Source organism: Peromyscus leucopus, chromosome 7 (genome assembly GCF_004664715.2).
Source record: "Peromyscus leucopus breed LL Stock chromosome 7, UCI_PerLeu_2.1, whole genome shotgun sequence".
In the NCBI taxonomy this organism is placed as follows: Eukaryota; Metazoa; Chordata; class Mammalia; order Rodentia; family Cricetidae; genus Peromyscus; species Peromyscus leucopus.
In genome coordinates, this window is record NC_051069.1 from 72,577,965 (window position 1) to 72,722,143 (window position 144,179).

General features: G+C 44.4%; 1 protein-coding gene and 1 long non-coding RNA gene across 2 annotated transcripts; one reads left to right on the plus strand and one right to left on the minus strand.

Moving 5' to 3' along the window:
- Window positions 1-42,183: 42,183 nt before the first annotated feature.
- On the plus strand, window positions 42,184-101,999 carry Sh3bgrl2 (SH3 domain binding glutamate rich protein like 2). The gene is made up of 4 exons (XM_028875483.2): window positions 42,184-42,703; window positions 81,019-81,204; window positions 96,318-96,398; window positions 100,445-101,999. The coding sequence occupies exons 1-4, from the start codon at window positions 42,275-42,277 to the stop codon at window positions 100,454-100,456; spliced, it is 708 nt and encodes a 235-aa protein (XP_028731316.1). The 5' UTR covers window positions 42,184-42,274; the 3' UTR covers window positions 100,457-101,999.
- On the minus strand, window positions 84,940-85,148 carry LOC114697276. The gene is made up of 2 exons (XR_003735138.2): window positions 85,085-85,148; window positions 84,940-85,051 (listed from the first exon to the last, which is right to left on the minus strand). It is a non-coding gene; the product is annotated as an uncharacterized LOC114697276 (long non-coding RNA).
- Window positions 102,000-144,179: the final 42,180 nt, after the last annotated feature.

Genomic DNA, 144,179 nt, shown 5'->3' on the forward strand with positions numbered 1-144,179 from the left:
TACTGTTTAAGGAAAGAAAAAAACCTTCTCTTGTTTAGCACGCTCATTTTTATTTTATTTTATTTTATTGTTTTTTTTTTTTTTTTTTCAAGACAGGGTTTCTCTGTGTAATTTTGGTGCCTATCCTGGATCTTGCTCTGTATAGACCAGGCTGGCCTTGAAGTCACAGAGATCTGCCTGCCTCTGCCTCCCAAATGCTGGGATTAAAGGCGTATGCCACTACCGCCCAGCCTCATTTTCATTTTGAGTTGAGTCTATACATACTGAACCTCTGGAGATGAAGGACCCACAGTACTCTCACTGAATGCACTTCTCAGACTAGAGCCAACCAATGACTTTAAAGATTAAAATAGTGAAAATGCTAGAAAAATCTGAGAAGGGAAGTGTATCACTGTATCACACAAAAGAGAATCTCATAGAGGCTCAAAATTAAACAGAAACTCCTAGTTAGAGGATTGGGGTGGGGATGGAGAGGATAACACAAGTCTTTCTCCCCTTTCTCTGGGGTAGGATTCTTTCATCTGTTTTCTACCTTAAGAGCTGCAGCAGAAGAGTTGAAGCAATGGGAAGATTGAGCCTATAGTCTTTCAGGTGAAAATTCCACAGCAGACACTATGGGACTCTATGGGACTCCAAAAGGCTACTTGCAGGAAAAGGGTGAATAACCAAAAGCCTAGAGATCAGCAGGAGACCTAGGGAGCCAGGCAATCTCCATCCTGGTATGGGGAAGTGGGGGGAGGGGGGGAGAAGGGAGAGAAAAACTTCACCGTGGACAGTGCAAGTCCATTTTCAATCACTTTCAACAGAAGCTGTAGTCTGAGAAGCCTGAAGTACAAGACTTAAAGTAATATCAATTCATGACGGCCTATGTGACGGAAGCAACTGAACACTAAGCCCTGCATAAGGGCATGAGACTCCAACCTGCATGATGATATGAGACTCCAAGACAAACAGACCACCACACAGAGCTATTTCAAGTGCAAATGTAATCGATCTGGGAGAAGAAACTAAAATGGGGTGGCAGAATCAGACCCTAAAACCTCAGACACTGAGAGTCATTAGACACAGTCTAAGAAATACGCTTAATGTGTTGAAAGAAGCAATGGAGAGATCTGAAGCGATAAAAACTACACTTGACATTTTCAAGAATTTTGGGATAAGATACAGAATTTAGAAAATCAGAATAAACTTGTTCAGCTGGAAGACAATTCTGAAGATATTGTCCCAAACTGCCATCCTCTGCCCTTTCACTTCTCTACAGTTACTGTCCTTGACTGAGACGTGTAGAAGCTGGCGTCCTACGCAACTCCACTGGTGGCTGAGTGTCTCCCAGATGCTAGGAAGTTGTGTGTGTCCTGAAGCTTGTCTTTTCTCTCTTTGGTATCTCTTCTACCACAGTGGTCCATACCAACTGAGAGGGAAAGTTCTCCGACCTCTACCCTGGGCACTGTCTGGAGGGGCATAGACTGTGTTCATTTAGGTTGGGCCTGGTGCCAGGTCTTGATGCTCCCACAAGAATAGGCACAACAGGGCCATGTGGGAGCTGGCACCTCCATGGAGCACATGAAGACAACTGGCAGATGTGGCAGCAGCTGCAGAAGCCAGAGAGTCATTTGGGAGCTCTGTGAGAGCTATGGAGTTGCCTAGGGAAGGAGATTCTGAGTTCAGGAACTACACACTGATTGTGTCCAAAACTATAGGACATTCATAAGGGACATTCGCTCCTTAAAACAACTGCTGGTAGAGGGTACATTGAACTGCATAGGAAAACCTTTTTAGAGAACTACACTTCCCTCCAGAGGAGATTCTCCCCTCCCTCCACCCCCCTCCACCGCTCCCACTTCCCACCCCAGATAGGTTTTCTGTGTGACAGCTCTGGCTGTCCTAGAACTTGCTTTGTAGGTCAGGCTGGCCTTGAACTCACAGACACCCACCTGCCTCTGCCTCCTGGGTGCTGGGATTAAAGATGTGCGCTGCTGCTGCCGCCACCACCACCCAGCAAGAGGGCCTTCTTAAATAAATCTTCAAACTATAGAACGTAGACTTAACATTTTATAAAATTGGCCTTAGGAACCTACTGTCCATCCAAAGACATAGAGAAACTACAACTTTAAATAAAATTTTGCTACTCATATAAAACTGATTAAAAAGTTGAGGTTATAGGCCGGGTAGTAGTGCATGCCTTTCATCCCACACATGGGAGGCAGAGGCAGTTCAAGTTCTGTGAGTTCGAGGCCAGCCTCGTCTTGTAGAGTGAGTTCCAGGACAGCCAGTGCTACACAGACAAACCTTGTCTTGAAAAACCAAAAACCAAACAAAACCAAAACAAACAAAAAATGTTGAGACTATATAAAAATATCTTTGTTTATAAATCAGCTAGTAAAGAAGGAATAATTCAATGGAAAAAAATGGTCACACCATATGAATAATACCTCGGAGAATAATGCAAATGTATTGTGAGTGTAATTTAAAATGCTCAAACCTAACATCTGAAATCAGTTAATGAAATACACCACAGTATAGAATATAGAACAAAGAGCATATGATTATCTCAGTAGATACAGAAATAGCGTTTGCTTAAGTTCAACACCCTTTGTGACAAAAACACGCAGTAGATTAGAAACAGGACAATTCTATAATCTGATTAAAAACCTTCATGGAAAAAATTATAGCTTCTGCCTAGTTGCTTTCTCCTTATCAAAAACAAGAAAAAGATGTCTGCTTTGCCAGCTCTGTTCAGCATTGTGCTCAATAATCTACCCAGCAAAGGACTCAAAAAGAGTCAAAGGCCGGGAAGGCAGAAGTAAGCTACTATTCCAAATGGCTTTATCTTTTATTAGAAATTATAACACTAACGAATAAATTGACAGGAGTTTGAAACTTAAGCTCTGGAAATTACAAAAGCTTTTGAAAGAAATTGAAAAATCTAAACAAGGAGAAAAAAACAGCCTGTGTTCACAGAATGAAAGACTTAATACCGTAAAAATGATAGACAGTAATCCAAAATAAATGAACCTACAGATTTAATGCAAAACCCATCAAAATCCCAGTTGGCTTCATTACAGAAACTGACAAGTTCAACTTAAAATTCATATGGAAATTCACAAAACCCTGGGTCAGCACAACAATCTTGAACAAAACAGAAGAGTAGAGGAATTGCACTTTGGAATGATAAGAAGTTAGGAAAACACAGAGCTGTGGTACAGGACAAACAACAATGTACAGATCACTGGAATTGAACTGGGAGTCCATGAAGTAAACTATCAAGTTCGGGGGGATTGATTTTTCAACAAGACTGCCAAAACCATTCAATAGGGAGGGAGAAAACGGCATATTTTTCAAGAAATGGTGCTGAGAGGATAGCAAGGAAATCAGATGGCGTGCAAATTTGATCCAAGGTGGACCAACTAACTGTGAGCTGAAATGACATCCGGGCAAAAACCTCAGTGAGTCTGCCTGACCTGGATAGAGCAGTGACTTCTCAGGTATGACCAAAGCCCAGCAACAGAAGGGAAGAGAAATGCCACTGAAATGCAAAATGTCTGTCTATCAAAGAAGCAGAAGGGACAAGGCCATGAAATGGTAGAGTCTTCTGATGTTTTCTGCAACTTCTGTATCTGATGGGAGATTTACATGTAGAATATATGACAGACTCTTACTATTGCATCATTTAAAATAAACAAATAAGCTAACTTTAAAGTGAATGAGTGATCTGAATGAACATCTGTCCAGAGAAAATATACAAAGGTACCATGGACCCAACATCATCAGTCACAGGGCAATGCAAATAAAAACCAAATTGAAATGCCACTTTACATCTCCAAGGACAACTAAAATGAAGACAGATAATACATCAGTCAATATGTGGAGAAACTGCAACCTTTATACCCTGTGTATGTAAAAGAGTTCGGCATCCTCTCAAAACAGTCTGGCAGCTTCCTCAAAGGTGAAGACAGAGGTACCACACGACTCAGCATTTCTACTCTTATGGTGCTTTGGATGAGAAATGTCTCACATAGGCTCATGTATTTGAAAACTTGGTCCTTAGTTGGTGGTAGTGTTTGGGAAGGTCATGGAACCCCTAGGAGGGGGAGTCTTCCCTGAGGAAGTACATCCTGGGCTAGGCTGTGACATCCTGTTCTAGATCTGTTTCCTGTGTGTAGAAGAAATGTGATCTCTCTGCTTCCGGCTCCTACTTCCATGCCCTGACTTCTCTGCCATGATGGACTGTTACCCCTCTGGACCTGCAAGCCAAAATAAATGCTTCCTCAAGATGTCTTTGGTCATGGCATTTATCAAAGCAACAGAAATGTAACTAATACAACTACATACCCAAGAAAATAAAGTGTATGTCCATAGGACAATACATGTGTGGATATTCATGGAAGCATTATTCATAATAGCCAAAGAATGGAAACATGCGTGTGTTGCTAGCAAACGGCAAATGAAGTGTGGTATAACCATATTACATGGAAGATTGTTCACCAATACAAAAACAAAAAACAAGACAAAAAACCCCACCAAAGTATTGATATATATACTACAATGTGGATAAACTTAAAAACATATGAAGTAGAAGAAGCCACCTATAAAAAATTATATGTTATCTGAATCTGTTTATAAAAAAAAGCACCTAGAAGAAGTAATCTATAGAGACAAAAGGTCATGGGGCTGAGGTACTTTGGGGAAGATGATAAATGACTGCTAGTGGGTGGGTACTGAGTTTCCCATGGGGATGATGAAAATATCCTGAAGCTGCTTGTAATGATGGCACAACTCTGTACATAAACTGAAAACTATGGACTTCTGCAGTTTAAGTGAGTAAATAATAAGGCCTGTGAATTCACTCTCAACGAAATTGTCCTAAAAATTTTAAAAGTGCTCAGCTTCATTCAACATCAGCTAGGTGCAAATTCAAGTCCCAGTTATAAATAGTTTTGCTGCAGGCAGGTGGGAACATTTTAAGTTTTGGAAAATGGAAACTACAAGCTTGATTGCTGAACATTAAGAGTGCTCGTTTGCCGCATGGGAAGTATGCATTGGAAGCACAGCAATGGAGAATGCCCTGTCAATCACTCATAAGTCAACCTGGAAAATCTCCTCTCTTACAATTTAGCACCAGCAGATGAGTAGCAATGTAAATATTTCCAAGACACAAGGGTCTCTAAACGTTCATCAACTATGGAATAGATTCCACTGGTAGAAATGAGCATACACCTCACAGATTGTCCCATCAAAATTGCCCCCAACAGGAGAAGATATTCTGGAAATAAAAATTAGGTGTTATTAAAGAAAAAAAAAAAAAGGAATGGCCCCAAGCAACCACCACCACCAAGTCAATACTCTCTGTACAGGTTTTTTTGTTTGTTTTCACTCAATTTGTTCAGACCCTTCAAACTACTCAAAAGCTGTTTCCTATTATTACCCCCTTTTCATAGAAAAAAAGTGAAAAAAATGGAAGTCTTGTGACTGGATATTTTCTATGCATATTACTTTTCTCATTGGTGTGATAAAACACCTGACTAAAGCAGTTTAAGAAAGAAAAGAAAAACAAAAAACAAAAAAAAGGGGGGGGGGACTGGAGAGATGACTCAGAGGTTAAGAGCACTGACTGTTCTTCCAGAGGTTCTGAGTTCAATTCCCAGCAACCACATGGTGGCTCACAACCATCGGTAATGAGATGAGATCTGGTGCCGCCTTCTGGCCTGCAGACACAGTACTATATACATGATAGATGTAGATTGATAGGTAGAGAGGTAGGTAGGTAGGTAGATAGATAGATAGATAGATAGATAGATAGATAGATAGATAGATAGATAGAGATAAATAAAAGGGTTTGGGCTGTGTGTGTTGTTTTTGCTCTTTTGGGTGGGGGGGGGGGCACCACCCAACTCCCAAGTAAATCACACACGGAATCTTATTCTTACTTATGAATGCCCAACCTTAGCTTGGCTTAGTTTCTAGCCAGCTTTCCTTAACTTAAATTATCCTAGCTATCTTTTGCCTCTGGGATTTTCCCATTCTCCTACTTCTGTAAATCTTACTCTTACTCTGTGGCTTGCTGTGTAGGTGGGTTACTGGCCCCTGGAGTCCTCCTTCCCTGGCTACTACTTCTTCTCGCTTCTCCATCTCTTTTCTTCTTCTCTCCCAGATTTCCCTTCTCTGTAAGTCTCTCTGCCTGCCAGCCCCATCTATCCTTTCTCTTGCCTTGCTATTGGCCTGTCAGTTCTTTATTAGACCATCAGGTATTTTAGACAGGCACAGAAACACAAAGTTAAACAAATGCAACATAAACAAAAGTAACACACCTTAAAATAATACTCTACAACAGTGGTGTCGACCTTTAATCCCAGCACTTGGGAAGCAGAGGCAAGCAGACGTCATGAGTTCAAGACCAGCCTGATCTATATAGCAAGTACCAGGCCAGCCAAGGCTATATAGTGAGATCCTGTCCCCCAAAATTAAAAACAAAACAAAAAAGAAAGGAAGGGTTCATTGTGGCTCACAGTTTTAGGTGGGTCAGTAAGTACATTATGTCAGGGAAGCCACACCAGTTGGAAAGTGAGGCAGCTGGCTACCCAGGAAGCAGAGATAGAGACGTATGGTGGTGTTCATCTCTTTTCCTTTTTTCATTTTTATTCAGATTAGAACCCCAGCCCATAATATGGTACCACTATTCCAGATGGATCTTCCTTTCTCAGTCAAACACTGAGAAACACCAAAAGGTCTGGAAACACCTTCAGGCACATCCAGAAGTGTGTCTCCTAGGTCATTCCAGATCTAGCCAGGTTGACAGTGAAGACTGAGCATCACCCTGAGGATGGGGCTGTGTGGCGAAGGACCTTCTACTCTGTGGTGGTACTGTGTTCCCCAATACATTGTGAACACTAATAAACTTATCTAGAGTTAGAGAACAGAACAGCCACTAGATATAAAGGCCAGAAAATAGTGGCACACACACCTTTAATCCTAGCATTCTGGAGACAGATCCATCTGGATCTCTGTGAGTTTGAAGCCACACTGGAAACAGCCAGGCATGGTGACACACGCCTCTAATCCTAGGAAGTGATGGTAGGAAGCAGAAAGGTATATAAGGGTGCGGAAACCAGGAACTAGAGCCTGGTTAAGCTTTTAAGCTTTTAGCAGCAGTTCAGCTGAGATTCATTCTGGATGAGGACTCAGAGGCTTCCAGTCTGAGGAAACAGGATCAGCTGAGGAATTGGCAAGGTGAGGTGGCTGTGGCTTGTTCTGCTTCTCTGATCTTCCAGCGTTCACCCCAGTAACTGGCGCCGGGTTTGTTTTTATTAATAAGAACTTTTAAGACTCGTGTTACACTACTCCTTGCTACGTATATAAGAAATGGAAGGGCAAACAGAAGGTATATAGTTCTCCATTTGTCCCCTAGTCACACACCCTGGACCCAGACAGAACAGGGACAGAAGTCACTGGATCCACCACTCTCAAGCTGGAACAGAATCTGCATTTATCCTCATTAGCCTCTGTCCACCAGCTCACCATGGGTCGGCAAGGAAAATAAAATCCATCCCCCTGCCTGCCATTTCTGGTCCCCTTTGAACAAAGAAACTAGAAATTGCCCTTTTCCTTTACTGCTGAGGAAAGTACTTTTATCTGAGATAGGCTCCCAGCTTCTTCTCCTGCACTAAATTATTTACCAAGGGTGAGATTTTTCCAGTTGTCCTTCTATTAATAAACCTTCAGATGTCTCACCACCCTCCCAGGTGACACTGATGTCACTCATTGGCCACTTCCCTGCAGTCACACACCTTTTAAACCTCGGGTGTCCTTCTCAAAGCTCCCCACTGTCCATGACAGACAGCTTTGGTGTCAGCTGAAGTCTTTCATGCCCTGGATCTGCAAATGTGGGTCATGTGGCAATGGCGTTCTTCTAAGGTGGTAAAACCCACGAGTCAAGATTTTTATGGGTTTTTCTTCTTTGTGAAAGGGCAGCAGGGAATCTATAGGCCACAGAGAGAAAGGTGAATTTCAGGGCCTGCAAGACTATGCGGGAGGTGGGGGTGTGTGTCAGAAATTCTGGTGGAATTTACACGTTAAAACTAAGTTAAGATATTTTACTGATGAATGTGATGAGTTTATCTCACTAAATACCTTGAAACATATACTGCTTAAGGTTTTTTTTTTCCTTTTATGGTCACCATTCTTGTCAATATTAAGTTAACGTAGCCGGGAGGTAGTGGCGCACGCCTTTAATCTCAGCACTCGGGAGGCAGAGGCAGGCGGATCTCTGTGAGTTCGAGGCCAGCCTGGTCTCCAAAGCAAGTTCCAGGAAAGGTGCAAAGCTACACAGAGAAACCCTGTCTCAAAAAACCAAAAAAAAAAAAAAAAAAAAAAAAATTAAGTTAACGTTTTATAATCCACATCATTCTCTATATAGAATTCCTGAAATATTATTTTGCTGTAAGTCTTCCATGGTTAGTACATTATGTATCACTTGATTTTAAGAAGCATTTGAGATACCTTATAATATAATGAATATGAAATAATGTGACTACAATAATAAATAAGGGGAGAAAACCACATGGTTCTTATTTCACATCTGTTGTCATGGTAAAAATACCCTGACAAAAAGCAGATTAGAGGAGAAAAAAAGTTTGTCTAGCTCACAATTTGCTTGTTCTGTGACCCTGTTCCTGGGGGAACATGAACAAATGTCTACTTACCCTAGACAAGGAACTTAGGACAGAGCAAAGTGAGGATCCCACCAGAGTCCAGCTTGATGAACCAGTGAGTTTTATTAGAGTGACTTACAAGAACATGGGTGAGAAGTTACTTACAGGAGCAGAAATGACTCAGAGACAGCTGAATCACCAAAGCCCACCCCAACATAGGTGACAGTTCCCAAAAGCCTGGGAGCCTGGAGTGCGCTACACAACCTGCAGGCACCTCGACAGGCTGGAGAATGTCCCCTCCAGGGACCGTTGGTCTGATCCTCTTCCGGGCACTCTCTGCTTCTTTCAGGCAGCTGAGCTTGTCTGAGAGTCTCCCACACTCCTTACAGCTACTATATACTTAGGAATAGAGGGATTTAGCGTACCTGGTCGGTTTCAGGAACTTCCTGAGGCCTCTGAATTGTTTACTCCCTGGGCTTTAGGGGCTTCCCAGCAGGATGAGATGTTTCGCCTCCCTTTAATCATATTGTTTCCCTTCCTTTCTTATATCCTGTGTTTTAACACGCTTCCCTCTGAAATGGAAGGTTTTAATCTAGGAGAAAACAGCTACACAATACAATTCTAGGTCACACACCATTATTGAAGGGAAGTCAAGGCAGGAACTCAAGCAGCTGGTCACATCTCATGCACCGCCAAGGCCAAAGAGTGGATAGAGAAGCTGCCTGCTTATTCTCAGCCAGCTTTCTTCTCTTTCACACTGTTCAGACCCGCCTTCCTAAGGACTGGTGCCACTCACAATGGAAAAAGAATTTAAAGGAGAAGTAGTCTGAATTCCACTCTCCTCTCTTCAGCTTCCCACACAACATGACCAGCTGCTGCTTCATGTTCCTGCTGCCATGACGTCACTTCCACCAACGGTTTTGAAAGCAGGAAAGATGCAAGAGTGAAGGGACCATGCAGGCTTGTACCAAAGTCAAAAAAGCTACTTTAGACAGGAAATGTGTGGGGCAGGGTTGGTGTCCCTGCAAGGAAGCCCTTGTGTTAAACCATACAAGTAAAGCCAAGGTTGCAATGGAGACCCCAGGGTGTTAGAAATGCCAGAACCGTGGGGTGTATGCTGAGGAAGGAGGTTAACACAGAGTGGAGCTAGACCAAGAGAGAAGCTCTGTGGGCTACTGGTGGTAAAGCTGGGAGGGCAGATCCCAGTATGCGCCTCACCTTCTGGACACAGAGCTACAGAATTTGATGTTCGCCCTGCTGGGTTTCAGACTTGCTTTGGTCTGATCTTTCCTTACTGCGACCCCATTTCTCTCAGGTGGATTAGGAATATTTATTCTGTGCCTGGTGTGGAGGCGTGTGCCTTTAATCTCAGTGTTTGAGAGGCAGGAAGCATGTGGATCTCCGTGATTTCAAGCCAGCCTGGTCTACATAGAAACAGAGAGAGTGGGGGGTTTGGAGGGGAGGATAATCTCATGCCTGGAGTCTTAAAAGAAACTTGGACTTGTAAACAGTGTTGGAAGTGCTAAACACTATGGAGATTTTGAAGATGGAACAAACACATTTTGACTTTTATGAGACGGGTATAAGCTGTGAAGACCGGGAGTGGTATGTTATAATGTGAAGTGATGTTTTTTGTGTTGAGTTAACAGAGGGTAGAATTGTGATGGTTAATCTTAATTGTTAACTGATCTAGAATCACTATGGAAATACACCCCTGGACATGTCTAGGAAGGTGCTTCCAAGTAAAGTTGAACTGTAGTGGGAAAGCCTACTCTGAATGTGGGGGAGCCAGCCCATAGGCTATGGATCTGCACTGAATCAAAAAAGAAGTACGCTGAGTCCCAGCACGTAACTCTCTCTTCCTGCTACAACAGTGTGAGCAGCTGCGTCCCCAAGCTCCTACCACCCCGACTCCCTGACCATGACAGTCAGTGTCCTCAAATTATGAGTCCAAATCAATTCCTCATTCCTGAAGTTGCTTCTGTCACAACAGATGATCAACAACTACACATACTAACATCTCTAATTAGCAAAACAGGTTCTGTTTTGTTTTCTTTTGAAACCAAGTTCTAGAAATTGATCCGAAAGGAAATATTCATGCATGCATTTGAAAAGCATTTACTAAATACTTACAATCATCCTAATTGTACAGAGGACACCAAGAATATAGTGCCAAACATTTCAAAACAGCCTTTGCCTTTAGTGCTTGGTGTCTTCTGGCATAGACAAGAATAAATGAGCAAGTTAATAATGAACAGGTAATATATGGTTAATTGTTAGAGTGACTGTGCACTGGAAAGGTCTCTTGGAGGAGATGATTTTTGAAAAGCAGGTAAGAGAGGAAATGTGGTTCCCCCCACTTAGGTATGATTGGGGGGGGGAGATAGGGTTCTGGCAGTGCTCCTACACAAGACTGGACTCTAAAGTACAGAGCCCCAAATTCATTTGTCAGATACCTTGCTGAGTAAGGTCATAGACGGGAACAAAGAGACAGCTTGTAATCAGTGCCTCAGTTTTTATTCAGTGATCCCAGATGAGGCCCTGGGTGAGGAAATCAAGGAAGGCTTTAAATATGAGTGTGGCCAGAAGTTGAATTTTTTTCAAGAAGCTGACAGATGGTTCTAATTCTTAATGGTGTGCAAATCCACTTGGGCCTCTGTGACCTCACCTCCACGCAAAGGTTAAGAAAATCAGTCTCACATGGGTAAAATTATAATTGCCCCACATATCCTACTTAAGAGAGACAAGAAAAACACACAGTTACACGATGAAAACATAGTACAGGCTGATACTGAAGATTGGAGTGATTTAGAGATTATAAGCACAAAAAAGCTATTGGAAATCTATTTATTTGTTCTTTAATAAGCAGTGATCAGAAAGGGTGAGGTACCAAAGAGGGACTGGGGGAAAGGAGTGGGTGGAGAGAGTGAGTGCACATAAAAAGGGTATGAAGTTGGAAAAAACCTGACAGGCAGAAACGAGCTTAAAATCTTGTTGCTATGGAAACTCCATACCCTCTGCTCTCGACCCAATCTACACCTAAGGGGTGTATGACCTAGTAGTCAGCTAAATATTAAAGTGACCCTGAACAGCAGAAGACGTTGTTTCATTATTTCTGAAAAGGGTATCTCAAAGTCAAAACAAAGTACTATAAATCTTTCTTTAATGTCTACTGAGAAGTATATAGGATACAGGGACAATTTCCTTTGAGGGTCTCAAGAAAAGTCGGAAGCCCCACAAAGGCCTTGTTTCCCAACCCTCCAAGGCTACTGCTTTTATTTACCTCAAAACTAGGCAATGTCACGACACTTGATATACTAATATGCTTCCAATGAGGTTGACTTGGCATTAAGCCAAAGGCAATCTAAACCAAAAGCTGCCCTGGACAAGGCAGGGAGACCTCTACTGATTTAAAGGCAAAACCTAATTTTCCTCAAATGTAGGAATGAGCAATACACTCTCCTGTCACAGAAAAGAACACTTTCAAACCCCATTGCTCACTAGAAACAGAATTTTCTTGTCCAAGTTCACAGGAATTGTGATAAGAATTGTGGAATCATGTCTGACAGAAAGCCTTGGGCCAATGCCTATAACTATGCCTGCAATATGACATGTTAGAACTGCCACGTCTCAAATAAACCGCTTCCAACCATAAGCCAGAACTGGGGAGGCACTGGATTTCAGCAGTTTCAACCAGACCTCTTCCCAGTCTCCCTAGAGAATCTACTTTAATGACCCCTTAAAACCAAGCCTTTGTGTTGGTGGCCTTCAATTCCCTCTCTCATAGCTATCGCAGAGGCGTCTCATGTGTCTAAGCCCTTATTCAAGTTTTCCACAAGGTGTTACATGTCTTCTCTATCTCAGTTAATGTCCAGTCTGAAAAAAGTCTGATCTGCCTGTGGTGATTTGAACAGGAATGGCCCCCCCAGACTCATGTGTTTGAAAGCTTGGCCATAGGGTGTTGGTAGAGTTTTTCTGTCCCACCAGCCCACTTCCAAATAACCACACTAAGTCTTAAGATTAATTATACATTAATCTTAAGCTCAGGCTTATTGCTAACTGGCTCCTACATTTTAAACTAAACCATATTCCTTATTTATGTTCTGTCATGTGGTGGTGCCTTTACTAGCATGGCATGTTCATCTCCTTCCTGTTCCTTCATCTTCTGCGGGCAACTCCCCCAACTCCACCCTTCCTCTTCCCATCATTCTCAGTTTGGCTTTCCTGCCTAACTTTATCCTGTTCAGCTATTGGCCAGTTGGCTTATTTATTAACCAATTATGGTGACATACATTTACACAGTGTACGGAAGGATTATTGCAATAGGGAGCAGTACTATGAGGAGGTGTGGCCTTGTTGGAAGAAGTGAGTCACTGTGGAGGCGGGCTTCCAGGTCTTAATATGTTTAGCTATGCCTAGTGTGGCAGTCTCCTTCTGCTGCCCGAAGATCAAGATGTAGAAGTCTCAGCTCCTTCTCCAGCACCATGTCCGCTTGCAAGCTGCCACGTTTCTTGCCAGGCCCAGTTAAATGCTTTCTTTTATAAGAGTTGCTGTGGTCTTGGTGTCTCTTCACAGCAAGAAACCCTAACTAAGATAACACCTTAAAGTCCTTTAGCCATGTAACTTAGAAAAGTTATCACACCTCTCTTGTCAGTCAGCCTAGGTTTCCCCTGGCTGGCAAACAAGCATCATCCTATCAAGTGCACAGTACAAGTCAAATGAGGAAGCATGTGGTATGTGCTCAGAATGGTGCCCGCCTCTAGCAGATGCTCAGGGAGTGACAGTGCCTTCCTGATCATCTCTGCCCTAAAAACTTCATGGGGTCCTAACCCATCTTCCCAACTCCGGCTCCCCTCAGTTTTTCTGTGACATCCTCTGGCCCCTTCAGGACTCCAGTTTCATAGAGTATTTGTCCCTCACAGCCTTCCTGTCCTTGTTTCCTTTTAACTTGCTGTTCATGGGGAAAAGATAAATAGTCTTTTTAATTCACCAACCTCTAGAGAGAAAGTATTTTTTGAGCTAGTGCCTAAAAGGAACACAACACCTTCATCTCTTTCATTTGTACCGGGGTGATGACTAGATCCTAGACTTTGAGCAGGTGCTATTCCAGGACAAACCTTGGTGGCAGGTGGTGACCAGTGTTGTATGAGAGAAGAACATGAGTTAGTAAAGTGGGCAATGGTTTCTGAGAGGCCATGCTGGGATTTCACATCCTATGGCCTTTTGCAAGGTGAATGTCTCTATTTTCTCCTTAAGAGATGGATTCTCCTTTCTCCCTCTTTGAATCTGGGCTGGCTTAGTGAGTTGCTTGGATGAATAAATTAATGTAGTTCTCAAAGCTTTGGCTTAATAGATTCTAAAGCACTGTTTGCAATCTTGGAATGATTCTTCTAAGAATATTGTTTTACCAGATCTGGTGACACAGGCCTATAGTTGTAGGCTATAATTTAAGGCCAGCCTGGATACCTTGATAGGAACTGGTCTCAAAGAAAAAGGGGCTAGATCTTGAGTTCAATTCCCAGCAACTCCTTCCCCAAATCAAAAACAAAAGCAAGCCCAACAACAATACCTCAGAACACTGCTTAAGGCCACCTTACTGTCAACTAGCTCATGCTGGTTATTTAGGGGCGGCCACATCACCACACTATGGCTCACAGGCCCAGCTGAGCCCAGGTCCCAATCTGCCACAGGGATGGATCCACTAATGATGCTGAAAGAAATAAATAAAAGAATCCTCCAGACAACTGATATAATTGTAGGAAAAATAATAAACTACAATGCTTTTAACCCTGCAAACCAATAGATTCATAATCTGGTTCCAGTCTTCTGCAACAGTTCAACTTTGTATTGCTGTCATTGAAGTTGCATCAGGGAGTGGGTTAGACAATATTAACATCATAACTTTCTTAAACCTAGCATTCAGGATGTAGAAGCAAGCAGATCTCCATGAGTTCCAGGCCATCCTGGTCTACATAGCAAGTTCCAAAACAGCCAGGGCTACATAGTGAGACCCTGTCTCAAAAAACAAACAGACAAGCCAATAAATAAAACCAAAACAAGAAACAAACAAATGTAAAAAACATAACTTTTATCACAGTGTTATCCAAGCCATCTTGAATCTTCAAAGTTATGGTAAACCTGTATGTAATATTCACAGTAAATTTTAAAATGGGAGGAGCTAATTCAATGAATATCACTTAAATTCGAATTTTAAGTTCCAGTATGAAATGTATGGGAATTCAAGAAGCCAAATAAGCATTTCTATTAGCCAGGAGCTGCTGGTATAGCATTCAACACATGGGAGTCAAAATGTGAGTCTCATAGAGACTTTGAACATGTGTTGTTACCCTAGTCAGTTTGATCAGACATGCTAAATGATAGAGTATTCCTGCTGACTGAATAAAGAAACAAACACATGTCTGAAGGACTGATGGTAGAGTTAGTCACCAGCAAGCAAATTTCACCTGGACGTAGCATCTTGGCAATTTTTTTTTTTTTTAACTTCAGTTACTTTTTCCCTGAGTGCTCTATTTATCAACATACTTTAATTCCAATAGAAAGCACCCAGAGGCTAACTTACAATAAACAACAGAGGTTCAGCTGATAAAGGCTCTTTCTGCCAAGCCCAAGTTTGATCTACAAGATGGGAAGGAAAAAACAGGCTCCCTGCAAGTTATCCTCTGACCTCCACATGTGTCCTGGGACACAGCTGTGCCCTGCCTCAAAAATAAATGTAAAAAAAAGTAATAAGTAAAATAAACAACGATATAATGACATTCTGTCATCCTTTGTAGACTAATAGATTGGCTGGCTATGTGAACCTGAGAACTGATACTGAGGGGCTGCATGGGATGTTCCAGAAGTGGAAATCAGGCAGAATGGCTGGTTGAGAGGATTTCACAAACCACCTGGCCTGTGTCAGCCTTTCTACTGAAGGAAAGGAAAAGTCTTAAAGTTTCCAGTGTGCTTAAGGCCTAAGGAAATATGCTTACACACCATCTTTAGGGCTGAGGTAGTGAGAAATGTCTTGTGATTTTCCTCTTTGTGGCAACGTATATTTTATCTTTGTATCACTTTTTTGTGCTGTCAGGTCTCTGAAAAACTTACTTCTTCATGTCCAGTGTTTGTTAGATATCTCTTGTGGTAGAATTTAGATGTTTCTCTTATCACAACCACACTCACACTGCACTTCCGCCCCAACAATGAACTCAGCTGGCTCCTAGTTCTGGAGCTAACACTGGTTGGTCCCTCACAGAAAAAATCCTGATCCCTTGGTGCCTGGCTGACTGGCAGATTCCTCAGAAACTACTGGGTTTATTATTATTATTAAAATGTCACAGGCTACTGTGTCCAGAGCATTTGATCTTTGCCTTTTTAGAAATCAGAAACCTACATTCTTCCTTTTCAGGTGATATCATAGTTTTTGTTATTTAAGCCCGGGAAAATTCCTGTACTTAGGTGAGTTTATAAAGTTAACAACTTTTGTCATTTATTTATGTGCTACAATTTGAATAGGGAGTTCTGCTAAAAAATATACATCTTGTAAATAATGCTGTTAGCAGTGCATGCTTTCAATTTTTAAAAGAAGGCTTTTTGCTTTTTGGTATTTATTATTTTCAGAAGTAAACATTAAACTCCAGTTTAAAGATAGACATAAACATTTTTCCCCTGGTTGTTTATAAGCAAAACACACTTTGCTTCTTCATTAAAATAGAAATACCCCTCCTAATATATTTTTGGAATCTATTGGACCTTTTGTTTTGTTTTTGTTTTTTGAGACAGGGTTTCTCTGCATAGTTTTGGTGCCTGTCCTGGATCTCACTCTGTAGACCAGGCTGGCCTTGAACGCTCAGAGATCCACCTGGCTCTGCCTCCCGAGTGCTGGGATTAAAGGCGTGTGCCACCACTGCCAGGCTGCTATTGGACCCTTTGAAGGGACTTGTTAACTTTACTATGAGAATCCCCGATCTACCACTCTCCTTTCTACTGGTGTATGAGAATGTAAATAACCTTTGCACATGGGCCTGGTGGCTTCTAGTTGCATTCTGGTTTCTGCCATGAAGTCTGGCTCAGCTGAAATTTCTTCAGTTAGAACTACCTCTTTGTGATGGTTTAAAAAAGAATGGCCTCCATATATGAGTGGAATTATTTGAAAGGATTACAAGGATTAGAAGGTGTGGCCTTGTTGGAATAGGAACTGTGTCACTGGGGGTGGGTTTTGAGGTTTTCAAAAGCCTGCAGATTAGGATGTAGTGTTTTGTTTTTCTTACTCTTTACTCTTTGGGAGGCCTGCCACTCAGCTCCCAAATAAATATGGAGGCTTATTCTTAATTATGAATGCTTGGCTTATTTTTTGCCGGCTTTCTTTAACTTAAATTATCCCATCTACCTGTTGCCTCGGGGCTTTTCCTGTCCTCTTCTGTAAATCTTACTCTTACACTGTGGCTTGCTGTATAGCTGGGTGGCTGGAGTCCTCTTGCTTCTCTGGCTGCTTCTTCTTCCTCCCAGATTTCTCCTTTTATATATTCTCTCTGGCTGCCAGCCCCGCCTATCTCTCTCTCCTGCCTTGCTATTGGCCATTCAGCTATTTATTAGACCTGTCAGATGTTTTAGACAGGCAAAGTAACACAGCTTCACAGAGTTAAACAAATGCAACATAAACAAAAGTAACACGCCTTAAAGTAATATTCTACAACAATGTAGCTCTCAATTACTGCTCCAGTGCCATCCATTCCTCCATGCTTCCTGCCGTGATGATGACAGACTAAACCTCTGAAACTGTAAGCAAGCCCCTGGTTAAATGCTTTCTTTATAGGTTTCTGTGGCCATGGTGTCTCCTCACAGCAACAGAACAGTGACTAAGACACTACCTGCACTGCTCTGATTAACTGTGGCTTTGAACTCCAGCAGCAGAGCTCTGGATTTGCTATTGAGCCGGAAGGCATAAGAAAATGAGCCCCCTGTCAGACAGAGCCAAGGATGGGCTGCAGAGCCTACAGTATTAAGCTCAAAATGCACTGCAAACCACACTGTTGTGCTTCCAAATTACCAGGCAGACTTCTCCTTACTCAACTACAAGTGGCTTTCTAATTTTTTTTATTAACTCTTTTTCCTCCTATTAGAAGATGGATTATTTTCTCATACAATATATCCTGATTATAGTTCCCCTCCCTTTACTCTCTTATTTTTTTTAATCTTCATTATCACTCTATCCTGTCTTTAAACCACTGCCGAGCATTTGATCTTGAATATATCCCAATCCTTCCCGTCTCCAGTGCCTCCTTCTGACCCTGTGAGAACAGTGGCACCCAGGGCAGACATACCGCATGCTCAAGAGTTTCTTATGTACTGGGAGAAGAAGTAGAAACAGAGGCTACAATATCACCCTTGAAGGATAGTTAGCCTGAGCATCAGGACCACCTCACCAGGACCTTTGGCTCTTTCTCTCTCTGGATCCCTGTGTGATTGTTCACGGATGGAAATCTGGCTTTCTACAGCACGTATTCAGTGTTAGCTCTCTACAGACAGAAAGCGTGCCTAGCTTGTTGTGCTGCACAAAGGGATGGCTCACCTGACACCTGTTCTGAGGAGTTCTGACTTGATGCCATCTACAGGGTCTTCAAAAAGACTGCAACTTAAACCTAGGGCAGTGACGCGGAGCACTGAGACAGTAGTTCCGTAAATATTTATAGATGGTCTCAGCAGTTATTATTCTAGGAGGATAGCTAATGTAGAAAGGTGTGTGTGTGTGTGTGTGTGTGTGTGTGTGTGCAAGCTTAAAAATGAATGAAAAAAAAGAAATAAAAAGAAAAGGATATGATTGCTCCTAGGTATGGTGGAGGAGAAAGTTTATTGTAGATAAAAGGGAGAGCGTGGCCAGAGGCAGAGACTTCTGGGAGAGTCCAGAGTGGACATGACCAGACTGAACTGGGCCTTGTGAGGAGAAGGGGAGGGGAAGGGAGAGAGGAGAAAGAGGAGAGAGAAACCAGGTGCAGCAGTCAGGAAGTCAAACATACAAAAGGGCAGGTAACCTAAATGGCTGGATTATATAGGGCAGAGCAACCCAGCCCCCTGGGCTAGAGAGTTCAGGGTAGGGTGCAGGCCATGCCAGCCAAGAGGACCCTGTAACAGGTAGGGACTGAGGGATGCTGGGAGAGCCTGGTGGCCAGGTCAACTTTCATATATTTAATAGGCACCTCAGCATTTGTTTCAGGGTTTGAGACTTAACAGAAAATTTAACTCACAAAGCTGACTTCTTCATCTTGGATATATCTCAGAACCATACGGAGTGTTTGAGGGCTTTGTTTTTGTTTGTTTTTTTTCCCCAGTAGTGAGTATTGAACCCAGAGCTTCCAGTATGCTATGCACATGCTCTACCACTGAACTATATCCCTAATTTCACCCCGTTTTCATTTTCTTTTCAGACAGGAACTCTCTGTCTGAAAAGAGAGGAACACCCCGAGTTATCCAGGCTATCCTGGAACTCACCCCACAGCCCAGGCAGGCCCTGAAGTTGTCATTTTTCTACCTCAGCTTCCTGAGTAGCAGGGACTGCAGATGCCAGGTCCATGTTGCAATGTTTGTTCATGCCCTAGACATCTCCCCTACTTAGTATCCTTCATCACGAATTTGGACTCAATAGATAATAGATTCCAGTGGAGAATACACTTGTGTGGTCAATGTGATGTCTCCTACCTGTAAGGGTCTCCACACAGTGCCCTCACAGAATGCTGAAATGAAGAGGCCAGTGCTAAGAGAGGGGGAAAAGCTAATTCTCCCACTCTGCAGAACGGCTGGGGAAGCTGAGGGTACTGCATGCCACGGGCTTAACACTGTGCTTCCTGTCAGGGCTGGAATGAAGAAGAGCGAGGATTCAAGTCACTCATTTACACCGAACATGCATTGACTGTCAGAATTTTCCACTCTGTGAAAAGCACCGTGTCCACAGAAGACAAGACATTTCAGCACACGTGTTTGAGGTCACTTGCTTATTGTCAGTGGAGTTAGTTTTCATTGGCTATAAAATCAAAAGTCTATGAGGGCAAAATAAAAATGTATACAAAGGGAGGGAAAGAGGCCAGTTGCTGTGGGATGTTAATGTATGTCCTGTGGGAGCCCTTCTTGGGTTCTTTGTGGCGTTACCCAGCAGGTCCGTATAGAGGATGATTAGGACCATGGGCCTGAGTGCAGGTGTTTGAGATGGTCTGCACTTGGCTGTGCTGGGGGATGGTCTGTATGTCAAGTTGTTCTGATTGATCAATAAATAAAACCTGATCGGCTGTGGCTAGGCAGGAAGGATAGGCGGGACTAACAGAGAGGAGAAATAAAAGGACAGGAAGGCAGAAGGACTGGCTGCAGCCGCCGCCATGACCAGCAGCATGTGAAGACGCCGTTAAGCCACCAGCCACGTGGCGAGGTATAGATTTGTAGAAATGCGTTACTTTAAGATATAAGAATAGTTAGGAAGCCTGCCACGGCCATACAGTTTGTAAGCAATATAAGTCTCTGTGTTTACTTGGTTGGGTCTGAGCGGCTGTGGGACTGGCGGGTGACAGAGATTTGTCCTGACTGTGGGCAAGGCAGAAAAACTCAAGCTACAGCCAGTAATATCTGAGAAGTTCTCCTTTACCTCATGGAGGCATTGCTGATGCATTAGATGTTTGGCCAGAAAAGGAAAGGCCATCCTCAATGCTGGCTTTCATTCTAGAATTGGCCCTCCCTTTCCAGACCTGGGTCTAGACCGACCTCTTCCTGACCTCTCCCTTGGATGTCTACCTGCTCTGTCCCCTCCCCACTCTCAGGGGATTTCCCAATCGGAGGCGTGTTTTCCTTTGTTCTTGGCTATTCAAGTGTCTGCCCAGCTTTATCCACCCCTGGTACACAGCATGGTTAAGGCATAGAATTATTGGAGTTAGCAGATTTTTTTTCCTGTGACAATTATTGATGGTTCATTCACACACAGTTGATCTAACAGCTATACTTATCCAAGCGGCCACATAGCTCCAGTCCCATTATCGGTCAAGATCTCAAACTCACCTCCAGTCATGGGTCATCCTGATTGCCTGTATTACAAAGGCAGTTTCGTTTTCTTCTAATGCAGCAAATATACTGTGGACACAGAGCTAGAGGAGGCTGGCTAAAAGCTTATCCATTTATTGACTAAAGGCAGGCAGGCCATTCCAGGACCATTTCTCATGTATCCCAGTAAATGGAAGTGTGATTGCATTTCTGTACATGGAAAGTGCATTTCTGATGTCAAATTAGAGAACTGTAGAACTATCGTTATCCAATCCATTTTAGGGATAATGCTTGCTTTCCCATACCCTGGCTTTACACTTACTTCTTCAAAGACTCCAAGGCATTTTGCTGACATCCATATTTTACAGAGAAGGGAGGCAGGATGATAAAGTCCTTTGTGGTAAGGGGAGAAAACTCAAAAACAGCAAATCAGGGGGAAAAATAGAAATCAGACTGTGGCTGTAAGTTCAAGAGCGCTGGGGATTAGTCAAATCTTCTGGATGTTCACTTAACTCATGTGCTCACCTGTCGAAAGCATACGTTTCTTTAATTCTCTATGCATTTCTTGAAACTGTGCAAATTGAAAACTAGGACTAAATCTTTAAAAAAGATTAGAAGGGCTAGAAAGATGGCTCAGTGGTTAAGAGTGCTTATTGCTCTTACAAAAGAACCAAGACCAGTTCTCAGCACCCATGGGGCAGCTCACAGTTCCTCCTGGAACTCCAGCTCCATGGGGAGCTGATGGATCCGGCCTCCCCAGGCACCTGAACTCACATCCACACCTCCCCCCACAGTGATACACACAGATATGTATAAATAAATCTTTAAAGTGTGTAGATTCTTAGAGCTAGAAGAGCCTCACAAAGTGTGAGCTTCAGCTTGGAGAGATGGCCACAGTGTGGCACCCTTGAAGCCAATGGGACAGCTGCACCCTAAGCCTGCCTGACTCACAGTGGGGCCTGCTCCTTGTTTCCACAAATATTCACAGTGGGTCATCAGTCATGCACATGACAGATGTGGCCCTTTGTTATAGAAACAGATGATTCTCATTAGTCTTATTAATGGCATTAAGATAAATCACCCTTCTGTTCAGCAGGGATTGAATCAAAAGGGCTAGACTTTATTTATGTAAGATAAATGACTCCTAAGGTAACTTAGCAAGGCATTCTTTACATTCATAATTTGTTTTTTTTAACTCTTTGTTCTTTGAGGGGTCCACTACCCAACTCCCAAATAAATACACGGAGGCTTATTCTTATAAATGCCTGGCCTTAGCTTGGCTTATTTCTAGGCAACTTTTCTTAAATTATCTCACCTTTTGCATCTGGGCTTTTATCTTTTTCAATTTCTATATATCTTTACTTCTTACTCCGTGGCTGGCTGTGTAGCTGGGTGGCTGTTCTCCTACATCCTCTCTTCTCCTTTTCATGCTCCTCCTATTTATTCTCTCTGCCTGCCAGGCCCGCCTGTCCTTTCTCCAGCCTGGCTATTAGCCCGTTCAGCTCTTTATTAAACCAATCAGGTGTTTTAGACAGACAAAGAATCACAGCTTCACAGAGTTAAACAAAAGCAACATAAAAGAATGCAACACATCTTTGCATCATTAAACAAAGGTCCCACAGCATCAACAAAGGTAATGCAATTTTAACTAATACTCCACAACAATCATTAGGATCAGGCAATAGCTGGTTCTCTGGTTCTGGCTACTCCCTCTGGCTTCAGGGCAGGCCGAACGTTTTTCTTACTGTGCTCCACACCTGGTTTAGGTCCCCTGTACTGATTATACGATCGTCATCTTTGTCTTACCTTCGGTCTGGGGGACAGGAGACTGGCCATCCATGGCACATAGTAGTCAGTCAAGTGAGAATTATCCACTTAATTGAGTATGTATTCTAGTTTGGATAGTTAATGCGTGAGTTTGGAGGGCAATATTTTAACCTGTTTCTCCCCATGTAAATGTAGGTGTGTTAGGGATGGGTCACCCTGACTGTCCCTTTGGCTCCAAAATATTTTATCCTCATGTTAGCCTCAACTTGGATGCTATGGGATGTTCTATATGTTAAACGTGTTTTGCTCTGATTGGTTAATAAATAAAACACTGATTGGCCAGTAGCCAGGCAGGAAGTATAGGTGGGACAAGGAGAGAGGAGAATTCTGGGAAGTGGAAGGCTGAGGCAGAGAGCGGCTGCCAGCCACTGCCAGCCGCTGCCATGACAAGTGAGAAGTAAGGTAACGGTAAGCCATGAGCCATGTGGCAACTTATAGACTAATAGATATGGGTTAATTTAAGATAGAAGAACGAGATAACAAGGAGCCTGCCACGGCCATACAGTTTGTAAGCAATATAAGTCTCTGTGTTTACTTGGTTGGGTCTAAGCAGCTGCAGGACTGGCAGGTGAGAGAGATTTGTCCTGACCGTGGGCCAGGCAGGACTGGAGAAAACTTCAGCTACATTTGGATCCAAAGCCTAATTTTCCTGAAAGAGGACAGCCCCTGCCCCAACTGCTCCATAAAAGGGTGTATGTATCCTCTCTGCTCATTGTCCTCCTTTGTAAAGGATAACAACAGCAAGGTTTGTCCTGTGGCTTACGTTAAATAAGGATGTGAGACACCTAGAAAACATTCTGTAGGCTGTCTTTTGGTCTTATTGACTGTGTCTTTTGCCCTACAAAAGCTTCTCAGTTTCAAGAGGTCCCATTTATTAATTGTTGTGTTCAGTGTTTGTGCTGTTGGTGTTATAATTAGGAAGTGATCTCCTGTGTCCATGCGTTCAAGTGTACTTCCTACTTTCTCTTCTATTAAGTTTAGTGTAACTGTATTTATGTTGAGGTCTTTGATCCACTTGGACTTGAGTTTTGTGCATGGTGACAGATATGGATCTATTTGTAATCTTTTACATATTGACATCCAATTATGCCAGCACCATTTGTTGAAGATACGTTATTTTTTCCATTGTATAGTTTTGGCTTCTTTGTCAAATATCAGGTGTTCATATGTGCGTGGATTAATGTCAGGGTATTCAATTCATACATACACATTTCATCCTCAAAAGACTATGAGTGCTGTGGAGGTTAACTGTCCCAGGAGCAGTCTGACTTTGGAGACTAGGGTCCAGGTGCAAATCCTTGCTCAGTATATACATTTGAGAGTGATTGAGAAAGACTTCTGGTCTCTACATGGATGTGAATATACCTACACACCTGTGCCTGAGCACACATGCACATGTGTCAAAAAATTAACATGTTTAACAGCCTGACCAGTTTATAAAAAAAAGAATCTTTCTTGACTTAAAAGAAAGAAAGAAAGAAAGAAAAAAAGAAAGAAAGAAAGAAAGGAAGGAAGAAAGGAAGAAAGGAAGAAAGAGAAAGAGAGAGAAAGAAAGAAAGAAAGAAAGAAAGAAAGAAAGAAAGAAAGAAAGAAAGAAAGAAAGAAAGAAAGAAAGAAAGAAAAAGAAAACATTCAGAAGCACTCAATAAATGACAGTCATTGTTATTTTCACTGTTAGGTGACAGGTTTTCCTCTAATTGCTCAATCAATTTGCCTCCAATTAACTACAGTAAATAACTTAAATCTCCAATCTAAAAATAGTTATTATAGACTTCAATACTGAGCAAATCCAAATTCCAAACGACAGCTCAGCTACTTACTCCTGTGTAACCCCAGAAGGGTCATGTGACTATCCAGAACCTCAGTATCCTCATCCATTAAAAATATGAAGTATTTTACTAGGGAGATGCCTCAGGGGGTGACATCACTTGCCATGAAAGCCCAGTGACCTGAGTTCAGCTCCTCAGAACCCACATACAAGTCAGGCCTAATCGCATAAGTACCTGTGCCTGCAGTGTGTTTGCGGGGGAGTGGGAGGCAGAGATGGCTCTAGAAACTTACAGGCCAGCTGGCTGGGTTCATGCAGTGCCAGGCGACCTCGTCTTGAAGTGGGAAAGCAAGGACTGCCACCCAGAGGTTGTCATCTGACCTCCACACACATGCTGTGGCATGCAGGAGCTCTCTCTCACACACATGAACGCACATACACAGAGAGCACATACACACACACTTGCATATCACACACACACACACACACACACACACAATTTTAAAAAAAATTAATTGCATCATTCTGCATCTTTGCTTCTCCATGGGATTTAGTATAGGTAAGGAACTGGCCAGCCAAATGCCTGAAGAAACCAAACATCATAAATTCACAGTGTCCCACAAAGGGAGACCTGAGGTTTTATAACTTCACCTCTGGGAAAGAGCACATGCTCTTTTGGCCTCTCTCGAGAAAATGTGTTCTCTCCTAAATTCTGTTTTCCTATTTATAGTATATAGTGACTTCTGCCAGCATCCCCCACAATGATGTCACTCTCCAACCCCACCTTTACCTGGGAACTCCCGGTTGATCAGGGATCTGACAATAAGTGGGTGGGAAACGTGTTTGGAAAGGATGGTGGTTGGACCCTACTTGCAATGATAATGCAGTGAAATACAAGTGTCTGTGTCTTGTGGACCATTGCACAACACAGAAACCATTCTTACTTGTCTTCAAACTGCAACTTGATGTCTTAAGGGTGTCTATTGCTGTGATAAAACACCATGATCAAAAGCAACTTTGGGTGGACAGGTTTTATTTGAGCTTACAAATCCTGGATCACACTCCATCACCTGACAGGAGTGGGCAGGATCTCGAGGCAGGAACCTGGAGGAAAGATCTGAAGCAGAGACCATGGAGGAACACTGCTTTACTTGGTCCTCATGGCTTGCTCAGCCTGCTTCAATACACAATTCAGGAACACCTGCTGAGGGTGGTACTACTTACCAAGGGCTGGGCTCTCCCACATCAATAATTAATAGTAATAGTAAAAATAATAATAATAATAATAATAATAATAATAATAATAATAATAGCCTACAGACTTGCCTACAGGCAGTCTGATGGAGGTGTTTTCTTAATTGAGGTTCCTGTGTCCAGATAGCTCTAGCTTCTGTCAAGTTGACAAAACAAACAAACAAACAAACAAACAAACAAACAAACAACCTAACCAGCATCCCTGAGATGTTTTGGCAACAAACAAGTTTACCTAGGGTAAACTCAGTTCTCTTCTCTTGAGCTCACATCATCAGAAACCACGAAGAAGCAGCTCAAATCTACCTGGTTTCAGAGGAGTCCACTTAGCTCAGTATTGCACATTTGTTAGACAAGTCCTCCAACAATCTGCAAAATGTATCGAAACAGAATTCGTCTAGTCACTGGGTGAGAAGTGCTGGAATTACTGATTCTATGAGTTTAGCAGACACTGGCCAGCACCACCCACCTCCATCCTTCCTGGCCACCAAGGATCTGTGGGTACACCTCAGGGATATCTCATTACTGGCTCTTATCATTGGCTGCGGATATGCTTTATCGTTTCAAAAGTACCTGAGACAATCAAGTTGTGGGGAGGAAAGGTTTACTTTGGCTCTTAGTTCTAGAAGTTTCAATTTCTCCTTGGTCAACTCTGTTGTTCCTACAAGGCAGCACATCATGGTGGGAGTGTCTGTGGAGGCACTGGACTCATGGCCAAGAAGAAAAAAGAGAAAGAGGATGAGGCCAGGATCTCTTTGCCCTGTTCAAGGACTTGTCCACAGTAACCTAAAGGCTTCTCCCTAGATCCTGTTCTTGAATTTCCTACCACCTCCCCAGGCTGGCAAACGAGTCTTTGATGCATGTGCCTTTGGGAGACATTTCAAGGGCAACTCATGGCAGGTATGGGAAGAGGTTCTGCCCAGGACCATGGACAGCCAGTGTGTCTGGGACATTTTTTAACTGACAAGTGGGGGTGGATACCTCAGCAGGGCTGATTAACCACCAAAGCAAGCACCATCCAGCTGATGAAAGACAAAGCCAGACTGGGACTTTCGGAGCCAGGAATGAAAGCAATCTGCGGCTCAAAAAAAGGAACGTTTTGAAACTCTGCTTCATTCTTATCCCAGCATCAAGCCTAGTATCAAAATCTGTCTGTTCGAGTATCTAAGGCTTCATTCTTAAAATGCCTGAAAAGCTAATGAATGAAGAAAAGGGCTGCAGTTCTTTTACATTTTATACTGGGTAACACAGGCTCATTTTAAACTATTATCTGGGTGTTTATAGTATACATTCCAGCCTTTACTTTCTGGTGTATTTCAGGGAAAACGGTGTGGAGAAGGGGTTAAAGTCACTCTCCACATCTGACAGTGTTTGTCCTCAGAGATCAGGCTTTTGTGTAAACTTGAGGCAATGTTTGCATGGACTTTGGAACCCTTACCTGAGGTTGCTCCTGGGGAAAACACACACACACACACACACACACACACACACACACACACACACACACACACCTATTTGACATATCCTTTTCCCTAAAGAAACACCATTCAGAACATTTAAGGGACGTGAAACAGGGTCCTTTCTTACCAGAGCTTTGGCCCCGGAGAGGTGGAGGAAGGAAGGAAGTGGGCAGCACTGTGGGAGAAGGCAGAAGACTTCTGTGGTACCCAGGGAAGGTGCTTTATGCATATGTGATACTGTGGCTGAACACAGCCCCAGCTCGTAGGTTATGCTTTTCCTCTGTAAGTGTCCTCTGTGCCCTCCCAAGACTCCTGCTTCATCGTTGCTCCGGGGAGACACAGGACATGATGGGCAGTCCAATCCTCGGAAGAGAGCTACTATAACGGCAGGCAGAGGACTCGGGGACAAGGGAGGGAGAGCCACCCAGTCAGAAAGAGCTGACCTTTCCTGGGTTAGAAAGAGTTCCTCAGGTCTCTACCCAGAAACAAAGTGCACTGTGGGCCCTGCTGGGGTGCTGTTATAAGGGGCCAGGCCTCAAGAGGATGACTGTAGGGTGCTCCTCATGAGGACACCCTTAGGCCCTTAGTTCCCAGATTGAGTGAGGAGCATGTGGCAGCTGCAGAGTCTCCAGACTCCCTCACGGTGAGGCTCCTAGAGCACCGTGGACTGAATACTCATGTTCCTGCAAAACTGACATGGCATGGTGAAGCCATACACCAACTCGCTGTCTTAGGAAGCAGAGCCCTGGGGAAGCAGCCAGGCACAGGATGGGTGCTAAATGACACTCACTGAATGGTGATCGGATTATGACCTTGAGAGCTAAGATCTGAACTTGCATTTCCTGTGGGAGTCAAACGCAGGACCTTAGCGGAACTACTAGCACTTCATTTCAGTGCGTTTTAGTAGCACACTATTAATTTATAATAATTGGGACTTTAAGGAGGTCTAGATTTCTCATGATACACAGCAGGAAGGGAAAATCTACAGAAACATAGTATGATTTTGGAGAAATATGAATTCCTTTTTTTCCTCCTTTTTTTAAAAAAATTTTCCTTCTCCTGTCTCTGTCTCCTCTCTCTGTTTGGGTATGTATGGTGAGGGTGGGGGTGCGTGTGGCGCGGAGGCCAAGGTTGATGATGCTGGCTTACTTCCTCAGTCACTCTCCACCTTGTTTACTTATCCGAGTCAGGATTGGTCTCTGGACCTGAAGCATGCTAATTTGGCTGAGCTGGCTGGCAGGCATGGAAGGCCCAAAGCTCCTTCTGTGTAGTCGGCCCCCCCCCTGGCCCCGCCCCCGCTGAGATTATGGGTCTGGGCTTCCACAGCTGGTGTTTCGTGTGAGTGATGGGAATCCAGATTCAGGTCCTCATACAGGTGTGGCAAGCACTTTACTGATTAAGCCACCACCCCACCCCCTCTTCTGCTCTTACCCACCCCCATCACCCCAATCTCCTTTTCTTCTTGCCTTGGAAGATGTGCTACATTGGACAAGGAACTTCTGCTCACCGGGCACATTGACACCGAGGCCCTGAAGGGCTTCCTACAACCCTAGCCTATGAAGATACTGAACGAGACACCATGTCACGCTGGGGAGTGTGAATGACGCCCGGAAGTGTGAATGACGCCCGGAAGTGCAAAGCCTGTCGTGAACAGTCTTGAGGAAATACTGCACAACTGCCTCGTCAGCAGAATCTGAAGTTGCTCGATGTTGGTGTGGACACTTTTTCCTTCAAAGCATCATTTCCTGCTCATTTTAAACTTCAAATTTGAAAAGAGGAGCTGCGAACATTCTATACATCTCACATTTTAGAGCTGGAAGGTTCTAAAGAAAAATGTTTTAAGCTTTCCGCTATGATCCACAGTAAGAAAAACACCCACACATGACCCCTTCACATGCCAAGATCCAACACTAATTTCTATATGTTCTCTGGCTTGCAGTTTATCCTTTTTAAAATTGCATTTTTATTTATTTTGTGTGCATGAAGGTGGAGGGCACTTATCCCAGAGAATGCCTACGGGGACAGAGAACAACTTGTAGATTCAAGTTGCCATTTTCTGTCAGGTGGTCCCAGGGCTCAAACTCAGGTCACCAGGCTTGGTGTTAGGCCCTTTTACCTGATGAGCAATCTCACGGGCCCTTATTTGTTGCTTATTCTAATTCATAATTTAGTATTTGCTTTGACCCATTAAGTTGGGTCCAAGTTTAAAAAATGCTATCCAAATTACAAATTCAAATTAACTTGTTTAGGGTCACACAGGAATCAGTTATGGAGAAACATGTGAGGAAAAGCAAGGACTAGAACTCAGGTCTCCAGTTCATGGACTTTCATGGCATGGGTCAATTACTGGATTCAGTGACAAGCCGTTAGATAAGTATTTTTGGAGTAGACACTGTTTGATGGAGCCAAAGTGACTAATTAGTAGTTCACAGTTATTCAAACCATTGCTGGTAGTGGTCATCCCTCTCCAACTCATGTTATCAGAAGGTAAAGCCAGGGTAACCTTCATTCTCCATATTCATCCATCCATCCATCCATCCATCCATCCATCCATCCATCCATCCATCATCCACCCATTTATTCATTCACTCACTCTCCCTCCATCTGCTTTATAGACCTAATGTTGAAGGGCAATGAGGTTGGACTTACAAAGATAGTTGAGTCTCACATCTATACCAAAGGGAATCCCAGTCCAGGAATTTACGATGTAAGTGATACTGACGCAGATTCAGCATGGACTTGTAGGGTGCCACAAAAGAAGACACTTAGATCAGCATGAGGAACCCAGGAAGATCGCCCAAAGTGACACTTGAGTCAGGTATCGAAGAAAGTCTGCCAACTGGCTTGACATAATTTAGGCCAGCGAATCTCAACCTGTGGGCTGAGGCCCCTTTTGGAGTTGAATGACTCTTTTCCTGGGGCTGCCTAAGACCATCTGCATATCAGATATTGACATTACAATTCTCAACAGTAGCAAAATTATAGCTATGAAGTCGCAATGAAAATAATTTTATGGTTGGTGGTCACCACAACACGAGGAACTGTATTAAAAAGTTGGAGGGAGCATTAGGAAGGTTGAGGACCACTGCTTTAGGCAAAACCATAAAAAGTAGAGAAAATGGGAATTTCAAGGGAGAGAGGGAGCCAGACTCAGTGGAGAGAGGCACTGATGGGGGGCTGTGGAGAATGAGGTTACCAAAGTGAAGACATAAAACACTCGTTGTACTGAGATATTCTGGCTCACATACACAAATGTTCTACCATTTTGGGAAGCACAGGAAAGACCTTCCAAATCTGTTTACATTTCAGACTGTCTTGTGAGAAGATGTTCCCCTTAAAGGGCTGTCATCAGGATTAAGTGTGAACACACAGGCAGAGTGCCTCGTCTAGTTTCTGACACTCATTAAACATTTGACAAATTATTTTTAACTCCAGCAGCCTTTGGTTCTTCCTGTGTGGGTTGTAGCTCACAGTACACTAAATGTCAGGTTTTTTTTCTGGGTTTATATTTCCTGATATTTTGTATTTGCATAAGAAAAAATTTTGTTTTCTAAACGCCCCTGATTTCTTCAGGGTTTTATTTGATGATAATGTGGGCTGCAGCCACCTCCTTCTGTCATGCTTGGAAGGCAGTGGCCCCTGAACAGCTGTTGGTGACATTTTTTTCCTCAGCAGAATGGCCCAGCATGGATCCCATCAGATGGCAGAGCCGGAACCACCCAGGAGAAGCTGGAGCTCATTTACATGATATTCCTCCTGTACACTCCAGTGAGGAGGATTCGGAAAAGGTTATCTGTAGGAAAAGCCACAGAGGCAGAAAAATACGGGGAGGTTGCCGAGGCCCTGGGGGGCAGTAATAAGGCCAGGCAGCGTGGCAGATCTCCTCTGAGTCTTTGGTACATATTTTTCTCACTGTATTCTCATCATGGCTATGTGAGAATCGCTTACTATCCTTGTTAACTGAGGAGGAAGACACATCTCAGTGACATTAATTGCCTTGCCCATGATGCGCAGAAAGGCTTTGCATCTGTGTCTTTCTCATTCCGGAGTTCAGTCTCCTCCTGGGAAGAAGAACAAAGCCTCAAGGAAGCTGGGCCTGACTCTTTAACCACCTTTGTGTTCAGGGACCAGCTCTCCTCCCTCCCCTGCAGCACTCTGAAGTTAGAGAAACGATCTCTACACTCCCTTCCACCTCGCAAATGCTGCCTTCCACGATTCAGAATGGAAACAAATGCACAGGCTCTCTATTTGCTAGGAGCCAGATAGTATCTCTGACTCTATTTTGTGTGTGAATTTTTACCCGGCGTTTGATTATGAAAATATCACCTTGATTCAATAATCATTAGTATTTTGTCATTTTTGATTCTTCGGTACATCTTTATTCACTATTAATTATCAAGTTCATTTTTTATGTCAAACAATAGACACCTTAAGACTTCACCCTTTAAAATTTCATCAGGAATTATAATAGATACTAATAAGCTGCTTTTGCTATAAGCCACTGATGCCTCCCTTGGGTCCACGTGGTAACGAAAGCCGAAAGAAAGCCTGGCATGGGTGTCTTCATTTCTGAGTATCTTCATTGTTCCAGATCAGACTCCTGCTGAACTCTGAACGGGCTTGGGGCTTGTCAATCACGAAGGTGCATCCATTTTAAAGTAGGTATGCTATGTTATCCACACAGTGGCTGCACCTGAATCTCCTGCCATTTCAGCTACTGACTTGGGCTTTACAATCACCGGCTACCTGGCAGGAACCATCTCTGCCTCTGCAGCCAAATGTTGTTTTTAACTAAGTCTCTATTGTTCAATTTTACCAACAAATACTTGGGAGTCAGATAATGGGAGGAAAACTTGTTAGCTCAGAGAGGCCAAGACACAACCAGCTGACCTTCCTCCTTACCTGGAGACCCAGCAGGAGAATGTCCTTCCATTGCGTCTCTCTTCTAGAATCCCTTTGACTCTCTATGACTCCTTTCTGTCAACTAGTTGCTGGCTCTGCCTCCTGACCCAAGGTTTTATTTAATTAATGCAGACTCAGGGGTTCACGGTGTGATCAAATATCCCGCAATACAGGTAATAAATACCTACTGTTGTTCAGTTGGAACCTCCAGTTCACTCTTGCTGTCTGAGAAGCCCCATTCCTGTCTTTCCGAACCCCACCCTCTCAGAGAATTTCCAAACAAAGGGAAGGTGCCAAAAAGCCCACTTCCGCATTCCACTATGGCAGCTCCCCCTCTGAAGTTGCCAGCCGCCCAAGACCCCTCCTGCAGCATTCAGCTTTTGACTACACTTGCACAAACCCAGCTTGTGGCAGACACATCATCGCCCCTTGCCTACAATCTATATAAGCTCCCTGCTTTAGTTTGGGTGTGTGGCTTCTCTGGCCTCAATCTCTGGGACTGGAAAACCCACCTGGAAGTTGCTTTACTCAAATAAACCTGTTGTTATACTTTTTCAGTTCAGCTTGATCTGGCTTACTGTGTCAGTGGAGAAACCTATTATTGGGGGGGACAGAAAACCTATTACCCACCTTGTGTCATTTCCCTTCAGTGCTGAAGGTGCCAAGAGTCATTGTTCTGCCATGGGGCAGTGGTGGCACACGCCTTTAATCCCAGCACTTGGGAGGCAGAAGCAGGTAGATCTCCTTGAGTTCATTCAAGGTCAACCTGCTCTACAAAGCTAGTTCCAGGACAGACAACACAAAACCCTGACTTGAAAAAAAAAAGAGTCATTGTTCTAAACCTACACAAGCCTTAGATTACAAAAAGTTCGAAGTCTTGTAAGACAGAACACTCCTACAAATGAAGAAAATTTCCTCTGTTGGAGAGACAGAACCCTGGAACAGAAGTGATCATCTAATAGGAACCACATAGCTCCTTCCAAGTGAGGACAGTGATAACACCTTCTTTGGACCGCTTTGATGACCAAAACCAGAGATAACCAGATACATTTTTAACCAAGGCTGCTTCATTTTATATACCTGTTGCCTCTGCCATAACTTTTCCTCATTAAATCTAAAGCACATGTCAGTATCTCACAGATGGACTTAGGGGCATGGAATTCCCTTATCTGTCCTTCTTCCTGATGTTTGCATAGATTACACATAGAAAACACCCTTAAGTCTTTGTTTTCCATTCTAAACCATGGTTTCTTCCTCTTGTCCTCTTCTTCTTTCCTTCCTTCCTTTCTTCCTTCCTTCCTTCCTTCCTCCCTCCCTCCCTCCCTCCCTCCCTCCCTCCCTCCCTCCCTTCCTTCCTTCCTTCCTTCCTTCCTTTCTCACATTTATGTGTGTTTTTAAGAGTGCGCGCCTTGTCTTTTGGACATTTCACCAGGGCTCAGCAGTTCAGTTCTCTTGCTAGTCTCTGAACAAAGCAGCTCAGCTTGTATCCCTTTGCTACGGGCCTTTTGCTTTTATTTATCCTCTCTTGCCCTCTCAGACATCCGAGGTTTGGACTCCAGCTAAAGCTTTCCAGATGGGCTGAGCAGGAAATGCCTGGTACAGCGGAGGCCTACAGGATGCCTCCTGCCAGCCCCACTTACCCTTGGAGGAGATGAGGGCAGGTAAGGACTTAGCTGCCCCTGATCGGCTCCCCACCCGTTTTTCAGCCACAGGGGGGTGCCCAGTTTAGATGGAAAGATGAGGGGGAGGGCTGGGGCTTTGAGGTGGCCACTAGCAGGCACAAATGGGAGACATTTTTCTCTTAGGCTATCGTCAAGGCAATTTAAGAAAACGACAAAAACCCACAGCATTTCACTGGTGTTGGGAAGTTCAAAAGTGAGGAAGGATTATATTGCACGATGAAGCGGAAATTGCCATTTTCAAAGCAAATGTTTCCGATTTCTCAGGCTAGCATTCAGTGCATGCTTATCAGTGCTCTCTCGGGTGACTTTTCCATGTTCTTCTCCAAAGCCTACAGCACACAACTCCCCCGCTTTCCTCTTCCTGCTCTGTTGCCTTCCACCCTCTCTGGGACTTTAATGCTACCTTTGGGTTTCACTTTTGTTTTCTAGGTTTATTTTTTTAATAGGTAATTATCATTTTATTGTTTTATTACAGTGAAAGAAATTGACATGTGATGAGAGTCTATGGCTTTCTCAGAACCATAGGCATAGAGCTTGTAACCAAGGATACTTGGAAAAGATTAAGCAAGGCAATAAAAGCAGCTGAACTCAGAGTCTGTGCTGCTCTTTCAGAGAACCCTTGTTAATACCACATGGCTCTGGCTTGGGTATGGGTTCTCCTCCGAGGATTCATGTGCTAGTTTTCAGGGTGGCAGTGTTGAGGGAGGACCGTCAGGGGGCTGGGCTGGGGATGTGGTTCAGTGGTAGAGCTCCTGGAGGCATGTAGAAGACCTGTCTCTGTAGGGCATGTTTTACCATGCATTCTTCTGCGCTCGTGTGCTGTTCTGCACTGTGGTGCAATCCATCACGAGGCCTTAGCCGCGCTGGTGCAATGAATTCTGTGGAACCTCCAGACCTGTGAGCTTAATATCCCTCTTTTCCTCATAAAGCTCCCCGGCATCAGGTACTTCACTGTAGACACAAATAACGGACTAATGGAACTTGTCATTGCCAACTCATCTTACACACTCGTCTAACACACTCACTGTACGGGGTAGAGTTGTGTCCCCATCCCCTATTCACATGTTGAAATTCTAAACTTGCAGCACCTTAGATGTGACTGTGTTTGGAGATGGGGCTGTTAAAGTGTGGATTAAATTAAAACCTGTGTACAAGCTTATGGGGGTAACAAGCCGGTCCATGATATAGCAAGCACCTTACCAAGTGAACTGTCTGCCTACTCTCTGGACTGGCAGAAGAAGAAGGAGAAGAAGAAGAAGAGGAGGAGGAGGAGGAGCAGGAGGAGGAAGTGGTAGAAGTTGTTGTTTGGGCAGCTAATGAGCCCTTCCTATATTATTAGGTCAAAGTGATAGAACCTTCTCAAGAGGCCAGAAACAGGCCTTCACTGGACACTGAGGCTGTTGGTGCTCGAACTGGAGCCTTCCAGCCTGCAGAACTATGAGAAATAAATTCCTGCTCTTTGTATCTTCCTGTAGACATTGTTATTTCTTTGAACAAAGTAACTCACTGTCACTACTGCTGCTGGAAGTTTCAGGTTTGGCCAAGTCAAGTTGACATGGAGCAGAGGTTGACTGGGGTAACAGAGAAGCCTGTCCTTTTTTTTTTTTTTTTTTTTTTAAGATTTATTTATTTATTATGTATACAGTGTTCTGTCTTCATGTATCCCTGCAGGCCAGAAGAGGGAGCTAGATCTCATTACAGATGGCTGTGAGCCACCATGTGGGTGCTGGGAATTGAACTCAGGACCTCTGGAAGAACAGCCAGTGTTCTTAACCTCTGAGCCATCTCTCCAGCCCGAGAAGCCTGTCTTTAAGAGTGACAGGTTGCTACTCAGTACTGAAAAATGCCATCTCCATCCCTGGCCATCCTCTGAACTTGACTCCCGGCAGGCATACACACCCACCTAAGCTACCCCTAACACACGAATATGGGGCCAAGTGTAGCAAACAGAAGGATGCAGACACCAGGGATGTTATAAATATCCAAACTTTGACTTTTCTGCTAGTAACTTCTGCTCATATTACAAAGACTCTTTTCAAGGGATCACAGACAGCTCGCATTTTAGATGAGGAAGCAGAAACATTATTAACATTTTTCCAGACTTGAAAATTATTAAAACTTGCTGGAGAGAGGAGTTTGACGGGGTACTAATGGGGAGCAGATATGCGACAAATAATTTGAACTAAATCAAATGGGCTTTTTAAAGTGATGTATTTCCAGCAAACTTAAGCTGAATTAAATGGCAGTGCATTTATTTTACTGTGTTGTTCTCTGGAGAATCGAATAAATTTTTCAAATTAGTCTTGAGTTAAAAGAGAGAGAGATTAGCACCAGATGGCCAGCCCTCCATTAACGAGTGCTTCATCTTGTCAAGGACTCAGTGACACCTGGTGAGAGAGAGCAGAGATGTCCACCTCAGGTGAGCCACGCTCACAGAGAAGCCTTCCTCAGACTTCAGTGTTCAGGGAATTCCACACGATGCAGAAACGGGTTCCCTTCGAGGGATGCTGTTTTAACCCCAAAGCTCTGGCTGCAATGTAGGGAGTCTTGGGCAGTGCCCAGTGGTACCCGAAATTTCAGCTGCCTTGGAACGATGGGATGGAGGTAGACATCAAGGATTGAGAAGGAACGAGGCGCTCATGTCACATTGTTCCTTGTCCTAATTTACGCGTGTGGTTTACTTTTAGGGAAGAGTTAAGGAGTTAAAAGAAGACCTTGTCATTCTTTACATAATCTTATGTCTTCTGGTATTAAAAGGCACTAAAAAAAGACAGGAATAGTGGTACATTCCTGAAATTCTAGCTCTGGGAGGGCTGGAGACAAGAGAATCAGTTTGAAGCCAGCCCAGGCTATATGAGACTCTGGTTTTTGGGGGTTTTTTTATTATTATTATTATTTAAAGTGTACTAGCACCAAATGTTCATAATTTTCATCCAGTAGGTCTTTCAAAACTTCAGGAAAACAGTAAAATATAATTGCTACAACAATTTGATTTTTCTATAATTATGTCTCTATATAAACATCCTCTCATACTTTTGCTGTTGCAACTGTCATAAATGGCCTTATAAGCCTGGAATAATGAGAATTTAAATTGAATTCAGAAAAAAAAATCATTAACAACGTATTTCTGAGGAATCAAAAGTAGTTTCTCAATTCAACTAGAACCCAAATGCAAAATTTAATGTTTATTGTAACATGGCAGTTGTTTACAAGAGTGTAAACTAATAACTAGAATTTAGTGTTAGAAATTTCTAGTCTGTGTTGCCTAAAACTATTTAAGCAATAATCAATTTTAAGAGATTATTTTTATCTCTAGTGGTGTGTATCTGTATGTCTGTGTGTGGGTGTCTTCATATGTAAGTGCCTGATGAAGGCAGAGGAGGGTGGAGTTACAGGCAGATGGTTTCGTCTTGTTGCATCAGTAAAGATCAAGACAACTTGGAAGAATCAGAATAATCCAGACACGTATGTAAACGAGATGGTCTGTGCACTCTGCTCTGATCTGCATGCTGTTCATTCAGCCCTGCCTCACCTCCTCTGTTATGTCACTGGCAGAGTCCCAAAGGGGCATGACTTACTAGTCACGCCTTCCTGGGTGTCCTGTTCAGTTCCGTAGCTGCTAGCACAGGGACCTGTTAGCTGCTAGGACAGGGACCTGCTCACACCAGTGCCAGAGAGAGAAGAGGGGTTAGGAAGCATCAACTCAAGGGTAGGAATTGGCAGATATGGGTTCGTGAAAATGAAGACTAAAAGTGAGGCCATGGCAGTCTCTTAGCTCATGTCTCTCTCTTAGTCACAGTGACTTCCGCCTGGACCAACTTCCTCTCCTTGCCCATTGTTCTGGATCTTACATAAGGCTTCTTCATTCCCTCCTTGTAGATGAATTTCTAAACGGTCTTATTAAATAAAAAACATGGAGCCAGATATAGGGGTGAAAGCCTGAGAGAGATCAGGGAAATAGGGAAAGCCACAGCTAACCTCACATCACCAACTCTGCAGCTTCCAAAGGGCGAGCTACTTCCCATCTACCCACGTCTGTATGCCTTGCCTGCTCTGCCATCTGATTTGCTCTCTCTGTCCAGCTACATCACTTTATCTTCTTGCCCAGCTCTGTCACTTCCTGTCTGCCTCCAGACCTCCATGGTTAACTAGTGTTGGAGTTTAAGGCATGTGCCACCACACCTGGCTCTGTTTCCAGTGTGGCCTTGAACTCACAGAGATCTAGACAGATCCCTGCCTGCCAAGTGATAGGATTAAAGGTGTGTGCTACCATTGCCTGACTTCTGTTAAATATAATGGCTGGCTTTTTCTTCTGATCTCTAGGCAAGCTTTATTTATTAGAGCACAAATAAAATATCACTGCATCACAGCATCTTCCACCACATTTTTACTACTTTTTCCAATATCCTTCTATAACATCCTACAATCTGTCAAATTGGCCATCTGTCCATTTTTACAAATAAAGTTTCATTGGCTCCCATTCCACATATTTTATGGCAGAATACCAGGATGTGTTGTCAAGCCCTGCCATCTATGCCATAAGTGGGATTCAAGCCATAATAATAGGCCAAGGTGGGCCAAGACAGATGTTGGCCTAAACATCTGTGACTAGACAGATGAGTAGTGGTTGTCTACTGTCTGTTTCTTTTAGCTATTGGCTATCCCTTAGCTATTGTTACCTTTCTGAAACTTAAATCTTTTCTGGGTCCTGTGCTACTGTAGTCTCACTTTTATACTGTTCTGATGGTGCTTTGCCCCATGCTTTTCAATGCCTTGTTCTTTTTCCAATTCTCTTGTCTCCTTGTATATTTTCTTCTTTTGCTAAATCATAGGCTTCTACACATTTGAATAGAGCCAGACACCAGGACTTCTCATCCAGGCCTAAGGGTCTTATTCTTGTGAGCCACAAGAATATATTATAGAGATTCAGCTGGATATTAAAGCTGTACCTAGAAATTTCAAAGTATTTTTCTAGAGGCAAGCGATTTACTATGGAATATTTGGTGTTATCCAGTTTTTAATATTTCAGCTGTCTTCTGCTTTGAAATTCTTGTGTGCCCAAATACTATAGACCATTTGGCAAACAACTAAGCTTCTCAGATCTGCTGGATTTCTAGGTAACTAACTCCCCCGCTGAGCCTAAGAGACAAGCAGGCTGTAGATGCATACCATCCCTCGCCTTCAAGCCTGGTGGCATTCAAGAGCAATTGACTGAGGACAACAGGGTTTTTCACCTAACCAGGTGCAGTAAGGACTGAAGCGGAATTCCAGAGAGGAGACACAGAACCGCATGGCCAGAGAGAGGAGAGGAGGACAGAGGTTCTGTAGAGGGTAAAACAGATCTCTTATAGCGTTTATCAGGACCAGAGGTAAGGAGCCAGGAAGGATAGATGGAGGACGAAGGAACAGAGAATGAAGATCAGGTCAAAAGCTTAAGAGCTTACTAAAACTATGAGCACAGGAAAACTGGGCACAGAGAGGAGCTGAATGCAAGGACAGGGCTGAAGCTGCATAGATAGAATTTTGTCAGAGAGGAATAAAGTTAATGGACAAAAGAGTGCAGTGTACATAGATTCCTTTCCTTCAGATACCCCACGCCGTATGTAGCATCTTTCCCAGAACTCTGGGAGGAATTTTCTCAGGGCAGGAACTTGGGAAAATTCCATTATCCTTACCTTATAGGTGGAAGTTAGAAGGTGCGTGGACATGACTGGAAAAAAAAAAATCACATCTTTGTATTGTCATAGAGTGCTAACAAAAGACACCGGTTCCTTGTCTTATGCATCTGAGCGGTCTGTAGTAGCAACACTCACCATTTGTTTCCAGCAGAAGTCACAATATTTTCACATTTTCAGATTGTTGTCAATGTCTTAAAATTTTTCCCCATTATGACTTAGAACCCATGCTGGCTATCTGATCTGGCAGTAGACTTTTTTTCTGAATGCAGTTAGAAGGAGGCACACACCTGTACCAATATGTGCTTAAGGTTTTGGTAACTTTTTGTGATAGTATCGCTTCCTTTGTAGTCTGAGTTTGATTTCTGATACACTACGAACAACATCTCTTTTTGAGAAAGAATCCCTTGACTTCATTACAGTGTTAAAGAGGCCCTGCTTTTCTCCCTGAAATACTAAGGATCTTGGCAGATGGTGTGGCATGATTTCTGGGGGAGATTAAGCCCAAGGTGACAAGGCCTTTCATCAAGCTTTCCCTGCCCGCTCTATCTATGGATCAGAATCTAAGTAGCTCCAAGTTACCCCTCCAGTTCGTTTTCCAATTCTGGGTCTCTATGTTCCAGATCGAGAATATATTTTGTATTGCATACAATGTCTAGAAATCAATTTTTTTTTTAACCGAGGTGGAAAAAAAACCCAGTTATTGTCACCAAAATCTCCAAATAGTCCTTGGAAAGTTAAAGATTAAGTATGAAATTGTTTGGGTTATTATTTTTGTGCAGAACAAAAGCTGCTTGCGAAGGCTTAAGCAAGTCAGAGAATTTATGATATGGAGACAGAGGTGTGGCATCGCCCTCCCGGCAGTGACAGCAGAACAGGTTAAACCAGAAACGGATTGGCAAGCTTTCTCAATAAAGGGCAAGTAGTGACGGCATTGGACCAGGAGGATCATGGAGTCTTTCGTATTCTGCCATAAACGATGTGGAATGGGAGCCAGTGAAACTTCATTTGTGAAATGGACAGATGGTCAATTGGACAGGTTGTAGGTTGAGGACCCCTAACTTACAGCACTCACTGCCAGGGCTGTTTTCTGAAGCACCTGTCACTCCCGTCTGCTCTACTGTCCCCTTCTTACTGGTTTGCTCCTTTTCCTTCTCTGGCTCTTCTGAACCGGACAACCAGGCATGGCTTCGGTTACAGCTACGATTGTGAACATCTCCCAAAGGCTCACGCACCGAAGGCTGGGTCTCCAGCCTGTGGGGGCTCTCCTAGGACACGGTGGGACTTTTAGGATGTGAGGCCTAATGCAGGGAAGCTAAGGCACTATGGGCACAACCTTGGAGGCACTCTGAGTTCCAGCCCCCTTTGTCTTCCTTGGCTTTCTGGTGTCACGAAGCGAGTGGCCTCACCTCTTGATCTTCCAAGTGGTGGGGTAGCAGGCCTGTGCTACCACACCTGCTGACCTTTCTGCTTGTCACAGTACAGAAGCTAACACGGCTCCTCAAAGCTGCAAGTCCTGTGTCACAGCTTCACGCTGCCTGACTTCCCCTGTCCCAGCTCCAAGGGGCTGACTGAGGAAATGACTTAGTCATTTTTTTTTTTTTATCCATTTTTCTCAGAATGGTTCTGAGTTCATTTGTTAGGCTTTTTATCTTTGTGGCTACATTAATTCCACCCTGCCGAAAATGGTGCCTTTTGTAAAGACCCATGCTTATACAGGAAATATGTATCTACTTCTATGAAAATTATTTCATATTTTACAAGCATGCCTGTCCATGTTTGTGATAGCAAAGTTAAAGAACACTTACAGAGTGTTATTAGCTACAGCAGAACTTATATATTAAGTTTTTGACATTTAAAAGAAATAAAGTCCCATCAGGACTATTATATGCTCTTTCACTTTACAAAATTTAAAAAGATCTATGATAGGGGTGGATTAAAATAAGCAATAGAAGGGCTGGTGTGATGGTTCAGTGGGTGAAGACGCTTGCTACTAATCCTGGCTTGCACGGTGGAAGGACAGACTCCCACAGTTGTCCTCTGACCTCCAGAAGTGTGCTGTGCCAAACGGATGTGCACACACACACAAAATAAACCAATGTAAATAGGACTTTAAAACATAAACGACAAGGTTTCAAACTCGAAATATTAATAAACTTTTTTTTAAAAAAAGTTTAAGCAACTATTTGTGCCAGAAACTTGGAACCGAGGGAGACTATTATCACACGATTCCCTCTTCTCTAGAATTAATTAGCAGTGTTCCCAGAACTCTGCTAAAGTCCCTTGCTAAAAGGAAGAAAGTAAATACAGTACTGTGAGGAAAACTGGTTCGCTTCCACAGAACTGAGCGGCTTGGGCATTAGCCAAGTAAAAATAACCTGCTGAAGAACTATTCGTAACCTATTAGCCACCACATGAAAGCTTTCTCTTTAATGGTATCCTCCTGGGATACCGCTGGAATGCACAGTGATTTTGAAAAAGGCGCAGATCTGGCTCAACTGTAAATATCAGTAGGTGCACAGAGGCAAAGCCATTGTGCTAGGTAGGGGGTGGGGTGGGTGGCTTCTGATTCCCAGTGTCGATAGGGGGATTTTCATTTCTCTCGGCACTTATTTTTTTTCTACTACAATTACAGTTTTGCTAAGAAAATAAAATACCGGCCATGTTCTCATCTGGGTTTCCAATTTTCAGTGTCTTTAGAATAAAGATGAAAGCCTCTTTCATTTACCTCACAGAACCCTTTGCAAACTGAGTTTGGTGATGCTTGCTTGTAATCCCAGTACTAGGAAGGCTGAAGAAGGAGGGTAGTGACTTCCGGGCTAGCCTGGGCTACGCAATAAAACCACTTTTATGAGGGGAAAAAAATGTTTCCACAGTTTCCAGGACCGTAGGACACAAAACAAAAACCAGCTCAAACCTACTGCCAGCACCAGTCAAAACCCTGAGCCAGGCCAGGTCTCTAGGGCAAGCCGGCTTTCAAACATTGGGTCTCAGCAGCTCTGAGGTCGTTTCTGGCTGAGGATGCTCCACCCGTCTCCGTCGCATGCAAAGCCCAAATGTGGACTCTGAACCCAGCCCTTTGTCTAGTTTGCTTTTTCCCTTGTACTCTGACTTCCCACCATCTAGTTTCTCGGGCCTCTGGGTCCCTCCTAAGCCACCTGCGTGCACGATTAATTCACAAGAAGCAGGTGCGGGCTGGCGGGAGCCCAGTGCCTGGTCACGCTGGGCGCCACGGAAACTACAACTCCCATCAGGCCCCGCGGCCGCCGGGCCCCACCCCGCCACCGGCTCAGCCCGCGGCGGAGGCGCTGGGCTTTCATCCGCGGAGCGGCGGGAGCTCGACGTGTCGGCGCGGACCTCTCCGACGGCCGCGGGGTCGGCAGCATCCTCAGCCGCGCTCAGCTTCTGCGTCCGCGTCCGCGGGAGGATGGTGGTCCGCGTGTTCGTCGCCTCGTCCTCGGGCTTCGTGGCGGTGAGCGGGGCGGGATCGCGGCAGGCGCGCGGCGCGTGCGTCCGTGGGAGACGCGCGGGCAGGTGACCGCCAGGCGCGGACCGGGTGGACGCGCGCGCAGGGGTCGCACTCCCTGCGCCGGCGGTTAGCCAGGGGAGTCAGTCCCCTGCCGCAGCTGTCGGCTCCAGGGGCTCCTTTCCCGAGTTTATAGGTTCCCAACTTGGGACACTCTGCCGGCTTAGGGGTTTTATGGGAGTTTAGACTACTTTGATTTTGCTGACCTGGCGTCTGAAGGAAACACGTTTAAAGGAATTGCTCTCCACCCTCTGGTCCCCAGCAAGTCCGAGTCCGTTTCTTTAGTTCTACACCTGAGCAGAGGGAACAGTAAACCACACCTGTCCTGTTAGTTCGGTCTTATTTGTTTTTATTGTCGCTTATTAGCCTAAGATGCTACAAACACTTTTATATTTTTAAGTAAACCTGTGTGCCCTTTTTTAAGTAAACCTGTGTGTCCTTTCCCTGACCCCTCGGTGCTGTGGTAAATTTCATTTTAGGAATCTATGAATGTTTTTTAGCTATTCTGTTTGTAGAGTGTTGAATTCTTTTAGGAAGTTTTTTTTTTTTTTTCTTTAGGAAATTAAATAGCTAGAGATGTTACACTTTAAAGAAAAATGCACACATATGCTAGACAGTCCACTGACTGAGATGCACGCAGTGTCCGTGTTCTATGTGATTATTGAGACTTGATTTCTTTAAGAGTTAGACCACAGCTCTAAAAGCCTGCTGTGTGGGGTATTTAATCAGATAGAGAAGAGAGTGAGAGAATGATTGTTTAAAGTTTAGTCTGGCTGGTTGCCTTCCCAGTAGGCAGATTGATTGTCCTAGAATATACATGGGTGGGGTGCTTGAAAAATCCTTGTAAACCACTGAAACTTTTAATTTAAAACACCCCCACCTTTTTTTTTTAAAGCTTCGAGGACCCCCGATTTCCACTAGACACAATAATGGAAAAATTCTAGCTAACCTGTGTAGGCATGTTGTGGTTCTCAAACTCCCCACATTTCCTTTTTTTTTTTTTTTTTTTTTTTTTTTTTTTTTTTTTTTTTGCCATTGCTTAGTCATAGGTGACTTTTACAAATTTTTTTTTCCCCCCCGGTTAAAGCTGAGCCTCATGAAACCTGTACTACTTCCCAGATAGATTTATTTAAATGTGTTCCTTACTGTAGAGCTTCTGGCCTTACCATGAACCTACCTGCTTCAGTAATTATTTCAAAAGCACTGTGTTGATTGTGGAAGGGGTATAGTGTTGATCTGCGGTTGTGTTGTGAAAGTCACCTGCCTTAGACATCCTGTATCCAGACTGGCTCTGATTCCTGTATCCTGGTTTCATCAATTATATATATATATATATATACACATATATATATGTATATATATATATCCTACTCTGTGACCCGCGTTTTAGATGTAATGTTTTGTACATGAAACAAGATTGAGGAAAGGAGTTTTAGTGCCCTGACTGGTGTAGTGAGGGCCAGCGGTGCCCCAGCTCTGCCCCAGCTCTGCCCCAGCTCTGCCCGAGTTCCTCTCCGGTACCATGAAGGATGCTGAGGCTCACAGTGGTGCTGCACTTTAAAAATGCTTTGATTCTGTCCATTGAGTAAATGCTCATAACAGCTTATTTCATTTGAACAGTATACTGGTTAACTTCAAAGTGGAGTTTTTCCGTTTTGGTTTTTCACTGCGTCTCAGATCGCCCTGGTCTGATGTGGTTTCATTGGACTGGGAGGTTACATTCAGTCACCACATAGACACAGCCTGTAAACACTAATTATGCATTTCAGTCTGCTGTTTGCTCTTTTCAGATCTTAGAAACACTCACCGTGAGTCTCATTTTGTCATATTATCTCCTGCTTCATGTACAATTTTTCTTTAATATTGGTATTTTAAGTTATAGAAAGTTTATGCTTCTCTGCAAGAAGATTGATTTCTTAGCCATAATGAAGGTGTGTAGTGAATTCTTGGTTGGGGAGGCTAGTGGTACTTACACCATTAAGCTGAATTAAGGTTTTTGTGGGAATGCTGTGTTTTCCTTCTAGCAGGGTTGGGTTGATTGTTGGCACTGTTTTATTCTGTGCCCATCTGCGACCGGCAAGTCTATGGATGAACAAACAGTGTTATTCCCAAGTCAGTTTGGTTTTAGCCGAAGTGTCTTAAACTACAAGGAAGGAATGTGACCAGAATTAGACCTAGCGATGTCAGTCCAGTTGGCAGCACATTTAAGCAGACTGTTTAGAAAAAAAATCCTCCTATCTCCTGGTTCCCTTGAGCATTGGAGCTTCAGCAGTGGGGGTGACTGACGTGAAGGGGTGAATGCCTGTTCGTCTTCCCAAGCTCCAGGTGAAGCCTGCTGTTACTAGCAAATAAAAATTACACCGCATTGTACCATCCATGTTACTGTTATAGTGAGGACATTCTTTCAGCTTGAAGAAAATAGAGCCATTGAAGGTCATTTTAAATTTTAATTTATTATGCATGTGTACCTGACAAGCGGAGGCCTTGGTAACCTTTGTCCAGGAAATATGTTAATGTGACTTTAATTTTTCATGGATGTATTTAACAGAATTTGCTTTGGTCTGCCTGCACCCTGCCCAGCTCTGTCCTTGGTCTTGCAGAGAAGCCTAGGAGAATAGAGGGTGTGGTCTCTGTTCTTGAGGAGTGCACACACCAGGTGAGGACGTCTGCTAGGAAAGGCAAAACCTTCGGTAATAGCCTGCAGCTCAAGGACATGCCTCCTATGGGAACACTTACCAGGCAGAAATACTACAGGCTGCAGAGGGACGCCTTGCCGGATGGAAGATACTGAGGGGATATGCTAGAATCATAAAATATGCATGTGGAGGCAGCCAGCAGGGAGAGTGTTCCTGAGCCCATTTTTTTTTTTTTTAGGCTGGATGTGGAGGTGCTTGGGGAGGAGGGGTGAGCAGCAGATGCCCCTGTGGACCTCTTTGGATGACAAGGTGGACTCTTCAAGTCCCCAAGGGAGCCCTGCGAATTCAGACTCCACAGAGCTCTGCAGTCTTGGAAATGTTTTCAGTTATCTACAGCTTGTCTGCTGCTCGGAGCCTTTTGTCCTTCAGTTAGCAGGGTACCATCCTTCAAGGGTGGACAACAGGTCTGAGATTTTTGAAGAATCCCTTCCTGCTTGCCTTGGACTGAAATGTATCAAAAAGCGAATAAAGTCTTCATTGAGGTGAGAGATGTGCTTTGGCATGGATATCTGTTACCATTCAGTAAAGCTCTGTGGCTCAGTTGAGAGTCGGAGGGGAACCTAAATGTATATAAGTGAAATCCAACCACACAGTTTCACACAGAAGGAAACTTGGGCATAGAGGTGAAGTGATTCCACCTAACGTCATTTATGTAGTCAGGACACAGTGAGATGTAACTGGAAGCCAGATTCTGCACTGATTGATTGATGCATGTGCTTATTTTAAACGTTGAAAACTAAGTACCAGGCTCTCTCTCTCCCGTGTGTGTGTGTGTGTGTGTGTGTGTGTGTGTGTGTGTGTGTGTGTGTGTGTGTGTGTTGGCCTGCAGAGGTCAGAGGAGGACATCAGGTGCCCTGCTCTGTCATTCTCCACCTGATTTTTTCAGGATGGGGTCTTTCATTGACCTTGGAGTTAGGCTGATGACCAGCAACCCTCCTGTCTCTGCTGCTCACAGCACTGGGGTTGCAGGTGTGTGCGAGGCTTCCCCTGGCTCTTTAGGTAGGCATTGAAATTCAAACCTTGGTCCACATGCTTGTGCAGCAAACACTCTTACCCTAGTACCAAGTTAGTTGGTGTTAGGTGCTACATACTGGGATGGTCAGGAAAGCAGATGTGGCCCTAATCACGGCTGTCTTCATCAAGCTTGGAGACTTGGCGTGCACACTGTGATATTTGATTCCATTATGGAAAAATATGTTACTGTGATTGGTTTAATAAAAAAAAACAACTAAACGGCCAGTAGCTAGGCAGGAGATATAGGCAGGACTTCCAGACAGAGAGAGCTCTGGAAAGGAGAAAGGGGGAGTCACTAGCCAGATGCAGAGGCAGCAGGACATGCAGGAGGAGAGGCAAATGCCACGAGCCACGCGGCAGGATGTAGATGAATGTAAATGAGCTAATTTAAGTTATAAGAGATAGCGAGAAACAAGCCTAAGCTAACGCCGAGCTTTCATGATGAATAAGAAGTCTCCGTGTTGTTCTTTGGGATCTGGCTGGAGGGACAGAGAAAGCCTCGTCACAGTGGCTTGAGGAAAGCTTTCATGACTCAGAGGGGAACGGGCTAGATGGCGGTGGCGGTACGTCACACCTCTCTGGATGCTGGACAGTCACCGTCTGGGAACAAAGCAGATGCAGTCATTGGAAGGAAAGCTGGGAAGTGGGGAGCTCGCAGCTGTGGCCTGCACGCTGTATTAACGTGAGGGTGGGTGTGAAGGGGGAGGACAGACAGGCACTGCCCAGAGTCACAGCTGTGCAGTGTGTCCTTGCTGCTGTGCATGACTGGCTATTATTTGAAGCATGCAATTGCCAGTCCAAGCTGTTGTTTCCCTGTGGGGTGTATTCAGTGAAGCTCTTCTGTAAGCAAGCCTTAGAAAAGAGGTCAAAAGCAGCCAAGTCAGGAGGTGATCATAGGCGGGACCAGGGTTCTGTGCTCAGTTGCTCGACTCTGAGCGAGCAGACCTTTGCTTATCTTCACTGTCCTCTGGTGGGATAGTGACTGCCGCGTCGCAGATGAAAAAGGCTGAAGAGAACTGACTCAAACCAGATCATGTTTAGTTGGTGCCCTGACCTGGAGTCAAGCTCTGGTTGACAGCTGGCTAAGCTTCCAGAGCGGAAATCCTCCCCTGTGGTCTCTGTCCTCAGGTACATTGTACCCCGAGGGTGTGTGTGTGTGTGTGTGTGTGTGTGTGTGTGTGTGTGTATCGGAGATGCTGACATCCTGCAGTTTGTCGGTTTGTCTGCACAAAGAGCTGCCCTACGGGTCAGTGGTTCCCCGCTGGAGGGCACTGGGGGAGGAGCGGGAAGCAGGCTTCAGGATGGGGTTGTGCAAGGAGTGATGGACAGAGGCAGGAATAACTCGAGGGCCCAAGGAATGGAGGTAAGTAGAGACTGTTCGTTCCTTTCCTAGGGCCATGGGACTTAAATATCAGAAATAGGTCTTACTCTTCTTGCTGCTGGAGGTTGGAGAGCCAAGTGTTAGTTAGCCTTCTGAGGACTGTGAGGGAGAGTCTGCTCCTGGGATCTGCTGGCAACCGTAGGCAGATTGGGCTTGTAGATACATTGCCCCGATAGCCTTTGTGTTTATGTGGCTTTCTCCCTATGTGCGTGTCCGTGTCTGTCTTTGGTGTTCAAAATGCCACACACACACACACACACACACACACACACACACACACCCGGTTTTGCATGTGCGTGCGTGCGTGCGTGTGTGTGTGTGTGTGTGTGTGTGTGTGTTTAACTACGTATGTTATAGTAGGGCTTACTCTAATGACCTCATCCTAAGGAGCATCTGCAAAGATCCTGCTTCTAAGTGAAGTGGCATTCACCAGTACCCAGAGTTGGTACTTCGCTGTCTTTGAGATGCATGTAATACAATATAGAGCCATGTCCAGTCTGAGGGGTGAACTACGCAGATGGATAGAATTTTCTCTTTAGCTGGAAAGATTCTGGGCAGGTTTCTTTCACTTTGAAGTTAGCAGCTAGATAGCAAATTGTATGGGAATGTAGTCCGTGTGTGAGGTTTGCTGCTAGGAAGGGCAAAACTTTTTAAAAATTTTATTTATTTTCTTTATTACCATGGAAGGGGAAGTTCTGGCCTCAGTTTTTCCAGTACATTTTAATATTTCCCAATTTTAACATTCCTTTCTAAGAAAAAAACATTTAAATTTGTCAATATGAATATAATCACTAGCATGGAATTTTCCTTTGTTAATTTAGGGACTTTTTTAAAAAAAAAATCCATTTGTGTTTAGATATTTTGAGTCAGCATTTCAAACCATCTTTGAAACCAAGCTACATCTTGACAAGTCTTTGTGATATGAAGTTCAGGGTGGTCTCCACACCCCAGGCAGAGTGTAAGACTTCTGTTTTGTTTTTCAATTTTTAAAAATAAAACACAGAAAAAGAGAGCCACTATTTTGAAAAAAACTGCAAAGTCCATTGGGAAGTGAGGTGAGCTCCTAAGTAAATGGGATTTCTTCATGTGTATGTGGTGTGTGTGTGTGTGTGTGTGTGTGTGTGTGTGTGTGTGTGTACATGTGCTTGCATGTGGAGGCCTCAGCTTGATGTGAGTGTCAGTTGTTATCACTCTCCACCTTACTTTTGGGGAGAGGCTCTCTTCCTGAACTTGGAGCTCACTGATTGGCTAGCCTGACCAGGGAGGGCCAGAGACCCTCCTGTCTCCTTTTGTCTCTCCCTGCACTAGGATTACAGGCAGAGGTTGACACGCCTGGCCTTTTTGGTTCGTTTTAAACTGGAGATGCTTATGCACACAAGAAACATTTTGCCCACTGAGTAATTTCTCCAGCACAGTGCTCTCCTATTTAGGTTTTTTGATGTTTAGTTTATGAAAAGTTTTGAAACGAATTATACTTTTCTTGGATTAGAACAACATAGCAGAATAGAAAGTCTATATTTATCAAGAGGTTTTTCTGCTTAAAATTAAAAATTGGCCCGATTTACTGATAATTACATATACAGAAATGTAGGTTTTAAAAATGAGATCAAGAAATTATCCACCTGCCAAGTCAGTTTCTAAAAACTCAGCAGCCCACTATTAGAGGAGAGGGAGTCGTTTTCCTCAGTGGTGAAGCTGCAGCTTAGAGGCTCATGCTTCGAGAAACAATCTCCCACCTGCTCATTCAAGAAACCCTTATTACACCCAGTGGAACACACACACACACACACACACACACACACACACACACACACACACACACACGCGCGCGCACACGCACACACAAACGCACGCACGCACGCACGCACACACACCACACACATATTAACACACACTACACACATTCATACACACACACACCACACGCATCCTCACACATACACCACACACACACGTACACACACCACACACACTCATATACACACATACACACACTCACCCACACCACACACATACTTCACACACACACCACACATACTTCACACATACACACACCACACACAGACTTATACTCATACACACACATACCATACACTCTCTCTCACACACACACACACCACACATGCATCACACACTCACACACATATACATTCACGAAAGCAGGAAGAGAACCCATTGGGAAGAAGGGGTTCGCAAGAGTGAGGGGGGATAAGTGAGGTCATGGAGGGTGCCTATGATCAGATGTGTTATATACATGATAAAATTGGCAAGTAATAAAGTATTTAAAAATAGAAAACAAATGACTATCTGACCACACACATACACAAACATTGTAGGTTTGGGAACAAGAACTATGTCCCAGCTTGCACTCACTCTCCAGTGTACCCTGTCCGTTTGTGTTTGGCCTTTGTTTTAATTTATCAAATTCTGTAGCAGCTTTTCTACCCCCAGACCCTCCTTTACCCTCCTTTCTAATAGAAAGACGTGATAAAAAGTCCACTTACTTGTCTTTCAATTAACTACTCTTTCCAATTTTAAAATGATCTTTGGAACACTGGAAAAAGCAACAACCAAACATCCAGTTTGTGTCTCTGAGCTGTAAAGGGACCCTCCTGGGCCTTGGCAGTCCTTTAGTGAGAACTGATTTCCCGGGATTAGGGTTGCTGTAGCTGCAGAGAACACTTAACATTTTGATTTAAATCACGTTCTGTTTTCAGTACATTTCTTGGATTAATCTTATATTGCTTATCTGTTATGCTGAAGAGGACTTTAACTTCCCAAATTAGAAATTTAGTGAAAATCTGCTTTCTGTGAATGGCCATGGTTTGGGAGGAGATTGGTCTCCCAAAGACTGCCAGAGGTGATGGGGCTTAGTGGGGGAGGGCTTAAGTGGTCATTTTGGGGGACTGCCCTAGGAAGGGATGAGGGTAGTTGTCCTGGGACCTCTGTTCATGAGCTGTGACTTCCTATTTTTGCCATACGAATACTCTCTCTTCTGCCATGTTGTGTCAGAGGTAAGTGGACCTCATTACAGGACACTGAACTGTTGGAACAGCCTGAAGTTGAACTTAAAGCCTCCAAGCCTCTAAGCAAAAAATGTATTTTTTTTTTTTTTGTACTCAGGAGACAGAGGCAGGCCGGTCTCTATGAGTTCCAGGTCAGCCTGGTCTGCAAAGAGAGTTCTAGGACAGCCAGGGCTATTAAACAGAGAAACTGTGTCTCAAAAAAACAACAAACAAAAGAAAAAGAAACTTGCCATTGAGCTTTATGGCCAGTGGGTTTGGGACAGTGATCCACATGTGCCATGGCCTAAGTTTCAGGGATGACCGGTGTTTGGAGAGGTGGGGTGGGAAGGAGGAGAAGAGACCGGCAGCAGCCTAAGCTAGCTAGCTGCTGAGTAATCTGCGTCCCTGCAGCTTCCTTCTGTCTCCTCCCGTAATAGGCTTATCTGCGCTCTCCCTCCGGCATCTGCTGCTGCCCTAGGAACTGGCTGTCATACTCTGAAGGGCTGGAAGTGTTATCTCTTGTGTATTAGGTTGCTTTTCTCCCCCTAAACTCTAAAACAGAAATCAGACTCGGAAAAGCACTTACTTGAGTGTTTCCTTTCTGGACTCATGACAACTTCGCAGTGCAATGGAAAGCTGAATTACCGGCCCATCTACCTACAGAGGCACCTCGGCCGGTGTACCACTCCCACCCCACCCGAAGGTTTCTTTGGTCCCTCTGTCCCCACTGACAGCTTATTCCTGAGGGATTCTGACTTTTCAGGACTGGCTCAGTGCCTGACAGAATATAAGGAGGGGTTTCCTGGAACTGACCGAGGTGTGCATCAGGGTGTGTCCACATTGTTGTGGACCTTGGTGGCCCCGGGCCAGCACCTCTTTGGATCTCCCAGAACAGCAGCACAGTGTTGGCTGTGACAGAAGCAGCCAGTCCTGATGACGCAAGGGTGTGTTTTCTTCTTCCCGCTGAGTGGTGGTCAAGGCTGGGAAGCGGCTTTTTACAACTCTTGGATCTGGTCAATTCATAGTGGAGGGTTGAGGAATGAAAGACAAGACCCAGTTAAGTTAACCTGCTTGGCAGGTCAGATCAGTGGTGTTTGGTAAATGTCATAGGTAAGGCAGCAGCTGTTGCTGCATTCCAGCCTGAAACTGAAAACAAAGCAAAGAAAACAGCAGCAGTCAGCATAGCTGACACAGCCCAACACAGGGGTGGGATGCGGGCTGCTTAAGTCATGGCATTCCCCTGTGGCCTGCAGCTCAGCAGCCCGCCGCCACTGCTGCTTGGCTTTAATGGTTGTTGTGTTCCTTTGGGTGAGAATTGGCTCCTCCATGAGCCTGGAACCCTGACTGATAGGAGTTTGAGTTACCGGGGGGGGGGGGGGGGGGGAATGAGAATATATGAATATGAATATGAGTCGCAGTGATCATGGGGGTGCACATATGTTTGCCTGTGCATATGGAGGCTGGAAATCAACCTTAGGTCATTCCCTAGTGTTATGCCCAGATCGTGGAGACCCCCAAAAGACCGCCATGGAGACTGAATCCCATATGTAAAAGCAAAGAGCCTTTATTCAAGGACAAGCTTGGTCTCTGTCTATCCAACAGAACGGTGAGAGCAGAGAGCCCCGAGCCCAGGCGGGGTGGGGTTTTTATCATAGCAGAGGTTGGGGTGAGGGGATTTCCAGGGTTCAGGACCCTGATTGGCTGACATTTGTCTAGGGATATCTGTAAAAGGGAAATAGTTGTTTGCTAAGTTCCAGGACATATGGCGATCTTATCTAATCTTACCTGATGGTTGGAATGTTTGAGATGTCAGGTTCTTCCCTTTAGATGCTGGCCCATCTCTGGGTGAATCCCTGGGTGGTGTCAGCTTATGATTTTTCCTGGATGGGGTGTTGGGTGCCAGCAAGCCTGTCATGTTAGCTGTGTTTGGGCCTCTAAGCCTGTCATGGCAACTGTGTGGTCAAGCTGCTTTGGGTGCCCCTCACACCCAGAACCATCATTCTCCATTTTATTTTTGTTTTCTGTGCCAGGGTCCCTCACTGTCTGGATCTTCCTGAGCAGTCTAGGCAGATTGGCCAGTCCCAGAAGCCACCTTTCTCTGCCATACTAGGGCCAAATATGCACTGCCACTCAGATTTTTCAGATGGGTTCTGGGGACAGAATCCCAGCTCTCAGGTTTGCACTTGACCAGCTGAGCTAACCTCCCAGCTCTACACTTTCCTAATACTTAATGTATAAAAAAAGAAATAAGCATTTGTGTTGAGTATATGTCAGCTTACTTAATATTAGATTGGGTTTGTGTTCGATCCCTACACTCATGTACTTGTATTTATCCATGGGAAGTCTGTCATTGGCAGGCTGTACACAACATGGTTAAAGCAATGGCTGTCAGAATCTTGGGTGCCACTCATGAAGGACAAGTATGCTGGTTAATTTTTGTCAACTCCACACAAATTAGAGTCACCTGGGAAGAGGGAACCTCCATTTTGAATGGATTGGCCTGTGGAGCATTTTCTAAATAGCTAATTGAAGTAGGAGGGGCCAGCCCATTCATGCACACTGTCCTGACCCGTGTAAAAGTTGAGCAAGTCCAAGGAAACAAGCTAGGAAAGCAGCATTCCTTAGAGTTTCTGCTTCAGTTCCTGTCTTGAGTTCCTGCCCTGTCTTCCCTCAGTGAAAAATTGTGACCCGGAAGTTGTAAGGTAAGAGATGAGACCTAACCCCTCTCTTCCCAAGTTGCTTTGGGTTGGAGTTTTATCACAGCAATAGAAAGCAAATTACTGTAGCTGAGTAACCTGAACCATTCATTTGTAAATGTGGGTTGAGAAGGGTTTGCGATGGATCAAACTGCTGCTGTGAGAGTCATCCCACACAGTGCCAGGTGATGCACAGTGGTCGTGTTGTTCCTGTTGGGTTGCCATCAGAAGCATGGAGTAGTTAATAGGTGCAATAAAAAAAAGTGACCTTGAACCTTATGAGATCTGTAACCATCCCCAAATGGTGTACAGTGCATATAGTAATGCTCAGCTGCAGTTCATTTTGAGATAATTTTAGGAGTTTCCCAGTAATTTAGGTGTAAGGGATTTTCTGTTTGAACTTGAATTAATAAGAGCATACGATTTGAACATGTTCCCTACAGACCAATATAGCTGGAGACTTTCTCTCCAGTTCCCGCCAAGCCCCGGCAGTCCCACAGCCCACTTCTAAAATAAATACACAGACGCTTACATTATTTAAACTGTTTGGCCTAATGGCTCAGGCTTCTTGTTATCTAGTTCCTATATCTTAAATTAACCCATTTCTATAAATCTATACCTTGCCACATGGCTCGTGGCTTACCAGTATCTTACATGTTGGTATTCATGACAGCGGCTGGCAGCATCTCCTAACTCAGCCTTCCTGTTCCCAGAATTCTCTTCTCTGCTTGTCCTGCCTGGCTACTGGCCAATCAGCATTTTATTTATACAGAGCAATATCCACAGCACTTCTCCTTTTCTTTTTTTTTTTTCAAAAAGGAAGGTTTTAACTTTCACATAGTAAAATTATATATAACAAAACAATTATCAAGCAAGAATTACAGTTACGATATCTAGTCTATTTATAATATCTAGTCTATTTGTATTTGGCAGAATTAAAGAAGATATCCTGTCTATCCTATATTTGTGAGTCTAACGTTTCAAATCTAACTTCTCTTTTATCATAACTAAAGAAATTATAACTATCTAGTCTTCAACTACATCAAAGACCTCAGAAGGATATAATATTACCTGAGAAATGGGAGAAGGACACAAACAACTTTCGGGAGTCTTGCAAGAGTAGACAGAGAGACAGCTGGCAGCCTGGACAGTCATCCAAAGTTCCTCTGTAAAGTTGGGACATCTGTCTTCAGCCCACAGGCCTAGAGTCTCTCAGTCATTTCTTTCTGTGTCCTGTAGAATGTCTGGCAGTTTCCTCTGTGAAGCAGGAACCTGAAGGACTATTTTGCCAAGCAAAGTTCAGAGGTCACCTTCCTATGGGTCCTGCATGTCCAGGTGATCAAGCAGTCCAGGCAAGAACAGTTTCTTGCCCAAATGGCTGTTTTTGCCAAGAAAAAGATAAAGTCTATGTAGAGTGTCTTTGATGCCCATCCTCCTCTCTGAAGTAAATCGGTGCTGCCAGGAGCAGACATGTCTCATTGTCCAGAAAGTCTAAATTTTTTAAAACATTTTAAATGCCATATTCTGTAGGTCTTTGAAGTGTTTGAAGAGTACCTATCTATCTGAAATATATCTATGTATACCTAGAAAACTTAACATGACTGTAAGTTTGACTATCATAGAAGACTAATTGTTCCATTACAATTTAAATGAGTTGTATAAACATAATACCTTAAACAAGAGTAAAAATATACATGCAGTATAACAAAATTAACTTTAAATTTGTATTAATAAACTAAAATCTATAGCAATGTAAAACATTTTTTAAAAAGTTTCTACTCTTCAACAGCAGGCTCATTAGTCTACTCTTTCATCCCACTGTATCTAAACCATCCCCCCTTCTTTTTAAGAAAGAGATTACATTTATAATCAACCTGCTTTAAATAAAAATAGTGGTTTTTCTCTGTCCCACACCAGAGGAACACAAGACTCAAACTTTTTTTTTTTTTTTTCAGTAGACTTGGGTTTAGAGAAGGAGTGAGTCAATTCCATCTTCAAAGCCAGTTTGGTATATTTGGAAATTTGGGTGTAGCTTCTCATACTACTTCCTGCTAGATGTGGGTGCTTTATCTTATGGGGACACAAAGAAAATTTATGATTATGGAGTAGTTCATGAGGGTGTATTGTCTGAGCCAGTTGCCTTGAAACCGTTCTGGATGTTGGATCATCTGGGCCATGGTGTCATCGGAGACCTTTCCAGGGGGTCTTGGCTGGTCAAACCTGATGTATCTTAATCTGGAACAAATCCATAGCCTCTGGCTTTCTGTGGAAACAAAAGCAGAGCCTCCTTTCCAAAGCAACATATCCTTATATCCAAATTTTGAAGTCAAGGTACCTTTAAAATATACATATTGGCTTAACTCAACAGCTTTCACAATCAAATGTCTTTCTGCAGTTAAGAATATCAAAGACAACATAATCCAGATTCTCTGTGTGATATCCATCTTTACATGGCTTATTTTTTATATTGCCTTTACTGTCTCTTTAAAGACTTTATTTTTAAAAGCTATCTATTTTTTTATATAACTGTATATATTTCTTTTTTTGTCTCTTTTAGGCCTACATATATTTTACACACATTGTAAACTGTTTCATCTGAATCTGTCTTATTGTGAACGTATTGTTTTAAACTGCAGCATTCTAAGACTGAAAGGGCTCTGTGGCTGTTGGTCCCATATCAGAGACCAATGACTGTGTGCTCGCTGTGATCTTTTTTTCCACATTGATAGGTAATTCATGTATTGTATGGTCATTTAGACCATATCTAGCCACTGTCTCTGCATGCTTATTGTTCTGCCAGTGGTCTCTCTTCTTTGCACTGCGTAGTGTCTAGTTTTAGAGTCCTGATTTGACTTAAAGTTTTTGAGACTTGTCCTATTTTTTTCTAAATGACGTCAGTGACTACGGGCCACTTGCTTCCTGGAGAGCTGGTTCGGAGTCTTGTCTGTGAGGAGCAGGATGGCTGGTTGTCGGTGGGACCTGCACAGGCCTCAGAGGAAGGAGGATCCAGGCTGGTCCCCGTGTTCTTACTCTCAGTCCTTAGACTGCATTTTACTGTCTTTGAGAATTGTGTAATCGAATGCAGAGGATTTCAGGTCTGGCGGTAACAGGGAAGAGGACCATGAGGCACCAGGTAGAACCGATGGATACGTTGCAGTAGTACTTGTCTCTCACGTTGGCATTGTCCACAGTTCTGACTCTGAAGTTGAAAAGCTTTTGTAATTTAGGGTGGATGCTTTCAGCCCTATCAGATGGGCAGGTAGGTGATGCTGAAAGAGGTGGAGAGAAGGGGGCTTTAAGGAACATGCCATGGAAACAGGAGAAACAGATGCCTGGAATAGGTGTCCTGCTGTGCTGAGCCCCAGTGTTTAAAGGGTGGGTGAGCAGTTAGTTTTTACCTGTACTCAGCAATGTGGTAGGTGGTTTTGTTTTTGTTTTTTTTCTATTTAATCTTTGCAAGCATCCGCTAAACTGTGATTTGTTATACCCATCTCTTTAATCTCAGCACTCGGGAGGCAGAGGCAGGCGGATCTCTGTGAGTTCGAGGCCAGCCTGGTCTACAGAGCGAGATCCAGGACAGGCACCAAAACTACACAGAGAAACCCTGTCTCGAAAAAGCAAAACAATAACAACAACAACAACAACAAAAAGAATATCAAGGCACAGGGTGGTCACATATGCTGAGATTATTCACCTCATCACTGGGGCTTAGGTTCTAAGCCTTGTCCTTTATTTAGTTTTGAGTCTCGAGCTTTTTCTATTGTGCCATGTTGCCCGCCAGAAAAGCCCCTGACTGGAGACTGGGAGAACACGTGTTGTGCAAAAGCCTCGAGCTGACTAGAATAACTAGAGTGGGCAAGCTTGAGCTTTACAATGGGATGGGGCAGCGTTCTCAAGGAGCAGTTCCAGAGTCCCTGTGTGGCTGCTCAGCAGGTAATTACAGGCACAGTGTCTGTCTGTCGGGCAGGAGGAAACAATGACTCTGCCTCTGCAGAAACTGGCAAGTGCTGAGAGGAATGTGGTTTGAAATGGAAAGGCAAGGTATCACAACAGTAATACTGATGCCATTTATATCACCTGTAGGAAATACCAGGGGTATTTTGTGTGTATTCCTTGTGTTCCTTGAAGTAACGAGATGGAGTAGTCGTGTTTGTATTTCCTGTCCTTATCCCAGATAAAGATTAAATCAGATTAAAGGGAATGGAGACTAGCTGGGGGGACTACTTAGTGTTTGGTTGAGTGTCCTGAAACTCAAATGTGTGATTTGCCTAGAATGTGATTGTACTTCGGTGTGTGACAAAGTCAGCTGACTTCGTGTGTCAATTAGAGGGGATGGGATGGGATGGAAGGGAATAGGGTAAAAAGGGAGAAGAGAGATTGATGGGATGTCTGGAACCCAGAGACGAAGTCAAGGACAGAGGATATTTGATATACTGGGGCCTTGGACAGCAGGAGACCTGCTGGGTCAGGTGTCGGTGTAAATCGGTGCCCTCCTCATTTCTACCTTGGACCTTCTGTTGGGAGAACGAATTCCTGTGGCCCAATCACTGCTCTACAAAACAGCAGTCAAGGGGCAGAGTTGATCAGTATATGGCAGCTGCAGTGGGAATTTAATGCAAGGGAGGAGGTGGAAAGTGGAAGTTGGCGCTCGAAGGCCTGGAGGAGTATGGACAGCCTTAGCCTACTAGTGCAAGAGGAAAGATGTGGTCAGCATCCCTGGGAAGGCAGGAAGAGGGCAGGAGTGACCACTGCTGGTGGAGAGCCTCATCTGCTCCATTCAGCTGTTGAGGATGCTGTGCTTTTATGGTCATCCATCTCTCTGTGTCAGGTTCTGTACATGTAGTTGACACTCAGAACTCCTTCAGCTTGAGAGAAGTTTGTGTGATACACGGAAGGTGGTGCCTGGAAAGAAGATGGACTTTAGGGATGGAAAGACCTGGGTTTGGGTTTTGGCTCTGGTACCCCAACAGGCAAGGAGGCAGAACGGGTCTTTATCTCCCTGTAACTCGCAGTTCCATTTATAAAGCTGTTGAAGCTTGTTGAAGTCATAGCCACTGTTATCAGTATGAGTGTTATTTAAGTCCCATGCAGTAATCATTCTCTTGTCTTTGTGATTCTTCAACTTTAAATGAACTGTTAGGATTTGGCTGAGGAAAGAATTACTGTGCTAATCAGATAACGGATCCTGAATTAGGTTGAACCTGGCCAGCCCTGGGAAGACCTACAGCTAACACTGCTTATGAACACTAATGTGGATTGGATTGCAGCCTGAAAACCTCTTGTTAAGTTAGCGGAGTCTTGAAAATATTGAGCAAGTGTATTTTAGGTGCCGTAAGATATTGGTGTCACAAAAACATAGTCAGGATGGCCTCTCTTCCTGAGGTGGGTGAAAAAGCCCTGTGGTCCTGGCACCTCATCTCATCATAGCAGCATGACATAAGTCCTCCCCCAGAGCTGTGTGAGTGGTTCCTTCGTCAGGGATCATCCCCCTGAGATCACCACAGCTCCCTGTTATTTCCAAGATTTCCCAGCTGTGAACTATTTGCCAGTGAGCTTGTTTTTGTTTGTTTTACAGTAGAAGTGAGCATGCCTGTCTATCACAATTGGGAAACCCAAGACTACATTGATAATTATGTATGTTTTATCAGGATGACAGTCAAGGAGGGTCATTTTGTAAAGGGAGGAAATAATGGCCCCGAATGCTTGTTAAATGTTGATGGGCTTCATTGCTCTCTTACCTGCCTGACACCTGTGGGCATGTAAACAGAGGCAGTCTGTCCAGACAACCTGTGTGAGGTGTTATGGGAACAAAAGTGAGCGCTCGGAGCATGGTGCTAGTTGGGTGTTGGTCTCGCAGTCACACCAGCCACACGACTGAGATTGTTACACTCAAGGACAGACACTTGGATCAGACCCTCATCCCGGTTCTCACTGTGGTGCTACTGATATTTTGGGCTGGGTGGTTCTTTCCCATGTGACAGCTGTTCTGTGCATTCTAGACATAGAGATGGGGGGAGGGGACTCTACCTGCTGGGTCACCCTTGACCCGAGTTCCTGACAGCTAACAGGTTTCCAGACATGCTGAAATGCCCTGTGAGGTAAAAGCACACCTTAGTTGAGAAGCACTGCTCTGCCTATGGTAGCATAGGACGACGGACAATGGCATTGCAGCGTAAGAGGACTCCGACTGCCTTAGAGTGAGCAGGCTGGGCTCAGTGATGCGCCCCAACATCATTATCCCAGCACGGTAGAGGCAGAGGCAGGAGAATCTTGAGTTTGAAGACAGCCTGAGTTACCAGACTTAATAGGGAGACTATCTCAAAAAGAAAGGAGGGAAGGAAAGAAATCTGAGAAGTGTGTGTCTGTGTGGCTGTGAAGTGCCTAGGTTGAGGCTACTGCTCTCCAGCTCCACACACTGTCCTGGCTCGCGTAGGGGCTGCTGTGGGCTACAGGGTCGTAGCTGAATCTTGAACAAGCCACCTAACTCCTCTGAGCTTAGATTTCTTGTTGTATTATTATTGTTTTCACTGAGGTGTAATGCACATACTGCAAAATTCACCTTTTATAAGTGTGCATTTAAGTGGTTGGTAATGTGTTTACTATTTGTTGTGCGACTGTTTCATTCCAGAGTGCTTTATCACCTCGGGAAGACAACCCCTGTCCTTCACCAGCCGCTCTCCTTGCCCTCCTTCCTCTGGCTCCTGGCGATCACTGACCTGCTTTCTGGCTCCCCGCCTGCCTTCTCTGACATTTTGTGTGGGCACAGTCGTGCCCCTTTATGTGGGACCCTTTCTGCTGGCTGTTTCACTCAGCACAGTGTGTTCAAGGTGCGTCCGTGTTGTAGACTATACCAACATTCTTTTACTAGCTGACGTTCTGTTGCTGAATATCCAACATTGTGTCTGTCCATTCACCAGTTGATGAATATTTTGACTGTTTTCTCTTTTTGATATTATTAATGATACCTCTGTGAACATTTGTGTGGTTCCTAAGATGAGTCTGTGTTGCTTCTCTTTTTCAGGCTCTGCCAAACTTTTTACCAAAATCACTCCGTTTTGCGGTTGCATTGGCAGTGTGCAGAGTTCCCATGTCAGCATCCTTGCCAACCCTAGCTCTTAGTTGTCTGTCTGTCCTTTTTCTCGAGACAAGGTCTTGTGTAGCCCAAGCTGGCCTTAAACTGCCAGTCACGTCTACCCTTTGATACCGTAACGTGAAGTTGTCATCTACAGAGTCCACACTCAATAACCACAAAATAAAATTAAAAAAAAAATCACAAAATGCTCATGTTCTAAGTAAACTTACAGTTTTGTATTCCTCGCTGTCCCGGGCTGGGGGGACATGTGGCCCAGGAGGCACAGGCTCAACATGCCTGACAGACCATAGAGTTGAAGACGGTCTTGAACTCCTGATCTCCCGGTTCCCACCTCCCAGTTGCTGAGATCACAGGCTGCGCCACCACACCCGGCCTTGTCTTTCTGATCTTAGCCGTGTTAGGGGTGGAGGCGGCGCTAATGTGACTTTTGAGGTGAATCTTCCTCATGGCCCATAAAGTTGATTTTTTTTTTTTTTAAAATAAGTGCCTTCGCTTGTTAGTCTGCTTTTTGAAAAGCTCTCTTGTAGCTCCAAGTTTTTCATTTCCTCTTCCATTTTACATAAACCATTGTGAATAATGGATCAGACCCTTAAGAGATCCATGTTTTGGAAGTTATTGGGGTTAGGGAGTTCCTTGGTGTTTATGAGTACTCTTACTTCCTAATGCTCATGTTTAGGGTGCAGAGTGAGTGAGTGAGTGGCCATGACCCTTCCCTCCCCCCCCCCCCCCCAACAGTCTGACTGTGGAAAAAAGAGACCAAGAGTCAGGGCAGCATGGGGTCATGTGGAAAATAAGCCTCAATTCACCTGTCGGCTAGGGAAGTTGCAGGGCCAGATGTGTTTGTTTGAGTGACAGCCACACAGAAATTGCAAATCTTGAGTTACGATACTAAGATTCCAGAAATGTCTAGATAAAAGATTCCTGTGGAAATCTAAACGACTTTTTCTTCCCCCAAATATTTCCTATAAGCTTGTGAACTGGAGTGGGTGTTTTTGGGCTCTCTGCCTCAGAGATGGGTATGACTTGCCTGCCTCAACGCCCTGCTTTCGACCTGAGACGCCCTTTCTGCTTCTATTCTGTAAGTTAAGAGCACAGCGGATGGGCACAGTGTGCTTAGTCTCATGGTGACCTTTTGCTAGCGAGGACCTGGTTCTAAGAGATAATTAACAGACATGAGATGATTAATAATTTACCCTTTGAGTTCTGTTTCCATTAAAAAAAAAAGAAAGAAAGAAAGAAAAAAGGTCACCCTGTTAATGAGATGAAGTCTCTGTATTAGGTTCAGAAAGACTGACCAAGTCCTGTTGACCCTCAGTGCAGTTAGGCCTGGATCTTGGCCTGGCACTCTGGACTACCTTCTCTCGTGGTAAGTACACCAGGCTGCTCCTCCACTCTGGCTGATCCTGTGATTTCTCTCTGCCTTGTCTGTGAGCTCCCCGTGTGCCATCCAGTCTCATTCCCTCCTCCTTTTAAAGCATAGTCCAGGCCTGTTTCCTGTGGTTCCTTCGCCTCCCTCCATTCTTCTCTGGACTGGGAGGGCTCCTCTTGGCCTGCTGTGCCTGTGGGCCGGCTCTCAGGGCCTTACCTGTGAGTCATTAGAGTTCTCAGTTCTTCCCGGTTAGGGACTGGTCCATCTCTTTTGCTCTTGCAGATTTCTGCTAGAGTACTTGGCATTTGAGCGGATACAGGGAAATTGTTTCTGAAACATTGCATTATAAATAAAAAGCTAATCAAGAGTCTGTGAACACTCCAAAGAACAACAGGAATGAATTTGCAAATAGAGTCTACTTTGAAACATAAAAGCTTTGGGGACACGATTTGTTTCGCCCCTTCTTAAATAAATGACTTGAAGAATTTGTGTTATGAAGACAATTTATTACATTATTACTTCTATTTGAGCATCAGTCTTCTAGAACCCCCGTGCAGGGTAAAGTGGGAGGCCTGGAAGGGAGGAAGTTGACTTCACTACCCTCAGGCCTGCCTGCTCAGCTGTCCAGAAGGATACCCTATCTTACACAGACTGACAGGCAGTCTTCAGAGTTACTGCTGCGTCAGACAGTCTCTGAGAACTGAAGCTGCCTTCTGAGCAGATCTGTAGAATTCTAGAGCACGGTTTTAGGCTAGTGTGAATAGTAGAGCAACAGATTTTTACATATAAATGGCTGTAGGTGGATTTTTCTGTCCCACCAGCCAGCTCCCAAATAACCACAGAGATACTTTTTATTAATTACAACAGCTCAGCCAATAGCTTAGGCTTGTTTCTACCTAGCTCTTATAACTTTAACCCATTTCTATTAATCTACTTTCTGCCTTGTGGCTGTATATTACCTTTACTCTGTACTGTCATGCTGCTGTCCTGCTTCCTCTGTGCCTGACTGGCAACTCTGCCTTTCTTCTTCCCAGTGTCCCTTGTGTCTGTCTGTCCTGCCTATACCTCCTGCTTGCTAATGACTGTTTATCTCTTTATTAAACCAATAAGAAGGCGCCTTGGCAAAGACACATCTTTACAGTATACAAAAAGATTATTCCACAACAAATGGCCTCTGGGAATGTCAGCATGCCCCATCAAAGCATAAAAACCAGTGCCTGTTCCAGGGCAGATTAAATCAGGTTGGGTATATTTGGGTTCAACATACTTGGCTCAGCAATAGAGAACATATGTGGTGTGTTTTGGAAAGATTTCTAAACCGAGCGTGTAAAGTAAAATAGGACACTCTCTCTGTGGTTAGATGAGTAAGTGTGATGACAGAGAAAGCCGCGGTCTCTAGTTCCTAGAGAAAGTAGCTAGTTTGTCCTTGACTCAGCCAAGATTGGGCCCCCTCCTTTCAACCTTATAACGTCTGTAGACACTCTCTCTCTCTTTGTCCAGGAGGCTGGCTGTTCATTTGAGCTGCTGCTTTTTGAGTTTCTGATGCTGGACTTGTGTTCTTTGCTCACACATCATTGGTTTCAAGCTCTCTCATGTACTTTTCCCATTTGCCTTTGGGCTGGCTTGGCCATACAGGTCAGTGAGCCTCGTTGGATTTGTACTCTACTTGACTGAGGCCTTGTTTTCGTGCTTGAGTTTTCTTTATTTCTAGGAGCTTACCAACAACCATGGATGTCTGGACTCTGAAGACATGGAGTTTTTCTTCCCTGCCCCTCCCCACTGCCTCTCTCTTGTTAATTTTAACTTTTCTATTCTTTTGACTCAAAACGGGATGGAGAGTTCTAAGGCTGAAAATGTGGAGGATTTGAGGTAGAGACCAGAATTCAGAATCACTTGCAAATTAAAGTTGTTACCATATCCACACCTGGGATGCAGAAGTAAAGAGTTGTCCATGGGCAGAGCAGGTTCCTGTGAAGATTGGAGCTGGGCAATCAGAGCTCCTGGAGGCAGTTTGCTTAGGAATGAAACATCCAGTGTCCAGTTGAAGTTGATGAATGTGATTTTCCCTGGAGACGCAATACTCACTAGGTATGGTGGTGCTGGCCCCTGATGCCAGCACTCAGAGCACTGGGGCAGGGGAATGGTGAGTCCAAGCCCGACTGAGCTCCTTTAAAACGTTCACACACACACACACACACACACACACACACACACACACACACACACACACACGTATTACACAGTATCTTGAAGGCGGAGGAAGAAACTGGTGGTGGAACCCTGGACAGAAGCCTGGTCTACACAGTGCAGGTTAGAGCATCTATACTTGGGTTTGTTCATTTATTCCTGCTGTGGAACTGTGAGCAGATCTCAGCCTGTAATTACTGTATATAAAATATAATTATGAAAATGATCTGCTGTCCCCCACGTTATCTTTCAGCTGTAAATAGATGTAGCTGTTAGTCAGCTCTCCAGTCACTGCACACAGTTGCCAGTTGACTGATGGAGAGGTGGGAACAGTGAACTCCAGAAGCAGGGTTGCAGAACCACACCTCAAGCCTCTGAAGGTGCGGCCTTGGGCAGCAGTCTTACAGCGTGCTGTGGAAAACACCATCGTCAGCAGGATTTCCTCCTGATGGCAGGGTTTTGACGACTTTAGCAGAATTTGCTGGAACAGCTCTTCCACACAGTATCCTCTAATTAACAGGAAGCACATGTATGAGTTGTATATAATTTGCAGAGAGAATCTCGCCAAATAGTGGCATCGTAAATTCATATTTTATGCCTGGCTGACTTTTTTTCTTTAGGAAGTAAACATGTAATCTTGACAGAAAATGTGAAAAACAGTAAAAGCCAGCCCACCCACATCTCTCCTTGTTTCTGCTAATGTCTCATCACCAAGTGGTCCAGGTTTCAGAGGAAGCAGAGACCAAGCACTGAGAAACGACTTAGAGCCAGCAAGAGACTCCTAGCTGCCAGGTGTGGAGCGGGCAGCAGCACTACACTCACCATCCAGAGACCCACAGGATGCACAGGTGACACTGCTGACCCCATCGTCCCGAGGAGCTCGGGGTTACATTGTGGGAAGGGCCAGAAGCATCCTGCTGTTACTCAGCAGTGAGACTTATGCCATTAAATGGCAGGTCGTGGTGACTGTGGTTGTGATAGGATTTGATGAAGGAGGTGACCTAGTGGATAGAGTCAACATAAGTCAGGGTTTCACCCTCAGCACTGCTGAACTTTAGGCTGGGGACTTCTTTTGTGCGTGCAGCAGTTATGACAACCAGAATTCCTCTGGACATCACCGCGTGTCTCTTGAAGAATAAGATCACATGGGACCATGCAGTGGGGCCACCTGAGGGATTCTGGGCATTTGGGGCTGAACCGTGAGGAATAAGTCAATAGTACTAAAAGAATAGGAAGGGCGCGTGATGAGGGACGGAGTGTAGTTGGGAACAAACATCCAAGGGAAGACGCAGAGGAATGTCTGAAGAGCCCCCCAGAGGTGTGGGTGAAGGCAGTAAGTACGGCAGCTGAGGAAAGTCACTTGGAAACTCCCATAGCAACTCTACAGGGTAATTCTACATTTCTCAACAGGAGTGATGGAAACTGTCAGCTGCTATTAGGTGTTCTTTGTTACTTTATATTTCTAGGTTTTCTTTTCCTTGTTTTTAAAAGTATCTATGTGTGGTAGTAGGAATATTCAAACATAAAAGCACCACTAAACTGGTCCTCTGTCACTGAGACTCTGGGAGGCTGTGCTGTGCTGTGTCTTCAGTGTGCAGGAAGGAAGGTGGCTGAGGTCTGGCCCAGGTGGAGTCAGAAGCTGGAGTGGTATCAGCGTTCATTCAAAGGCTTGGCACGTTTTATACTGCGTTTTCTAGTGAATGTTTTCAGGATGAGTGAGTAACCTGGGAAACCTCCAAGCCGAGGAGGCTGGACCTAGGGCAAAGAAAGGGTCCTTTGGTGACTTTTAAGTGACTTTTAAAAGGGTTCATAATGTCATTGAGTGAGTCTCTGGTTTGAGATTTTGGGTTGTCTTGATATATCCACATAAAACTTTTTTCTGTTTATTCCTTTTATCTGCTTCCAGTCCTGTGTGCTGGAACTTGAACCCAGGCCTTGTGCATGCTAGCCAAGTATCTTACCACTGATCTAGGTCCCCAGCCCTTAGGGGTTGGTTGTTTGTTTGTTTGTTTGTTTGGTGTGTGTGTGTGTGTGTGTGTGTGTGTGTGTGTGTGTGTGTGTGTGTCTGTTTCATACATGTGCGTACACATACATGTGCAGGTCCATTTACTGAGGCCAAAGGAGGACCTTAGGTGAGCTCTTTCCTCTCTTTGCCCAATTCCCTGGAGGCAGGGTCTCTCACTGAACCGGAGTTTGCTGTTTAGGGCCAGGCTGGCGACCAGCAGGCTACAGTGATCCTCCTGCTTTGTCCACTACTGCTCTGGGGTGACAGGCATGTGCAGCCACGCCTAGCTAGTGTTGTTCCTGTGGGTCTGAACTCAGTTCCTCATGTCTGTGTGGTAAGGAGTCTTATCCACTGAGCCTCCTCCCCGGGAACACCTTCTACTTGCCTTCTCTTAGACGGTGAGACTTAGTGAGTGAGACTTAGATGGTGAGTCTGGACTGTGAATAACTGCCCATTCAAAACTGACTTATACATGTTAGAGCGTGGCGCTCTGTGTAGAGTATCCTTGCTCCTTGAGGTTGTAAACACTTTCTGTTTGGCACACAGTAACTTCATGGATGCCTGCAGCTATTTCTCACAGAAACAAAGGAGAGCATTTTTGTCTGTTTGTACTCTCTGTGAGAGGAAAAAATGTGATTTTAATTTCATCTTCGTTTCTAGATTGGCAGTAGCGTCAGATTGGTTGGCCTGTGCACAGACCGGAACTAGTCCTTGGGGCGCTTGTGTTGCGAAGACCCCGCCAGAGTTTGTGTACAGTTTGTTTTTCCTCTCTCTCCCTCAGCCACAGCCCTCCGCTACTTCTTCATTTCAAAGGAAAACAAAACTGGAGGTAGCAGTGGCTTCAAACACTGTAGAATGGGCAGCTACAGTTTTTAAAACGCAACGCGAGCTTCTAGACATAAGAGAGAAAATGTGACTCAGGTCAAGAGAAAAGTGTGGGGCTAGAGATTCAGCTCAGCGGTGGAACACTTGCCCGGCCCACTCAAGACCCTGCGTTTGCTCTCCAGCACACAGATAGGGAGAGAGCAAGAGTGAACGAGGTGGGTAGGAACAGTAACATCACCCAGGTGATGAAATTGAAAGGACTTTATTATTATTTGGGGGAGCCATGTGATGTTTCAGGACTGTACACTGGATGCTGTTCATTGAAAACCTATGTCCTCCAACGTCATCATTTTCTTCTGGTAAACAGCGCTGTTCCTCGTCGCCACCATGCAATGGAACGCTAGAACTTACTTCTGTTTTCTACCTAGGTACCCGTCACCCAGCCTCTCCCCATCCCTCTCACGTCAGTCTCCCAGGCTTCTGACAACCACTTTTCTGCCCCTGGCTTGTGTGCAGTCAGCGTTTTTAGAGTCCATGTTGAGTGGGACCATGTGGTTCTTGTTTTTCTGCTCTTTGCTTATTTCTCGTATCATAGTGACCCAACCCCCCTCACACACACACTGAGGCATGTTGTTGAGGTGACAGGATTCCGTCCCTTTTTGTGACACAGTTGTATTCTATGGTGTCTATAAACCACATTTGCATTATCCATTCACCGGCTAATGACTACTTTGTTAGAAATCAGAGTGGCGGGTTTGGGAGGGAGCGGGCATGAAATTACAAGCCACAACATGCTTTATTAGGGTAGAAAGCCTCCCAGACATGGGGACTCTGATGCAGACAGAGGTGGAAGCACAATTAGGAGGGACAGAGGATTGTGTCAGAGACACATGATGTGATGGAGCCTTAAAAGAGCAGCTTTTCTTTACTGCCTGGAACGAAGCTTCATTACGAGAGAGAGCATAAAGTAAGAGTAAGCAAGGCAGGCCCCACAGATAATAGACTGGGGGAGGGGGTGCTGGAAGGGAAAAAGAACACCTCAGGAAATCCTGGGAACACAGGGGATATTCCAGCATTTATGTTTTGGCAGGGTTCTGGTGGAAAGTTTCACACGACATCATTTAGTCTGACATATCCTATGCAACAAGGGCCAGGCATTGTGGAGGATTACACACTTACCTTATAGTTTCAAGGATGAGGTGCAGAGCCGAACCACAGTGCTGACCTTTAACTGTCAGAAAGAGAGAGAGGGAGCGTGTGCCCCAGCTTCAGGGAGTATGGCCTTATTTCTCTAGGCTGCCAAATCTGGTCTCTTAGAGTGACCGGCATCTTAAAGGGGCAGGCCCCTGGTCTAACACACTTAAGCTGTTTCCATTCCGTGGCTGTTGTGAGTTGTAGTGAATGGGCATGGCAGTGCATTCATCTCCTTGGTATATGATCTTATTTCCTTTGGATGTATACCCCACAGGGGAGATATACATGGTAATTTGATTTTTTATTGTTGACACCGTCTTCCATAGTGGGCGCACTGGCTCACATCCCGGTCATGAGTGTTAGAGGGTTTCCTTTTTGGCTCATTTCACCAATGTTTGGCTCTGGTCTTTTGTGTTTACTGTGGGCGACACTATTCCCTGGACTGTATAAAAAGGAGAAGTGGCATAGAACCAGTAATAGTGCTTTAGTTTGTGTATGTTGGTGCAGTATCCCACAGCTTCACTGTGTTTATCAGTTCTGATGAGTTTTCATCTTTTCAGTCACTTTCCCCCTCTTCTATTTACTTGGTCATACTGAGCATGCTTATTTTTATTCTATATCGTGATTTCAGTCTGATATGCTTGTGAGATCGCCCCCGTCCCCCATTCCTCGGTATTGCCCTCGTAACTCTGGTTAATGATGCCTTGTGCGTTTCTTGGACAAATTTACTAAAGTCTTGAGTATTATTCCTTGCTGCTGTCTCAAAGGTGATTGCATGGTGCTTTAGACTTTGCATCTTCACATGACATAAACTCTGGAATTCACATAATTTGACGGAATGGGGAAGTGGTTCTTAGCTTTTTTAAAGATATGGGTTCTAGTCCTGCCTCTGCTATCACTCACATACTGAGTTTTTTTTCTGGTAAGTTACATTAGTAGGCTCGTTGTCTTATTCTCTTGTCAGATGAGAGAGGTGATATGTGATGGAATGCTTTAGGATGAATGGCTGATTTCAGGGCTGTAGTCCAGGCCTTGGCAATTTCACAGTCATTGTTTCTGCAGATCCGCACCATTGTTTCTACAGATTCATCATGTGCAGAAGTGTAGGCAAAGCATTTAAGATCAAATGGGCCTAGCAGCTATAACCTGCTCTCCAGAATTTGAAGTCATGTATGTAGCAAGACCTGTGGCTTTTAGACAGTCACAGTGTGAATGGGGTTATAGGCCAAGGTTTCTGTGTCCTGCAGCCACTCTCAAGTAAACACTCTGAGGCTTATATTAGTTGTAAATGCTCAGCCGATAGCTCAGGCTTACTACTAACTAGCTATTACGACTTGAATTAACCCATTTCTATGAATCTACATTCCACCACATGGCTTGTGGCGCTACCTGTCCTCTAGCATGTCCTGCTACCTCTGTGGCTCCTGATGTCTCCTCTGACTCCACCCTCCTTCTTCCCATCATTCTCAGTTTGGCTTTCCCCTGGTTATCAGCCTGTCAGCTTTTTATTAACTAATGAGAGTAACACATATTCACAGTGTACAGAAGGATTATTCCACAGCATTTCCCCCTTTTGTCATTTCCCCCTTTTTGTCTAATTAAAAGCGAAGGTTTTAACTTTATCATCATAAGATTATGTATAACAAAATGTTATTAAGAATTACAGTTACAGTATCCAGTCTATTTGTATTTGACAAAATTAGAGAAAATACTCAATTATCTATCCTATCTTGGTGAGTCTAAAGTTTTACATTTAATTTATCTTTTATCATAACTAAGAAAAACTATAACTGTGACTATCTAGTCTTTAACTCTGTCAAAGATCCAGAAGGGTGAAATGTTACCTAATGACAGGGACATCTCACTGCCTGGATAGTCACCCAGAGTTCCTCTACAATGTTGGGGCATCCAACTCTAGCCTACAGGCCTAGCATATATGACAGACATTTCTGTGAAGCAGGGAATTTTGAAGGACCATCCTAACTTGTCTTGGCAAAGTCCAGCAATCACCTTTCTTGTGTCCTACTGGTCTAGTTTGAACAGTATATTGTCAGCAATTGAGGCAAGGGCAGTTCTTTGTCCACATGGCTAGTTTTTGCCATAAAGAAAACAAACTCCATATGGAGTTCCTTTGATGCCCATCATCTTTTCTAAAGTAGATTGATGCTGCCAGGAGCAGACATGTCTCACTGTTATGAAAAGTCTTAGATTATTAAACATATTAAATGTCATATTCTATAGGTCTTTGAAGTGTTTGAAGACAATCTGTCTATCTAAGTATATCTGTGTATGACCTTGAAAACATACCTGACATGACTATAAGTTTGACTATTATGGATGACTATTAATCTGTATTTCTTAATTATACATTACATTTTTATGTGAGCTGCATAAACATAATACCTTAAACAAGAATAAAAGTATATACACAGTATAACAAAATTAACTTTAAATTTGTGTCAATAAACCAAAATTCATACCAGTGTAAAATATTTTTAGATTAATAGTTGTTTTTTGGATTAAAGTAGATTCAATAATCTACCCTTTTATCCTAGCCTTTCTGTATCTCCCATTTTTCTTTTCAGAAAGAGATCCTTGAATCTAATCTCTTTGTTCACCTTTTTCCTGACCAATAACAACTTGTAACTAACCCTTCTTAAATGATGACAAATATCTATAACCAATCTTTTGGGAATGTGGGAGCAGTTTTTTAGACTACTTCTGCTGACTGGGGGCACTGGTAATCTTTGAGAGAACCTTGAGAAAATGAGGATAATTGTTAAGTCTTGGCTGTAGTATTTTGTGAGTCTAGATCATCTCAGTCAGCAACCTGGAAGCTGTTCTGGTTGCTAGATCACCTGGGCCATCATTTTCATTGATATCTGTTCCCCTTGTTCTGAAAATATATAAACTTACAAAGGTAACATACATATCTCTATTAGTACAAGCATAGATTGTACATTGTAAATAACTCAGTTAAAGATGATTTTTTTGTTATATGTTTGAGGAGGTAAAATATACATCACATGTCTTGTAGTTCTTTTAGGTTTATTTTTTTATGTTTCTAGCCAGGATTTTCAGGGGGTATTCCTTGATCAAACTTGATTTTCCTTAACCTGAAATGAATTCATAGTCTCTCATTACCTGTGGAAACAAAAGAATAACCTCTCCCCAAAGCAACATACCTTTTGACTTAAATTTTGAAGTCAAGATATTTTTAAAATATATAGTTTGGTTTATTTAGTAGCTTTTATAATCAAATGTCTTTTATCAGTTATCATTTGCTCATTAATAGTCAAAAAATCTGAAGACAACACAATAACATATAGGATCCAGACTCTGTGTATTTCTCATCTTTACATGGCTTATTTTTTTTTTACTCTATTGCTTTTTTAAGGACTTTTTCTACCCTTTTTCTTTGCTCCCTCAAGCCTACATATAGTTTTAAACACACTGTAACCCATTTAGAGGGTTTTTTTTTTCTGTCTAAATTTGTCTTTACTGCATATCTGTAACCTTTTCTGTCTGCATGAGCAAAACCCCTAAACCCTCCATGTAACGTGCTGCTTGAGCACTCAAGCCTGCAGGCAGCGACTGGAAGAAGCCTCTCTGTACTGTGGCCCGTGTGAGACACTGCAGGAATCAGCCATGTGGCTTAGCTCATGGTGTCCTGGCGGCCGGCTCTGTTTTGCAGGCGGCTGTCAGGAGACTCGTCTCTGCACTGCACCTGGCGTAAGACTGAGACTGAGACTAGGAAGCTGCGTTTGTCTCTGTCTTTGCACATTTAGAAGCTTTTTTTTTTTTTCAGGCTTTCTCAGGTTTTATGTTGCAATTATTGCAGAATGTTAGGGGACCATGTATAGAGGGAAGTTTTTGCACCCTGCAGCTGCTCTCAAACACTCTGAGGCTTATAAATGCTCAGCTGATAGCTTAGGCTTACTACTAACTAGCTCTTACAACTTAAATTAACCCATTTCTATTAATCTACATTCTGCCACATGGCTCATGGCTTTACCTGTCCTCCAGCATATCCTGCTCCCTCTGCAGTTCCTGATGTGTCCTCTGACTCCACCCTCCTTCTTCCCATCATTCTCAGTTTGGCTTTCCCACCTAACTTCCTGCCTGGCTACTGGCCTGTCAGCTTTTTATTAACCAGTGAGTGTAATGCATATTCACAGTGTACAGGATTATCCTACAGCATGGGGGTAGTGTGCTCTCATTCTTGAGCTGTTCAGAGGATGTCAGTGAAGAGTGTTCTGTGTTGGAGTAGCGCTGTATTAGAGGGGAGCGCTTCGTTGGGCATTGTAGGGAGAGTAGTCAATGCTGCGAAGGCAGGAGGGCATTTGAGGCAGAGGGGAGTGGAAAGGAAAAGGAATTCTAGGAGTAAGATGGGTATGAGAGAAGCCTTTACATGTAGAAGTCAGTTGGGACCAATACTTGATGAGGATCAGTTGTCAACCTCAGAACAGGAACTTCATCCCATCATCCAAGGAGGCCCTGGAAGGCTCTGGGCCAGTGAATTGATGTAGGAATGAAGTTTCTGTTTTGATTTGGTTTGGTTTGGCTTGGTTTTGTGTCTTTTCCAGGCTGGCCTTGAACTCAGAGATCTGTTTGCCTCTGTCTCCTATGTGGGAAGCTTTAAGATAACTTGCAATACGGTTATGAGGAGTCTCTCAGGAATGAGAGGCAGAGAGTGGACATGTGCAAGAGCAGTTGAGAGAGGCTTAAGAAAGAGTGACCTGAGGCCACAAGGGTTCAGGCAGCATCAGCAAGTGTATGTGGCACTTGACTGTTGCCCTGGGAGATGGGACGGTGACTCTTGCGGAGCTAGAACCCTCCCGCCTGAGAGCTAGGCTCTCAGTTCTCCCCACAGCATCAAGAACACAGGCCACAAGTACTTTCAGGACTGCAAAGATCAGGCTTGCCGCTGCCCCATTGGACAAAGAAAGTCACATGACCAAACCAGATTTAAGGCGAGAAAGACTCCACCTCAGGTGGGAGGAGCCATGGTTTTCATCATTTGTGTTGGATACAGAGGGAAGGTTTATGAACTTCTTGGTGTGGTTTTTTTTTGTTTTTGTTTTTTCCTACTGTAGTGTATTAACAAGTTTTTTCATTTCTCTTCGAAATTAATAAAAAACACTTTTAATACTGAAATAGTTGAAATGAAAAAAATATAGCTTACAATTCTTCTCTTCATTTATTTGTGAAATATAGCTGTGGAGTAAGTTGGGTTTTTTTATGACTACGTGGTAATGTTTGGATTAGAAAACAGGAGCTTTTCCAGCCCTCTCCGTGGACCCAAGGTGAAAGTTGTCCCGGGCTCTGTTTGGCAGCCTGTGTGCTGTGGCAGAGTTGGGAATCTTTACTCTTCTGTCGGCTTCTCTTTTAGTTTCTGTTCTCTGCTGCTTTTCCTCCTGGCTCTGCACCGTTACAGACACACACCAATGGGTGTGCTCCCAACTGTGGCCCGCTGTCCTGACTCCAACTGGAGATTCATAAAAAGGCCTTAATCAGCCAAGCATCCATCTCGGTCAGGGCACAGGAAGCTACGCGTTTGAACTGTGGAAGCAGGCGACATAAAGAACCGTTTCATCAAATACCTGCAGCCCTTGAAGGCATCCAGAAGTCCCTTGATGGTGTTGTACAAGGTCACATCTAGGGCAAAGGAAGCATGCTTGAATGAAAGAAACAGTCCAGCAGAGTCCTAACTGCATCACCCTCTTCTGTCCCCAGAGAACCCAGAGCAAAGGTCCTGCCTGGGCTTATCTCACACTTTAGGCAACTGAGGCTGGGAGAGAAGCCAAGGCATTTTCCTAAGACTCCCGCCCTGCAGGACTCTGATGATAAGCAGGCCAGTCTGTGCCTGCCCCATGACCCCCAGGTTTCTTCCCTGTCCTCTGTGTGTGCTCAATTTGTCTGTAATTAAACTCGCTCGCCCACGATTGTACATATTCGATCTCACTTTGAAAAACCAAAGCCACATCTCGTTGATTATGTCTCCTCATTTGCAAGTGAGTCCAAAGGCTCCATAGAGCCTCCTCAGCCATGCACACTTGGAATGTAAGCAAGAGGTGACGTGTCCGGAAGCCTATGGACCGACTGACTCCACAGGGCTGCTTAACCATACACATCATCTGGCACCCTCCCGGGGAAGAACTAGTCCTACAAGAGAGTGGAGGCAGGGAAGTTGATCTGGAGGCCACTGCCACAGACTAGGGTCTGAGCCCGAGTCAAGTGCAGTGTGACTTATTTAGCCTGTCTCCTGATCCACTCCCCAGAGGTTGCTGGGGCCGGTCAAAGCCACAAGCATCTTCACTTAGATTTCCACGGGTCACTGAGTGACCATGCCCTGTCAGCAAAGCCTGAAGCACAGGTCCAAACAGCGCACTGCTGAGGTGCCTGGGGGTGTGTCATTAACACCGAGGAGTGTATAACTGAAAGGGAAAGGTTTGCCATGCAGCGGTATTAGGAAGGTTGCTGTCAGTCATGTCTGAGGAGTTTGCTTCAGAGTCTAGAAGCGTTTGGGGAAGAGGTTAAGGGTAATCTAGTCAAGGGTACCAATGAGAAGCAGATAAAACAAAACAACACACTTGCGTGATTTTCAGTTAGTATCAATTTACAGATCCAGCAATTAGTAGGAAAAAAAAAAACAAGCACTTTTCTGTGTTAATATTCTGATCTGCCCCCTTGAAATCCCATCCCTTGGGGCCGCCCTGCATCCTGACATAGAAGCCTCTTCTTAAGGAAGAACCTTTCTCTCTCCATTCCCACAAGGTGTGCACACCTCAACCTCTCTTCTCTTTCCCTCTCTCTCTTTCTTCTCTCCCTCTTTCCTATCATCTCTTTGTCTCTCTAGTATAATAAACCATTTCCGTGGGCGGATGTAGTGTCTGGGTTGTGAATGTCCACCCACCACCCCACCGCCATGCCCGCATGGAGTGGGTCACCTGCCAGCCCACCGCTGCATCTGCCCAGCATGCCAGCATGTTTCCCTGCACATGCGGGATACCTTCGGGGTCCCCACGTAATATATTATAATATTATGTTCTTGTGTTTAAAAGAGTATTAGTAATAGAATTTAAACAGGAATGTTCTGTAGTTAAGACTGACTTCTTCAGTAACTGTCAGTCAGAAGCAGTGTGTTCTCTCTCATTCAAGGTCCAGATTGCTCTGAATCATTGCAGCTGTTTACAGTTAGGTAGAAGAGTCTAGATACACTGCTCTTAAATTCATGTAGCTCTAAAATTGGGAAATCGGAGTGTTTGAACCACGTTTCGTGGGGTTGACTTTCAGTTAAGTTAGATTGCTGTTTTGGTTTGAATAGCTTCTCCTCTGCACAGAGCCTGAGTAGGGGGATCTGCAGTCTTGAACTCCGTCATTCTCACCGAGACCCACCTGTGTGACCAGGTCCCTGCTTACAGATTCTGCACCATGGAGAGAGGTGAGAACAGCGGTGAGCAAACAGCGGAGAAAAGGCTAGTACGTGCAGGTTATGAAACACCCAGAGTGTGGCCAGAGAGGGTTGATGCCCGAGGAGCTAGTGCTGCTCCTGGGAGTGTTTGCTTCCAGCTGCCTGGGAAAACCCTGTGTGGTCATCAACAGATCTGCAGCGTGTGTCCACTGTGCGCATGGCATCATGTGACAGACGCACTGTGGACGGAACCGGCAAACCCGCCCGTCTTTCCGGTGTTTATAGTCCAGGTGGGGGGACAGATGTGCAGACATAAAACAAGTGCCAGCTGTGGAGAAACAAATGAAGGACTTGAAAGGGAGGAGGAAGCTCTAGAATGGCTGGTTAAAAACTCCAGTGGGTGAGGAGGGCTCACTGGGAAAGTGAACCAGAAATGTAAATTTATTTAATATTTTGATTTTTAGTTTTTTGAGACAGAGTCTCATTATGTAGTCTTGGCCATCCAAGACTTCTCTGTATAGACCAGACTGGCCTCAAATTTGCTACAATCGCCTTCTCTCTGTCACCCAGACTTACCTTATTGGGGGCTGATTTGTCGAATAAGGCAAGTTCAGGGTAAAGAAAAGCTTGGGGAGGCAGCTGGAAGATGTGAGGCTTTCTCCTTCATCATCCCAGCAGATGGTGTTTGTTTGCTGTATCTCCTGCTCACCATGTCAGCAGTTCTGCGAGGAAGAAGGCTCGACCCTCCTTTCTCACCCCCCGAGTGCTGGGCTGGTAGACACAGCGGCATCTGTCTCAGTTTGTGAGGCTTGCTGCTTTTGTCTCTCCGGTTCCGTCTCCAGAACTGTGTTGGGGATCCCTTCCTGCTCCAGAGATTCTGGGGAAAACTGGTTTCCGGCGCTGAGCCAGGGCAGTCTCAGTGGGACTGGTTATGGGTAAATAGCTATCATCAGCAGTGGCTTCTGAGCGTAAGTGAGGAAAAGCAAGTGTGAGCTGCATGTACCTTCCACCTGTGGATGAATTGACACAGAGGGAGTCACCTACTGTGGAGTCACCAACTGTGGTCCTACAGTTTGCCCCTCTAACATTTGCCCAGCAATGAAAAGAAAAAGATACTGCACGTAAGGTGTGTTTCGTCCCAGAAGATTCGAAACTTGGAGAGAACGGAGTGTTTCATGTGGAGGAAATGATCTCGGAATACTGTTTATGTTTGGATCCTGGTGTCCTGGGCAGTACATCCTGCTGTCACCTGGGGCCCACCCCTCAGGCTGGGTGTTCCCCGTGGCCCTGCCTCCCGAGCAAGCCTGGGCCCCACAGTTCCAGACTGCAGTCTGCAGCTTATAAACACCGGTGTGCTGTTACTCATCTTCCTTCCTGCATCCAGCGTCACAGACGTCCTCTGGGATACGTGGTCCCGTGGTTGCATTTCCCCTACCCTGTCCATCTGGTTAACTCACTGGAGTGTTGGCTGATCGTCTGTGGTCTCCCTCAACCCGGTTCTCCTTTCATGTTAGTGAAAGTAACCTGGAGGTCAATGACAAAATGCTTTGAGTTGTCTTCCTTCCTGTTAGCTGGGGAAACTTTACTGACCCAGCAGGCAGTTCTCTGTGTGACTCTAGTCTGTCCCCTGACGGTCTCTTAACTTTTTGAATAGTCACACAGGCTCCCACTTGGTTTTTAATCTCCAGTCCCTCTCATCTCCCACTTGTCTCCCTACTTGGTCCTTAATCTCCCTGCACTTCTTGTTAGTTTCTTACATGACCTTCAAGAGTTTTTCTTTTCAATATAACAAATATTTTCTTCATTGCTTTTGTTAAAAAAGAAGGGGAGGAGGAGGAGGAAGAGGAAGAAGAGCATGGTCTACACTTTCTGAAACCTATTGATCAGTCTTACAGATCTTTCCAGAATGGTGTTAAAGATTCATAACAGGATTGCTTCTGCTTTTATTCCTGTTTTGTTCTTAAGCTGCAGGGTATGAAATCTCTTTGAAGCACAGACGTGGCTGTGTCTCTATTTAAATCATTGACGCTAAATGGTGGCCGACATGTACAAGGAATACTATGGGGCGTTGAACCCTTTATGAACCTTGTGATTGATGAGTGTGTGGAGATGGCAACTAGTGGGTAACAGAATAGCATCGGCGAGGTGGTCATACGAGGAAACAGTATCATCATGTTAGAAGCCTTGGAAAGAGTCTACACAATGGCTGGTCAGCAGAGGAGTCCACATCCTTACCCTAAGGACTGTTTGATTGGGGTGCAGAATTGGGTCATGTACATTTTCATATGAAACTTTTTGCTAAATAAACTCTTACTATACTCAAAATAAAAAATACAGATGGTCTCTGTGCTGGTTAGTTTTATGTCAGCTTGACACATACCAGAGTCACCCTAGAAGAGGGAGCCTCAGCTGAGAAATGCCTACAAAAGATCAGGCTGTAGGCAAGCCTGTAGGGCGTTTTCTTAATTAGTAATTGGTGTGGGAGGACCCAGCCCATTGTGGGTGGGGCCACCCCTGGGTTCTGTAGGAAATCAGGGTTGATCAAGCTAGTAAACAACACCCCTCCATGGCCTCTGTATCAGTTCCTGCCTCCAGGTTCCTGCCCACTTGAGTTCTTGCCCTCACTGCTTTTGATGATCAACTGTTATATGGAACTATGAGTGAAATGAACCTTTTCCACCCCAAGTTGCTTTTGGTCACGGCGTTTTATCACAGCAATAGTAGCCCTAACTAAGACATTCTTATTCTCTACAGTACTGTGTCAGTCTTCACTGTTGTCTGGGAGAAACCTCCTTCATTTCTGATGTCTAGAGTTTTAGTGTTCTGAGTCATTTCACACAGCTTTGAGGTCTTGGCTCTAAAGAGGGAGGGTGTTGAGACCTAGACACTCTGAGACATTACTCATAGTCCTATAAACTGCTGTGGCCTTGTTGAAAGCAGGTTAGCATGGGTCCATTATGAGCCTGAAAACTATCTGTGCAGTTTGAAAGTTGAGTTTCATTCATAGTGCCTGTTGTGATCGCACATGCCAGTGGGGTGTGCTGAAGAGGTTGAGGCTGGAGGGATCAGAGTTTCACTCATAGGGCCTTTACCTGAAGCAGTATCAGGAGATGCACTGGGAGCATTTTTAAAGATACTATTGTAGTCTAACTAATGGTGTCCCCCTCAAATGTCTGCCTAATGTGACAGAATTAGGAGAAAGCTATTGGGAGGCAAGGAGTGAGTTTAGTGCCCTCAAGGATGAGGGAGCTGTCTTGTTTCTTCTACCAAGTGGCGTCATAGAAAAGGGTTCTGTCTGTGACCCAGGAAATGGGCACTGGCTGGATACCTGTTCCATAATACTTTGATCCTGGGCTTCTCAGCTTCCAGATTGATGAGAAATGAACTTCCCCCTTTTCCTAAGTCATCCAATCTGTGGAGTTTCGTTATAGCAACCATAACAAACAGACTGAGACAAGAGTTCGTTGTTCATTGCATGGTGCTGTTCCAGTAACAAAAGTTACAAATAGACCAAATAGCCAACAAGATAATATGCCTAAGTATGTTATGTGTACAGAATATAAAATGCTGCGGTGTTTATATTCTTGGACAGTAGTGTCCAGCCAAGGTGCTTCAGGTAGCATCTGTTGGCACTGAGTGTTGTGATGGCCTTCACAGAACATACTGAGATCATTGTGTGTTCAGAACCCAGGCTACAGTGAAGTCATTGACCTCATGGGTCAGTGCTGCCAGAAACATTTCAGGTTTATTATGTGTTGGGTTTTGAATTAATATTTGGCCCCTTGCATGTTCAAAATTTTACTGTTTTTTTGCCATCCCTATTCCCCCACCCACACAATCAGTTATGGGACCCCATATGAGGGTTTGGTCAGTTTTAACATGCTGGGCTCTATTCCTCTACTCTGGATTTTGGCATATGTCACCTGAGTTAGTAGAACTATAGACCATTGCTTTATGATCTCAAAACATGGGCCTTTTTATAGTCAAGAATATAAATAATCAGGTATACTTGAGTGTACCTGCCCAGAAATGTGCATGGTCCCTCGGGGCAGAGGGAGGGTTACAAAAGAAGGCTATAAGGCAGGAGGATGGCAGTGAGTGTTTTAGTAGCATGCACATCAGACCTTGATCAGACACTGGGGAACTACTCTTAATTGGAAGACGCAAGCAATAAAATCATCTTAGTTTTCAAGCAGCATGAGTAAATTATCCTCCTTTGAGTTGAAGTTTCAGACCAATATAAGCACATTTCTGAAATGATGTATCCAGTGTGAGGGAAGAAAGTCACCCTTTTCAGAAATGAAAGATGGCTCCATTGAAGAATCCGAGAAGTCATTATCTTTTGGATTTATAACACACCACACAGTAATTCTCAAATCCACGCACCTGAGCTTAGTGATGAGCTATTTTGCGGGCATTTTTTCTGTGTCTGTATAACCTCACCATCCTGTTCGCATTTATGGACCCAGTGATGGAGCTGTTTGCTTACAGCATAGTCCAGATTTCCAACCTCAGAGTCATACACTACCAGTGATTTCTAAGGGGCATTTGGGGGATGGAGGTGGAGGAAATCTGTGTGAGGGTTTGTTCTTCAAGCTTTTAGGCTGTTCATTCCTTACATTTTAAAAGAGGTATCTTCTCCAGTCACTTAGAAAAGGCAACCATATTTTATATTTAACATGCTGTGTTTAAGACATTGAGTACTGGTGTTCCATGTAAATTAGTGGGTGCGTACCATTACATTGAGAAGGTTGCTCACATTTGAAGACATCCTGCTGCTACTGAAACTGCTGAGGAGCACACCTGACCCCTAGTGACTGGAGAGGGAACCGTGAGGGTCGGAGGAATAGAAAGGGTTAAGACTGAAAGATGCTTGTGGTTTAGTCTCACCTAGAAGTGAAGAACAGCGTTTCCTCTTGCAAACCAAACTGATGAAAGATTCTTTCTGGGTCATGATTATAGCTGTGGAATATCTGAGAGGAATAAAAATGCTGCTCTCCTCAGTCACCAAAGTGTTCATCTCAGATGGGGTAGACATGGCTTACAAATGACCTCAGCAGAGGGAGCTTTACTGGTTATAAATGTCAGCTTCTAGCAGCAGGAGATGAAGAGTGGCTGTGGCCTGCTGGGAACTAAGTGGGTGTCTCATCTCACCTGCCACCACGTCCTCTGTCCTTGTGGGCAGTCAGAGTTGAGTGTCAGCCTTCTGGAGTGTCTGAGTGCAGGAATCACTGCACTGGAGCTGGCTCAGTCCTGACCTAGATGTACAGTGAGGGAGCTGTGTACATCCCTTCTGACTATGGGCAATCTGGAATAGTTTAATCTGCAAATGCATACTTACTGCCGTCAGGTAAACATTTCTCTTGCTTATCTCCCCTCTAGATCAAGAAGAAGCAGCAGGATGTGGTTAGATTTCTGGAAGCCAACAAGATAGAGTTCGAGGAGGTGGACATCACCATGTCAGAAGAACAGAGGCAGTGGATGTACAAAAACATCCCCCCTGAGAAGAAGCCTTCACAGGGCAACCCTCTGCCACCTCAGATATTTAACGGCGACCGATACTGTGGAGTAAGTGGCTGGACTGTTCCCACACTGTGTCCCTTTGTGACCCGTAGCATGATAACCCGGAGTTTGCATCCTGTAAAGGCGGTAACTTCATGCAGTACCTGTTCGGTGTCATTGACCTAGCAGAGGGGAAGCTCAGAGCAGTCAGGAATTCTGCATCACGGACGGGGGGTTGCTGGAGAATTGTGTGGTGTGTAACCGAGGTCAAGGGTGTCTCTCAGTCATCCATCCTGTCCCTTTCTTTGCTCTGGGAGGGAAGTGGAGAGTGTGTGTTTACCGTGTTCTGACTTTTCAAGCACGTCTCTTCATTAAAGCATTTTTGGGCCAGATTGAAGAGGTAATTATTCTTGAATCATTATTCCCCACGGATAGCTGATTAGAAAACAGAGTTCATATTCAAAAAAGATTATCAGCAGAGGGATTACTGTGAGTATTTAAAATCTGTCTTGGTGCCTTCCTGCTGGGTAGTATATGGGAAAACAAAGCCAGTTTTGTCTAGTCGTCCACTTAGCTTATTTCTTAGGTTAGGACAATCTGAGAAACTTCTTCCTACTGAGTAGGTTGGGGTTTGGCTTTTACCACAGCTTTAAACTCCATACACACGTGTCTATTTTGGGATGCAGTTCTTTTTAGGAGCTGCAGTGCCTGGGTGTTGCCCATGCTGATGCTCTTAAGTAGCTGGGTTGTCATTAGGGTGGAGAGAGGAGTAATACTCTGTTTGGTGGCTGTAGAGGCGTAGAAGAGGGGGGAATCGGAACGTAGGCCCTCGAAACACCTGTGCACAGGCATCTCAGTAGTGATGAGCCGAGTCCTGCGCCCATGACGCTTGTCTGCCTGGTGTTGTCCATGGCATCTGTTTATCATCACCTTAAACCTCAGTTTTCTGATCCTTAGACTCGTTACATCCCGGACTCCCGATCTTGTCCACCTCCCAGGTGGTGGGATTGCAGGGGTGTGCCACCAGTCCCAGCTTTTCAAGTTTAGTACCAGGAGCCACCCCCTCACCTGCAGCTGCGCCACCACAGAGCTACCCACCAGCTCTGGTGGGCTGCTCTTTGCGCAAGGGTTGGGACTGTTTGCAAAGCTCTTCTTACATAAGTTACCCCGTGGAGATAAAGGCTGGGAGATTCTGTTAGAACATCAAGAGTTTGTACTTTGTTGGGGAAATGCAGAAAAACAGAGGGTGCACACAGTTCCTGATGGCCAGTGTTTATACTCCGTGGGGCTTGATGACCGAGCTGAGGGATTAGCCTTTGAAAAGCTTGTGAACTGCAGCTCAGAATAAAGCTGCAAGGATTGGGTCAGCCCAAAAGGAACTTCAGGTTAGGACATGAATTTAAAATCACTGTGACTAGGCTCAAGTTCGTCTTGACTAATCAAAATGAAGACTACTTAATTGACTCATTTTTTGTCAATAGGAAATGTTTGCCTTCTCCTGTAGTGTAAAAACCTGTGCCTCGGGATCGACTAATTCTCAGAAAACTTTCCTTATCTGGCTGCTCTCCAAATGTTTCCCTGTGAAAAGCTGTCAAGATCCTTGAAGTGATGCCTGGTTGGGGAGAGTCAGGGTGATGTGACGGATGAGGCAAAACCTCGTAACCCAGTTGGTTTAGCGTCGGAAGCATTGGTTGTGTGACAGGTGGCAGGGAAATGCTGTGGGGAAGTGGGTCCTTCCCGTGGACAGTTCCGGAAGCCTTGCAGCTTGCCGTACATCTCATTTGTGGAGCTACCTTTCAGGTGTAAAGGTCCAATCGTATCTGGCTGTAGTGGATCAGATGGGCAGAGACCATCGAACAGTGACCATGGCCCCTTTCTCCTGCTATAAGCTTGGCCATGGGAACATGCTGTAGAGCTTTTCAGTCCAGACGGTAAGCTGGCCATCACCAGTTGTATACAGTCCACTTTTCATCACCCATCACAGTCCAGCTGAGGAACGGCTTGCTGTCATTTCACAGAGTAACAGAGGACAGTGGATCAAAATGGCTGGTTTGGGTCGGGTCATGAGGTACCCACTCAGCAGGCCTTTTTACCTTTCCTGTTTGCTTCAGTGCCAAGTGGCCACCAGTGGTCCGCACGACCTCTCTGTGACGATAAGAGGACCGGCTTTAGCGGCCACTCATGACTTGTCGTCGTCGACTGCCCTGACCACACTGTGCTCCCCATCTCCAAGCTCTGCCCGCCTTGACAGTGCTTATCGAAATTTCACTTGACTGTGTGTTCCTCAGCAGTCCCTAGACAAATGTGTTGTTATGCTGAGAGTTGTCCCTACTCCTCAGCCATCCATTTTGATCTCAAATGAGAAATCGCCTGAATTTGCTTTTTGTCTATGTGATACATGTAAAATAGACATCCGGTAGTAAATCATCAGCAAAGGAGAGGAAGAGGGAAATGGACATTCGAGTTATGTATCACATAGCCGTATTTATTTAAGAATGTGTTCCAGTGTCCAATCACAGATTGCAGTAATACAGAAACTGTAGTGATTTTTGCAGCAGCCCAATAAAATAGTACGTCAGAAAGCCTAACACAGACGCCCGCGCTGTCTTTCCCTGGGACGCTGCTGGTATGAAAAGCCTTTGTTTTGTTTTTGTGACGTCATTCCTAGGCACAGAGTTCTAGGTGGGGAAGCACTGTGACTGTTGCTTCATGATCATCTGGTCTCCAGGGACACAGCTCAGATGTCAGCTGCCATTTCTGGGGCCCCCGGGGTGTCTGTCAGTCTCTGCTGTGCCAAATTTGAAGGTTTGCTGCACGCATGTGCAGTTCGAGGTTGCTTGGTGAGTCACCAGTGAATGAAGTCTTTCCTACAGGTCATTGTTGAGTGCTCAAGGAACTGTAAGTGTGACTTACATTCTCTTCCGGTATTTTCTTTGAAAGCTTTCTCCTTGCTACCGTTTTTCCTGAGCGTCCGTTCACTCCGGCCTTGGTTTTGTAGGTTTTTTTTTGTTTTGTTTTTGTTTTATCTTTTCCTTCTGTTGTCTTTGACTTTTTGTCCCCTGACCATGGCCCTTCACAGTAGCCGGGGGGTCCACTGACGTGGCCTGGACGTTCTGGCTCACTTCTGCAGGTGCTGCCATTGCACACTGATCCGTCGCTGTTCTCTGCCGACACATCTGTCACCACCTCCCCATTCATTGGCTGCCTGTGTTGAGGTTTGGGCTGTTGATGCTCTGAGCTGTGTCAAAAATGAGCTTCTGTTTCTGGTTTTAAACTCCTTGTTTTGTTGACCTTTTTCGAGAAGAGAGGTGGGTAACATTGCTACCGTCAATGGTATAACGGTCTGCATTGGGTTTGGGACAGGGGTCTGTGCTGGGTGAATAAAAGACTGTGATGTTGTAAAATAAGGTTAACTTTATTCTTCTTTTTACCTCTTTCTGACATCTAAGCCTTTGCTCCACAGAGTGTGTGGGACTTCTTCGGGTAGGCTGTGTGGGAGCTGGCTTTCATATTGATTAAACTGTGTCAGATCAATGGCCGCTGTTCTGCCTCGGCAGCCAAGGTCCCAGGTGGAGGGGGTAGCAGCTGCTGCCTGGTGTCCTGTCATCTGCCTGCAGGGGCCAGGAGTGTTCAAGATGATGTCCTGCTCTTACCAAGGTCAGATAATGACGAATTCACAGAGCATCAGAGAGGCAGCTGACAGTGGGCTTCATCTCTGTACCTGCGTTTAGACACCTTGGTTCCCAGTGGTGGTTTATGAGAGTCTCATCTGGTTGGCTAACTGTGGGCAATGTCATATTGTAAGTGACAGGATCTCGACAGTCTGCAAGAACCTGTTCTACCCAAGATTTCCTGGAAATGTCCTCTCCAAGATTTCCTGGAGATGTCCACTTAGTTTTAGTCTGGATGAAACCTAGAGCAAACACCTGCTAAGCTCCTTGGTAACCAGTGTGGGTTACCAAGACACGTGCTCCCCTCTGTATAGGATGTGAATGTCCTGTCTCCTGGGAGTTCCCAGCTGCTTGAACAGGCTCCCACAACAGTCACTCCCTCCTGGAATTGGGGGAATGATGGAGAAACATGGGAACTGTTGAAGGCTCATTACAGTGGTACCTGTGCAGGAAGGTTGGGGCCTGGCTTAGCTAGGGCTCTTATAGCTGAACCTAGGGTGTGGCCTGAAGATGTTCTTGCCTGCTGAGGCAACAAGAATTCCTCCTGGTTTTTAAACTATTTCTCCAGCTGTGATGGATTATTTTTTTTTTTTTTCTCAGCTGGTGTTACACCTCCCTAAATTCCTCCCAGCAGCCAGCATCCTTGTCAGGTATTTGCAACCAAGATTCCAAACTGGTGTAGCTCCGTTAACCAGCCTGATTCACTGCATCATTTCACTGTGAGGCAGGAATCTGGTGATGGGGCCTGGCCCTCCTGAACCTCTCGACCTCTTTTGATATGTTTTAATGTCTGGTTTGGATTCTGAAACATTTAGACCTCACGTTAGAGGTTTTAAGCCTTTTTCTCTTTCTGAACGGACATGGAATGCACTATAAGTGAACGTGCCTCTCTACAGAAGGAAAATACTCCCCTTTCATTCATCACCTTCCTCCCCATCAGCACACAGATGCTTTAGATCATCACATATGTTTATTTCTTGTTAAAAGCTTTTGTGTGTGTGTGTGGTGCAACACATAAAATTTACCGCCTCAGCCATTTTAAGGTGTGCAGTTCATTATTGAATTTACTCACATTGTCGTGAACTAGATCCTGGGATGTTGTGCCTTGCAGAATTGGACTTTTAAATCTCCTAGGCAGCAACTTCTCTTTGCACCCTCATCTGGGCCTGGTAACTGCCATTCTTCTATAGCTATGAATTTGACTGTGTTGGAAAACTTACGTAAGTAGGCTTATACAACGTTTGTCTTCATGTGACTGGCTTCTTTCACTTAGTGTAATATCCTCAAAGTTCATCCATGTTGTGCTAATCTCTCTAAAGGCTGCATAGCATTAAGTTTATGTCACACATTTTATTCATCTATCAGGAGTCTTTGGGTTGCTTCTGCTCCTGTGCCATTTTGAATAGGGCTGCTGTGAGCACAAGCTCTCACATGTTCTTTTGAGATTCTGCTTTCAGCTGATTTGGTTTATAACTGGAAGTGGTGTTGCTAGATTGTATGGTAGCTTTGGATTTCTTTGTTTATTTATTTTAGGGACTAGCCAAAGAACCTCCTTTCATACTTGTTACACCAACAGTGCCAGAAAGTTCCAGCTTTTCCATATTGTTGCCAACATGTCTTATTTTCAGTGTGTGTGTGTGTGTGTGTATGTGTGTGTGTGTGTTAATTTTGAATAGTCTCGTGGGTGTGTGGTGATACCTCACTGTGGATTTGATTTTCATAACCGATGAATAATTTGTTGACTGTTGATGTTGTTCATGCTCTCTATTGGCAGATTCTCTTTTGAGGAATATCTGCTCAATGTCTTTTCCTGACTTTCAGTTATTACTAGATTTTGTTGTTGAGTTGGTGGTGTTTTATATATATTCTGGATCACGATCCTTCATCATACCTGATCTGGTGTTTTCTTTGCCTTTTCACGTTGTTGATTGTGCTCTTCAGTGAATGAAAGTTTTCCAATTTGATGTACCAATTGGCTGTTTTTTGAATCTGTCATCTGTACGTATGTATAGCTCCACCCAGGGCTTTCCTACAGTGGCCATAAAGTTTGGGGTCATAGGTTTAATTAGGCCTTTAATGTTCTGAGCTAATTTTTGCCTGTACTGGAAGGTTGGGGTCTAATTTTATTTTTGTTGCACAAGGACACCCAGTCTTTCCAGTGCTGTTATTTCGGAGACCATCCTATCTCTACTGAGTGGCATGTGTCTGTCACTAGAGCATATATTCAAGGTTTCTTTTTTCTTTCAGCCAATGTTGTACTGTTTTGATTACTATAGCTTTACAAAATAGTTTGTTTAGGAAGTATCTTTTTCTAAATGTGTTGGCTGTTTGGGCTCCTTTCACATTCCTGAGGGACTTAGGGTTTTCTTCCTTCCTTCCTTCCTTCCTTCCTTCCTTCCTTCCTTCCTTCCCTCCCTCCCTCCCTCCCTCCCTCCTCCCTCCCTCCATCCTTCCATCCTTCCTTCCTTTCTTTCTGTTTCTAGGGAGAAAAAAAGCTATTCTTGGGATTTTAGTGGGGGTTTTACCGTGTTGGTAGTTTGCAATGGGTGGTATTCACACCTTAACAAAATTAAGTGTTCCAGTCTATGGGTGCAGGATTTACAGTTATTATGTTGTAGTTTTCAGTGTACAAGGCTTCATCTTCCAGGTTAGGTTCATTAGGAAACACACTGTATTCTTCTGAGGCTGTTCCCAGCCTTCTTTTCCAGCCTTCCATTTTTGCTATGTACAAATGTAGCTGACTATTTCTGTGTGCACACGAAGCTGGCTATTACTGTGTGCACATGCAAGCTGACTGCCAGTGTGTGCAAATGCAGCTGACTGTTCCTGTGTAGAAATGCAGCTGACCTTTTTGTACTGGTTTTGTATCATGTGACTTTGTGGAATTCATTTTTAGTTTTCCTGTTTTAAAAAAAAATGTAGCACTTAGAAATTCACATAGGATTAAAATTACAATAATCAGTTTGTGGATTAACCATCAAGGAATAGGACACATAGTCCACACTATTCATTGGTCAAGCCGCATTCATACAGGTCTGGCTGCGGATGCCGTTGTTCAGTCAGGTATTGGTTGACAGTGCGGATATGGAGTGGGTATAAAATACTGCTAGTTACCGAAGAGTAAAGTCCTTTCTTCAGGTCAGGTCTTAACAACACAGGACAGCCCGCCTGAGATACAGATGGTCATGGTCTTAAATGAAAGATAAGCTGGCCTTTCCCATTAGACAGTTTAAAGGTTATTAATGTTTAAAAACTGTTGACTTTTTTTTTTACACTCTTTTAGATGGTATTTATAATGTCAAACATGTGCCTACGTGTTGGCGCATTGCTATCTGATCAGGGATGATAAGCTATTTTCCAGTTTGTTTCAGGAGTGAGTGACCTGGAGCCTGCTGTGGCCTCCTTTCCATATTGCCCTGGCGACTGGGGCCAGGTGACTATTACCTGAGGTTGCTTGAGCCTGGCTTGGCTATTTTTCTGGCTATTTTCAGAAAGTGTAACTGTCCAGCAGTGGATGTGGGTGTTATTCCTCACCTCCCTTTTCTTCCCTGTAAAAGGAGGTGAGCTTGTACTGACTTCAGCGGAGCGCACTCAACGTCTGTCTGCAGCTGCAGTGGGTCTCGAGTCCGTGTCTCTGCAAGATCAGGCTGCATTTCCATCTTAGAAAGCTCAAAGCCGGCCGGACAGTGGTGGCGCACGCCTTTAATCCCAGCACTCGGGAGGCAGAGGCAGGCGGATCTCTGTGAGTTCAAGGCCAGCCTGGGCTACTAAGTGAGTCCCAGGAAAGGCGCAAAGCTACACAGAGAAACCCTGTCTCGAAAAACAAACAAAAAAAAAAAAAAAAAAAAAAAAAAGAAAGAAAGAAAGCTCAAAGCCAAATGCATTTAAAAGCAAGTTTACTGAGCCTGCCTGTAAACTTTTACAGCAAAATCCATTAAAATTGCCACCGTTTAGAAGAAGCTCACCTACCTCACACACATTTTCCTGGGAAACTTTATATTAATTTAAAATCTTGTTGTATTCCGGCACCATCTGTGTGAAAGACCAGTTATCTCATCGAGGAGAGTGTTCTTCATCAGCTGCTGGGCTGCAAGCGTTCTGACGTGGCACCCTTCCACATTTAGCGGGGCACAGTGGGGGGAAGGGGCATGGGATTCCATTCTCACTGTCACCTGCCGCTCAGCAGCCAGCATTGGCATTCTTTGCAGCTGTCTCTCTTCTAACCGTAGTTTTTATTCTGCTGTCTATAAATGTTTAATCTCCCATTTTCACCTCACTGAGATGTTTGCCTCAAATCTGTACAGGGGTGAGTCCCCGGTACATGGCTGCCATGGAGATGATGAAGCGTGCTGCGAATGCTGAGCCATCATCCCGGAAGTCCGAGGCCACCCTTGCTTGCTGCGGTTGTCTGAACTGCTTTCTGTTTACATTATTCTTCTGAGCCATCTAAAGGCCGACAACAAGGGCACATTAATGTCAGTGTTGGGAGATCAAAGCCTGGTCCTGACAGGATGGGGAGCGGAAGTTCCTTCCGTGTCCCGCCGTCCTTTGCATGCTTGCTCCAGGCCTGAGCCCAGATGCCACCTCGTCACGAAGCTTTGCCTCCGTGTTTTCTGCCCTGCTCTTCTGTAGGTCTCAGATCGGGATGTATGTGTCTTTTCCTCGGAAAGACAGAGGGAGGTTGGCTTTCTTGTGGTTTCTCATTCCCTCTCTGCTTTGAGACATAAATAGACATTTGCACAGCGCGCTGCCCAAGGTTGTTACGTGCTCTTCTGTAGCTGTAACTGCTGCATAAATGTGGCTTATATTGATGTAATTCTGGAAATACTGTTTGCGAAGCTGTTTAGCAGTGTGAACAGCCACAGGGAAGGACATGTAATCCTGTCTTACTAACTCCCCTCAGCTTAAGGAGAATGGTGCAGATGTCAGCATCAAGGGAGTCTCCTCATAAAGCTGAACACTCACTCACTCCCACCCACACTCCTTTAACAAAGATCTAAGGAATGCACTTTTTCTTATATTTCTTCTTATTTGCTTAGACTTCTGTCTAAAAAATATTCCGATGTTGTTGGGGTTTTGTTTGCTTTAACTTTCATTCATGATTTCATTGGCCACAGATTTAAAATTATATCCTGCCAAGACAGGTGGCTTCATTTCCTGTGTCCCCTGCTCTGGTTGGAGAACTAGTGTGTGCTGCAGCCCATTCTTACGTTGGCCTACCTCTCTGGGAGACGTTGAGGTTTCTGTTTGTTTGTTTGTTTTCTTTCTTGTCTTCTGAGGTGTTCATGTCTGCTAGACTAGGGTCTTTAGGTTGCTTTACTTCTGTCTCTGCAAGACATTGCATTTTTTTGTTTGTTTGGTCCTGAGTTCTGGAATCTGCTGCCTGGGAGCCTTGTGCTCAGCAGTTGGTAGACGTTTCCGTGGGAACACCAGTCCGCCTCCTTTGGGGAAGTTTTCATTTTCTTTGACTGTTTTCATTCTTTTCTTGTCCACCTGCAGGATTTAGTTTTATTAGTTCAGCGTTGTTACCTTTTTTTCCCCAAAACTGTTCATCGCAGCTCTTGATCTTGATGCCAGACCATGCATGCAAGTGGCATTCTTGAGTTTATTGTCTAGGTCACTAGCTGAATGGCTTTTTCCCCCCAGCTCTACATCATTCTGTTTCTACATTTTTTTTTTTTATTTAGCAGTCGGATTTAATTTCTAAGAGCCCCTTTGCTGTTTTCTTTCCCCTTTAAAAATAATGTCTTGTTCTTGTTTATGGATACAGCACGTTTAATCCTGTCAAGAATATTGATTCTAAGTACGTGGTAGGAAGGTTCTCTTCTGTGACCTGTACCTTCCCAGCATTGCTTCTGGACGCTGGTTTCTGACTTTCTGTTAGGAGCTGAGTGACCCCTGCCCTCCCACCACTCACACAGGCTTGTTGCTTGGGTAGGAGGGCCCAGGAGACTGTGTAGAGAGAGGGTTGGACCCTCTGGACTGCCAACCAAAGAGAGAACTACTGAGGAATGAAGGCCAGTGTTGGCCTTCCACGATAAGCCTTTGTGTCTCTCTGTGTCTACGTGTCCAGAGTGGCCCCTGGCCTTCTGTAGCCTTGGTAGGAACTGCAGCAGGTGGGAGTCAGCGCTTCTCCGAGGATCCCGGCTTTAGCAGCCCCGGGATGGACAGACTGCCTCAGCCTTTGCAAAGACACCTCTTGCTGTTTGGTCTTTGCCGTCACCTCCTCCCCCCAGCACTGTGCTCATCTGTTCTTTGGGGGTTAGTTTTCCCCCAGTGTTTTCTCTACCAGTCCAGTGGTGTTGGCTGTATGGTCTAGGTGTTGAATAAATTTTAGTGCTGGTTTATGCCTTCCTAAGCATAACTCTGTCACATTGTTCCTACCCCGTCTCATTTCAGGTGGCATCCAAACAAGACAGGAGGTGACACACATGTCCGCACTGTGTCCTGAACCAATCTGGTCAGAAATGTTAAACACGATTTCAGAACTGGGCATCCTTAGTGTCTGGCATCAGAATTGCTGAGCGGAGCTGTTTTGAGATAGCTGTGCTTTACCTCTCCAGCCTGCCAGGATTGGATCTGCCAGCTCTCTTTTTCTTTCTACATCAAGGTTTCATGAAATAGAATATAGCATTAACAGCCCTTAGCCTGAAAATCTAGAAATTGTGCTCAGAGGCTACCCTCAGGCTCAGAGAAAATGAAGCAGGCGTCGCTGTCTGTCTAAAAAGCAGCAGCAGCTCCAGTCACCTTCAAAATGTCTTCCGTTTGGATAACCCAGCTTTTCCTTTGACCTGTGGAGGCTGTTTGCTGCCTCCGTTTCCTCGTCCATACACTGTGTTCCCAGCAGCCTTCTGTCTGACCCTGCCCTTGGCTGAGTCAGGGGAGGCCACACAGCCTCTCAGAGTGGCCGCTGTGGGCTTTCCTAACTGCTCTCCTGGGGAACACTGAAAAGGCGGAGAACTTGGAGATCTTTGTCTCCACTGGCTGCTTAGTCCATAACAATCGAATGAGAGCAGGCAGGCAATGTCTGTGCTGGGCTTTGTGGAAGAATGAGGCTGTTGTTTACCTGCTGCAGATTCTATCACGGTCTATAAATGTCTCCAACATTGTGTTCACTTGAACGCAAACACAAGTATAGGCAAACAGAAGTATAGGCAAACACAAGTATAGGCAAACAGAAGTATGGGCAAACAGAAGTATAGGCAATGGCAATTTTTTTCCTCGCCCCCTGCATTTCTTAGAATTTCTCCATGGCTCTTTAGCTTTGTTCTTCTTAGAGGCGTTTAGAAGAGCATCCCTCGGTGGGTGAGAAGTGTCGGATGATGCGTGGTCTGTGAAGCCCAGACTTTCTTCCATAGCTGCTGCCGTTACAAGTGATGGCTTTCCTTCCATCCTTTATCTTAGCTGTAATGAAGACGTACCAGCTGTTGAAACCCGGCACTTCAACCTTGAACGTGATTTCTGCATTTGTGTCCTTTGCAGAGTCGGTGTGAACTGATCTTTATAGCCTGAAGTCACAGAGCAGATTTTTTTCTGCAGTGTGCAGTGCAGTCGGCAGACATGTATTTACAGACCGCAGCTTAAAAGAGTGCCTTCAACTGTGGGAAATTAAGGGAGTCTGTTGTAGAAGCCTTGTGTGAATTTGTAAACCATCATACTTTCCACCTTTGGGAGGAATTCTGATACATACACACACACACACACACACACACACACACACACACACGAAAAGTTTGACGAATGAAGCATATTTGATAAGAAAGCATTAATTATTTTTCTCTTATTGGAACACATTATGGCCTCAGATCATATATAAGAAGCTATATTTTAAGAGGAAATGATTTTTTTAAATCTACAACTGTGTTACTCTTAAATGATTTCATATCATATAGCTTAACTCTGAATGGAATATTAAAAGGCTCTAGACTTTAAATTTTCAATAATTCACTTTGTCCGAATAGGACCAAAACATTTATTTTTGCATACTTTGGATACGGCAGGACTCTCAAAAGCCTTTGAATGCCAAAAAGCCAATGTTTGCATAGTTTGAAACTGGTAAGATGCTAACACGTGACATGCCAGTCAATAATTAACAACACAGTTGATCTACCCGCTTGACAGAGGTTTTATTGGTAAATCAAAATGTGTCTGGCTAGCCAGATACTGACTTTAAGAATGACTTTCTGGGCTGGCTGGTGGCATGTCTAGAAAGCCTGGTGACCGTGCAGGCCTGACCACCAGAGTGTGGTCCCTGGAAGCTGGCTCCACAGAACTGTCCTCTTTCTGACTTTCTCCAGGTGTCCTGGCATGGCCACACCTCCTCCACGTCCACACATATCATACACAGAATAATAACAGAGTTTTCAAATGGCTGTAAATGATTCTGCTTTTATACTTAATTACTGACTTTGGTATCTGTCACCTTCTTTGGGGGTTAATTATCTTAGGGACAATTTCTAAGTTCTTAATGAGTCTAAGTCAGCAGTTTTCCAGCCCGAAGCCCTCTGGCCTTAGCTCTAGGGCATTGAGCTGAAAGTTGATTAAATAAAAATAATGTTTATCATTTTTGTAAAGAAATACAGTTTAGGAGAATTTTTTTTCTTTTTATAAATTAGAAAAATTATCCCAGGATTTCTAAATATCTGACATTTGCAAATACCTTTGTTAGTGACTAAAACTTGTAAGAATAGCTTCATTTCAATGTGAATGCATGGGTTATTGATACTGTTGTATGTATTTTCTGCCTGTATATATATTTTAGGTGTTACTTAACAATTGTGTGCAAGTTTGTTTTACATTAAAATTTGTGACTTGGGGGATAATGACGATTTTTGAGGTTTACAAATATTTCCTGATGTGTAGATATTGAATCTCGTTGTAAGTCCCTTTACTATTTTACATAGTTTCAGGGTTATCACTAGACTCCTTTGAAAGCGGAAAGGAGGAAAGGCCAGCTCTCCCAGTAGTCATCTGTGACCACAGCAGTGCCCAGGGAGTGCCTGGCCGCTGACACAGCTTCCGTCCACTTCCCGCAGCTCCAGGGGTCTGTAGTTCAGTGACTTCAGTAGCTCGTGACACAAGGCAGACAGCTGGGAAGTGTAAAGGGCCAGCCAAGTTTGTGAACCTGACATGCATGTGTGTAAGACGTACAGTGCTCATGTGTGTAAGACGCGCACATGAACTTTCTCTGTGGTCATTTAAATAAGACATGTGGGGCTCATGTGTATAAGATGTACAGTGCTCCTGTGTGTGTGTGTGTGTGTGTGTGTGTGTGTGTGTGTGTGTGTGTGTGTGTAAGAAATGCAGTGTGTGTGAGACATGCAGGGCTCATGTGTGAGACATTCAGGGCTCATTTATAAGACGTGCAGGGCTCATGTGTGTAAGACGCGCAGGGCTGGTGTGTGTAAGACGCGCAGGGCTCTGTTGTTTTCTTGTCAGTGGCTGAAACAGGGCTCCTTGGTTAGGGAGCACAATGCTCATGTCAGACATGCGGTGCTCATTAGAGTGGAGCCACTCTCTGAGAGGTGCATGTCGGTTCCTGAAGACCAGGAACCGGGGTTTGCTTGTTTGCCGAGCAGCTTGTTGCAAGAACCTGGAGTGTCGCAGAGATCAGAGCTGGAAGTGAATTCCATTAGGGGAGATGCTCTTGGAAAAGAACGTAGCCAGGGCAGAGGCAGAGCGTGGTGGAGAAAGGGTCAGATACACTGGATTTCCTCCAGTGGGTGCCTGGCGGGATGGGTGGAATCCGGCTGTAATGCAGCCCTCACCCTCCAGCCTGCATGCAGGTTGTCTGCATTGTCAGAGGGATGCACACTGGACAGGGGTATTAAGCCTGGATCAGTGCAGCGGCGTTCAGCTTTCGGTCAAAAGTTTTGCAGCAGAGACTGTGGCCATGTTCTACTTCCTGGGTGTTTTGCCTGTGCTGTACGTCAGACTTAGACCTATGTGTGGCGTCGTTTGGCTCACAATTCCCAGATGAGCAACTTTTTAATAAAGTGTGTAATGTCTTGCAGCCTTTGGTCCCTCCTCAAGATCTGCTTCAGTCAGGGGTCTTATGTTTCTCAAACAGCGTGTTCAGCTCAACTCCAGTTTTCCCCCAGTATTCCCATCAAGTTAAAGCCAGGAGTCACTCTAGTCCCTGATTCTCTCCATCTGTCCATCCAATCCAAAACCAACTATCAGTTTCTGCTTTCGGGATGTGTCTCCTGCCTGTGTCCCTGTCCACCGCCTCTACCCTGGTCCTGGCGGGGACCCTGGCTGGCCTGAATTACTAGGTACCCTCCTAACTTTCTCTCTGGTTTTCTCAGTGCTCCCCTTGTCTGAGACATTCTCCACATGCCTACTGAGTGTTGTCACAGAAGAAGTGAGATCATTCTGTTCCCTGTTTCAAACCCTTTGTACTTAAGGTGAAATTACACAAAACCCAGGGTACATGGTGCCAGGTGCCCTGACAACTCTCTGCTTTCCCATGCCGCCCTTGCCTTCAGTGTCCTTGTCCCCAGCCATTTACATGGCCAACTCTGTTTCTCTGCGACACTTCTGTTTAACGTGCTGAGCCTCTCCTTTCCGACAGACATGGTACTCCTTGGTTTGGTCCGTAAGTGACAGAAGGAATGGCTACTGTAAACCTGAGGCCAGGATGACGACAGGGTAGCATCAGAGTGGCTTTTAAGGCCATGAGACTTGCTGATAGGGGCAGCTGAACATGCTGTCCACAGAGCCAGATATGATCATTCACACATGTTAAATCAAATGGGGCTTTATGAGAACTAGACATCTCATTTAGATTTCAGATATATTTAAAATAGATAGTAACGTTGGCTCAGCTGGACAAGAGTTCATTACACTCAGTGACCAGCATGCATGCGCCCATGCCCCGTTTCCCCCTGGGCTGGTACTGTTCCTAGTAAAGAGCATGTGAAGTTCAAGGGCGGTGCAGCAGGCAGATGCCAGCTGTCCCACTTGGGCACTGCACTGCCCGTCCACAGGAAACTTCAAAAGCAGAACAGAAGCCTTTGCATTCTAACTAACTGACACCTGCAGACCCCTGTGACTTCCCTCTTGACCAGTGGTGTTTGTTTGTTGGATTTTTGTTTTGTTTTAAAGTCTTGGATAGCAAAGTCTCAAGCATGGCATTGGGAGGTGGCTTTCCGTATTAGCCTCTACAGTGTAATCGAAGGTCAAAGCCAGTCCATATAGATAAATTCTAATTTGACACTTGTAGAAAAAGGAATGTGATTGCTCCTTTGTTTCTGCTGCTGAATTTAATGCTGTCCTAGTTATAGATTAAAAAAGACTTGTTATATCAGTGTTCTCACTCAAGGGTGTGCCCTTTCAACTTTAGCATGTTGAACCCACTCGGAGCATATAGATAGGTCTTCCTTGGCCTTGACAAAGCAACAGTACATTGCTTCCTCACTTCCACGTAGGACGTTTTGAAAGCATCAACCATAAAGATACTTGTTTGCTGTTGCTCACTGGTTTTATTTTCTCTTCTTCTTTTTCTAGGACTATGACAGTTTTTTTGAATCAAAAGAGAGCAACACAGTCTTCTCCTTCTTGGGCCTGAAGCCTCGGCCAGCGTCCACGGTAGGTTAATCTTCTGTACACAAGGCAGGCTAACGCTCTGTACTCCTGCTCTGGCGTCCACGGTAACGAACCCTCTGTTCTCTCGCTTCAGGGTTTAGCCTGCTGGAGGGGACCTTGGGGGTGGGTGAGAGGGGTGCATAGCTACTTGTAGCTGGAGAATTTTTCTCCAGCTCCCACCAAGTCCCACCAGTTCCGGAGCCCACTTATAAAATAAACACACAGACTCTTACATTATTTAAACTACTTGGCCATTAGCTCAGGCCTATCATTGTCTAGCCCTTACTCTTATATTTAGCCCATTTTTATTAATCTATACTTTGCCACATGGCTCGTGGCTTACTGGTACCCTACATCTTCCTTGTCCTGGTGGCGGCTCCAGGCAGTATCCCCTTCTCCTTCCTGTTCCCTCAATTCTCCTCTCTGTTAGTCCCGCCTATACTTCCTGTCTGGCTACTGGCCAATCAGTATTTATTTATACAGAGCGATATCCACAGCAGCTGCTCTCCTCAAGTTCAGTCTCTCAAGTAAATATAGACTGCAGTGTTAAACACAACATTTTAATTCCTTTAAACTCAAATTTTTCACTTCTTTAAATCAGAATATTAGTTTACTTTTAATTTATACCTCTGTTCTTGGAAGAAGAATTTAAGGTAGCAAAATAGGTAGCTAGTTTCTATTTAAATTACACATTCACATTGCATTTTTTCCTGTGTCTGGATCTAACATTTGTAATTCGTTTGGTCCCAGATTGAAAATATTTGAAAAGCATTACATCTGTACTGAACATGTACAGCTTTCTCTTGTCTTTATTGCTGTTGGTTGGTTGGTTGGTTGGTTTTTGAGACAGGGTCTTTCTATGTCTGACTGTCATGGAACTCATTATAGAGATCAGACTAGCCTTAAACTCATGGAGATCCTCCTGCCTCTGCCTCCCAAGCACTGGGCCTTCCTGTCCTTATTTGTTAGATAATACAGCCTAAGACCTGTTGGCGTAGATGTCCATTGTTCAAAGCATCTCCAGGAGGGCGGATTGCATGGGTGAACTGCAGGTGCTGTGTACTGGAGAGACTGGAGAATCCTGGGGTTCCATCGGGGGTGTGAGACAAACCCCCCACAGATGCCAAGGAGAGGCAGTTTTATGAAACAGCAGAAGCAAAGCCACATTTGAAGGCATCTCCAGAATGAAACAAAAAGAGATCCTGTGTGCGGTTCCTAAACCTAATATTTTCAAAGCCTCTTTGTTGAGTCATATGCCTTTTGGAAAACATGAAGAACCTATTTGTCTTGTGCTAAGACTTAGAAATAATGGGTATTTCCGCAACCATGTAAAGCACTTTTAAAGATTTACTTTAAAAAAAATGATACTTGCCAAATAAGTTAATAGTTTGGTTACTTCATTTAAAAACACTGGTTTTGTGATTAGAAAAGTAATTTAGACTTATTTTTTTTATTGGAAAGGTATAAATATATATATAAACTAGACTATTAAAATCACTACCCAGAATTGACCGCATTGACACTTTTCCATTTTTCCTTACAATCTTTATCTACATAGTAATTGAGGCTTGGCTGCAGCTCAGTTGAGCTAAATTCCAAAGTGTCTATTTTTAACACAGCTGAACCTGCAGTGCATTACGGAAACTTTGTAAGTAAGGGGTCCTTTGAGGCTGCCTGGGATAGGCCAATCTCCAGAGTACCTGTGGGAGGCAGGCAGAGGCCTTCCATAATAGCACTCCTCCAGCAGCACCTGGGAGCAGAGCTACTGTGAAAAGGCTTTGTTTCAGCATCCGCAAGCCTGCAGATGGGTCGTGGGTGGTTCCTGTGCACGGGCTTTTAACAGAGGCTCTCCCACACAGAAAGTATTTACAGGTTCCGAACACCATTTTTAGACAAGTCAGACACGGGAATGTTTGTTAGGAACATTAGGTTATTTGTATAAAATATTTCACCCAAAGATACTAAATAATCCAGATTTAACTTCAGAGAACGGGGTGGGGGTAGGGGGAAGCCTGGGGCAAGGATTACCTGATGGGAGTGGGAACCCAGTAGGCACCATTGTCTGTGTGGAAACCTCATAGAAAATGCTCTGTGCATGCCGTCTTGTTCTCATGTTCTCCAAAGGTACAGACTCCTTAGAGATTTAGCAGGCTCTTGTTTTTTGGTTGGTTGGTTGGTTGGTTTTTTGTCTCATCTCGTCTCATCTGTCTCATCTGTCTCATCTCGTCTCTCCTCTCCTCTCGTCTCTCCTCCTTTCTCCTCCCCTCCCCTCCCCTCCTCTCTTCTCTTTCCTTTAAACAGTGAGGCTGGGGCTGTAGGTCAGTCACTGCAGGCTTGCTTAGCACGCATGATGTCCTGGGTTTCATTCCCAGCACCGACGAAGCTGAGCATAATGCAAAACCCCAACCCTAACCCTGCAGAGGTGAAGGGGGCGGGATCGGAAATTCAAGGTCATCCTCAGTTCTACAGCGAGGTCCTGGCCAAACTGATGAAGCTGAGAATAGTGCAACATCCCTTTAACCCTAACCCTGCAGAGGTGGAGGGGGCGGGGATCAGAAATTTAAGGTCATTTTCAGTTCTACAGCAAGGTCCTGGCCAGACTGGGCCAATTGAGACCCTAGTTCAAAACAACAGTAACAGAATCCCATGGTGTATTCTTCTTGGCATTTGTAAAGAAAGTTGTGGTCTTCACAGAGTCCATTCTCACATGGTGATCCATGTGATATTTAGTCTTAGTTCCATTGAACATGTCCCTCAAAAGGCAGAAAGGGCCTGGAAACATTTCCTAGACAGGAGCCCTTGGGACAGAGTACACAACTCTGGCAGAGTACCTGTGCCTCTCGGGCCCTTGAACCATCAGAGCCTCAGGGCACAGCAATACACATAGTTCCTCTTCATCTGAGAGGAGTGGGGTGCAAGAACTAGTAATCACGCCCCTCTTTTTAGTTGTTTACTTTTCACAGTGGTTATCATTCATTAGAAAGTCTGCAGTCGAGGGCTTGGACAAAATGGCCTAGATGTGATACAGCAGAAGTGACCCTGTCCTCTCTCCCACCACCTGCAGCAGGCACACATAAAAGACGAAGCCAGGAAGCACAGAAGCCCTGTCAGCATCTGTAATTGCCCCCCACAGTAGGTAGGAGTGTGTGTTGATGGCCCGCAGGCTCTGGCTGGGCTACTCTCCAAAGTGGACAGAGTGGGGGAAGGACAGGCATCACTAAATGGGGACCTAAGAGCCACACTGGCTCAGGACACATTGTTTTTCTTGCAGAGGACCTTTTAAAGTAAAAGGTAAATGGATTGCTAGCATGTAAAATTAAGGTCTTCCACTTCCATCAAAGCTGGGAGAGATGGAAGTTCCAGGAAGGGAAACAGAGTGACAGGACTCAGCAGTGATTGGCCTCCATGGTGTCTCCCTGACTAAGGAAAGGGGGCCATTCACCAGTAGATTTCAGGTAAAATGCCACAGTTTGTTATTCTCATAGACTCCAAGCAGATCCTGTTATGGAAATTTCTGCATCCAGGTCCCCACCACTAGGGGCAATTTTCAGAGTGTGTAACAACCGATGGCACTGCACTCTCTCTGGCCGTCTCTGGATCAAATTACAGTGGCTTCTTGGTGGCACTTGTTTAATTGGAGGACAGACAGAACGGTGCTTGGACAATTGGGATAGTGGTCTTTATGAATGACCATTTTGGTGGCCATTTTGATGATGCCGTCCACCCAGGATCACCCTTAACCAGCACCTCTTTGTGCCCCTGAGAGGTCACAGCCACCTGCTGTGTGCTAGTAACATGGCAGTGTTCAGAGGAAGGAGGCTCAGTGGCTGCTGAAAACTGAGGCTTTTCCTTTCACGTTTGCAGGTTGGATGGGTATGATTGAAATCGGGGTTCTGGCTTAAAAGTCAGGACTTGCTCCTATCAGCCACAGAGGGTGACTCATGGCCTCCCCATCTCTGTTCCTGACATAAAAACAAACAAACAAAAAAAAAAAATTTCTGGTCAATGCAGCATGATAACTGTGCCTTTCTCCTTCTTCTGTTTAATAGGCTGAACCTTAGAGATGAAGAGTAGAAGGTGATGGAGTTGCATTTTGGAGCACCCCGGTACTCGACACATACCTGCTTACCTGATGCATCACTGTGACAAAGCCACATGCACAATCGGCCACTTCGCTTGACCCGGAGAAGGGGTTTTTGGAGGACCTGGGAATAATGGGGACTGCATGATTGTTCTAAGCTAATCAGGGCTCTGGTGGTGGATTGTCTTGTTTTCTCGTTTGCTTGTGGTTGCCTCGCTCACAGACAGGAAGTACTGTCTGTCCCCTGTTGTAGTCTGCGTCCTTAATGACTGGCGGATAACTGGGCAGCCCCATGGGGAGAAAACGTCGGATCTGCCCTCAGTCTTCCTGGACACCAGTATTGCAGAAGTCCACTCCTCTTTACGCTGCCTGCATCACATCCTTGCCACCAGCTTGCCAGGACGGTGAAAAGTCTTTGAATCAGAGAGAAGAAAGACAATGCTGGCTGTTGACAGAGGACACTGAGGGTTCTGACTGCGGAATCACAAATGTCCCTTCTCTGGTACTTTGTAATAACGCCTGCGGGGGACGTTGGATGCTCTCGACTCCTTTCTGTAGTGGAAACCTATATGGCACCCCTGTAAACTCTCCAGGCTCCTACAGGTGCTTCCGGAACCACCATTGCAATATCACACTGTCACAACCAAGTCACGGGACAGAAAAGGATTTCTGAGGAACATGTCTCCTTCTTTGTCTCTTGCAAGGGGAAGTTTCACTCTATGCATAAGACCGCTTGAGAGATGTATTTTAAGAAGTGCACTACGTACATAGGAAGTTAATAGAAAGTTTGCTCTGTCTGTATGCAAAGGCATCTTCAGCTCTTGTAGTTTACTTACATATGCACATATATTTTTTAAATACAGCTCCCCTGAGTAACAGCTGCTTGTTCTATTTTGTGAAGGGATTATATTTTTGGAGAAAGGAAATGCTCGACTAGATATATTTTGTGAACTGTTGATGAAGTGTATAGAAGGCACCAGTACTGCTGGGGCTGGGTCTAATGGTAGAATGAATACTTGCATAGCACACTCAGGCTGCTGCGCCCAGCTCCAGTACCATGGAAAGGAAAAACACACCACTGGCTAGTGTGATTTCCCGTGTTACTTACCATTGTCTCTTTATTCTCTTTGTTCCTATTCAGACCAGTTCCCAGCCTCAGACATTTCAGAGTAACACAGACAGGCATTCTTGCCTGATGTATGAGTACAAGTGAGATTTCAGAGCAGCATAAACAAGAAAGGAGCTGTCTAGAGAGTAGTCCTGAACCCTTCTTAAGAAGCAAAGTCCCTGCTCTTTGCGTGGACACTGGTGAACACTGAACAGTCCTCAAACACAGGGCTAGCCTTGACTAGGATAAACTCGGGGCTGTCTGGACTCTCCACCTCCCCTAGCAGCATGCCGCAGGACCTTCCACTCTGATTCTGAGAAGGGAATGTTTGAGAAATTGACAGAGCAAACTAGCAGCCCTCTCTGCCTCCCCCACCACGAGCTTTGATAAATGTTGACTGTTCTGTGACATTTTTTTGAAAGCTGAAGTTGAGATCTCAGCCTGAGATTTGCAGTCCTATTACTCAGCTTTCTTCATGAATGGACCAGATGCTTGATGTACAATTTTCCCTCCAGGGAAAGCTTGTCAAGTTGTGGATATTACTGGCTAGCTGGGCTTAAACAAGGTCCAGGACAAATTCCATTTGATAAATCCCAGGGACTTCCCAGGGTTTTGTTTGTTTGTTTTTGTTTTTTTTTTCTTTTTCTTTTTCTTCTAAATGGATATTGTGCTTGAGTTTGTGAGTCTGCTGACAAGACACATCTCTACTTAAAATAGAGCAATCTTAAAAATTATCTCATGAAATCAGCCCAGCTTAATCTTGCCAATGAGTGCCAAGAACCAGTTTGGCAAAATGAAGTCTTAGCATGTTTTGAATTGTAGGAACAACATCATACTTGTGAGACAGAAAAGATACCAAGATTTGTCATACAACTTTTTGGTTGGTCATACTGTACCAATATGACCATGTTAAACACACTGAATAGATGGTATGCTTAGAATTACTATCACAGTTGCATGTCATTTTCTTGCTGTGATTCTTTTGCGGGCACACTGGAGAGTCAGCAGAGGAAACGTGATGAGCGGTAGTTCCTTCTTTTAGTGGCTGGAAGCCCAGGATATGGAGTTGACCGTAGTTCCCAGGCAATGGTGTGTGTAGAACATACTAGGTCTGTACTTAAATGCCTACCAGTCTGACTGATGGACTGACTTTTCTCCTTCCTTCTTCCTTTCCCTCTTTCTATTGGCTGTTGCTCAGGACGGAGTCTTGCTATGTAGACCTGGAACCTAGTCCTTCTGTCTCCCAAGTGCTAAGATTGCATACTTAGCTGAAATAGTGTTCTTCTTATTCTCTTTAATTGGCTGCCATAGATTTGGTCACCATCTTCAGAGCCTAGGAAAGAAGTACAGGCATGGCTGTAATGCCAGCCCTTCCAAGGCGGTTGACTTCCTGGTGGGACCAAGGAAACGGGCTGCTGACGACCGAATGGTGCCATTTTAACCTTAGGTGAATGTGGAACGCCATACTGCTAGGTGTCTGCAGACCAGAAGAACATTTAGTTCAGGAAATTCTTTGCCAAATCCTGGGGGTTTATTAAAATCTAAGAGGAGAAAAAGAAGACATTTTGCCCTTAGTTGCTAATGTATTCTAGTTTTGCTTTGTTTTATAAAGTTAACCCAACATTTACATTTTTATATTGTGTGAATTTAGCCATCTAAATGTTTTTCTTTTGTTATTGAAAGGTACCAAAGGCTTTTATGTTTTGTTTGGTTTGTTTGATTTTACTGTGGGCTTTGTTTTTTCTAGGAATACTTTGATACAGGTTTGTCCCCGAGTGTCTGGGTCTGCTTCAGTCTGTGTAATCGTTTTGATTTCAGTTTGTTTGTAACTGTCTCTCAAGGCATTGGCGAAATCTCAGACTTTATATTCTTCATTAAAGGAGAATAAATTCCAGAAAACATGGCATTCCAAAACTGGAGTTGTTTCTTACCTAGTCTCACTCCTTTTCCAACTTGTAGTCTGGAGTTGGCTGGATCCTTTCGGCTTCTCCAGGAAGCTGTATCTGCTGCCGTCCATGAAAGGGTTAGACTGGTACAAACACAGAGCTCATGCGCCACTCACTTGAGAAGGATGCATGTGGTTCTGCCCGGGCACGCCGGGAGGCACAGACCCCAGCCCACCCCCCACACAGCCCATTGCTGAGGTGGGACTTCCTCAGCCACTGGTGTGTTCTGTGGTCTCCCAGGCACACTGAATCCACTCTAGTGGTTTGTCCCATACCGGTTGCAGAAAACACCAGAGGTGGCCATGTCTTCCCTCACTTGGGCCTCCTTTGAGCCACATTTGGAAGCAAAAGAAGGTGGGGGCGGGCTGAGGCCGGAACTCACCAAGAAACAATTTCGGAACTTAAACACCAGGACAGATGGAGAGTGGAGGAGGGGTCGGTCCAAGGCGACAAGCTCTAAGCCGGCAGAAATGTGTCTAGTCATGAAACCAAATCAGCAAATAGCCCTGTCTGTGTGTGACCCAGATTCCAAAGGGAGGGTTTCCCAGTTCTAGACACAGGCGAGATTAGCATGGCTGTCTGTTCTGCCAGCACGTATTAAGCCCTCACAATGTGATGGGCCCTGGCTGAGCAGCACAGGACGGTGAGGAGAGCAAAAGAAAGCGGCAGGCCGATACAGCAGCAGTCAGTGGCAGGCCGGGTAAGTGGTCAGGATTCCAGGCGACAGCGTGTCATAGGAATGTTACCGTTTTTTCCCTTAGTAAAACCATCCTGACTTTTTAGATTGAACTACATGCGACCGTACACACGTCTACTGAAGTATAAAGAGTAATACTAATAACCCCTGTTTGCCTGCTGCCTGCCTTGACTGCCTTTTCCCCTAGGCACCCCGTGTGCCCCTCCCTGACCTTCTCTTTCTCCCCCTTGAATAAAGGGGGCCTCACCCTGTATTTGTGTGATCGAAGCCTTTCTACCCTTCAAAGTTTGGTCTCCATGTATGTATCCATAAGGAATAATAAACAGAACTAAACTGGATACAGGGTTTTTGTTTCTTCTTTTAATGTCCATTGCAATGGGAACTTTTCATTGTTAAAAAACATTCCAGTAGATGAATATATAATCCTTTTTTCTCCAGTTGCTGACCATTGAACGTTGCTGTGAGCATTCTTTCCTTTAACTTCTGGCGCACTTACACAAGAGTGGATGATCTACACCTTATGTAGAATTGCTGGCTGGATATGAAGAGCACACACACACACACACACACACACACACACACACACACACACACACACACCAGTCTTAAGGACGGACTTAGATGGCTTTCTCCAGCTATAGTACCAGTTACAAAAATGCTAACATTTTTAGGACTACTGATACTAACCAATCTGTATGATTGTTAGTCAAATTTGTGCTAAGTGTGTAGTTAAAAATGGATTTGGCTTTTCAAAAAATGTTTATTATGGGATTCCTATGTCAAACTTCTCAACTATTTGGATATGTTTTTAGTTACTAAATGTTCTGTTTGTATTGTTGGGGATTGAACCCAGGACCTTGCACATGCTAAGTAAACATTCTGCCACTGAGACATACCTCTAGGCCACAAGTTAGCTCTTAAAGTGAAGAGAAACCAGGAATAAACAGTCTTCTGAAGCTATTTCCAGAAATGTGAAATGCACACAAATGTTTATTCTGTTTTCAGGAAATAAAGGCACTGATCCACCACATCCAACCACTGATCCAACAGGCCACATGAGGCACTGAGCCCTTGAAATGAGCCCACCTGGGTTTGTGACATGGTTTGAAATAAAAATATTTCAGGTTTTATACTTAGTGTGAACATTTAAATGGCCCCATGAATAATTTTTGTATTGGTTACACATTAAAATGATAGTCTGAATGTATTAAATTGAGTATTAAGATGATCACTTGCACCCTTAAGTGTGGCCAGTGAGATATTTTACATTACATATGTGGTCTTCATTGTTCTCCTATACAACACAGCTTTACATCACTCTTTGTGCTTGAATTTACAATAGAGATATTTTTAGGTCTTGGTAAAATTCTTCATTTATAATACCGAAAGAAAATGCGAACATCTTTGGGAACATAATTTTCTGATACAAAATGACTTTTTCTCATTCTGCCTTTTGCCCCCATAGCTCGAAGCATTTTTGTAGTGAAGGAAGAGTCAATTCTTCAATTCTGGCCACCAACAGTGCCACAGGTTGGCAGAAAGCTCCACATCTCTGTCCAGACTCCCCCACCCCCACCCTGCTTCATCTTACAGAACTCCTGTCTGGAGTTGCCCTGTGTCTGAACTAGGTCATGGTGGCATTTTGTATTTTCTGTTTTCAAAGGGGGATGTAATGACTCACAGATGCCAGCTATTATCTGCAAGCCTGTGGTAAATGTTCCTAGGACTAGCCCCCAGTTCCTCAGTTGTCTGCAAAGCTCACTAAATATATGGACAGTCTGCCTTTTGGATATTTCTTTCTGATCATATTGCCAAAGATTAAAACAAACTGCCCAGGGTTTTAAAGTACCTCTTGGAATACTAATTTTGAGGTAAACCTACAGTGCTCCTGCCATTAAAATAATTGAGTGAAGGATTTTCTTCCTCCTCCTCCTCCTCCTTCTTTTATTATTACTTTGGGACTCTTCCCTGTAGTGAGAGTGAATTAGGTGAATAGTTCTTGCAAGCCTGAGAGATGCCAGCCATCTGCAGTTCATTCAGCTATTAGTCCTGTTGTTTTGGGGTGCATAATCTGCCCTGTTAATGAATTGCATACCTGTGTAGGATTTCACTTTCTTGAGTAGGGAGAATAACACGTTCAAGATAAACATTCTTGCTAATCCGATTTCTGTTATTAATGTTATTATCCCACTTCTTTTATCTGTTTAACTTCTCTGATTTTTCTGTTTCACGGCATGTACTAATAAAATCACTAGGTTGATATAAATAATGTGGGGTCTGGGCGGGTCAAAAGCTTGGCTCCATGGTGGATGCCAAGGACAACAGCCATGCCTGCAGGCCAGCAGTTTGGCAGCAAGAGGGCTTACCCTTCCTTCTCTCTCCTCCCGTCTCTGTGGTAAACCACTCTCGATGTGCTGTCAGAAATGTGGACACCAGCTTCGCTAAAGTGACAAGGTGTGCCAGGAGCCTGGGAATCTGAGTGACTCCAGCTGCAGTTCCCCACACTGGGTGTCCCAGTAAGTGTTCACTGGCACTGTACAGCATCCTAATCATGGGTGAGGGACTGAATATTGTGAGGTTAGTGTGCCTGCCCAAAAGGTGGGTTGGCAAACCGGATTTTAGCTGCTAAAAAACGACTATAACGGTCACAGCTGTGGACAACTTGGAAACAACAGCAAGAAACTCCTTCCCCGGTCTTGGTTCGCCCAGGGCACCATGGCTCCTCTCGGTGAAGGAGAGGCTAGTGTGGCCGGCTGTCCTGGCCAGCTTTACTCGAACTTCAATATACAAATAGTTACATCTGCACTAAGTGCAAACGAAAACTGCTGGAATCTAGGCAGCTGTAGGAAGGCTGCCCAGTTGCTACTTAAGTGACTTGGAGGAGGTGGCTACCTCAGGAGATGTCCTTTCCGCCAAGTGCAGAGGGTAGATGTTGGTCAAAGTCTGTTTTCTCCCAAGTTTTCCCCATCAATACTAACTGCTTACTAGTGGCTCTTTGTTGGTACTGTTTCCAATATGTTGGTGTAATTTACATTCTGCTGATTTGCGGGTGGTATGTATGGGTGTCACAGGGTAATTTGCATGACTTGGCAGAGGGGAAAAAGAAGCCTCCAAACAAGTCATCTAGTAAAGCCTGAGAACCTGTGCTAAATCTCTCTCTCTCTCTCTCTCTCTCTCTCTCTCTCTCTCTCTCTCTCTCTCTCTCTCTCTCTCTCTCTCTCTTTCTCTCTCTCTCTCTCTGTCTCCTGTTGTGCTGGAGTTGAGCCAGGGCTTCATGCATGCATGCTAAGCCAGCATTCCAGCCACTGCCACTATGTCCCCAGCCTTTAAAAATCTTTTTTTTTTTTCTTTTTTCTTTGTACCTTGGCTTTACGTTGGTGAACTTCCAAGAAAGGAGGAGGGAAATCAAGCACGCCTTTCCTTCTTCCAGAATGGCGTAGTCACTGGCTCATGCCCAGTTGCATTAGTCCAAAGACATGCCCCTGCTCTTCTAGGATCATTTTGGGGAGTTTGCCGATGGTAGGTCGAATGCTTACGTTTGCATGCTGCTATTGAACAGCATGCAAACGTAAGCCTTTGCTAACCCACCCGTGAGTATAAATGCTGACTCTGTCTCAGACATTGCTCGCTGGTGTATTTAATTTTCTTTCGTTTGTCCTGCTTTTGGACTCAGCCATTACTTTTGTGTCTTCTTTTTACTTGCGGGCCATAAATTTGTCACAAAGCTGGCTGTCAGATGAAATGTGTGCAGTATTAGTGGTGACTCACTATATGGCCATGCACTAAGAAGTCCCGATTTTTTTCTTACTTTACCACTGGAACTTTGATTCCTTATCTTTTTTTTTCCCTCCCACTGACAGCTATAAGTTTGAAATATGTTATGTTAGTCTAAGACCAATTAGGAGATAAGAATCACACAGTGGTTTAAACAAGGGAGGTGAATATAAGGAATTGCTGAACTCAGAGGGGGGAAAAAATAGCCTGTCAGATATAAGAACCACCCCCACCCCACCCTGGGGCTGGTGGAGAATATCCAAGAAGGGAAAATGTGAAGGGAGGCTGTCCTTCAGGCGTCTTTGGAGGAGGTCCAGTTGCAGTCCCTGGATGGCAGGAAGTTTGCTGGGCAAACAGGAAGCAACCCGTGGAGTACAGGCTAGGGCCTGCTAAGTAAGAGGGCAGCCATGCTTCTAGAAGGAGCAGGTGACTGTGTCAAAAGGAGCCTGGCACAAGTTGTGTCCATGCCAAAGGGGTCGTCACAGGGCAGGGCAGCGGCACAAGGTCGCTAAGAGATCACGGCAGGAGAGCCTTTTCTCCCCAGTGTCCCTCCAAGGTCCTCTACTGGGGAGGCGAGCGTCTTAACCCTTCAAGAGACGGTGCTTAATGGAATTCTCTCTGTTACCACACAGCAGCCATTGAAAAGTGAATTTGGAGCGAAAATAAAATTCATTGGTGACTAAGACATGTCATAAAGGGGTTCTGTAAAAGGAATCTCTTAGTGTCATCTGGAGTCAGTCATGTTTGCTAAGAGCTTGCCAGTATTTTGTAAAACCTGGGTAATTTAAATAAAAATGTCTTACTGGAAATACATATGCCTTGCTGGCTGACCTCACTGGAGAGCTAGTGACTACTCATCAATTAACTAAGCTGAGGAATGGCTTGTCACAAATACAAGTGTATCTCGAAAAGATGCAGAGTTCAGGCTTGATCCTTATTTTGATTGTGTACCTGGTTTCATCAAGCGGTTGAAATTTATTTTCAACCTGTGAGCGCTTACATACACATGATCCCGGAAGTTGGGAGGCTGAGGCAGGAAGATTGAAAGTTCAAGGTCAGGTTGGGCTACATAACAAAATTCAACCTATTTTAAGTAGGAAGAAGGAAATACTATGGTGCTGAAGTATGTATACAAAACTTAGAATTTTCTCATGTAATCAGATACTCATGATAAACACTAACTTGCTTTTAGAGCATTGGCCTTAGCCCAGTCCCTGAATTCCTAAACAGTAAATGTGAAGAACCCAATCATTCTGTCTAAAGGACCTGGCTATTAGAACATGTGTGTGGGCATACTTATGTGTTCTCATTGGCCTCTTCCCCATGTATTCCTGCAGAAAAAAAAAAAAAATCATACCTGAAGTGAAAGGCCAAGTGTGTCTCATGAGGGAGTGGCAGGTGCCAGCTCCTATGATGGCATGCCCTCTCTCTCTCTCTCTCTCTCTCTCTCTCTCTCTCTCTCTCTCTCTCTCTTTATTCGAGACAGGGTTTCTCTGTGTAGTTTTGGTGCCTGTCCTGGATCTCGCTCTGTAGACCAGGCTGGCCTCGAACTCACAGAGATCCACCTGGTTCTGCCTCCCAAGTGCTGAGATTAAAGGCGTGTGCCACCACCCAGCTCACCCTGACTCTCAGTTCAAGGCATCCAGTGAGTCGGTGGGTGGATAGATGTTTAGATCAGTGGCCCTGCCACAGACCCTCTTTTATTAACTACAAGGAAGTGTCAAGTCAAAGAAAAATCATTCTAATGGCAATGTCATTGGCTTCAAGTGATGCCTGGTCCAGGATTGTTATTCCTGACCAATGCTGCTCTCACCTCCATACTTGAACCTCAGTGTGTGCCTGGTTTATGTTTTGGTTTTCTCATGAATACCTTGAGGGTTTGTGTGCCGTCAAGACACACTAACCAAGTCAAAAGCAGTAGCAATAGCAATCTGCTAATTGCTCTTCAGATCGCCAGTGCTGTTCTGTACCTTGATAGGCACATGAAAGGCACTCCCAGCGTGGCTTGTCACAGTGTTCTCACTCTTGCCCAGGCCCATCTTCCTTGGAAAGGTGCTGTAGGGGAGTTGGTCACTGGGTTCTCTGCACCTGTGGGCTCTGTAGTGTGGATTATGTGGGCGTCCACACGGCAGTGCTTAGCACTGCTCTTGGTTCTGGAAACTGACTACCTTCATCTGAAAGCCCAGAATTTGTCAGACATTAACTGCAGTGTCAGCCGTATAGGGAGATACGGGACTTTTAGCAAAGCGTTATTTAACTGAAGAGCCTGATTTTTTTTTCAATGGCTGAGAAAGGTTTGCTGTCTCTGCTACACTGTACAAATAGATTGGAACCTGATACCTCTCTATACTATCTGCTTTTTCAGCATGATCAATTCATTTAGTTTCATGCATATTTTGTAACCTGTAACTAGCCAGTCAGTTTTGACACTAATGACCTCTGCGTGGTTGCTCTGTTTCAGGAGAAACAAAAGCACAAACAAACAGCAACAACAAAACCTCTGGCCTTCCTGGGTTTCTTACTAGCCTCAGCTCTAAAGTCAGAAATCAATATAAATTGCTAGTAGAAGCTGGACAGAGACCTGGCAGTTTAGCAGTTACTAGATGTAGCCCTTAATATATGAGCTGACTGCTGTTCAGTGTTTTTCTTAGGTAGAACAAGTGGGTGGGTGGGTGGTAAAAACAGCATGTTCTCTTGTCTTACAGTAACTGTGATTCTAGTCAAAGGGAAGTTCTTGCCTAATAATAACTTTGCACACACCAAAAACTGCTGGGAAATGATGGCACATATATTAAATGCAAGGTCGAGGAGGCTCTCGTATTTGGATTGATATATATGAATATATTGTGTAATCTATAAATATAAATATATATACATATATATATGTGTGTGTGTGTATATATATATATATACATATATATATATATATATATCTTAGTAGATATTTGTCTCAAGTTTTAGTTCTTCTAAATTGCAGAGGGAGGGCCAAGGAGCATCTTTCCACAGGATGTTCTTAGGATTTAGTCAATGTCAGCCTTGGCCTCGGCTATGAAGTATGACCTTCAGAACAGTAAGCTACAGCCCGGCATGGTGGTGCACGCCTTTAATCCCAGCACTCAGGAGGCAGAGCCAGGCGGATCTCTGTGAGTTAGAGGCCAGCCTGGGCTACCAAGTGAGCTCCAGGAAAGGCACAAAGCTACACAGAGAAACCCTGTCTTGAAAAAACCAAAAAATAAAGAACAGTAAGCTACACAGTCAGCATCAGTGACACCGAGACAATGCCGTGCAGCTGGAGGATGGCTCACCGCCTAAGAGTGCACACTGTCCTTACAGAGGACCGGAATTCAGTTCTCTGCATCTGCAGCTCACACTGCCTGTACCTAAAGCTCCGGGGAATCTAATGCCCCAATGCCATGGACACCGGCACTTTTTGAGTTTATTGTGTGACAGGGTTTCTCTATGTAGCCCTGACTGTCCTCTGTAGACCAGGCTGGCCTTGAACTCAGAGAACCACCTACCTCTGCCTCCCGAGTGCTGGGATGAAAGGTGTACACCACACTGCCCGGCTAAAATACATTTTCAAAAGTAAGTAATGCTAACGTCAACAGGCAAAGCTCAGCCAACCGTTTTGGAAAACCTGTGCCACATTTTAAAATGATGGCAGTCTCTGCATCTGGTCACATGGAAGAAAGGCAGTCATAAGGGACAGGCTGGTTCCTTATGGCAGACTTCATCCTTCCTCTAAGGCTGTGCTGGTTAGTTTCTGTCAACTTGACACAAACTAGTTGCATGGGAAGAGGGAACCTCAGTTGAGACATTGCCTCCATCAGAGTGGCTGGTGGCCACATCTATGGGGTGTTTTCTTGATTGACGATTGATGTGGGAGGTCCTGGCTCACTGGGGTCGGTACCACCACTGGTCAGGTGGTCCTGCGTGGTGTAGAAAGAGCAGGTTGAGTGAGCCTTGGGAAGCAAGCCAATGTCAAGCACTCCTCCACAGCCCCTGCTATAGTTCCTGCCTCCACATCCCTGCCTTGAGTTCCTGCCCTGGCATCCCTGCATGAGGGACTGTAAGCGGTCAGATAAAAATAAAACCTTTTATTACCAGGTTGCTTTTAGTTCTGGTGTTTGTCACAGACATAGAAACCAAAGTAGAACTGAGGCCTTCTAAGTTCTATGTTGTATTCTTATTTCAAAATAATTTATAATGAGCAAAACCCTAGATTGGGAAAGGGACCAGGTTTTGGTGAATACTGGTTGGTCATGGTGTCTCCAGATCTCTAATGCCTGCTATTTTCCACTACCTTGAAAAACAAAGTTACTCACAGTTGCTTCTAAAACTGCAGATAAATCTAGAGGAAGGGAAAAATACTGAAATATGCTGTCAAGGAAAGCCAGTTCTGTGTGCACATGAATGGTATACCTATAATAAAGAGACAGTTCAATAATAAATCCAGTCTCATGTGGTGGCGTATACCTGTGATCTCAGCTATTTGGGAGGTTGCGGCAAGAGCATTAAGAATTTGAGGCTGCTTGAACAGATCAGCAAGACCTGTCTGACAAAGAGAGCCCGGATATTCTAATTGCTAAGGGGGAAAAACAGAACAAAGGATTGACATTTACAGGTAACCAGGTACGCTTCCTAGTCTCTTCAGTTTTATATAGAAAGAGAGAAGAGTGATAATGTTCTGTAATTCACACACACACACACACACACACACACACACACACACACACACACACGCTTGCTGGGTAATCTTGAGAAAGCAGTAAATGCTCAGCCCATGTACCCAGCAGGCCGTCCTTTGATAACGGCTTGGGCAGTGGCGACACCTAGAGGCCTGGTCTCTGGATACACGGAGAGGGCTTCCTGTACATTTTAACCATCACCAGAGCAAATACAAAGAACCCTGAAATGGGAGCTGCAGGGACACCTGCCTTGAAAAAAGCCCTTTGCAGTGTGTGAATCTTTACAGTACTTTAGGTTACCTAAGAAGGCCGAGAAACCTCGTTAAAAAGGAGGAGGAAGGGCGTGCTCCTGTGGAGGTGGGGGATAAGCCTGGGTGGAAGCAGATCTGCCTAAGGTCACCTCCTGCAAAATTCACAGCCAAGAGATCTAGAGGGTTCTTTCGATCACAGAACGAATCAGATTTTCCATGTCATCAATCCCAGGTTCTTGGACCACTGTGCACAGAAAATCTTTAACTATAACATAGACTCTCGGGGGGAGTCGCAAGTGTCCTGTGCTGGACGAGCAGAAGGCCAGAGCAGAACCACTGTGGGCCAGAATGCGACCTTGGTCAGTCCTTCCCTCAGCGCTCAAGAAGAGGACTTACAACTCGGAGAAGGAGAGAAGCTGGGTGGAGGAGCTGTTGCCGTCTCCACAGCACCATTAACTCAACACTGCCGTGGCTCCCTGCTGCTGAGAAACCATCTGCATGTGGTGGTCTGAAACCCAGACACGTGTAGAATTCAGACTGGAGGGCTCACAGGCTGGCGGCAAGTGTTAAATGGGGTGACTTCTGTGGGTTCCAGAAGAAAATCCGCTGCCTTGTCTCCTCAGCCCCTGCAGCTGCCTGGTTGACAGTCACATCACGCACACTAAGGTGCTGCTTCCCATCTCTTCCTCTAGCTCAGACACTCCTCCTCATGCTTGAAAGGACCCCCGTGATTACCTTGGGTCACCACACATAATAATCCAGCATAACCTCTTCATCTCCAGAACCGTCCATTGGCAACCCGCTGCTGCTAATAGAAAGTAGTGTGTTCACACACCATCTTAGCAGAAGACACGAGCCTGCCTACCGCAAGCACCGGATGCGCTAGCCCTGTGGTCCAGGCTAAGGATATTTAAAGTCCCTGGCTGTAAGGAGGGAGGGTGTGGATCATGCAAATAAATCAGATTTCCAGCACTAAAAGATTGTACGTATTGGTCACTCAGTTGATAATTGAGCAGGTCAGTTCAGCTGAGGCAATCAGTTTAGTGTCTGACTAATTAGGAAGACTTAGGCAAGTAAATGGCTTTCAAATAGAGCAAATATCAACCTGCAAAGGTTCAGAGGTGTATAAAATAGTTCATTAGTTCCTATGATTAATAAGATAAAGTAGCGTGATGTTGCTAGAAGTGGCAGATGAGGTTTACTTATGAGAGATTACTCTCCCTGGGGGGCTGGGGGGGGGAATGAACGTGGAGGAGAAAGAAAGGGGGGAGGGAGGGAGGGAGGGAGGGAGGAGGGAGAGAGGGTAGCTGCTCACAAAAACATTACATCTCAGTGATGTAAGAGATTGTGCAAGCTGGCCAAACAGTCAGACCTTTCAAATGCATTTCAATCTACCTCTTTATTTACCACTTCTAATGGTAAAAAGAAGCTATAAAGCTGGAATGGAGATAAGCAACTGATGACCCAGTGAAAATATTAAAAGAACATTTCCAGAGGAAGATGTGTAATAACTGTTCATGAAGCTGTTACACAGTTCTGTTCTTTCACCACTCGCCTCATGAAAAATTTAGTGAGATTTTCATTAAGAAAAAAAAAAAAGAAAATCTCCATGCTAACGACCCAAAGGTGGGTTGTTACAAAATGTGAAACGAATGTGATATTATTGAAGCATTTCACACTGAAGAGCATGTGAAATGTCTATTCCCTACTAGAATGGAAATTGTGTTTAATTTTTATCTTGTGAATGTGGCCTACTCCACAGCTGGTGTGTATGGCACAGGCTATCCAAAGGGTTGAGGAGTATGCCTGGAAAGCTGGAAGGGTCACAGGGTCGAACTGTTGATCTAGCAGATCCTTCCTTGCCAGGCCTGTGCAGAAGGTTTCCTGAAAGACAGAGGGATGAACAGTGACTGCGGACTCACGTTGTACCAGACCTTGTGCAGGGCCTGCAAGAAACAAAGGCTCGTGTGATGGCTGGCTTTGGTTGTCAACCTGACCACTTCTGACCTCAAGTAAAACCCAAGCAGCTGGGCATGCCAGGGAAGGATTTTCTTGATTGAATCATTGGAGGTGAGAAGGACCACCCTAAATCTGGGCCACACTTTCTGGTCTCAGCCCACATAAAAGGACATGGAAGAAGGAAGCTTTTGTTTGTTTGTTTGTTTGTTTGTTTGTTTGTTTGTTTTTCTCTGTGTAGCTCTGGCTGTCCTGGAACTCACTCTGTAGTCCAGGCTGGCCTCGAACTCAGAGATCTGCCTGCCTCTGCCTCCTAAGTGCTGGGATTAAAGGTATGCACCACCACCTGTCATGCCCTCTTTGGCAAGTTCACCAACCCCAATGCTAAAGCATTCCTTGGCTGCCACCAAATCCTACTTCGGGATTCCAACAGGGAATGATGACCAGCAACTCTCTAGGAATCTGGCACCAGATTGAGACTGCTCTGACATGGACTCCTGTCTCATGGACTGAACAACTACCAAATTCTTGGTTTTTAGATTTTATTAATTCTTGGCCTCTATATTAATTTTCCCAGTTCCATTCCTTGAGAGAACACTGACTAATGCAGTTCCCCTGAGGGAACCATGGCCCAACCACATGGTAAAGATGGGAGACAAATGTGTGTGAATCATTCTGTTACTTTTTATATTGATTACATCAAAAGGGGTCCACTGGCATGCACGAAGGTTTGATTGCTAACACTGAAAAAAAAAGTGTCCAGAATAAAAGTGCTATAAAACACACGTGGAAGACTTTTTACCAATTCTGTCATGGTCCGACTGCCAGAAATACCTTGTTGGAGGAGGTTATTTGAAAGTTAAAATCATGATCCAGATAAAGGAGTTTCCCAGGAGAAGGGCGTCCGTCAGCAGTAGTAACATGTGCAGAGGCCTGGGGTGGAATAAAGGATTAGAACAAGCACAGGCAGCAGCCCAGGCCTGAACAGAGGCCTGGTCATAAGGAGCCTGGGATTTCATATTAGGAGATCTGAATCTTTAAACACTGGCTACTGCAAGTGTGGTCCAAGGACCAGAGTGTCCTGTGGACACCACTCCAGTCAAAATTCCATTTTAACAAGATCCCTGGGTGATTCGGGCCCATGTTAATATGTGAGAGTTGCCGTTATTGGCTTAGGGAAACACAGGAGGCCTGAAATTAAGGGTGTCAAACAATCATGTTTGCGTTTTAAGAGAGTAAGTGGGGGCAGCAACGGCGGGGGCGGGGGGGGGGGTGATATGAGGAAGAAGAGGTCTATAGACTAGTCAGAAAGTTATGTCAGTGATAAAGGCCTGAACCATGGTCATGGCCATGGAGATGCCTTGTTTACTCTCTAGGAGGAAGAGAAAAAAGGGCACCCAAGCGTTCTAGCTCAGTTAATGGATGGAATTAACCAAGGTAGGGAAACAGGCTGTTTTCAGACTGCTTCAGTTGGAGATGCAGGTGAAATGCCCAGCATAACTAGGCAAGTTCACCCCCTTGGCATCCCAGTGGCTGTAATGAATTAGCCCAGGAAGTCCCAGAGGGCAGAAAAGCAGATACTAGGCAACCTGAGAAACCAGTATACGCTATTATAGGAAAAGCCAAGGGAGAGAGAAATGTCAACCAAGAATCAGGCCAAGCAAACTCAAGAACACAGCCTTTGGATTGGACTTTCTGGGAATTTTGGGTGAAATTCTTCAGTTTTAGCAATAGTAAAAATAAATGAAATAGATCCAGCATGTACCCTGCAGAAACAAGGGAACCCAGAAATCAGACAAGGAAAATTCCTGTGAAGGTGTTTACAGAAGAAAGGCGAAGAAGCATGTTAGAACAACTAGCTGATGGGGAGTGAATGCAGCCTGAAGAGCACTTTTGGCTTTGCACATTGTCACTGATGGCAAGTGTTCACTGCTAAGCCTTCCTGTTGGCTTAGATAACTAATAGCTCCTCAACCAGCTGGTCATGCTATGCCATGGGCTGGAAGCATTCTGTCCAGGCCTGTTCCTCTTTGCATTTAACTCCCATGTATAATCCCTTAGTGCACTAGAGACTGGAAGGGCTTCAAGACCTTAATTAAATATAGTCTTAAAGTTATCATATTCTCTGGGCTGCTGAATGCTGGTTTTTTAATAAGCTTTTTTTTTTTTTTTTTTTTTTTTTGTATCTTGGAGCAAGAAAACTCACCCGTGTGCTTCTTGGGATCATTTCTATGCAGCAAGCAAAGCTTGAAGAAATTTTGACACAGGCAAGTGGCAAACCTCCACAGACACTTGAGTGACCAGCTGTGTCTAATGCTACTATCTGCTAGGATAATGCAATGAACATGGATTTGAAAATACCCCCTTATTTCCATAATTTTTGCCCTCCTTGTTTTTCTTAATTAAAATTAAACTAAGAGAATAATTGTTGTGTTTGTAGGAATCTTTATTTCTACTCGCTCTTCATGTACAATGACTCCTCTAAACTAATCATATATTGGAAACATTTTCTTTTAATTGCCTACTAATTGATTTAGTTCAGTTACTGGCCCTACAGGGAGGCTTGCACTATGTGGCATGAATTCCTTTAACACTGTTTCAGGTTACCAATTCTAGTGTATATCCTTCTTTCCTTTCATTCACCTGGTGCTGAGTCCAGCTTCCAGCCTCGTAAGCCCGCCTACTGAGGCTTAGCCTGAAGACCACGCCATCAACAGTTCATGGAACCGTAACTTGCCAGACAAAGCCCAAAGATAACTGGGCATTGTCCCACAGAGAGGACTTCAATATGGAAGGAAAACTGGTTTCATGTTCTCACGGGAGTTAAAACAAAGGACCACATGGCAAGAAACAGGGAAGACCTTTACCATCTTGTCACCTGCCTGTTCCATGGGACAGATGGCCAGAAATGGTTCCCTAAAAGAAAGTAGAGGGTAATTTCCTGGTGATGGAAGCCACACTGCTCAGATGAAAACAGGCATCTATTGCATCCCAGCCAGTAACCAAATTAGCCATTTGTAGATGCTCTGAGCATGGCTACAAACCAAAGCTTAGTGAAATCCGACCTTGGGAAAACCGCTTCGTGCATGGCAATGTCCAGGACATGATGGCAGAAGGGAAGGTCACAGCATCAGACCAGAAGCAGTGACAGTAGATGGACAGTAGTCGCTATAGACAAAGAGCAATAAAGGGTAAAACTTTGTCAGGAACCCCAGTAGGAAGCCTGGTAGGATAAGGCAGATACTCTTAGCTAATTCAGTGAGCACCTCTGTTCTAAGCCAGGGGCTGTCCAGTTTTGGTTTGGTTTGGTTTTGGGTTTTGGTTTTACCATGAGCCATATGGAAAAGGTATATTACACATTAAAACTAAGTACACACCTATACACTATATAATTAAGTTTTATTAACATTCTTCCATGTACAGAGCTCGTAGACATTTCCTATTGAGTGTTACTCATATTTCTAAAACTTGTGCATATTGATGTTCTGAAAGCCCTAAGGTCAAGGTATCAGCAGGGTTGGTTTCTTCCAAGGCCTCTTTCCTTGGCTTGCAGATGGTATCTTCTCTATGGGTCTTCACCCAGCCTTCCTGCTGGGATGACTGTCCCTGGGTCTTCACAGGTCATCCCTCTAGGATGACTACATCCAAATTTTTTCTCTGGTAAGGACTTTAGTTATACTGGATTAAGGCCCACCCCAATGACCTCATTTAGTCATAACCTAAAGCCCCATAAATCCTAACCGGACCCAATCATACTTTGTAGAAAGCCAAGCTTCAGACAGCTTACAGGCTCTATATGTCTCCACATACAGAGACATTCCAAGACATTGAAGGTCGCAGTTTCAATGTACAAGTTTTGGTCGAGATAATGGTGTCATACCACCTTGATTTCCATCAGAAAGTTAATGTCACAGCCTGCTCTCAGTGGTGACATGCAGTTTGTAAACATTGTTCAAGAAAAAAATTGAGTGTCTTCCCTCACATAATTTACTGTTGATTCAAGGCTTACGGTGCTTTCTCTGCAACGGGCCAGATAATAAATATTTTAAGCTTTGTGGGCCCTGTGTGGCCTCTGTCATGTATTCCTCTTTGTTTTTTTAACCTCTAGAGAATGCACAGCCTTAGCTTGGTGTTTGTGTATAGTGGAGATGATTTAGTGTGCAGACTTGTAGCCTGGCTGCTTGCCTACTTGGCAGACACTTCCTTCAAGCATTGCAGGGGAGGCTATCTCTCTGAGATCATCTAATTCCTCCTATCTGATTCAAGGTCCGAACAACCCTAGGCATACTCTGCCTGCCTGAGCAGACTGCCTAATTTCTAACAAAGGCTATGCTAACTAGAAAGCACAAATGTTCACCATTAGTACCTGTTTTTGAAGTTTGAATCAGTAAGTCTGTCACAATGAGGGAAGGAGCGGGTGTTCGTTTAGTCAACATAGTTCCGTTTTAGTTAGGAGACCAATCCTACCAAAGGCTGGACCCTGCCGCGTGGCTACTACAGTTGGCTCCACCCTGCATGACCCAGTCTAGGAGTTCGAGCTGCTCTTCCTCAACATTATCAGGGCTCTCTGGGGCTGAGCAAATGACTGACTAGGGAAGGAGAGGCCGGTGTTGGGCAGGTAGAGTCAGTAAACTCCTGCTCCCTCAAGAACAAAACACTAGGTTCTGCTCCCACTCCTTGTCCTTATTAGAGTCCTTTTATTTCTCTGTCCATCTCTACTCGGAGTGTCAACAGAGGTGCCAGCAGCCTGTTTCCACCCTGTACTCGAGTTACTTCCTCCACTAGGGAGTCTGTGTTCCCTTCCCTTAAATCCAGGCTGGCTGGAAGCCCTACTTGGGCCAGTTCACCTGGGGACGTGACTTCTGTCCTAATTTGAGGACTCATCTTTGTGAGCTTCTGCTTTCACTGTTGGACTCTAGCTACCACACAAAGAATCTAGTGCCAGAATCATGACAGACCATGCAGGGAAGCTCAGCCAACCCCTAGCTGAGCTGAAAATAGCCACGTGTGAAATCCAGGCCGACCCCATGTAAGGCAGAACTGTCCTGTTGAACCCACTCACCTTGCAGATCATAAAAAAAAAAATATCGAATTGTTATTGTTCAAAGCCGCTGAGTCTTAAGGTAGTAGGTCTCACTGCAATAGATAACTTACACCACATCAGTGTTCTCTCTTCCTGCTCCCCCTTCCCCACAGCAGGTCCACAGCTTGGGGCCATCTGCACAGGACATAGGGATGGAGGAAGAGGTAACTTAACAAAGCTCCCCCAGATGATCCCCATACCACCCTCTCTTGGGTAGGGCTAGTGTGGGCTGCAATGGTTAGCTAGCCCAGTTGCGCTGGTTTTCACAATACAGCAGTCTGGTAACTATCTAGAGATATTTTGTGAAATAACTAGTAAAGGATCACATAGAGTTTCTCACATTGGTCAAGAATATGCCTTTTCCAGCACAGTAACTATGTAAGTTTATGTGCCTCAAACTGTAGCACCATAACTTAAATGATTAAATGGTGATTAACGTTTCTGAGTTGCCCATGCTATTCTGAGTATATGTAACTTTTATTTTAGTTCAGAACACCTATGGGAGAGGCCCTTCATATTTAGTAATGGCATTCTAGTCTCAGTTTCACTGTACCATATATGCTGGAGAAACCAAGGTATACATGATTAAGTTAACTAGACCAAATGAATCCAGTCAAGGTAGTTAAAGAGCAGGGCCCCTGGTCTATGTAGACCCTTCCAAGACTATAAGATGAGCCCTAGCAATGTGCTTGTGTGAGCTTTTATGTCTCAATCTGCTTTCTGCCATTGTGACAAAGGCCTGAGATAACATGTGCTGGAATGACCGATCTTGACTCATGGTCTGAGAGGTTTTGGTCCATGGTAGTGCAGCCCTATTGCTTTGAGCCTATGGTAGAGGGGCCTATGGTAGAGGAAAGTGTTCACTGCGTGGTCTCTAGGAAGGAGAGAAAGGAGAGAGGAAGGGGAAAGGGTCCTAACATCCCTTCAGGTACATGGTCCTAGTAAGCTGACATCCTCCTACTGGGCCCCATTTCTCAAAGGTTCCACTGCCTCTCGGCAGCATCACAGGCTGGAGACCAAGCATTTACCACATGGGCCTTTAGGAGACTCTTAAGATCCAGACTACAGCGGTGTGTTTGCATAAAATTAATCATGAGAGCAACTAAGACTACTGCCTCTTTCCAGATTCTTCTGTCACCATTTCTGTTAAATGGTGTGTTGGGTTGTCTGTGGGCCAAGTTTAGCTAAGGGGAAGTTGAACTGAGGATACTTTAAGAACTGATTGGCTCATCATCACTTTCTACCTTGGGATCTTAACTGCCGGAGTATGATGAGCTCCAGGGATACCCTCTCTGCCAATGGTGCCAACTCACAACATCAGTGATGCAGTGATTCAGGGACTGAGGGACTCATGCCATAGCCATGCCCAACACCAGCTGTCATCGAGGCGAATAGGGGTAAAAAACAGAAGAGCTTTATATTACAGAACACCGGAGCCATACCTAGTCTGTGGGAAATCCTTCCCATAAGCGGCATATAGACAGAATCTTCCGTTCTTCCGGTTGCCTCATCAAAGGCAAAGTTCTCTCAGGTTGGGATATAAGCAACAAGCGTTATGCATGATTATAAAGCAAATGTATACTTTTTTTGTTTTGTCTTTTTCTTTGACCTTGTTTTATATTGTGTGTGTGTGTGTATGTACATGTGCCTGCCACAGTACATGTGAGGAGATCAGAGGACAGCCTGCAAGATTCAGTTCTCTCCTTCTACTGTGTAGGCTTGATGTACTAGGAAGGTTTCTCTGTCCTGCTTTCCCCCCACACTCCCACACCCCTCTCCTCCCCCACCATGTCCCTGCAGTCCAAATCTCTCTCACCCGAGGTCCCACAGCTGCTCAGACCAAGTAAACGCACAGAGGCTTTTATTATTTACAAACTGTATGGTCTGTGGCAGACCTCTTGCTAGCTAGCTCTTATATCTTAAATAACTCATTTATATTAATCTGTGTTTTGCCACATGTTCTGTGGCTTATGGTCTGCTGGGATGTTTTTCCTTGCCCAGCAGCCTGGTCTCCCCAGACTCTGCCCTTCTCTTTCCTCTCTCTCTCTCTAAGATGCCTTGCCATAGGCCAAGGCAGTTTATTTATTAACCAATGGGAACAACATATATTCACAGCATACAGAAAGACATCCTCCATCGGTTTAGGATACAGAACTCAGGATTTCAAACCTAGGGGCAAGTGCCTTTACTTGCTGAGCCAACTCATCAGCCCCTTCCTCCTCCTCCTTCTCTTCTTCCTCCTCCTCCTCTCTCTCCTCTTTTTTTCCCCCTGTCTACATGTGTCCCTGCACACCAGAAGAGAGCACCAGATCTCATTACAGATGATTGTGAGGCACCATGTGGTTGCTGGGTTGAACTCAGGACCTCTGGAAGAGCAGCCAGTGCTCTTAACCTCTGAGTCATCTCTCCAGCCCCTCCTCTTTCTCTTTCTCCTCCTCCTCCTCCTCCTTCTTTTTCAGTTGTTAATGACAAGTTGTACTTTTGTGCCAAGAGCTTCAAAAGCACTATTTTGACACAAGACTGCATTCCTCTCTGATTCATGGTCTGTCTCCTTGGAGCTTTTCTTTAAAGTTTGCTAAAATTTCCCTTTTGGAATAAAGAAACCCCAAAGTCCTTGCCCACCATTCTTTCTGGAGTCTACTTTGCCCTTCAAAGTGTAAAGACCGGGTTCCATATCTGGTGGGGTGGACAGTTGAGTGCAATGTAGCCACATACCAAAAGAGATAAGAAAAAAACTTAAGAGGGATTCAAGTTAGCATATCTAATTTTGTTTTCTTAATTTTGAATACACTCCAGGTCTTATAAAATTTGAACTCACTCCTGAACACTAGGAAAATACCTTGATCCATTCAACTAAATACAACAGCCTATTTTCTCAAAAGAGCAAGGCCTCATTGGTGATGTGGCCCTGTGATGCTGGTATTCAGGGAGGGCATATCTTTTACCTGCAGGCACTTCTCTCAGAGACCTAGAGCTCGGGCTCCCAGACTTAGAGGCAAGGGTGTGTCTTGGGGTGTTCTGCTGCTGGAAATCACCATCTTGGCAATGTTCAAGGGAACCTTTCTTATTTGTGCTGGAAGCTTTCTTTTGCTGCAGTAATCAAAGGTCCCTGAAGCAATTACCTCTGAGTCACCTTGCTGTAAGTCCTGATGGGCACTGGTGCCATATTTTCTGATCTCTGTTGCTGTATGAACCTCTTATTTGTCTCAAAACACTTGTTACTTGAGCTGGTCCTTCTTACTAGTCTTTTTTTTTTTTTTTTTTTTTTTTTGGTTTTTCGAGACAGGGTTTCTCTGTGTAGCTTTGCGCCTTTCCTGGATCTCGCTCTGTAGCCCAGGCTGGCCTCAAACTCACAGAGATCCTCCTGCCTCTGCCTCCCGAGTGCTGGGATTAAAGGTGTGCGCCACCACCGCCCGGCTTTACTGGTCCTCTTTTGAAGTGAAGGATGCACACGAAATAAATTATCCTTAAGTTCCAGTTCCAACTACTGGAATACTTTCACCCACAACTGAGTTTTGCTACCTGCACTTTTATTCCTCCTTTCTTTTTGTTTGTTTTGTTTTGTTTTTTGTTTTTCGAGACAGGGTTTCTCCATATGGTTTTGGAACCTGTCCTAGATCTTGCTCTGTAGACCAGAATGGCCTTGAACTCACAGAGATCCACCTGACTCTGCCTCGAGAGTGCTGGGATTCAAGGCATGCGCCACAGTGCCCTGCTATTCCTCCTTTCTTTAAAATAAGCATTCCCATCAGAGCGACTTAACTTGGGAGAGAAGAAAGAGATGTTAAGGCATCAAAACTAGCAAGTACCCCCCATAAACGCACCTCTTCACTTGAAGGTGTGTTTCTTTGGACCATATAACTTCTCATATCCACTAGGTGGCTGGTAGGAAATAGATAGATGTTTTGCTCTCTGATTTGGATTCAGAAAGTAGGCTTCCAGCCCATGAGCTTTTATTCCTTTTTTTCTTCACATTATACCAGTGTTGAATTTATGCTGTTAGAGAAAGTACCAGAATAACTATTCACAACTTATTAGTATTAGTATTCACTGCGATAACTGACCTGAATGTCATGGTCTTAAAAATAACTTCCTTAAGCACTTCGACATTTGAATGTGTTTAATTTTCATGAAGAAGGTGCAGTTTTTCAAGGTAGTAATTTGTCTTTTCTTATAAAGTTTTATCATTTTCCTTACTTTTGGAAGTATGTTCTAGAATTTTCTGTAATCTAATTTTAATTATCTAAATTATCACATTCAAATGAAATAGAAAGAGTTGACCCCAGAAATTTTGTTTTTTTAGTAGGAAGGCTTCTGCATTTACTTTCCCCAACAAACCAATTGCATTTTATTTCTGGTTGTAACCATTTTTTTCCCTCCCTGTTGTCAAAATAACTCTTGTGCTATTGGGTCACTGGCATCTTTATTCTTCATAGGATTTACCTCATTTATTAGTATATTCATCCTAGTTTATCAAAATTGGTCTAGGACCGTGTCTCAATGTCAGCGCTGTCAAAATCTGCCCATTCTAGTTACTAACGTGTTTGTGGACTAATGAGCAGAAGACCGGGAAGTCTTGAGCATCTTCTGAAATATGAAGCTGTACTGAATCTCACCATCTGCATGGAATCTCTTCCACATTAAGTTCTATTCTCCAACAAGTAGCAGTTTCAAAGTTTTCCCTGCCACTGTTTCATGTCTTGGTGCTGGGGCTGAATCTAGGATGTTGATCATTCTGAGCTGCTTCATGCCACGGATCTACACCTTTGGCTTGGTTTGAAGTTTTTATTAGCTTTTTATTCATTTATTTATTACCAGAGTGTTTTTTCAATCATACAGGATCTATCCAGTAACTGATACTTTCTGTTTTGTGCCTCCAGGAGTCATCTTAGTCAAGGGCTGCTTTTCATTTGTAATTCTTTTTCTCTAGAAATGTTATTCTTTTTAAAGATTTGTGTGTGTGTGTGTGTGTGTGTGTGTGTGTGTGTGTGTGTTCTTGCATTACTACATGTGTATGAGTGCCCACAGAGATCACAGGAAGACAATAGATTCCCTGCAACTGGAGTTATAGACAGTTGTGAGTTCCCTGACATGGGTGTTGGGAGCCAACTAGAGTCCTCCAGAAGAACAGCAAGTGCTCTTAACAGCTGAACTGTCTTCCCAGCCCTTAGAGGTGTCATTCTATTTTGTTGTTATTTTGTTTTTCAAGATATTATTCTTTTTTCTTTTCTTTCTTTCTTTTTTTTTCTTTTTCTTTTTTTTTATTTTTATTTTTTATTTTTTGGTTTTGTCGAGACAGAGTTTCTCTGTGTAGTTTTGGCGCCTGTCCTGGATCTCGCTCTGTAGACCAGGCTGGCCTTGAACTCACAGAGATCCTCCTACCTCTGCCTCCTGAGTGCTGGGATTAAAGGTGTGCGCCACCACTGCCTGGCTAAGATATTGTTCTTAAATGAGCTATGAGAACATTTTGGTCAGTGCTGACAGGAGGCCTGTGCAAGTTAACACCAGGCTTAGAGCTTTGCATCCCATCCAGTTTACTTAAATCCTGGGTCACTTCTGTAGCAATTAAAGTGCCTTAGTACATCATCACTGTACATTTGATGACTCAGAATAAAAGCCATACCCAGTGCTCAATTCATTGGCAAAGCTAAAAGATTGTTATTTCACTAAAAATAATTTGCTCTATTGTGTGAGTCAAAAAACATAGACGAGGTCACTAACTGAGTGAAAAAAATCTCAGCTCTCAAGGGCAGCATCAGGAAGGTGTCATCTGCTATTAGTTATTTTTAGAAACATTTCTAAATGGCAGTTACCAGTCTCTTTGTAGCACATGTATGGGTAGATGCCCACCGACTTTTATATGGACAGTAAATGGCCCTGATGATTGCCGTCTCTGGGCTCAGAGCTCTGGGGATTGTCCCTCAATATCATCCATGGAGAAAAGAAGAAAGAAATGAAATGATTGGGAAAAGTGAAGGAGGGGAATAGAAGGGAAGAAGAGAAGACCAAGAGATTAACCAGGGCAGCATTACCAAGAGATCTACCCCAAAGCTCAACCTCTTCTCTATCTGTGGTTAATGCCTGTCCTGGCTCATTTATACTGCTATAGCAAAATACCTTAGGCTGGCAAACCTACAAGCAAGAGACATTTGTTTCTCACAGTTGTGGATGCTGAAGTTTTCAAAATTACTACATACCTGGTTTCTCGGTTTCTGTGAGAGCCCTTCCTGGTTTATGGATGACACCTTGCTCTGTCCTCAAATAATGGAAGGGATAGAGCAGCTCTTTGGGGTCTCTCTTACAAAGGCACAGACCCCATCTATGAGGGATTCATCCTCATGACCTAACTACCACCCACAAGAGCCCCCTCCTCTACTCTTACCTTGGACATTAGGATTTCAGCACATGCACTTGGAGGATCACAGACATTCACTTCATAGCAATGGCCTTAGCGAGTGCCCTCTGGACCCCTCCCCTGTGGACTCGCTTTAACACTAGTCCTTTTTTCCAGTGTGTGTCATTTTCAAGATGTTTAGGGCAACAACTTATCAGAAGGGGCCTGCGCTTGACTCATCTTTCCAAAGAGAGTCATCAAGTCCTCGTGGAAACCGAGCTATTAGCTGTGTGGTCCATGTGTGGTCCACAGCACTGAGTTTCCATCTTTGCTCTTAGTCTCTGACTAGGTTGATTCTCTGGGGCTCTCTATTGCTGTGGGTTGTTCTGTATGCTCTGAATCTATGTTGCTCTGATTGATTGATAAATAAAATGCTGATTGGCCAGTAGCCAGGCAGGAAGTATAGGCAGGATAAGCAGATGAAGAGAATTCTGGGAAGAGGAAGGTTGAGTCAGGGAGACACCAGTCTGCCGTCCAGGGAGCAGCATATCATGGCACACAAGTAAAGCCACAGAATATGTGGCAACATATAGATGAACAGAAATCGGCTGAGTTTAAGTGTAGGAGCTAGTCAGTGGTAGGTCTGAGCTAATGGCTGAGCAGTTTTAATTAATATAAGCCTCTGTGTGTTTACTTGGGTCTGGGTGGCTGCAGGACTGCAAGGCTGCGGGAGCCAGGCAGACACAGGAAAACTTCCAGCTACACCCTATGATGTGTATGTCAATTAGAAATGTTCTTTTTTTTTTTTTTTTTTTTTATCTTACAAGGGCAAAGATGTACACTGTTTCTCACTGCTCACTCCTCTGCTGCTGGAATATCATCTGCCTTCTCTGTTTCCTTTGTGATTATCCAGCTTTGTCTTCTTTCTGCTGTTGGTTGCTTTGAAACGAATATCAATTTATTATCCTTCATCTTTATGTGAACACACTGAATATACTCATTGTTAAATGAACAAAACTGTGATCCTGTAGAAACTTCCTTAATCCCAAGGGCTGCCTTCCCTGTCTACCTACATCTCCAGCTTCCCCACATCATCCTCACATGTTTCAGCCTAATATCTTCTTTGGAGTGTGCCTGTCTCCCAGCCCATGATGAACTTGTTAGATTCCCCACTCATGATGTCCTTTCTCCTTCCTCCTTTCATGGTAGTAGCAGCAGGGAGTGGGGATGGGTTCCTGACTCCTTGGGCTAAATTTCAGCTTTCTTTGCTGAATAGTTCTATAAGTTGTTTCCAGAATTTCTCAGATGCTGCTTCTTATCATTTGGAGACTAGGGACCATAATTCTATCTTTTTGTCCTCTATCTGATGGCTTTAACACAGAGTCTCCTTCCCATGAAAGGTGCTAAATAAGCATTTACTGAGTAAATGACCTGCATCATCTGGTGGTAAATGATTCTGTACTGGAGATGGACATATGCCTGCTGACCAGAAGATGGCTGGTTCTTTTCCCAGGCTGGAGGCAGAGAACATCCAGTGCAGATACCCTTGAAAGCTTCTCATACTTTGACTATGCTTGCTGTGGGGAGGTCTCCTGACCCTGGCCACTGATCTGCAATAACCTATTGGGCTATCTTGGAACACTTTGCCCCCATGGTAAGGTACTGCTCTTCATCTTATCAGTCTGTGACATGCACTCAACTTCTTAAGCATATTTGTGATCAATAGGAATCGTACCACATACTCTTATGAACAACTGCATAGGGATTTGCACTCTTAAACTTCAAAACAACTTTGAAATGTGAAGAATGCATGATTTGAACTGGCCCTCAGAACAGTAAGGTGTTCATCTTAATTCACAAACTTTTCTGTTTATTTGTCTAATTTCATCAGTAAAAAAAAACTTAACTTACATTTGATGCAGAGAATATTTTCCTAATGAGTAATTCTCTCCTCCCATTATCCTTCATCTTCTAAGCCTGCTGTGTCCTGGCTTCCCATAACAGTCATACCTTAGTGCCCATTAGAAGCCTCCATGATTTGTGGTATCTGGTATGCAAATCCCCTCGTTCTGTGCTGATGATGCAATATGAGAGCTGATAAATACGTTCTCTAAAGGGTCAGAATGCAAGCCCTTTCAGCATCTCAGGTAATGTATCTCTGTCTGAGCAGGTCGGCATTGCTGTTGTGGTGCAGAATCAGCAAGAGATGGTACCTAATGAGGCCTCTGTGCCAGCAGAAACTTCATGAACATTGACATTTGAATTACATACACATCTTGTGTTGGTTCAATGCATTAGTAATAATCTCAGAGCACCCAAAGCGTGTCAATGTCATGTTTGGGAAAAGAAATCAAAGCACCACCTAGAGGAAGCCCGGATGTGAATTCCCTGCTTCTCTCTCCCCGTGTCTTCTGCCATCACCTGTCTGTAAACTGTCTGTTAGAGGACGCTGACTCTGTGTCTGCCCGTGCTGTCTTGGAACCTGTCTGTCTCTGTTTCTGTGTGTCTGTCTCTAACAAAGGGCCTTTGCTCCGTATTTATTGAGCAGCACAGAGAGTTTCACATAGGGGAAGGACTGAAGAATTCGTTACAGAAATCTGAGTTTTACAAGGGATGGATCTTTATTGAGCCCAGCTGAAACAGATACCAAACAGCACCTCACACAGATTTATCAACCCATATCCACACTGAGCCCAACATTTATGGTGAAGATCTGTTTCCTAAGGTTGCTTTCAATGTATTTGTTTCTTTTAATAAATGGCTACTGCCTCTCTCTCTCTCTCTCTCTCTCTCTCTCTCTCTCTCTCTCACACACACACACACACACACACACACACACACACACACACACACACACACACACTGAGCTCTGAACCAGGAGCATGGAAGACAGATTTAAATACACCAGATATTTTTCCCAGCATAGAAATACTAATTACCTTTTTCACCCCAGTGCTGGGGCTTGAACTTGCCTTGTGCATTCTAGGCAGGTGCTCTACTACTGATCTATACTCCCAACATGAAATCTGTGTTCTTCAATGGCAGTTGTCTCTTGATCTGTGGGCCTTGCCGTACCTAAAGAATAACCATCCAGACATGCTGCCCAACCACATAATTGCTCTCAGCTTTGAGGAACGAGACGTCCGAGATGGAGAATGGTTCATTTTCTGGATTAGACCTCTTCAAAAGACCTCCATGGTCTGCGCTGCCCCTGGAGGCCATGCTGATATCTGTGGTCTGTGCTACAGCAGAGGGACATGCTGGTAGTGTGGTCCATTCTGCCACTCCAGGCGTGCTGATGCCTGATATCCATGGTCTGTGCTGCTGCTGGAGGCCATGTCTATGGCTTATGCTACCACCAGAGGACAGGTGGCCGTCATGGGCCACGCTGCTGTCAGTGGCCATGTTGATGTGCGTGGCCTGTTCTGCCTCCAAGGGCCATAATGAAGCCGGTGGTCTGTGCTGAAGCCAAGCACCTGTTACAGCTGAGGGCTGCAGTAATATCCGTGGCGTGTACTGCCACTGGAGACCATGTTAATGTCCCTGGTCCATGCTGATCCTGGAGACCATGTGGGTGTCCATGATCCATGCTGCTGCTGACTAAAAAGGGCAAGGAAGTTTCTTTTGCTGGTCTCAATGATTGCAGATTCACAATTGAGAATGAGAGAGATCGAAGGCTTCTGTGGCAACCTTTCCCCTTCACACCATCATCCACCCCCACCCCACCAAAGAAAGAGTCTAGACAGGAAGCCTTTCTTCTTGACTTCCCAGGGGTGGGAAAGTGATAAACCCTTGGAAACTGAACTTGGAATTTTGAGTCTGATGTATTCCCAGGCTGGTGATGCTCTCACTGGTCAGAGGGGAGCAGCCAGAACTCTACGATGCACTGCATCGTTGGCTATGCTGTTTGCTTGGCTAAGACTGTCCAAACAGTCTTTGACTTGCGATAGCTTCCATTCATGATGCGTTCATGAGGATGTAACCCTATTATAAACTGAAGAGCTGTACTACAGACTTAGGCCACTTAAAGGAAGAAAATTATTTTCTCTTGTTTCGGGAGGCTTGAAGCCTAAGATCGGGATGCCCTGCCAGATGATCAAGCTATGGTAGGGTCTCTCTTCTCCCTGTCTTGTAGATGGACACATGCTTTCTCAGTGTCTGAAAGCCAGAGAGGAGAGGAGTAAAGGTAGAGGAAACATTGGTGGTGGTGGTGGTGGTGGTGGTGTGTGTGTGGAGAGAGAGAGAGAGAGAGAGAGAGAGAGAGAGAGAGAGAGAGAGAGAGAGAGATCAGTACAACTTGACAGTGTTTTTCTTCATGCCATTCGTAGAAGGAAAACATAGGACCTGGCAAGTGTTGATATTTGGGCCATGAGGTGACACCTTTCTGTGACTTAGTGATGTAGGTGAACCAGAACTGTACCCAGACCATGGCGGGAGAGCAAGGGAGGAAGGAGCGATGCCCACCAGTGAGGGAAAACTAAAGGGACCAGAAGGAGGGTGCTTGAACGCACTAAACAGATTGAAAGTAGCATTATTAGATGATACAAAGTAAGTGTAAAAATACGTAAATGAGATGTAAAACACCTCTAGGGGCCAGGTGGAGATTTGGAGAGCTGGAATAAACGTTACATCATAATGTGTAATGTGAGTTTGATTTTCAGCTATTGTAGGAGGTGAGGAGCCCGGGTTCATGGTCTTCTCATCCATATCAATAAACCAAAGTCTAGTTGTCTCCGCTCTTGCTCCACTTCCAGCCAAGAGAGTCAAGCATCCTGAGAGAACTTAGTATTCTTTGTAGGCCCAGAGACATCCGGAGAATGAAAAAGTACAGCTGACATTGGATATTTACATTTACATGACTTTGTGCGGTGGGATTTCATACGTTCTGGAGCAAGGGGTGCCTCAGTTTCCTCGTCTGAGAACTCTGGGTACTAACAGTCCTCACCTCCGAAAACTGTTTTCCACTAAGAAATGTATCTAAAGCACCTGTTCACCATGGCTGCCCATGGAGGGTTAACAGTTGCTACTGTCCACAGCATTTTAAAGAGAGGAACCCAAGGCTTTATGAGAGACTGTATTGTGTAACTGCTTCCTCTAGACTGAATCATTTCCCTGCTGGGTGGAGATGGAGGCTCCTTAAGACTCAGGCAGTAAATATTCCTACAAGGCCCAGGAAATAAATCAACATAACAAGTGTCAGGAAACTCCCGAAATGCACAGGATTCACAAGACTCATCTTCAAGGCTATGCAAGCAGTAATGTGCTGGGGAAGGAGACTCCACCTGCCTCAGCTGCCTGCGGGTCATGTTAGGGACTTGGGGACTTGAGGGATACAGCCCTCATGAATTCTCGCCCATGTAGGGAAGCTTTTTGAGTGCTGTAGCCACCTTTGATTTGTCCAAACTCTTAGAAATAACTTGGCCGCTCTATTCCTGTTTTAAACCACAACAAACTCACTAGCCAGAAAGCTAGACCAGGGTGGTACTGTTCCTTTGGTCTGTCATCAGTGTGCTTTCTGGGGTAAATAGACATTTGTTCCTGACCTCCTTGGAAAAGTCATACAATAGATTACCTAACTACCCTGGCGTTACATACTTGATATATGGCTAAGCTAGGCTTAAGCCCACATTGGACCCCCAAATCTATGTCTCTGGGCCTACAAAGAATACTAAGTTCTCTCAGGATGCTTGACTCTCTTGGCTGAAAGTGGGGCAAGAGCGCGGACAACTAGACTTTGGTTTATTGACATGGATGAGAAGACCATGAACCCGGGCTCCTCACCTCCTACAATAGCTCCACTTTCTATTTTTCCTCTTTTTTCTACTTTTAAGGGTCTTTTTATGTTTTTCCAGGATCTTGTGTTTAAAGGGGCTCTCTGCCTGGCAGTATATGCCCAGCCATTGGAAAGGAATATTCTTAACCATTAATCCTGGTTACTAATTTGCCATTGTGGTTAGTATATTAGCAATGTTTGCTTTGCTTTTTTCCTTTTTATAACAGTAAAGCTAGATTTCCAAAACTGCCTGAAAAAGCACCAGATTAATTAATAAAGATCTTTGGAAGAAAGTAAATTGCTGAATTCAAACATTAAATAAAATGCCTTTAATGTTACCCTTTGCTAAAAATACATACTTATATGAAAGGACTTGAAGGAATCATTTTCTTAAACTGCATCCCTACGGCTCAGGATGCTAAACACTTTCCAGAATAAGTATCTCTGTGATAACAACAGTATTTATGTTGTTATCAACAGTACTTATGGAGTCCTGTGTGGCAGAGGACCCTCTGGACTCTGTGTGGAAGGTGGTGGGTTCAAGCAACACACCAGATGCCCTCTACTGCAGCTCCCAATTGCAATCTAATTGATGATAATGGTAACTTTGCATTTTAGCCAAACAAGGTTACCCGAGCCCAGATCTGACTTGTGTCCTCTGTATCCTTTATGTATCCCAGCAGGAACTCTGAATATTTGCTGAATGGAGAGAGGAAGTAGGACACACAAATAACCACATGCTGGCATTTTCTATCCTGCAGGAGTACCTCCCCCAAAGCTCCTAAATTCCTCTGTAACACATGCTGTACTCAGACCAGCTGTGAAAACAGCACACTTCCAATTTTTCTCTCCTTGAATACCTGCTTATATTTCTTCTCCCTTGCCTGCTTGCAAAACCAACAAAGAGACGGGATTCTCTCCACTCTAGCCTTGACAGCCTAATGGAATGCCTGGTGACTGCGGCCGCTGTCTCTGCGCTTGCCCCACCGTTCCCTCGTGTGAGGGTCTCTCTGAAACAGCCATGTTGTCATTTATGGCCTGGCTGCCTGTGTCGTGCTGCCCGGAGTCCGAGTGTTTGCAGTCATCTGGATCTATATGTCTGCAGCAAAATCACCCGGCTTAGAGAAAGCCGCTGCCTGCTGCTCCCCGCCAGGCTCGGCCGCTATCCCCCGGGGAACTCAACCTGCATGTGACAACGTTTCAGTCATCCGCACTCAGGTTTATTTAATCAACTTCACCAGAGATGTAACTCGTGGAGGATCCTTTTGTTTCGCTCATCAGCTGTGAATACACACCGGAAGCTCAGCTAGCCCCCGCCAGTCCTCATCAGCCAGGGTCATAAACATTGATTCTATTTCCCTGGGTCAGAAATGATGAAGTTAATACATAACACGGTGCCTTATATTTTCTCACACCTTTTCACTCTGATTCCTTGACAGATTTTTTTTAAAGCTTATTAGATTGCATTAATTTTCAGGATTAAGTGTGAGAGCTTTATAGATTTAAATGCCAATAAAGGCAGGGATTGCACATGGAACAAACCACATTAAATTTCAAAGTGACGGCAGCTATTACTAGACCCCACCTATGGAAGCAGTGTAGTATTTTCTTGCTATGACCTACTAGCTCACTCACGAGTCATTTTTTTTTATTCCTTTGGCATGTATTAATATAGGGTGTAGTATTTTGAGAGAAATTGAAAGTTAAAAAGTTAGGCACTGTCATAAACGTGCTTTGAGAATTTCTGACTCCATAAAATCTATCTGAAAGCACTTATTTTAATTAATTAATTTTATTTGCAAAAAAATTAAATAGCCCAAGAATGGGCCGAGCCCTATCCTAAGAAGTGTAGCTACCCAGACAGAACAAACCTGGTCTCCATTTTCTAGGGCTCACGGGCAAAGGGGCAGACACAGTGAGGGGCAGAATTAGTAAGGAAGTGACGGTTTGAATGTGGAGTCCCCGTCCCACTTTGCTGTCTGCTGCTGTGATAAACATCCTGGCCAAAGGCAGCTTGGCAGAGGAAAAGGTTCATTTCGCTTTCAAGTCATAGTCCATAACCAGGGGAGATGAGGCAGGAACCCGGAGGCACGAGCTGAAACCGTGGAGTACTGATGCTTGCCGGCTTGTTCCTTTTGACTCACGTTAGCCTGCTTTATCAACCCAGGCCTGGCTGCCCAGGGGTTGCACCACCCAGAGTGGCCTGGGTCCTCTCACATCAATTGGCAATGAAGAAAATGAAACAACCCCCCCCCCCCCACACACACACACACAGACATGCCACAGGTATAATCAGAGGAACAATCATGTTAAATAATCCACAGGACACTGTTTCAGACAGTGGAGCAGCACTCAAGTCAGGCAACTCACAACTGCCTGTAACTGCAGCTCAAGGGGATCTGATGCCCTGGCCTTCCATTGGGCACCTGGCACTGATTTGCACATGTAGACACACATACACATGTATGATGGAAACCATATAAATCTTTTAAAAAATAGTATCCAACTGTGGGTGCTCTGATTTCCTCATCTACCAAATGGAAACAGCAGCACCAGCCTCAGGGTAGGTGAGAGGTCCCAAAGGAGTCAGTGCTTGTGTTTAGCACACTAAGAAACGCTAGGCACGCAGAAATAGCCAGAGTTATAACAGAGGGCCTGCCACTCTCACGGTGAACAACAGAGAGCGAAACACTGATATATACCCTTTGCATACTACAGGGACAATAGCTATCCAATTTTGCTGTCTAGGTAAATTGTTATCTAAGACTGAGATTAAAAGATATTTTCAGATTGAAACTAAAAATACTTACAACCACCTTTAATCCCAGCACTCGGGAGGCAGAGCCAGGCGGGATCGCTGTGAGTTTGAGGCCAGCCTGGTCTACAGAGTAAGTTTGAGGACAGGCACCAAAACTACACAGAGAAACACTGTCTCAAAAAAAAACCCAAATATATATATATATATTTGGGTGTGCATACACACACACACACACATATATATATATATATATTTGGGTGTGTATACACACACACACACACACACACACACACATATATATATATATATATGCAATAAACCACTCTTCATAATTATTAAAGGGTTACTATGCTAAAAATAAATGAATTTCTCTGCATGCTGACCAGGTCTCCATATCAATTGCTCTCTACATAACGGAGATGTGCCTTAGAGGAGCATTGAGAGATGCACTGATCTGTGGGCATAGCAATATGTTTCTAAGAGTCATTTTAGCTATGTTTGTTCAGCAGAATAATAGCATTATGTTCTCCCTTAGGGCCTATGACCTGTCAGGTTCTTCTTCCTGTCAATGGTACCAGGTACGAGTTCTGTCTCATGGAGCAGACCTTAGATTAAATCAGCACATGGTTCACAAATGGGTAATACTGATGACTACTTTTCTCCTCTGGTAGTGTGAAGAGCCTCCCTCTTCCAGTGATATGAAAGCTAGCCAGGAAAGATGGAGTTTCCAGGGAGTACCCTCTGATTTCTCCATGTGCTATGACTCCAGTATGTGATATCTTCAGCAATAGTATCTTGCTGTCAAGTTCTAAAGGGTAACCAAGAGCTTTGGCAATGTCCTGTAAAATTTATAGACCCATTGGCCAACAACCTGAAAAGAAGTAACCCCTTCCTGGTACTGGGTTTTTGTTGTTGTTGTTTATTCACTAGCATATGGTGTCTAGTTGGGTTATGGTCTACCCATTATAAAACACACACACACATACACACACACACACACACAGAGAGAGAGAGAGAGACAGACAGACAGACAGACAGACAGAGACAGAGAGAGACAGAGAGAGAGACAGAGAGAGAAAGAGAGCGCAATCATACCCCTCTCCCAAAAGCTCAGTGATATCCTAGGAACATGGGGCAGCTGGAAAGACTGTAAGACCCAGACATGGTGGATAATACCAGTGTTTTCTGGACACAACAAGGTACTTGCACACATAAACTCATGGTGATTATGACAGCATACACAAGACCTTCAAATGCTCAAGCTAGACAAAGTGCCAGCATGGAATGGGAGGGATGTGGGCATGAAAATCCCACCACTGGCTGAGAAGCTATTGGTATTACATAAGTTCTGGGAGAGGACAGTCATGTTTTTTTTTGTTTTTTTTTTTTTCATGATGTTACCCATGGTAAGTGAACCACACTTCATGGAAAGCCCCACCGCCAATAATATACGGATAGCACAGATCGGACTGATGTGTTTAAAGAAGGGAGAGGAGGAGGGAGGGGGGACAGTGGGACTCAAAGTTGGGAGGGTAAGAAGGTAGGAATGGGACGGGGCGGTGGTGGTGCACGCCTTTAATCCCAGCACTCGGGAGGCAGAGCCAGGCGGATCTCTGTGAGTTCAAGGCCAGCCTGGGCTACAGAGCGAGATCCAGGACAAGCACCAAAACTACACAGAGAAACCCTGTCTCAAAACAAACAAACAAACAAAAAAAAAGGTAGGAATGGAAAGAGTAGATCTGGGAGAAGTTGGGGAAGTAGGGATGAATATGATAAAAATATATGAAAGTCTCAAAGAATTATTTAAAAATCTTTTCAAATGTAAATAAACCTAAAAGTAAAATCAAACAAATCCATTAGTTTATAAGGCTGAGTTATAGGAAGCAAAAGCCATTAGGAAAGATATTTAAAAATTACTGAGTATGTATTGACTGTATAATGACCACTTTTTCATGTTTTATATGGGCATGGACATTTGTGCCTGCCTGAATGTGCACGTGGAACCCAGAGGTTGACGTCAATTGTCTTCAACCGATTTCCACCTTATTTTTAGAGATAGCTTCTCTCACTGAATTTGGAGCTTGCCAATTCTGCTAGGATGGCTGGCCAAAAAGTCCCAGGAGTATTTCTGTCTCTGCCTCTCCAGTGTTGGAGACTGTTTTCACATAGGTGCCAGGGATCTGAACTCAGGTCCTCGCAATTACATGGCAAGTTCTTTACCAACTGAGCTGTCTCTCCAACGCCGCACCCCATGCATGTGTGTGTGTGTGTGTGTGTGTGTGTGTGTGTGTGTATGTATGTGTGTGTGTGTATGTGTGTGTGTATGAGCATCTGCATGTATGTGTATACCTGTGTGTGTGTTGAAATAAAATTTCAATTTAAAACTAAATTTTAAAAAATAACAGAAGAGGTTGTTGAACAAATAGCTGTATCATCATAAGGTTGTGTCTTATAAGGGATGAAGACGAAAATACTGAAGAACTTCAAGCACTTACAGAGAAACATGTTGTTCAATACCTAGAAAGTTAACTTAAGGGTAATGTTTAACGTGTAAAATACAACATAGAGCTTCTAAACTGTCGAGGGGTTGGAAATGAAAAATGAAAGAAATAACAGGGTCGTGATAAAGGCAAATAGAAAATACAAACAAGACACCAGTGTTGGGAAGATTCTGCCAGTAAACAATATAAATTCACGGTGAGGAAGGTGTGTAAACAGATGTTGGAACAGTTTTTCAATAGTAAACAGCAGACTATGTTATGTGGCTGAGTTGGTCTATTTCCTGCAAAAGTACAAAAAGCAAGATGTGTAGCTTTATAGTGTAATGTGTCTAGTTCCTCATGAGTGCAGGTGTGGAGGGCAAGGGGCTGGGGAAGCTGAAATGGACAAAACCAATACCTTCCTTTAAGTTCATGTTGCCATGTACTGATGATTCTCCATCTGTTTCGATTTCTCAGACTTTTCTGATTCTTCTTATAAAAGCTTAGAGGATTCCACAATTCTCTATGTGCTTATCTGGTATTTGTGCTGGTTTTCCACATTCTTCGGATTTTTGATTTCAAATTCTCTAGCAAGTGGGAAAGAGGCTGCTTTTAACTTTTAAAAATCCCTTCCATATTCCAGAGACTGTTGTCTGTTCTTAGCCCTTAAATCTGTAACTCCCCACAGTCTCACTTTTAGCACGGCACAGAGGTGCCAACTCAGTCATAAACTCAGAATTATTCAAGCATGGGCTTTCACGTAATTGCAAATCATAATTGAGTTTGGGCAGCCACTAACTTTCCAAGGTACTGGAAGAATTACTCAGTGATTATTGCTTTTTTAAAGCAAGGAACTCAGAGTATCTACCTGTTTAATATGCTCGATGCTGTAACTGATTCATGACCCCCTAGTCCCCTCTCAGGTTTCACATTTACTACAGTCTGTTTTGAATTTCTTCCCTATACATTCACAGAGTATTGAAACTGGTAAAAGACAGGGTTGTTCAATGACCCCACTTAACAAATGCAAATCATTAAAAGTCACATAATCAATAAATGGTAGAGACAGGACTAAAGTTTTCTCTATCTCCTGCTCTGTCTGTCTCTGTGTCTGTCTCTCTGTCTCTCTGTCTCCTTCCCCCTCTCTCTCTCCCATTTGGTTTTGATTAGATAAAGGTCTCACTCTGTAGCTCAGAACTCAAGATCTTTCTGTCTCTGTCTCCTGCCATGATGGCATGGCTGGGGGATGCCCAGCATGCCTCTTGACTTGTGCTTTGAAGGCTGGGACTTTGGAGTGTGTATAATGTGTTGTGCAATATGATGGGAAGTGGATTAAGCCAACAGAGTTCGGCTCTCTCTCTCTCTCTCTCTCTCTCTCTCTCTCTCTCTCTCTCTCTCTCTCTCTCTCTCTCTCTCCCTCCCTTACCTGTGCCATTTGATGTGTCTCATGACAGAGAAACGAAGACAGTTGGAAATTTGGGTGAATATTGAATGTTTGGGAGTTTTATCATCAGGTTTCCCGAAGAAACCCATTATCGGTCCAATATGGTATCTCTATTGTTAAGAGCCTAGTGTGTTCTCATTGGAACTTAGAATGTTCTGCTATCCAAATGAGTGTAAATAGGACGTGGAAATGCCTCCAGTTCTAAGCACACAGGCTGAAGGCCTGGTCGGAGCAGAGCCCAGGCAGGGACCCAATCACTGTGACTTCATACTCAGGGACAGAATGTGAAAATAGGGAGCATCTGCAAGGAAATAAAGGTGATGCACAGCTCGTGTGTAACCCAACAACTTTAAGGACTTGCCTTAAAAATAAGCAATATAGAGCACAGTCTGCTGTGAATAACCCATCCCTGTAGCAAATTATCATTGGCTTACCGGCTTCAGAGCTGCCACCATGTGACCGGCTCATCCAGGCCCTGTTAGTTTCTTAATAAGCTAAGCACACGGCAGCATTCAGCTCTGCAGTTTCACTCCAGGGTGTTTTGCCCACGAGCAAGGGAACTCAAGTTAAAAAACAAGGCACAAATGTTAGTAGCATCTCGGCTGACCTTCACCTACGCTGTCCTAACAAAACATTCCAGACGGGGGCGGGGGGGGGGCGGGGGGGGGGCGGGGGGCTAGTGCAAAAAGAACAGCAAAAATGGTTTTCACGGTTCCGGAAGCCAGGAGGCTCTGGAGGTTTGTGCAGGTGGGATGTATCGTGAGAACCCATCTCTGCTCTGCCCCTTCCTCTGTGGCGTCCTTTCAGAGAGGATGAATGCTGCGTCCCCCTCAAGGAAGAGGCCCGGGTAAAGTCTCCTTTGTAAGGACCTTCACTTTATTCACGATGGAGGAGCCACTGTGACCTAAGGAGCTTCTAAGGCCCTCCCTCTGCATACTATCATACAGAGGATTAAGTTTCAGTCTGAATTGGGGGGAACACATTCAGTTCATAGCTCAATTTTATTCATAATCACCAAGACTCGAACATGATTCAAATGTGTTTCCCATCTTGAATGGACAAATGTGTTAGGCAGAGCTTTCCTATCCCGGGAGCCACTTCACATAACCAACACAGAGGCTTAATAGTACTTATAAATGCTCAGCCAATAGCTCAGGCTTGTTACTAGCTAACTCTTACACTTAAATTAACTCATATTTCTTATCTATGCTTCACCATGTGGCTCATGGCTTGTTACCTCATTTTCTGTATGTCCTGCTTGCTGTCTGGTATCTCTTTTGACCCTGCCCTTCCTGTTCCCAGAGTCCTCTGTGTCTGGCTGTCACACCTCTATTTCCTGTCTGGCTACCAGTCTGTCAGTTTTTTATTAACCAGTGAGAGTAATACACATTTACAGTGTACAGAAGGATTGTTCCACAGCACACATGCACTGTAACACAGCCGTATTGTGGAACATTATTCAGCAATCAGAGGAATAAACTTCCTCTGGGTCAGATGTGGGTGGACCACCACTGCTTTGTGCTTAATCAGGGGGCAGTAAACTATTTGTCTCGCAAGACAAATCCAGCCACACCTATTCACAGATTGCTGGTGACGGAGTCGAATAGAGGCAAAAGCAACCAGATACCCTTCAAAGCTGGCAATATCTACTACTTGCCCCATCAGAGAAGTTTGATAATCCCTGTGCTTAATGAAGGGGGTCAGGTGCCAAAAGCCCCATGCTGTATGGTTCCCTTTATAGAACATTCTAGAAAAGACAAAACTGTTGGGATGAAGGATTCATTGTTCCTGGGGGTACGGGATGAATGCAGAGGATGACTGAAAAGGGTACAGACCCAGTTTATGTCTTTCCCTTAGGGTTCTTGTACAAGTTACATTCCTGTGAACTTGCAAAAGCTAACACAACAGATACAACTGAGAAAAAAAAATACAAAACCCTAAGAGCTAAAAAATGACGTTTTAAACTTCCAATTGTAGAAACTGTAATGGAAGATTTTTAGATGGAAGGAAAGGAAAGTCATTGCCCAGATCAGCAGCAATCTCACCCCAGGTGACAATTCCAGCGGGACCCGGGTATCTAGAGATGACTGTGCGTCAGTTCTTTTTATGACACTTTCAAGCCTTTCCTGCTTGGTCACCCCGCCCCACTGATCTCCATACCTTGTGAGCCTGTCCTCAGCAGTCCTAATTTTGAGACCTGGCTGGGAAGAGAGAACCTTTTCAACTGAGTGCTCATTTATCAGCACCAGGGAAGTCTATAATTGCCTTGTCTAGCCACACAAGCTCTTTAATACAGCAGTTCTCAACCTGTGAGTCTCGACCCCTTTGCTCAACCTGTGAGTCTCCAACCCTTTGGGGTCAAATGACCCTTTCACAGGAGTCGCTAAAGACCATCAGAAAACATAGATATTTGCCATATGATTCATAGCATCTCAAAATTAAAGTTATGAAGTAGCAACAAAAATAATTTTATGGTTGGGGTCACCGCAACATAGGGTATTAAAGGTTGAAGAACCACTGCCCTAATCACCAGTCACTAATTCATCCAAGAAGGAAGAGCTAAGATCCTCTCATCCCACCACTATGGCCTAAGACCAGCATCTATTTTGGAAAAAAACAAAAACAAAAACAAAACGGAAAGCTTATTATGTGCATAAAATCCAGTTGTGTCTCAGTCAACTATACTAGCCATACATTAATAAAAATTTAATCACATGTATAGTTTCCAGTGGTTTCTTTATACTTGGGCAAGCATTCATTTGAAAGGCAGTTTGAAGGGATTAAAAAACGATCTTGAAGCATCCCATCCAAGTGCTCTGTGATGCATGGATCAGGAAGCCACTCTTAATTAAGGGTGAGAGTTTTCAGTTCGGCTTCCAGTGTATTGCACTGAAGACCTGCTATTTTAAAAGGAGGAAAGGGGGCTGGCCTGTGCTGAAGGTACAGCTTAAGTTAAAGAACCTTCTTATGTAGATCAGGACAGTGCTGTATCCCCTTTCCAGTTAAACCTTTTCTTCTTTGAAGTATCATCCTTTACATGTTCTGAGGTTCCCCAACTCCATCAAATCTAGATAGCCTCTTGTTAAAGGGAAAAGATGCAGAATTTTAAAGATGTTTCTGAGGAAGGCCTCAATCATCGTGACTGGATTGTGCTCACTAATTTTCCTGTCTCTGTGTCAGAAAACTAGAACCAACATTCTGTTTAAATGGAAAGAAGACACACACAGCCTTTATTTTTTCTTTTCATGCAGTGTATGTAATAAAGAAATCATCAAAAAGCCTAAGCCTCCTTCCAAATCAAAAGCCACGGGAGTTTCATGGTGTCTCGCTGTCCCTTGCTTCATTTATTGTGGAGGCTTTGCCTGGTGGGTCAGCTTACACAGAGCAAACCAGCTACTCCCTGATCTCATGCGCCCAAATTACCAGCCAGTAACAGGAGGAAAAGGGAAACATTAGAGCTGGCTTCCATTTGCTCAGGCTTCTGGGTCGTGGACCCAGGAACACAGACAGCGCAGCTCATTTGCAGGGCTGCCTCAGTGACTTCTCCCTGGGAGGGAACCACACAAAGTCATCCTCAAACTCTCTGACCGAGGGAAGCAAAGGCAGATGAAGAAATTGGGGTATAACTTGCCTAAGAGTAATTTGGAACCATTTCAGAAGGAATTCATGACATAGAGCTTAAGTCTGTAAACCTGATTTAATAAGTGCACATCTTCAAAGCAATACTGTACATTTAAGCACTGTTCCATCCTTCAGCTGAAAACAAAATTACACCTAATAGATTACTGACAAATTGCTCTGATACCACAGCAGCTGGGGGAAAAAAAAACCAGTACATTTATCTTGTCTCACTCATTGTTCATTAAGGTTACACCATCACCCATTTTTACAGGTCCTTGCCATCCTATTGTAAGACTTGAAATCAAATCAAATGTTGCAAGATACTTAAAGATAAACCTTTCCAAAAATTGCTACTAGAGGCTCAGAAGGATTGCTCTGTCAGCCCAGGTCTCACACTGCAAGCAGGAAGACTTGAGTTTGGATTCCCAGTACCCATTTTAAAAGCTCGGCGGGCAAGGCACACTGGAAATCCCAATCCTGGGAAGACAGAGAGAGACAGGAGGATTTCTAGGGCTTGCAGCTCAGACAGTCTAGCTGGATCAGAGAGCCTAGGTACAATGAGAGACCTTGTCCCTTGTCTCAAAAAATTAGGTGGAGTGTAATTGAGGAAGACACCTGACATTAACCCCTGGCTCCCACCTGCCTGCACATACACATACACAAAGAAAAAAGAAAAAAAGTGTTGTTAAAGTTCAAAATTATCTGCTGAAGTGAAATCACTGCTACCCATTAAGTCACGTCAACCAGGGACCGTTAGACTCAGCAGAAGATGATCCCGGGACGATATGCTGGCTGTTCTAAGTGTGGTGTGGGGAGCTGACCAAAACTCTGTCCTGTTCCCTGGGATCTGAGACCTAAGGGCCTAAGTACCACCATGTTCCAGTGCCAAGAATGATTGGAGAGGTGTCTAAGACAGCAGTTCTTAACCTTCCTCAGGCTGTGACCCCTCAGTACAGTTCCTTATGTGGTGGTGACCCCAACCATAAAATTATTTTTGTTGCCACTTCGTAACTAATTTTGCTACTGTTATAAATCATAATGTAAATATCCGTGTTTTCCGCCAATCTTAGGCAACCCTTGTGAAAGGGTCATTCAACCCCCCCAGGGGTCGCGACCTACAGGTTGAGAACCACTGATCTAAGAGTTTGCCAATTTGTCCTGTAGGCATCTTGGTTGATGTTCAGGAAGGAGAAGGGAGGAGGAGGAAAAGGAGGAGAAGGAGGAGGAGGAGAAGGAGGAGGAGGAGCAGGTTTAGGGGGAGAGGCTATGAGGAGAGGGTACCCCAAAAATCAGTTCTTCCTATAGGCTGTCCTCGGGAATGTGGAAGACAAATTCATTATCGTTCCCTACCCTTCTTCTGCACACAACACAACTATTTCAGCCTGTGAAGAAAGGAATACATTTTAAATCTTGGTAAAATACTTCGGTATTTCTTCTCAGCAAGTGTTTCTATTGTGGTATGCAGGTTTTAAAGTTACTTGTGCTTTAAGAAAAATTAGAATTGCTTTTCGGTTTTTTGGCTAAGATCAAGTGTATAAAAATTAGATAGTCTAGCTTTCTCAATTAAGACCATTTATAAATTACTATCATATAATCCCCAGTGTATTTGTACTGCATGGCTTTGTTCGGGGGGGGGGGGGGGGGCAAAAGGGGATGGGGGAGGGGCAGGGAAAGGACCGACAGTCCCTACCATCTAGGTAGGCGGAGATAGCTGTCCACAGAAGCAACCTCTGGTGAGCTGTGTCCAGATGGTTGTGTGTTCCAAAAAGCCTTACCACTACCATTTCCAGA

Excerpts from the sequence above, each read along its gene's own strand:
- Sh3bgrl2 (XM_028875483.2), top strand. The coding sequence starts at position 42,275 with ATGCAAAGCCCAAATGTGGACTCTGAACCCAGCCCTTTGTCTAGTTTG. Across the intron at positions 42,704-81,018 it reads CGTCCTCGGGCTTCGTGGCG|ATCAAGAAGAAGCAGCAGGA; the intron begins GTGAGCGGGGCG and ends TCTCCCCTCTAG. Across the intron at positions 81,205-96,317 it reads ACGGCGACCGATACTGTGGA|GACTATGACAGTTTTTTTGA; the intron begins GTAAGTGGCTGG and ends TTCTTTTTCTAG.